Genomic DNA, 144,179 nt, shown 5'->3' with positions numbered 1-144,179 from the left:
GGATCTGTCTGCTGAACCTTCATTGCACTCCCTCTATGGCAAATATATCCCTTCTTAGGTAAGAAGACCAAATATTTTAAGGCAGAGGTAGATAGATTCTTGATAAGCAAGGGGGTGAAGGTTATCAGGGGTGGGTAGAAATGTGGAGTAATCAGTTCATCCATGAACTTATTGAATGGTGGAGTAGGCTTGAAGTGCCGAGTGGCCTATTCCTGCTCCTAATTTGAATGTTTGTATGTTCGTATGTACAATACTCCAGGTGCAGTCTCATCAAGGCCCAATACAATTGCAGGAAGACTTCTTTACTCCTGTACTCAAATCCTCTTGGAATAAAGGCCAACATACCATTTGCCTTCCTAATTGCTTGCTGCATTTACATGTTAGCTTTCAGTGACTTATGAACAAGGATATCCAGGTCCCTTTGGACATCAACACTTCCCAAACTCTCACCATTTAAGAAATACTCTGCATTTCTGTTTTTCCTACCAAAGTGGATAACTTCACATTTTTCCACATTATATTCCATCTGCCATGTTCTTGCCCATTCACTTAGCATGTCTAAATCCCCTTGAAGCCTCTTTGCATCCGCCTCACAACTCACATTCCCATCTAGTTTTGTGTCATCTAAGGATGAGAACTTAAGTACATATTTCTCCAAATTTAATTTTTTAATGTCTTATTTGCCATTAAAACATTCTCAACTTTAGGGTATTTCATAGTACTTAACTCCAATATATCAAAACTAGCATCTGGTCTAGACTGACCAATCAGGCTTTGCAATTGCTCTGTCTCTTCTTTAGCTATAACATCACCTTTCTGTGATGACCAAGTATAATTAGCTTGGGTAGGAGTAACACTCTCTAAATAGGATTGTTGATTTAAAGTTATTTCAGACCTACTCTACTTAATATCTAAACCAATATATTTAAAGTCCCTCCAAGCCTGACTCCCAATTTTAAATTCTACTCTAATCTTAAATTTTGCAGTTCCTCCCCATAAGAAATCATCAACATGCATCATGAAGATGCCTGAAAGTTTTCCTTTATGATACCGATAAAATATTGCGGGATCTGTTTTTATTCGAATACAACCTATTTTCAGCAAAACAGATCTCACCTAAAAATACCACACCCTGGAAGCATCATTCAGACCATACCCGCATTTGTTCACTTTCCAGTTTTCCTTCTGCATCTGCTGCCTCTTTGGGTAGTTTCAGAGATACTTTTCTCTGAAAAAGATCACCCTGCAGAAATGCAGCTTTTATGTCAATTGATTTACACTCCCATGAATATGTGGTCAAAAGAGCTAAAAATATTTTCAAGATTACTTTTCCAGATATGGGAGAGTCCTTTCTTAGATTTGTATCACCCAGTTGCACTTTAAAACCTCTCGCAACTAGCCTCGCTTTAAGTTTATAAGTCTGAATAGTGAAGACTTTTTCAGTACAAATCTACCTATGTGACAAAGCTGGTTGCCCCTTATCTGGTACCTCAGAATAAACTCCAAACTCTCTCCAACTACCAGATTCCCTTTGTTTTCCTTCTCTTATTTATCCTTAAGCCAGGTTCCTGGCCATGGTGAAGCAGTTTCATGAATATCAGTACGGGCAAGTCAAGAAAAACAGCGACCTCACGAGTCCCATCCGAATCTCCAATGGCGTGAAGCAGGGATATGTGCTGGCCCTGACCTTATTCACCATCTTTTTCAGCATGATGCTGCAGCAGGCAACAGAAGACCTAAAGGAGGGAGTAACGTATGCTTCCAGACTGATGGAGGCCTTTTCAACCTTAGGCATCTTCAGGCTCACACAAAGAAACAAGGAAAACTCATCCGTGAACTTCTTTTTGCCGATGACTGCGCTCTCCTGGCCCACAGTCAGTCAGACCTGCAACATATCACAACACATTTTTCCGAGGCAGCACCACTCTTCGGACTAAAAATCAGTTCAAAGAAAACTGAAGTCCAACAAAAATATAGACCACCAAGCATTGTCATCAAAGGAACTGAGCTGAATGCCGTCAAGCAATATACTTATTTGGGGAGTATCATCTCGTTTGATGCCACCATAGACAAGGAAGTGGAAAAAGGCTCTCAAAAGCAAACAGTACATTTGGCAGACTCTACAAACAAGTGTGGAGCAATCACATCCTCAGAGAACAGACCAAACTCAAAATGTACAAAGCCATAGTCCTCACCACCCTTCTGTATGGCGCCAAGTCATGGGTCCTATACCGCCGTCATGTACGCCTTCTAGAGCGTTTCCATCAGCACTGCCTCCGCAACATCCTCAAGATGCACTGGCAGGACCGCATCACAAACACTGAAGTTCTGGAAACAGCATCGAGGCCATCCTCCTGCAAAGCCAACTGCATTGGGCGGGTCACATTGCCTCGATGGATGACATCACCTGCTCAAGATGGATTTTCTTTTATTCATTCATGGGATGTGGGCGCCGCTGGCGAGGCCAGCATTTATTGCCGAGCCCTAATTGCCCTTGAGAAGGTGGTGGTGAGCCGTTGTATGGCAAGTTGATCACTGGTAAAAGGAACAGAGGGGCCCCATGAAAAGGTTTCAATGACTCCCTGATGAAGTCCCTCTCTGTGTGCCACATCAACCATCACCAATGGGAAGTGCAGGCCATAGATCGTGATGCTTGGAGATACTACATCAGGAGGGCTACAGACACCTTTGAGACTGAGCGAAGAACGAGTATGAAAGAGAAAAAGAGGAGAAGGGTAGATCCAATTGTCCACAGCAGCGACTACACCTTCACTTGTCCCTGCTGTGGGAGAACCTGCCAGGCACGGTTAGGCCTGACTAGCCACCAGCGGGCCTGCAACCGATGAGTGCAACCTTCCCAAAATCTTCATTCATGAAGAAATGCCAAGAATTTATCCTTAAGTTTACAGTCAGCCACCAAATCTTCACGATCATGAAGATTTCTGTTTCTAGTTCTGTTCCGGAACTGTTCTGTGGCCTTTATTTCATTGTGTAATCTGTTCAAGCATTGACCTCTACTTGCACTTTTATGTCTTTTGGGACTATTACCTGTGAGATTGCCCTCTTGCCCTACCACAGGGTCTTTCTTCAGTATGGGATCATTTTCTAATGCAAGAATCACTTCCGGACCCGCTATCAGTACTTGCACTGTACTTTCTTACTCTCCACTCTTTCACCCTACTCTGCTGGTCCATGGGCCTTGCTTCTTAGCCATCACCCTGAACACTCAACCAATATTTAAACTTGCCAGTAACTTTTCCTGCATGTCCCAAAATTGTCACATTCCTCCATTCACTAGACTTTCTGCAATATAAGTCACCCAAGAACCCATTCTGGGCAATTGGCCTTTGGATATGATAGCTCTGTTGTGTATGTCAGGATTACTCACATTACCACTATCCAACCCTTGATCTACCATATTCTGTTCCTTAAGACCTTGTCATGGAGCTATTTTTTTCTCCTCTGTTTAAAACAGTGTCTTTTGAAAAGATAGCCAAACAAATGAAATGGCCAGAGGAAAGCTGGACACTGCTTATGCAAAATGGCTTGATAGGCAGAGCTCATGAAGTTTATGCCATGCTTCCTGAAGAGGCTTCAGCAGATTATGAGATGGCAAAACATTCTTGCTGTGTATGAGTTGGTCCCTGAAGCTTACCATCAGAAGTTTTGGAATTTATGGAGATTGGCTGGGCAGACATATGTAGAATTCGAGAGGGTGGAACAAATGAATTTTGACCGTTGGATATGGTCACTAAAGATGGAAACCACATATGAGAACCTTCGAGAATTGATTCTCTTAGAAGAGTTTAAAAATTCCATTCCTTCAGTAGTGAGAACTCGTAGATAACTTGAAAGTTTTGAAAGCTATGCAAGCAGCGGAAATTGTTGATGATTTTGAGCTTGTGAATAAGCCAAAACCTTTTGTAAATCACCCCCATAAACCTGAGAAAGATAGAAAGTGGGAGAGTCAAAGGAAGGCATATTGCCGGGGGCAAGTAGGAACAGCTAGGAATGCCCCAGGATCACCTCCTTAGGCCAGAAAGGAAGGTGCTGAGAGTAGGAGTGAGGTTCGCAAGCCGAAGTGTTATGATTGCCACAAAACGGGTTATCTTTGTTCAGAATGCTGGAATTTGTGAGGTAAACTCATAGGACTTGTTGGGGTATACAAAGTTAATGCAGTGAAAGTAGCTCTGACTGAGAATACAGTACACCAGGCTGTAGCTTTAACGGCGACTGTAAAACCAGACAAGATACCTGAAAGTTATATTGAATTCTTGTCCAAGGGAAAAGTAACTCCATATCCTTTAAGTGAGGCAGGAAAACCTATCATTATACTCAGGAATACAAGAGCAACCCAAACCCTCTTGCTGGGGAAAGATATAACATTTCCACCAGAGAGCGCCTTGAATGCTAAAGCTTTAGTTAATGGAATTGGCGGGGAGTATATATCCGTACCTTTATATAAAGTATGCCTGGAGAGTGACCTAATATCTGGGATGGTAACTGTAGGAATTGTCCACAGTTTGCCAGTAGAGGGAATTGATCCGAGGAAATGATTTGGCCAGATCAAAAGTATCAGTTTCTCCTATAATTACAGAGGAACCAAGTGAAGTTAGAGAAATAGAACAATTACAGGAACAAGTTCCAGGAATATTTCCTGCATGTGTAGTCACCCGAGCAATGGCTAAACAAGTTCCACTGTCGCAGGCAAAAGTGGCACCACAAAAAGTTAGCCGAGTATCTGTAACCTTATTTGGGGATTTAGATGTTTACCAGATCTTCTATAATTGCAGCATAGCAAGCAGATCCAGAGTTATACAGAATGGCACTGATGGCGCTGACAGAAGCTGAAGTGAAAGGAGTTCCAGAAGCCTATTATATGGAAAATGGGGTTTTGAGGAAGAAATAGACACTTCCTCATAGACCTGCAGATGAAGACTGGACAGTTGTTGAACAGATAGTGGTACCACCCAAATATCACCAGGGATTATTAAGGTTAGCACAAGACATTTCTTTTGCAGGACATAGGGAGATTCTGAAGACTAAATCACCTATAAGTCAACACCTTAAAGCCAATATGAAAAAATGGGCAGACAAGAATGCAAAGACCAGCAATTTTCAACCAGGGGATGAGGTGATGCATTTTGGGAAGACCAACAAGGCAAGGGAATATACAATGGATGGTAGGACCCTAGGAAGTACAGAGGGTCAGAGGGACCTTGGTGTACTTGTCCATAGATCACTGAAGGCAGCAGCACAGGTAGATAAGGTGGTTAGGAAAGCATATGGGATACTTGCCTTTATTAGCTGACGTATAGAATATAAGAGTAGGGAGGTTATGAGGGAGCTATATAAAATGCTAGTTAGGCCACAGCTGGAGTACTGTGTACAGTACTGGGCACCACACTATAGGAAGGATGTGACTGCACTGGAGAGGATGCAGAGGAGATTCACCAGGATCTTGCCTGGGCTGGAGCATTTCAGCTATGAAGAGAGACTGAAAAGGTTAGGGTTGTTTTCCTTAGAGCAGAGAAGGCTGAGGGGAGATATGATTGAGGTACACAAAATTATGAGGGGCATTGATAGGAAGAAACTTTTTCCCTTAGCAGAGGGGTCAATAACCAGGAGGCATAGATTTAAGGTAAGGTGTAGGAGGTTTCGAGTGGATTTGAGGAAAAACTTTTTCACCCAGAGGGTGGTTGGAATCTGGAACACATTGCCTGAAGAGGTGGTAGAGGCAGGAACCCTTACAACATTTAAGAAGTATTTAGATGCGCACTTTAAACGCCATAACATACAGGCTATGGGCCAAGTGCTGGAAAATGGGATTAGAATAGATAGGTGCTTGATGGCCGGCACAGACACGATGGGCCGAAGGACCTGTTTCTGTGCTGTATAACTCTATGACTTTATGACTCTATTGGTGTTGTTACCATTACAGGGGAGGCACTGAAGGCACAGTTCAGTGGCCCATATAAAATGATTAAAAGAGTGGGTAAGGTAGATTACTTAATTGACATCCCTGATTGCCAGAACAAGAACCGGTTGTGTCACATCAACATTATCACAGGGAAGAGGATAAGCCAGTACAGGTATGTCAGGTAATTGGGACTGTTGAGAAGGAAAAGGATAGTGAAGTTGAGGCCCAGACAATTCTCAGATTGAACCTCCAACTATCAAGTTAGCGAATACAGAATGGCTAGCAAAATTGGACGACATGCTTTTGCACTTAGAGGCAAAACAACATGAAGACTTAACCAGGCTTTTCACAATATTGAAAAGAGTCTGTAGGGATAAGCCAGGGTGTACAACCTTAGCCACATATGATGTGGATATAGGGGAATCCGTTCCTTTAAAATAACATCCTTACCGCTTCCAAGTCCAGACAAATAGGCCCAAGTAAAAGCAGAAATCCAATACATGCTGGAAAACAACTTAATCGAACCTAATCAAAACAGCTGGAGTTTACCAATAGTCTTGGTGCCTAAGCCTAACGGGTCAACCTGATTTTGCATAGACTACAGAGAAGTCAATGCAGTAACGAAGGCAGACTCCGACCCAATTCCACATGTAGAAGACTGTATTGATAGAGTGGGCAGTGCTAGGTTTCTTACCAAGATCGACTTGTTAAAGGGGCACTGGCAAGTTCCTTTGACTCCTCGAGCCAAAGAGATATTAGCTTTTGTAACACCAGACGGTCTTTATTCGTGCCGGGTGATGCCATTGGGGTTAAAAAATGCCCCGGCCATTTTTCAAAGATTAATGAGGTGCAGGCTGGCTTTAATTAGTGCAGGCTGACTTGAACTCGCCTCTCATGATTTTGTATGCAGCCACTCAGCAGCATGCTTAGCACTAGCTGCATGCTGCAATCACGTAAATGAGCAGGCAGCATGAACTTTGTGTGCTGCCTGCATTGGAAGCAATGGGCGCAGGCTAATCATGCATTGTGATCCCTGTGCCTGTTTTTGGGTCTTATCGAGTTTCATGCCTATGATTCTATAATTCTATTCTGTGATATATTGTGTTCATATCAGTGGAAAGATAAAAATCATTGCAATGTAGTCTTGCACTGATTGATGAAAAATATACATCAAAGTAGATATTTCAAATGGCTATGAGCAAATCATAAAGTGAATATTTACTAAACATAATCTTTAAGAATGTCCTGCTGCATGTGCATGCATAGCATCAATATCAAACAAAATAACTTCAACCATATAAAAAACAGAAAATGCTGGAAATACTCAGCAAGTCTGGCAGCATCTGCTTCTCTTTCCACAGATGCTGCCAGACCTGCTGAGTATTTCCACATTTTCTATTTTTATTTCAGATTTCCAGCATCCGCAGTATTTTGCTTATATTTAACTTCAACCATATATTTCGTTCTAGTGTATTTCCTCGACTGGTTCCTTAGGACAAATTAAACATTATAATGTAAACCATGATCCTACTGCACAAATATTGGAAGGTTAAACTATAGTACCTGACATTGTGTCAAGCAAATGTTAAGGACATTCATATCAGGATCTGCAAGCAGTTAGATATAAATCTTTGATAAGTACAAACATTGGATGAGGTAAAAGCAGAATAGCAAATCTCAAGTACAGGTCCTGTTTTAAAAACAGTAAAGATAGTATAGCAGCAATTCAATGTCTTATTTCCCCATATCCCCATGTGCTCTGCATACATATTTTGTCTTGTCAGTTGAGGGCAATAATTGTAGAAGTCATCTCAATATTTGAAATGCATTGAGAATAGACTATTACTCGTAGTACTAGTTTCTTCAAAGAATAGGAAAGATAGGCAATCCAGAAAACCAAATCCTAGTTTACCACAGCTAGCAGGGAAAAATGTGTATCAATTTAAAATTAGGTGAAATGTTTGTGGTTCCAGTAAGAGGAACAATTAAGCTCTTTTAATGATATAAAATACTCTGAAAAGTATGTTTTTGAATAGTTTTCATTATTCCTGAGTTTTCTTTGTGCATTATTTCCACAGGTTTAGGTTTATTCAAATGTTTCTATTGTGGGAGGGATGTTTTGATAGATGCTGCTTCTCCTTTCTTTAAAACCATGGAGAGTAAGACTGTAAAATCTAGCCACCTGGTATGATTCACAATAGTAGGAAAAAGTTTTCAAGCACAGGAGCAAGGTTGTTGCCTCCAGGTCCAAGCAGCGGGGCTCACTGGTGTGCCCTGCAAAGAATAATGGTAGAACACTATCTGTCTTCCAATATGAAGAGCATCCACTGAGTCTGGAGGAGCTAAATGTTGTGGAACAACTTTGAGCTAATTCTACTGGGAGCTCAACGGGGAGGAGCAGGTGGCCTGAGTGCCCATGAGTCAGTCGTCGAGGCTCAGGGCCTCAATCCAGCCTCGGTTGCCCTTCCGCCGTCACAGCTGGGAGCTGGAAAAGAAGTTCCACCGTGAGCTGGATGGCGACCACCAGCGCAGCATCAGCCTGGAGGATGCCGACATTGAGGAGGCCGTGCAGGCTGTGGGCTGGCCCGCTCGCCAGTGTTGCGACCCCTGCCGGACGCCTCCCCCTCGCCCCCCTCGCACCACCTTCCCCCCTCGCACCCCCTTCCCCCCTCACACCCCCTTCCCCCTCACACTCCTTCCTCCCTCGCACCCCCTCCCCCCTCGCACCCCCCCGCACCCCCTGCCCCTTGCAGCCCCTCCCCCGTCGCACCCCCTTCCCCCCTCGCACCCCAGTAGACTCAATATTCAGTAGACTCAATGTGGACATTGCAACACTTCAAGAGACACGCCTCCCTGCGAGCGGATCTCTAAGAGAGCAAGACTACACCTTCTAGTGGCAGGGTAGGAATCCTGAAGAACCAAGACGGCATGGAGTGGGCTTCGCCATCAGAAACTCTTTGCTCAGCATGATAAAGACACCTTCAAATGGCTCAGAACGCATACTGTCCATCCGACTGCTCACCACCTCTGGTCCAGTACACCTACTCAGCATCAATGCTCCAACACTTTGCTCCCCACCTGAAGTTAAAGACCAGTTCTAAGAGGAACTCCATAATATCATTAGTAGTATTCCTAATACTGAACATTTGTTCCTGCTGGGGGACTTTAACGTCAGGGTTGGAGACGACCATGACTCATGGCCCTCCTGCCTTGGGCGCTATGGTATTGGAAGGATGAATGAGAATGGACGGAGACTGCTGGAGTTGTGTACCTATCACAAACTCTGCATCACCAACTCATTCTCTCATACTAAATCCTGTCACCAGGTTTCATCAAGACACCCAAGATCATGTCGTTGGCACCAGCTGGACCTCATTGTCCATTGGAGCTTATTCAAGGAGCAGCTAATGCGTGTCCTTGATAAGTATGTACCTGTCAGGCAGGGAGGAAGTTGTCGAGCAAGGGAGCCGTGGTTTACTCAAGAAGTTGAAGCGCTTGTCAAGAGGAAGAGGGCGGCTTATGTTAGGATGAGACGTGAAGGCTCAGTTAGGGCGCTTGAGAGTTACAAGCTAGCCAGGAAGGATCTAAAGGGAGGGCTAAGAAGAGCAAGGAGAGGACACGAGAAGTCATTGGCGGATAGGATCAAAGAAAACCCTAAGGCTTTCTATAGGTATATCAGGAATAAACGAATGATAAGAGTTAGAACAGGGCCAATCAAGGATAGTAGTGGGAAGTTGTGTGCGGAATCAGAGGAGATAGGGGAAGCGTTAAATGAATATTTTTCGTCAGTATTTACAGTAGAGAAAGAAAATGTTGCCGAGGAGATTACTGAGATACAGCCTACTAGGCTAGATGGGATTGAGATTCACAAGGAGGAGGTGTTAGCAATTTTGGAAAGAGTGAAAATAGATAAGTCCCCTGGGCCAGATGGGATTTATCCTAGGATTCTCTGGGAAGCCAGGGAGGAGATTGCAGAGCCGTTGTTGTTGATCTTTAAGTCGTCATTGTCGACAGGAGTAGTGCCGGAGGACTGGAGGATAGCAAATGTTGTCCCCTTGTTCAAGAAGGGGAGTAGAGACAGCCCTGGTAATTATAGACCTGTGAGCCTTACTTCGGTTGTGGGTAAAATGTTGGAAAAGGTTATAAGAGACAGGATTTATAATCATCTTGAAAAGAATAAGTTCATTTGCGATAGTCAGCACGGTTTTGTGAAAGGTAGGTCGTGCCTCACAAACCTTATTGAGTTTTTCGAGAAGGTGACCAAACAGGTGGATGAGGGTAAAGCCGTGGATGTGGTGTATATGGATTTCAGAAAGGCGTTTGATAAGGTTCCCCACGGTAGGCTATTGCAGAAAATACGCAAGTATGGGGTTGAAGGTGATTTAGAGCTTTGGATCAGAAATTGGCTAGCTGAAAGAAGACAGAGGGTGGTGGTTGATGGCAAATGTTCATCCTGGAGTTTAGTTACTAGTGGTGTACCGCAAGGTTCTGTTTTGGGGCCACTGCTGTTTGTCATTTTTATAAACGACCTGGATGAGGGTGTAGAAGGGTGGGTTAGTAAATTTGCGGATGACACGAAGGTCGGTGGAGTTGTGGATAGTGTCGAAGGGTGTTGTAGGGTACAGAGGGACATAGATAGGCTGCAGAGCTGGGCTGAGAGATGGCAAATGGAGTTTAATGCGGAGAAGTGTGAGGTGATTCACTTTGGAAGGAGTAACAGCAATGCAGAGTACTGGGCTAATGGGAAGATTCTTGGTAGTGTAGATGAGCAGAGAGATCTTGGTATCCAGGTACATAAATCCCTGAAAGTTGCTACCCAGGTTAATAGGGCTGTTAAGAAGGCATATGGTGTGTTAGCCTTTATTAGTAGGGGGATCAAGTTTCAGAGCCACGGGGTCATGATGCAGCTGTACAAAACTCTGGTGAGGCCGCACCTGGAGTATTGCGTGCAGTTCTGGTCACCGCATTATAGGAAGGATGTCGAAGCTTTGGAAAGGGTGCAGAGGAGATTTACTAGGATGTTGCCTGGTATGGAAGGAAGGTCTTACGAGGAAAGGCTGAGGGACTTGGGGTTGTTTTCGTTAGAGAGAAGGAGGAGGAGAGGTGACTTAATAGAGACATACAAGATAATCAGAGGGTTAGATAGGGTGGATAGTGAGAGTCTTTTTCCTCGGATGAGGATGGCAAACACGAGGGGACATAGCTTTAAGTTGAGGGGTGAAAGATATAGGACAGATGTCAGAGGTAGTTTCTTTACGCAGAGAGTAGTAGGGGCGTGGAACGCCCTGCCTGCAACAGTAGTAGACTCGTCAACTTTAAGGGCATTTAAGTGGTCATTGGATAGACATATGGATGTAAATGGAATAGTGTAGGTCAGATGATCGGCGCAACATCGAGGGCCGAAGGGCCTGTACTGCGCTGTAATATTCTAATTCTAATTCTAAAAAAAAGGCGAGCCTCTATTAACAATGGCCAAATCACATGCAACTTCCATAGTGCAGAATGCGACACTGACAACTCCTTGGTGTACAGCAAAGTTTGACTCAAACCAAAGAAGCTACATCACTCCAAGCAGAAGGGCTAACTGTGCATCAACACTAACAGAATTTCTTATCCACAGCTGTTACATAAATTTCTAAATTCACTTGAAAAAGCCCTTCCAAACACTCCTGCAGGGGATGCAGAGACGAAATGGGCCCACATCAGTGACGCCATCTATGACTCAGCAATGACCACCTTTGGCAAACGTGAGAAGTAGAATGCAGACTGGTTTCAACCTCACACTGAAGAGCTGGAACCTGTCATAGCCACTAAGCGCACTGCACTTTTGAACTACAAGAAAGCCCCCATTGAGTTAATATCCGTAGCACTTAAAGTAGCCAGAAGCGCTGCACAAAGAACAGCCAGGTGCTGTGCAAATGACTATTGGCAATACCTATGCAGTCATATTCAGCTGGCCTCCGACACCGGCAACATCAGAGGAATGTATGATGGCATTAAGAGAGCTTTTGGGCCAACCATCAAGAAGATCGCCCCCCCTCAAGTCGAAATCAGGGGAAACAATCATTGACCAACGCAAGCAAATGGATCACTAGGTGGAGCACTACCTAGAACTGTACTCCAGGGAAAATGTTGTCACTGATACCGCCCTCAATGCAGCCCAGTCTCTGCCAGTCATGGATGAGCTGGACGAACAGCCAACAAAATCGGAACTCAGTGATGCCATTGATTCTCTAGCCAGTGGAAAAGCCCCTGGAAAGGACGGCATTACCCCTGAAATAATCAAGTGTGCCAAGCCTGCTATACTCTCAGCACTCCATGAACTGCTTTGCCTGTGCTGGGATGAGGGAGCAGTATCACAGGACATGCGCGATGCCAATATCATCACTCTTTATAAGAACAAGGGTGACCGCGGTGACTGCAAGAACTATCATGGAATCTCCCTGCTCAGCAGAGTGAGGAAAGTCTTTGCTCGAGTCGTTTTAAACAGACTCAAGAAGCTGGCTGAGTGTGTCCACCCTGAGGCACAGTGCGGCTTTCAAGCAGAGAGATCCAGCATTAACATGCTGTTCTCCCTTCGCCAGCTACAGGAGAAATGCCCCTCTACGTTGCTTTCACAGATCTTACCAAAGCCTTTGACCTCATCAGCAGACGTGGTCTCTTCAGACTACTAGCAAAGATCGGATGAACACCAAAGCTACTAAGTATCATCACCTCATTCCATGACAATATGAAAGGCACAATTCAGCATAGCGGCGCCTCATCAGACCTCTTTCCTATCCTGAGTAGCATGAAACAGGGCTGTGTTCTCGCGCCCACACTGTTTGGGATCTTCTTCTCACTGCTGCTCTCATATGTGTTCAAGTCTTCAGAAGAAGGAATTTTCCTCCACACAAGATCAGATGGCAGGTTGTTCAACCTTGCCCGTCTAAGAACGAAGACCAAAGTATGAAAAGTCCTCATCAGGGAACTCCTCTTTGTGATGATGCTGCATTAACATCCCACACAGAAGAGTGCCTGCAGAGACTCATCGGCAGGATTGCGGCTGCCTGCAACAAATTTGGCTTAACCATCAGCCTCAAGAAAATGAACATCATGGGACAGGACGCCAGAAATGCTTCATCCATCAATATTGGCGACAACGCTCTGGAAGTGGTTCAAGAGTTCAACTACCTAGGCTCAACTATTACCAGTAACCTGTCCCTCGATGCAGAAATCAACAAGTGCATGGGAAAGGCATCCGCTGCTATGTCCAGACTGGCCAAGAGGGTGTGGGAAATCAGCGTACTGACACGGAATACAAAAGTCCGAGTATTTCAAGCCTGTGTCCTCAGTACCTTGCTCTACGGCAGCGAGGCCTGGACAACGTATGTCAGCCAAGAGCGACGTTTCAATTCATTCCATCTTCCCTGCCTCCGGAGAATCCTTGGCATCAGGTGGCAGGACTGTATCCCCAACGCAGAAATCCTCAAGGTGGCCAACATCCCCAGCATATACACCCTACTGAGCCAGTGGTGCTTGAGATGGCTTGGCCATGTGAGTGCATGGAAGATGGCAGGATCCCCAAGGACGCATTGTACAGTGAGCTCGTCACTGGCATCAGACCCACCGGCCGTCCATGTCTCTGCTTTAAAGACGTCTGCAAACATGACATGAAGTCCTGTGACATTGACCACAAGTCATGGGAGTCAGTTGCCAGTGATCGCCAGAGCTGGCGGACAGCCATAAAGGCGGGGCTAAAGAGTGGCGAGTTGAAGAGTTGGCAGGAAAAAAGACAGAAGTGCAAGGAGAGAGTCAACTGTGCAACAGCCCCAACAACCAATTTTATCTGCAGCGCCTGTTGAAGAGTCTGTCACTCTAGAATTGGCCTTTATAGCCACTCCAGGCACTGCTCCACAAACCACTGACCACCTCTCGGCACTTACCCATTGTATCTCAAGACAAGGAGGCGAAAGAAAGAAAGAAATTATTAAAGCATTTCAGGACATAGCTGCTAGACTGTGTCTGCAGCAGGTGGTGAGGGAGCCAAAAAGAGGGAAAAACCTACTTGACCTCGTCATCACCAATCTACTTGCCACAGATGCAAATGTCCATGACAGTGTTGGTAGGAGTGACCACTGCACAGTTCTTGTGGAGACGAAGACCCCTCTTCATGTTGAGGATACCCTCCATCGTGTTGTGTGGCACTACCACTGTGCTAAATGGGATAGATTTCAAACAGATCTAGCAACTCAAATCTGGGCATCCATGAAGCACTGTAGGTCATCAGAAGTAGCAGAATTGTATTCCCAAAGCCTGTCCACTATCTACAAGGCACAAGTCAGGAGTGATGGAATACTCTCCACTTGCCTGGAGAGGTGCAGCTCCAATAACACTCAAGAAGCTCGACACCATCCAGCACAAAGCAGCCCACTTGATTGGCACCCCTACCCCCACCTTCAACATTCACTCCCTTCACCACTGACGCACAGTTGCAGCAGTCTGTACCATCTACAAGATGCACTGCAGGAACTCACTAATACTCTTTCGACAGCACCATCCAAACCCACAACCTCTACCACCTAGAAGGACAAGGACAGTAGATGCATGCAAACACCATGAACTGCAAATTCCCCTCCAAGCCACACACCATCCTGACTTGGAACTATATCGTTGTGCCTTCCTTGTCACTGGGTCAACATCCTGGAACTCCCTTCCTAACAGCACTGTGGGTGTACCCACACCCCAAGGACTGCAGCGGTTCAAGAAGTCAGCTCATCACCATTTTCTGAATTAGGGATTGGCAATAAATGTTGGCCTTGCCAGCGACGCTCACATCCATGAACGAATAAAAAAAATCACTCAGCTTGTCTTATCTTAATTCACAGCCACAACCTAAAAGTAATTAGCCAAATGATCGTGCCTGTAAATAATTTTTAAGATTCTCATTTCCACTGCACAAATCTTTTGTAACTCCTTTATCATTTATTATTGCTTCAATCATTTCAGTAATGTAAAGACATCCTACTAAGACCTGTGATGCTTAAGCAGACTATATAAGGTTTTCAGGTAAAACAGGAATAACTGCAAACCAGCAATGCAGGCTCAATCCACTAGAATGATGGGACAAGGTGAAATATTTGAAGCAAACACCCATACGGTTCTTCTGAAATTGTTCTAATAGTTTTGACATAAAGAATAGATGAAGAACTAGATTTTCCCGCTTGGCTGGTTTACTACCAGAAGTGTTTCATGATTGAATTTCTAACTGTCAGTGCTACACTGTTCGACTCTCGTCTCATTTTCCTATATGATCCTTCATTAAATATTTAGGGAGGACTCTCAGCACTATTAGTGCCTTCTGTAGGGAATATGCCTGTGGGGTGGGGTTGTGGGGTAGAGGGGGTGCAGGGACAGTGCTATTGCATTATCAAAGTGACTACAACAGTTCAAAGAAGTGGGTGATCCACATTCTGCCAGCAACAATTTCTATCATTCCAATATCTCAGGCTGTTAGTTCTTTAAGACATTAAGCTCCAAATTTACAGACACATCAGTTAAAGTGTTCTAGCAGAAAAGGACACATCTTTTTGGCTCCAAGGAAGGGAGATCTTTAAGGAGTACGATCCAAGTTCAGTAGAGGGAGGTAGCTTGGCAGTGAATGGTGCAAAGAGGGGATTACCTGGAAGATTGAGTAGCAGAATATTTTCTATATGGAGCAATACAAACCACAACAACTTGCATTTTATAATGCCTTTAATATAGTAAAACATTCCAAGGTGCCTCACAGAAGGATTATCAAACTAAATTTGACACTGAGCCGCAAAAGATATTAGGACAGATGACCAAAATTTTGGTCAAAGAGGTAGATTTTAAGGAGCATCTTAAGGAGGAGAGGTAGAGAAGCAGAGGGGTTTAGGGAGGAAATTCTGGAGCTTAGGGCCTAGGTAGTTGAAAACACTGCCACCAATGGTGGAATGATTAAAATTGGGGATGTACACGAGGCCAGAACTGGAGGAGGTTACAGACAGGGCAAGGATAAGGAAGGATTTGAAAACAAAAATGAGAAGTTTAAAATTGAAGTGTTGCTGGGCTGGGAGAAAATATAGTTCTGTGAGCACAGCAGGGATGGGTGAATGGGATTTTGTGTACGTTAGGATACAGAGAGCAGAGTTGCCAGGGAGAAGGATGAGGCTGGTGGCTAGGGAACGGAGTTTGTGGCAGGAACTGAAGAAAATAGAATCTTGGTAATTGGGGAGGAGATATATATATCAGAAACAGAATCAATTAACTAAGATGCCAATGCGGATTCTTTATGACAGGATTGATTTTACAAAATCTCAGATCTTATTTAACTGTATGTATCTATTATGAGCTCTGCATGCCACTGTCTGGCAGCTGGTAAAGGGTTAAAGTCCTCAGTTAAAGTCTCAACTGCATTTTGACCCTCCTTGAGTTCTTGAAAGGGGCATGTATGCAGGCATGGGTCCAGTCAAATGATACATGGAACTGAGATGAAGCCATTGACAGCTTTTTTCTGTTGAGCTGCAAGATCCATGGGAAAGAAAATGAAATGGGCTGCTTAAAAAAATAAAGACATGAGTTATCTGCAGCGTATAATGGTGAACTGCATATTCCGTGACACTGCCTAGTTTCTGATAGGCTGGCATTTGCAGATAACATGGAGTTGGGAGACTTACCCACTCCTTTCCCATTGCAATCTGGCCAACTGCAATTTTAAACGGCAGTTGGCAAGGATACCTGCCTCAAGACGGCAGGGCTTTCCTCAAATATCCAGAGTGGATTCCAATGATATCATTGGGGCCTGATCTGTCATTCTAACCTGAGGCCTCAGCAGGGCCGGGGGGGGGGGGGGTGGGGGGGCGCAGTGGTTTGCACCGCAGCCTCACAGCTCCAGGGACCCGGGTTCAATTCTGGGTACTGTCTGTGTGGAGTTTGCAAGTTCTCCCTGTGTCTGCGTGGGTTTCCTCCGGGTGCTCCGGTTTCCTCCCACTGCCAAAGACTTGCAGGTGATAGGTAAATTGGCTGTTATAAATTGCCCCTAGTGTATGTAGGTGGTAGGACAAAAGGGATTAGTGTGGGGTTAGTATAGATGGGTGGTTGTTGGTCGGCACAGACTCGGTGGGCCGAAGGGCCTGTTTCAGTGCTGTATCTCTAAATAAAATAAATCCCTGCCAGGGCAAACCTGAGCCAGGGCCAGAAGAGGCCCAGTAAGGTAAAATATATTTGGTTCCATCTGGGTCAGGAGCAGTAGGGATCCTCCTCTCAACCCCACAAGGAATCCTTGGGACTTCCCTACCCTGAGCTCCACCTTCACCACCCCCAATCCCCAGCCATCTCCTATATCCTGGACCACTTACCTAGTGCCGGTAGACTATTCCACTGGGTTCCCAGCAGTGGTCTTTGGTGTCACGAATTTGATGGCTGAGCAACTGCTTCCCACAGACATGTTTGGTTAGGAAATTGGAAAACAGCATTTTAACGGGCCTTGCTGTTAAATTTGACTGAAGCTCCCTGCTCCAGCTCCTGCAGTGAGGGAGTGCTGCATTGTTGAAGGTACTATCTTTCAGATGAAACGTTAAACTGAGGCCCTGTCTGCCCTCCAAGGTGGATGTAAAAGATCCCATGGCACTATTTTGAAAAAGAGCAGGGAGTTATCCCCTGTGTCCGGCCAATATTTATTCCTCAATCCACATCACTGAAATAGATTATCTGGTCATTATCATATTGCTGTTTGTGGGAGCTTGCTATGTGCAAATTGACTGCCACGTTTCCTACATTACAACAGTGACTACATTTCAAAAGTAGTTCATTTGCTGTAAAGTGCTTTGGGATGACTGGTGGCTGTGAAAGGCACTATATAAATGCAAGTATTTCTTTTTTTTCTTTCTGGATGGCCTGGACATTCCTGCCTGGAAATTAAAATCAAATGCTAGGTATGTTAGTGTGGTATTTTCATTGTTTCAGAATTACTCCCAGTACCATTTTTTGTTAATGTTACTGCTTTAGTGAAGTTTGAAGAACTTTTAACATTTTTCTGTTAGGATACATATACTTACAATAAGAACTGGTCAATTACATCTCCTTGTAGCTTTTGGGCTGAGCTGTACAACTGTCTTGAGAGGTGTTACATTGCCCTTCCATATGACTTTCAACTGTATGCTAAGATTTCAAAGGCTCCAGAGAGAGATCATGTTGCTTCTAAATTTGTGCTACATGAATTTGCAGAAAAAATAAATTAAAAGCAGCACCTTGTAATTAGATTCTAAATATTGCACAAACTAGCAAATGCACGACGGTGATTGTAAATAATAAAAATGTTGTGAAAAATGGTCTTCAACGGTGAAGAAAAATAAATGAATTTTCTCTAATATCCAAACTGAAATAGCTGTACTTGTCTTTTTGAAGTTGTTGAAGCAATGCTCTATTTAAATGTTCATTTCAGTAGTATGTTCTTTACCTGACGAATGCAAAGAGGCACTAAAACTGGACCTGAAACAAATAAACTGGACGAAGTGCAAGTTGCAACTTACACGGAAAAACTATTAATATGGAGAATCTATATTACGCATCTGAGCAATAAGTGGAACATCAAGGAAATTCTCAGCCTGAGCAGTGACATTTGAAGGAGGAGTGCATCTGTTGTAGACGCATTTAGGTTAATGGTTTTGGTGAAAGAATGTCTGTGACCAGATTTCCTATGCCAGTTGCAGCAGCTGAATCTCATCCCATGGTCTGTGTTCATTCAGCTACAGCAGATTATATTGATACTCCGGTTACTTCAACAGAAAGCCAACAAATGACACAGTAATCAGATGAGATAAAATAGAATTAAACCCATTAAATTGAAGATTACTTTAGCAATCAGCTAAGATGAAGCAGCAGTCAACAGAATTGTCTGAAAGATTGAACTATGAATGTATAATTAGAAGCTAAGCCAGTATCACTAATCAGTGGAATAACAGTTGGATTTGAGTATATTACAATGTTACAACTGAAGAGTTCTGATAATAACATTATAAACCAAAAGAACTAAGTGGTTTAAATAGCCATCCGAGCCCAGAAATTGTTTTTGAGCCTGTAATACAATTAGTATTTGATATAATATGTATTACAGCATTGTAGATTTGTTGTAACAGGGCTTCGAAGGAAGAACCGGGTCTCCAGCATGAAGCTTTAAAGCAGAAGAACTGTATTGTAGAATCACCAGCTGAGAGCCACAGTAACTACTGCCTAAAATCATTGTGACATTTTCTTGTACTTTCCTATACTGAAAAGAAATTAAGTAATCTTAAATGGATATTTTTAGTATTCAGTCACAATTAAAAGTCACAAAATAAATCAGAAAATGCTGAAATTACGCAACAGGTCAGGCTGCATTTGTGGAGAGAGAAACATAGTTAATGGTTCAGGTTAATGCAGAAGAGGAAGAAGTTAGATATGTAACAGTTTTTAAGCAAGTACAAAGGCGGGGAAAGGGGGGAACAGGAGGAAAATAAGTCAAATGCATTCCATAAACAATTATATTCATAAAAGCATAATAAAATAAAGCACAAAGCTTGACATTATATTAAAAAATTGCACAATAAATTTGAATATCTTCATGTTAGATGCAGCAATTGTACAGTCAAATGAAATAAAATAATTCACTCCTTTCTCCCTCATTTACTTTTCGGACAAATCGTGGTATCTTACTGAGCCGTACAAACTGGAAATATTCAATGCTTGATGTGTTGTCTGCACTGGAGGAACACACTATGTCCAGAATTTTACGCCACTGCACAGGAACAGGCTGATGGCGGGGGGCAATGGGGGGGGTGCCATTCCCGATGTCTTCCTGCCCCCACTGCAATTTTACGAGGGGTGACGAGAAACGACCCGCCTGTTCCAGGTCAGTCAAGGCCCTTAAGTGGCCAATTAAGTGCACTTAAGGGCCTCCTATCGTTGCCGCTGGTATTTTACCAGTGGTGGGTGGGCGGCTCAGGCTTCCAGAAAGCTGACAGGTAAAACCTGTGCCCCACGGAGGGCATCCCCCATGGCCCCAACCGCCCCCGCTGAAATAAAGTCCCCCCTCACCGGGGCCCGGTTGATTGTCCCCAGCAAGACCTCTTAAACGTACCTTGTTTCCGGGGCCATCGTCCCTCTTGCTGCTGCGGTTGAGGTGCAGTCCCAGCAGTGGCCACAGCTCCCGGTGGTGCTGTTCGGACTGATAGCTGCCGGTTTGTTGATTGGCTGGCAGCTCCATTAGACGGGACTTTCTGCCTCAGAGAAGTACAAGTACTGCCCAAGGCCAATTAAGGGCCCGGGTGCGTAAAATCCTGGCATAGCTTCCCGGGCCCGGTGGAGGCGGGCTTGCCCCTGGCCTTTTGGCTGGGGCGGGTGGGACCTCCTGCCCAGCATAAACTCCTGGCCTTTATATCAATGAAGTCAACCCCTAGAAGTTCCATCATGGTTAGGCATACAGATTATAGGCACCATCCACGCACCTCGTATGGTGTATCTATCCTATTGACTGTTACTGATGGACTGCTGTATTGCGCGTAAGCACACTGAATTTGCAAACAAGTTTTCTTCCCACCCCGCCCTCCCACCCCTAAATTTAATAGGGCATTTGAAAAACTTGCTTAGACAGATTGGACTCAAGCACACCTGGATGGGGAGTGAACATTTTTCTGAGACAGAAGGTTAGAAATTACTATGCAGCTCACACATTTCCGGGTCCAAAATGGGAGTTATGAAGTTGAATTTTGCTGTGCAATGTTCCGTGCTGGACAGGTATTGGAAGTGTGCATGATGCCATATTGGTTTGTCCACTCAATAGGCATCTCTGATGGCCGCCTACAACAAAGGCAAGATCATTTAAATATGTTAATAAGGGTCCTGCTCCTGAATCAAGGCCCTTTTGTTAAAATAATGTCCATGCATGCTTAAAACATGATTTCATTGGCCAACACAACAAATCGTGGCAGGATCAGTTATCAAGCAGCTTTTATGAGTGGTATTTAAAGCAATTGTCACCTTTATTATTGGTAATACTCTGCTCTGCATCACCAACTCGTTCTTTCACACTAAACCCTGTCACCAGGTTTCATGGAGGCACCCAAGATCACGTCGTTGGCACCAGCTAGACCTCATTGTCACAAGGCGAGCCGCCTTAAACAGTGTTCAAATCACACGCAGCTTCCACAGTGCGGACTGCGACACCGACCACTCCCTGGTGTGCAGCAAGGTTAGACTCAGACCAAAGAAGTTGCATCATTCCAAGCAGAAGGGCCACCCGCGCATCAACACGAGCAGAATTTCTCACCCACAGCTGTTACAAAAATTTCTAAATTCACTTGTAACAGCCCTTCAAAACACTCCCACAGGGGATGCTGAGACCAAGTGGGCCCACATCAGAGACGCCATCTATGAGTCAGCTTTGACCACCTACGGCAAAAGTGCGAAGAGAAATGCAGACTGGTTTCAATCTCATAATGAAGAGCTGGAACCTGTCATAGCCGCTAAGCGCATTGCACTTTTGAACTACAAGAAAGCCCCCAGCGATTTAACATCCGCAGCACTTAAAGCAGCCAGAAGTACTGCACAAAGAACAGCTAGGCGTTGCGCAAACGACTACTGGCAACACCTATGCAGCCATATTCAGCTGGCCTCAGACACCGGAAACATCAGAGGAATGTATGATGGCATGAAGAGAGCTCTTGGGCCAACCATCAAGAAGATCACCCCCCTCAAATCTAAATCGGGGGACATAATCACTGACCAACGCAAACAGATGGACCGCTGGGTTGAGCACTACCTAGAACTGTACTCCAGGGAGAATGCTGTCACTGAGACTGCCCTCAATGCAGCCCAGCCTCTACCAGTCATGGATGAGCTGGACATACAGCCAACCAAATCGGAACTCAGTGATGCCATTGATTCCCTAGCCAGCGGAAAAGCCCCTGGGAAGGACAGCATTACCCCTGAAATAATCAAGAGTGCCAAGCCTGCTATACTCTCAGCACTACATGAACTGCTATGCCTGTGCTGGGACGAGGGAGCAGTACCCCAGGACATGCGCGATGCCAACATCATCACCCTCTATAAAAACAAAGGTGACCGCGGTGACTGCAACAACTACCGTGGAATCTCCCTGCTCAGCATAGTGGGGAAAGTCTTTGCTCGAGTCGCTCTGAACAGGCTCCAGAAGCTGGCCGAGCGCGTCTACCCTGAGGCACAGTGTGGCTTTCGTGCAGAGAGATCGACTATTGACATGCTGTTCTCCCTTCGTCAGATACAGGAGAAATGCCGTGAACAACAGATGCCCCTCTACATTGCTTTCATTGATCTCACCAAAGCCTTTGACCTCGTCAGCAGACGTGGTCTCTTCAGACTACTAGAAAAGATCGGATGTCCACCAAAGCTACTAAGTATCATCACCTCATTCCATGACAATATGAAAGGCACAATTCAACATGGTGGCTCCTCATCAGAGCCCTTTCCTATCCTGAGTGGTGTGAAACAGGGCTGTGTTCTCGCACCCACACTTTTTGGGATTTTCTTCTCCCTGCTGCTTTCACATGCGTTCAAATCCTCTGAAGAAGGAATTTTCCTCCACACAAGATCAGGGGGCAGGTTGTTCAACCTTGCCCGTCTAAGAGCGAAGTCCAAAGTACGGAAAGTCCTCATCAGAGAACTCCTCTTTGCTGACGATGCTGCTTTAACATCTCACACTGAAGAATGCCTGCAGAGTCTCATCGACAGGTTTGCGTCTGCCTGCAATGAATTTGGCCTAACCATCAGCCTCAAGAAAACGAACATCATGGGGCAGGACGTCAGAAATGCTCCATCCATCAATATTGGCGACCACGCTCTGGAAGTGGTTCAAGAGTTCACCTACCTAGGCTCAACTATCACCAGTAACCTGTCTCTAGATGCAGAAATCAACAAGCGCATGGGTAAGGCTTCCACTGCTATGTTCAGACTGGCCAAGAGAGTGTGGGAAAATGGCGCACTGACACGGAACACAAAAGTCCGAGTGTATCAGGCCTGTGTCCTCAGTACCTTGCTCTACGGCAGCGAGGCCTGGACAACGTATGCCAGCCAAGAGCGACGTCTCAATTCATTCCATCTTCGCTGCCTTCGGAGAATACTTGGCATCAGGTGGCAGGACTATATCTCCAACACAGAAGTCCTTGAAGCGGCCAACATCCCCAGCTTATACACACTACTGAGTCAGCGGCGCTTGAGATGGCTTGGCCATGTGAGCCGCATGGAAGATGGCAGGATCCCCAAAGACACATTGTACAGCGAGCTCGCCACTGGTATCAGACCCACCGGCCGTCCATGTCTCCGTTATAAAGACGTCTGCAAACGCGACATGAAATCGTGTGACATTGATCACAAGTCGTGGGAGTCAGTTGCCAGCATTCGCCAGAGCTGGCGGGCAGCCATAAAGACAGGGCTAAATTGTGGCGAGTCGAAGAGACTTAGTAGTTGGCAGGAAAAAAGACAGAGGCGCAAGGGGAGAGCCAACTGTGCAACAGCCCCAACAAACAAATTTCTCTGCAGCACCTGTGGAAGAGCCTGTCACTCCAGAATTGGCCTTTATAGCCACTCCAGGCGCTGCTTCACAAACCACTGACCACCTCCAGGCGCGTATCCATTGTCTCTCGAGATAAGGAGGCCCAAAAGAAAGACTCTGCTTAGTCATTTTCGGGTGCGACGCTTTTGGCCCAAGGTTTTGGCTGTTCTGGCAAGTGTTTGAGATACTATAAGTTTGTGGTGGGCAAGAACAGGTTCACAGGATTTTCATGTTCTCAGTTGCTGAACATGGGTAATGCCACTGTGCTTACCATTGAGGTTCCTGAATCAGGAGGAGCAGCAGCAAGGAAGGCAGCAAAGACATGCTGGACGGGCAGCAAGAAGAGGACAAAAGAGACAAGAGCACAGGAGATATTTTAGCATGTGTTGAGGTTTAAGAACAGGACATTATGCCTGGACCTCACAGAAGAGCAGTGTGTTAGGTGGTTGTCTTTCAACAGTGAGACAGTCACTTGCCTGTGCAACCTGGAGGCAAACATCAGGCATGCTTGTGGCAGTGAAGGTCACTGGTGTTTTATAAATGTATGCATCAGGCTTCTTCCAAACGGTTTCCAGCAACATCAGTGTCTATGCAAACAGCAATTCAGCAGGCCACTGATGCACTGTTCACGAGGCATGAACAGTTTATTACTTTCCCCAAGCAGACTGAAAAGCATGAAGAAGGAACACTAAGATTTTCCCAAATTGCTGGATTCCCTCAGGTGCATAGCATCTGCATGCACATAGCCCTGTATACTCCCCGTCACAAACCAGCTGTGTTTGTCAAAAGGAAGGGCTTTCATTCACTCAATGTTCAACTTGTGTGTCACCACAAGCAGCAGGTAATAAAGGTATATGTCTGATTTCTTGCCAGTAGTCATGGCACTTTCATTCTGTGCTAGGACTCAATTCCCCCGAGGTTCTACCTAGACCAGGCTGGGTGCTGAGGGACAAAGATTAATTCCTCACCAACTGACTCATGACTCTTGCATTACAACAGTGACTACACTTGAAAGGTATTTCATTAGCTGTACAGAGTCTTAGGCCACCCTGAGGTTGTGAAAAATGCTATATAAATACAAGTTCTTTCCTTCTGTTTTCTGTCAAGAACCCAGACACAGATACAAAGTGCCAATAAAGAGCCATGTAGCAACAAGCATACAGGTTGAACAAACCATTGATGTTCTGCTGTCTGGACAGCTCGGAAGAGGCCCTCCAGTACAGTCCAGAGTAAGTGTCAAGATTCATAATCGGTTGCTGCAAGCTGCACAATCTTACTATACAAAGAGTTGCCTTGGTGCTTCCTGAGGAGGAGGAAAGCTGGAATGAGGAACTGAATGGTGCAGAGGATATACAAAGAGCCCTGATTACCATTTTAGGCTAGAACTCTGATCAGATTTACTGACAATACTGCTGAATAGGTCACAAAAAGTATGGTTTAAATTATTTTTGTGGGGCCAGGAGGAGCAGGTCACCCAAAAATAATCTGGGCTCCTGCTGCCCCAAGCTCCCCTCCCACTCCTCCCCACCATCCTGTAATCATGACCTCACCCTCTGGAGTTAACTTGCTACTGGACAAGCTCTTGATATTGAATTGGTCTGAATCTGGGGGAGCTGCACCATGATGTCTGTTTGGGACGAGCAGCACACCAGCTACATTTAATGAGGGCCGGGCCTCACACTGGGTCTGGCTTCTTCACTGCTAGTGTGCTCCACCAGTCTGCTGCCCAAAAGTTACAATTAATCCCCCTGTTTCTCCTCTTCATATAATGCAGGCATCATGAACTGCTGTAAATTGAATGCAGTTTCCTTGAAAACACCACTGATGTGCATAATTATGGGCAGGAATTTTATTTAAATGAGACGGCAGGAACGGGAGGAATGGTTGCTTAAACCCGCCCCTTGGGTCAGCGTGCCAGTTTCCCAATGCAAAACTGACATGCTCAAAGTTTAAGAGGCTCTGCCGAGAGCCGAAGGGGGCAACCTGCCCCAGATCAATAAATGGCCAGGTAAGCCATTTAATGAGTTTGTTGTCAGCTCATTAAGGGCCAGTTTTGAATTTTCTTTTTAGGCACGGGATCCATGCAGGGTCTCAACCACGACAGGGACGAGGAGGTGCAAATACAGTGGGGAGTAAGTCAGAACAGCAGGACAGCAGTAAGAGGCACCAGTAAAGAAGGAAGGCTCAGAAAAGGCCTTCATTCACAGGCAACCAGTTGTACAGAATCAGGAGAATTATCTGTCATATCTTTTCACTCTTGACAAGGGCATTTTGGGGTCCCTCTGATTACGGGCCTCACGGGCTCATGAGAGGAAGGTTCAGGAAGACTGCACATTCCATTTGAGGGGAAAGAAGGACATAATAGGAAATGGGATTAAGCTACTCGGATCAACTAGTGAGGAACTGCATCTGCAACAGCAGAGACAGACCCTTGGGCAACAGGGGCGCAGGAGTGAGAAATGAGGGACAGGAATGCAATGAAGGTCATACCCTGCCAAAGGAAAAGCTACCTGGACTTGTCGGAACGTCATTGCTGAAGATGGCTGCACCTTTCCAGATGGGTAGTTGAGCATCATCCGAGGGTTCGCAGGAACTGTCACAATGGCCTTCCCGTGGCTGTAAAAGTCACAGTGGCCTTGCACTTTTCTGCGGGTCCTTCCATGGAGTGGCAACAGAAATTGGTGGCCTCTCACAGGCAGCAGCACATCATTGCATCATGGAGGTAATGGATGCTCTGGTGGAGTGGACAGCGGAATACATTGACTTCCAGATGGACAGCAGACCTCAAGTTCAAAGGGCAGTGGGATTTGCCTCTGTCACTGGATTCACTCAGGGCAGAAGATCACCATGGTAGGCTCAGGAGGTGAAGTGCTCATCAGGATGGCAGGGACGCTAGGGCCACTCTGATCCAGACACATTTCACCTGAGCGATACTCAGTCTGAAGGACATTTGAAGAAGAGATTCTCCTTTATCTGAGTGACAACAAGCATCTGTTAACATCAAAAGTCAGCAACCTTTCACTGGCACCAACACTGCAAGGCTCCAGAGTCTCCACCTGACTCACTCTTCTCCAACACACTCTTTTGCTTTGCTAACCCTTATTTTCCATTCTCCTGCCTATCTGGGACTGGGATGCCCGTGGCAGTCGGCCTCATCATGGAGGTGCCAGGGAGTGGGCACCTCCAAAGGCTGCTGCACCGGCATCACTGCAAGGGCAGCCTCTGTCACATGGCGTAACTCTACAGATGCTTCCTGCGTCAGAGGGGCCATGGAGGTGGATGATGATGTCAGAGCCCCATGTGGGGTGGCACCCTCCTCACCAGCTTTTACCACCTCAGCCCTTTCATGGCTCCCTTGATTGCTGGAGGGAACCACCAGCTGTGGAGCAGCTGGCATCCACACCATGCTTCTTTGTGCCATTTGCGCCACTGACTGATCAATGCTACAGACTCCAGCATGTATCCTATGCATGTCAGTGAACTGTTCCTGCTTCTACACTGAATGATGCTGCATATGGCTCTCCAAGAGGTAGGCCATGCTCTCAATGAAGAAAATCTCTCAGTAGAGGAGCTCATGCGTTAAAAGCACTGAGACATTGTGGAGCACATGAGATGAAAGGACTCCTCCATTCTCATCCCATGACTCTGCGGTGCCTCAGGTAACTCCACCATGTGGGTACACATGTCACGCTGATTGTCCAAGTACAGCCACCTGTTTCATGTTCCCCAGGTTCTGCATCTCTGCCCTGCTGAGCAGAACTGCATCTGTCCTCCATCCTCTGAAGGGGACTGCCCACAGCCAAATCTGCCTCCCCCTTCTCCATCTACTCTGAAGTGATGTGTGCTTCACCCTGTGCCACTGTCTTTAATAATGCACAAGGACCAACTGAGCTGCGAGTATCTTCACTGGTGGAGGATGCACAAGGACGATATGATGGTGCAAACTCCAAGGCATTTCCTCCTCTGACTCCTTCAGAACAGACTGGCGGTATTTTGACTCCTCCCTGTCTGCAGCTGGCCCAGTGGGAGACATAAGAGAAGGTAGTTATGAGGAATCGGCCAATCAATAGATGTTTCTGCTGCTTGATATAATGAGATGACAGCTTATGCATTGACAGCTTGTTGCATGGGGAGGATTGTCATACATCCCCCAAACCTGGAGATGTTGAGATCTTTTCACCCTGTCCATATTGGATTCCCATTTCTCCGTCTCCAACTTCCTAGTGGCTTGTCACTCTGGCCAGATCAAGGGCCAGCTCCTCAAAATGTGTTAGTGATGCGAGCTGGGGGTCCCCTACCGTCCAAGCATGCCCTCTCGCTCTCCCTAGCGTTGTTCTCCTGCAAGGTGGAGAAAGATGACATTAAGACAATGCCTCTTTCCCTCACCACTTGCAGCTTTTCATTCGCATGAGAGGTGGCAGTCTTCATCGTAGCCTACTGTCCAATCTTTCTTTCTTTGGCCTCCTTGTCTCGAGAGACAAGGGGTAAGCGCCTGGAGGTGGTCAGTGGTTTGTGGCACCTAGAGTGGCTATAAAGGCCAATTTTATAGTGACAGATTTTTCCATAGGTGCTGCAGATAAAATTGGTTGTCGGGGCTGTTACACATTTGGCTCTCCCCTTGCACTTCTGTCTTTTTTCCTGCCAACTGCTAAGTCTCCTCGACTCACCACACTTTAGCCCCGCCTTTATGGCTGCCCGCCAGCTCTGGCGATCACTGGCAACTGACTCCCACGACTTGTGATCAATGTCACAGGACTTCATGTCGCGTTTGCAGACGCCTTTAAAGCGGAGACATGGACGGCCGGTGGGTCTGATACCAGTGGCGAGCTCGCTGTACAATGTGTCCTTGGGGAACCTGCCATCTTCCATGCGGCTCACATGGCCAAGCCATCTCAAGCGCCGCTGACTCAGTAGGATGTATATGCTGGGGATGTTGGCCGCCTCGAGGACTTCTGTGTTGGAGATACGGTCCTGCCACCTGATGCCAAGGATTCTCCGGAGGCAGCAAAGATGGAATGAATTGAGACGTCGCTCTTGGCTGACATACATTGTCCAGGCCTCGCTGCCGTAGAGCAAGGTACTGAGGACACAGGCTTGATACACTCGGGTCTTTGTATTCCGTGTCAGTGCACCATTTTCCCACACTCTCTTGGCCAGTCTGGACATAGAAGTGGAAGACTTTCCCATGCGCTTGTAGATTTCTGCATCGAGAGACAGGTTACTGGTGATAGTTGAACCTAGGTAGGTGAACTCTTGAACCACTTCCAGAGCGTGGTCGCCGATATTGATGGATAGAGCATTTCTGACGTCCTGTCCCATGATGTTCATTTTCTTGAGGCCGATGGATAGGCCAAATTCATTGTAGGCAGCCGCAATCCTGTCGATGAGTCTCTGCAGACACTCTTCAGTGTGAAATGTTAATGCAGCATCGTCAGGAAGGGTTATAAACTATACAAATGAATCATCAATGCTGCTGTGCACACATCTCTCCCATGTTCGGGAGAACTCTCTGCACCCTCAGGATGCCCCTCTCTTTTGCATTCTGGCGACTGCTGACCAGGAAACGTGCCATCTGGGTCTATCTTTGGACCCACCTTGCCAGACCTAATCAGGTCACTGAAACATTTTGTGCATTGAACCCAATTCCTCCTCACTGCTGCTCTGTTGCTGACCTCATGAGCCACCTCTAGCCATGCCTTCTTGGTCAGCCTTGCAGGCTTTCTCATGCCGTTGGCACGGAACAGGATGCTTCTCCATGTTGTCACTGCCTCCAGCAGAAAAACAGGGGGCTGCCCTGGCATGGGGCCTCTCCCTACCCACTGCCCTCTGTTCAGCTTTTCCTGCCATTATAGAGGTGAACAGCAACCATAACAATGGCTGCCGCTCGCTCTATAAAATCCGGCCTGCTCCTCCGCATCCTGTCTCCTTCCTGCATCCACTGCTGATAATTGGACAGCAAACACAACTCTGGACCAGTTAAGTGCTTTCCCAATTAAAATTGCAACATGTGCACATTGCTGATGTGATGTTGGTTCGGGACCCGGATATGAATGCAACTTTGGGGTCCCCACCCTCGAATTGAAATCCTGCCCTATGTTTCTGTGAACAGGTACTGCCTGAAGATTAATTGAGTGCAAACATTCATGTTTGCCATGGACTTGATATGACAAGCTTCAAATGGTGCCTTCGGCAATACTCTGCACATGAGATAACTATACCATCCAGTGAAAGCTGTGCGCCCTGTTGAGTTGGTGCCTCTTTGCCACAGGAAACATGATGAAGGTGTTGCCACTTGCAAACATAGGGCTCATCACTTGCCTTATATAGGTGTGCACTGCAGACTATCTGATGTACCATATGTTGAATTGGAATATTGCAGTGGCATGAAAGCTTCATGCTGTGATAGCTTTCCCTCCTATGGGGAAATCTGTCTGCTGGTTTTGCTGCAGCAGATGGTATGTTAAACAACTGTCTTTTTAAACTGGAAGCCAGCGTTATACTGCGAGGGCTACATAATTAATGGAGCTGGCCTGTTCAATTGCTTTCCTTTATAGAGAGAAGTTTGCTGAATTTGAAAAACAAACAGGGCTTGGTAAGATCTTTACAAAACACAAATTTTCATTCAAAAGCAAAATATTGCAGATGGAGGAAAGCTGAAATAAAAACAGAAAATGTCAGAAAATCTCAGCAGGTCAGACAGCATCTGTGGAGAGAGAAACAGAGTTAACCTTTCATCAGAAAAAGTTAGATATGTAACAGGTTTTAAATAAATACTGAAGCACGAAAGGGCGAGCAGGGAAAGAACAAAATGAAAGGTCTGTGATAGGGTGGAAGGCAGGAGAGGTAAAATGACAAGAGGGATGATGGTGCAAAACAAAAAGAGATGATAACGGGACAAGTAAAGAAACAAAAGATGAGCCGGGAGGAGATATAAATGGGAAATAGCAAAATCATCACCAACAGCTGTCATCCAAAAAAAATGGGAGCTTTGGTTATGATCTCAAATTTTTGAACTCAGTGTTGAATCCAGCAGGCTGTAAAGTGTTTTACCAAAAAATGAGGTGCTGTCCCTTGACCTTAAGTTGAGCTTCATTGGAACAGTGTAGGAGGCCAAGGACAGGAGGTCAGAGCAGGAGTGAGGCGGAGAATTAAATGACAGGCAACCGGAAGTTTGGGGGCGCACTTGCAGACTGAACAGAGGTGTTCCACACATGGTCACTCAATCTGCATTTTGTCGCCCCAATGTAGAGGAGACCACATTGTGAGCAGCGAATACAGTATACTAAATTGAAAAAAGTACAAGTAAAATGCAATTTTACCTGGAAGGAGTGTTTGGGGCCTTGAATGGTGAGAAAGTTTGAGGGAAAAGGGCAGATGTTGCATCTCCTGTGCTTGCAAGGAAAGGTGTCCTGGGAAGAGCAGGGAGTTTTTGAGGAGTGGACTAGGGTGTCATGAAGGGAATTGTCCCTTTGAAATGCTGAAAGGGAGAGAAGAGGAAGATGTGTTTGTTGGTGGCATCATACTGGAGGTGATTGAAATGGTGGAAGATGATGCATTGAATGTGGAGGCTGGTGGGGTGGAAGGTGAGGACATTGTGGTTCTGGGAGGGAGGCAAATGGGTGAGAGGAAAAGTGTGGGAAATGCAACAGACAAAGCCGAGGGACCTGTCTACCATGATGGGTGGGAACCCTCGCTTGAGGAGGCAACCAACATATTTCCTTTCCAGCCAGGCTGTCTGTGATTCACTCATCTGACTGTGGTATCAGCAAACACAACCTTAATTCTCCATTAAACAACATTCCAACACCTTACCTTCCCTCTGACAGAGCGTTCTCTTGGCCTCAATGCTGAAATAAAAGCCAGAACAAAGGAACCATTCAAAAACAACCTTATCAAATAAAGCATCCACTATTCTATATAATAGTTAACCAATCATCTTTGTGCATTCCTTTATTACCTTTAACTGACCTAGTGATCTTATGCAATGCTATCCAGAGGAGGCCTCCCCCACCACCACCAAAGTGGCTGTAGCATAGCTGGTGGAAAGCTGCTGACTTTCAATGGAGGAGACAGTAGAATGCCTTACAGGATGCATCAATCAACTCTGGCCCTAGAAGACCTGGCTTTTGACTGCACAATCTTGGCATGGGTCACAGCAGAATGGTCTGGCTGGCAGACAAGAAACAGCAAGGGCATGAGTGGAGTGGCCGTGGTGGAAGCATGAATGCTGCCATCCTGAGAGAGGACAGCCACTCCCCCATGGCAGTGCCTCGGCAATCCTAGTAATCTGTGCAGGACTGATTGCTGGACTGCTGTGAGATCCTGCAAGACACTTAAAGCACTGCTCTCCATAGCCATGATGATGGCAGTCTGAGCCTGCATGGCAACATGTTCAGCTTGCATGATTTCAGTCTGAGTCTCCACTGCAGCACTCTTCTGCTTCTGCTTCTATTTGTGCTGCAATGGAAGCTGAGATATCAGCCCTCAGACCCTGCACGATGGCTAGGTCCACAAGTGTGGTAATGGAGTTAGCCACCACTTCCACGTTGGAAAGCATGGGTACCAAACTCTGCACCAAACCAGGTTGGTGCCAGAGTCTTCCATGCTCCTTGATATTGACTGCAGTCTTTCTGGCAGGCTTGCCAATGCACCAAGCATTTCATTGTGCATGCCCATCAGCCTTTTTCTGTACGACACCCCATCCAAGTCTTCATCTGCGTCCTTCTGCAGCAGAAATCCTGTGTGATCTCTAAGCTCACCTCTAAATCATGTGCAGTGCCAGTATCTGAGCTGGTGGCTGCGAGTGTGAGATCGCGTGACAGTGGGCAGGATTTTATTGTGCCCTTGGAGACTGGAACGGAGGCGGGGGTCACACAAAATGGCATGGGGTGGTGTTGGGCAGCATGCCCAACATCATCCTAACCCCATGCCATTTTGTCCGGGTTGAGGAAGGTTGAAGACGGCCTTCCAATCCAAGACCAATTGAGGCTCTTAAGTGACCACTTAAGGGCAACATCCCACCTCCGCTCCAAGTTTACTGAAGTTGGAGGGGTATACCAGTGCATGGAGACACTGCCAGGTTAGACCTGGAGGTATCCTAGTGGGCTCGGGGAGGAGCAGGTCCCTCCTCTGGAGGCAATCTGGGGCCCATGGAGGGCTCCCCCAGTGGGGATGGCTGCTCCCCCGGCAAGACCCCCACACCTCCCTCACCAAGCCACCCCCATCCCCCATTCCTTCACTGGGGCCTGCCTGACTGGGCCCAGCAACCCTGACCTCACTTACCTGGATCCTGGGGTCCCCTCCATCTTCGTTACTGCAGGGTCTCCTGCTTTACTGACAGTGGCCATCGCTCCCAGTGGCGCTGCTGGTACTGCAGAGCTGCTGGTCTTCCAATTGGTCGACAGCTGTAGAGGTGGGAGATTGTCCCTTAAAGGGATGGCGTTCCCAATGGCAGGCAGTTGATTGGCTGCCCCCTCGTTGAATTCCACCGGAGTTCTAAAAGAGGGCCGAGGTGGGATCTCCCCCAGCCTACTGGCCCCCCATCACCAGATAAAATCCAGCCCAGTGTTTCATCATCATCAGTCCCTTTTTCACTTCAGGCTCCGACACTCCTGCCTGGTCAGGTGGCAGTTTTTAGGTATATGAAAGGAGAAAGACACAAATGTAGGGTTACAGTGAAGGGAGAGGGAGAAGCAAGAGCTGCATACGTACACAATCTGGAGCTTGGGAATCTGAAGAGGTTGCAGGATGAGGGGGAAGTGAGAAGGAGGATTAGGCATGAGAATACCATCATCTTCAGTTGTTTCAGCCCTGCTGCTAACCACGGGCTTAGCAATGGCCAGCACCTTTTTCTCCATCGGGGTGAAGACATGCAGCTGTGTCTGACCCCCCCTGTTTAGATGCTGCTGTCTTTGGTTATGTGCCACCTTCTCCTGCAAGAGCAAGAAAAGAGTGTCAGTGAGTGTGGTGCATGTGTTTGGGTGATGTAGTTGTCATAGTTTAATAGCTGGCAGTGTGTGCAAGGTGTGAGACTTGCAGCAGTGCTAAATGTGTGAGGGTGCGGTGTAAGAATGTGAATTATGTGTCATGGCTGATAGAGGTTGTTGGTAGGTAAGTAATGGACGTGTGGTGCATTCAGCAGCGTGAAAAACTAGTGGTGCAGTTGGTGGAATATGGCATTTGAAGATGCATTCACTGACTTTGACTGGTCTTGTAAGGTTATTGAACCTCTTTCGACACTGCATCCAGGTCCTTGGGGCTACACTCCTGCCATTGACCTGCACAACTATCTATTTTGTCCCATGACATCTTTGTCATTTAATCTCTCCTGCCCTCTGCTCTATCACACACCTTCCCTTTTGTTCTCTTCCCTCGCTCCCCCCAACCCCGCTTCACTTGCTTAAGACCCTATTACATTTCTAACCTTTGCCAGTTCTGATGAAAGGTCACAGACCAGAAACATTAACTCTGTTTCTCTCTCCACAGATGCTGCCTGACCTGCTGAGTATTTCCAGCACTTTCTGTTTTTATTTTAGGGAAGGACAGCCTTAAAGGGTATTAGTGAACTAGATGGGTTTTAACGATAATCTTTTATTTTTTTAAAATCGATAATCGATGATAGTTTCATGTTGTGGCACCATTATGGGGGATTTCAACTTCCCAAATATTGATTGGCAACTCTTTAGATCGAATAGTTTGGATGGGGTAGTGTTTGTGCAGTATGTCCAGGAAGCTTTTCTGACTCAGTATGTAGACTGCCCGACCAGAGGGGAGGCAATATTGGATTTGGTACTAGGTAATGAACCAGGGCAAGTAATAGAGCTGTTGGTGGGCGAGCACTTTGGAGATAGTGATCACAATTCTGTAGCATTCACTGTGGTAATGGAGAGGGATAGGTATGTGCAACAGGGCAAGGTTTACAATTGGGGGAAGGGTAGATATGATGCTGTCAGGCAGGAACTGAGGAGCATAAGTTGGGAGCATATGCTGGCAGGGAAGGGCACGGTCGAAATGTGGAACTTTTTCAAGGAGCAGATAGTAGGGGCCATTGATAAGCATGTCCCTGTCAGACAGGGAAGGGATGGTCATGTGAGGGAACCGTGGTTGACAAGAGAGGTTGAGAGTCTTGTTAGGAAGAAGAAGGATGCGTATATAAAGTTGAGGAAAAAGGGCACAGGCATAGCTCTGGAGGGATACAAGATGGCCAGGAAGGATCTGAAGAAAGGGATTAGGAGAGCTAAGAGAGGGCATGAAAAATGCTTGGCGGGTAGGATAAAAGAAAACCCCAAGGCCTTTTACGCGTATGTCAGAAATATGAGGATGACTAGGGGGACCGTAGGTCCGGTCAAGGACAATAGCGGGAGACTGTGTGTTGAGCCGGAAGAGATAAGTGAGGTTTTGAATGAGTACTTCTCTTCGGTATTTACGAATGAGAAGGGGTGTATTACTGAAGAGGACGGTGGGAAGCAGACTGGTAAGCTCGAGGAAGTGCTCGTTAGGAGGGAAGATGTGTTGGGGTTTTTGAATAACTTGAAGATAGACAAGTCTCCCGGGCCTGACGGGGTATATCCAAGGATGTTATGGGAAGCAAGGGATGAAATTGCAGAGCCGCTGGCAATGATCTTTTCATCTTCTCTGCTGACGGGGGTGGTACCAGGTGATTGGAGGGTGGCAAATGTTGTGCCCCTGTTCAAGAAAGGGAATAGGAACAACCCTGGGAATTACAGGCCAGTTAGTCTTACTTCGGTGGTAGGCAAGTTGATGGAAAAGGTGCTGAGGGATAGGATTTCTGAGCATCTGGAAAGACACTGCTTGATTCGGGACAGTCAGCACGGTTTTGTGAGGGGTAGGTCTTGCCTCACAAGCCTGATTGAATTCTTTGAGCAGGTGACCAAGCAAGTGGATGAGGGTAAACCAGTGGATGTGGTGTACATGGATTTTAGTAAGGCATTTGATAAGGTCCCCCATGGTAGACTTATGGAGAAAGTCAGGAGGCATGGGATAGTGGGGAATGTGGCCAGTTGGATTAAGAATTGGCTAACTGATAGAAGGCAGAGAGTGGTCTTAGATGGTAAATACTCAGCCTGGAGCCCAGTTACCAGTGGCGTGCCGCAGGGATCAGTTCTGGGTCCTCTCCTGTTTGTGATTTTTATTAACGACTTGGATGAGGAAGTCGAAGGGTGGGTCAGTAAATTTGCAGATGATACAAAGGTTGGTGGAGTTGTGGATACCGAGGAGGGCTATTGTCGTCTGCAAAGGGACTTGGATAGGTTGCAGTGCTGGGCTGAAAAGTGGCAGATGGAGTTTAACCCTGAAAAGTGTGAGGTCGTCCATTTTGGAAGGACAAACATGAATGCAAAATACTGGGTTAACGGTAGGGTTCTTGGGCATGTGGAGGAGCAGAGAGACCTTGGGGTCTATGTGCATAGATCATTGAAAGTTGCAACTCAAGTGGATAGGGCTGTGAAGAAGGCATATGGGGTGTTAGCGTTCATTAGCAGAGGGATTGAATTTAAGAGCCGTGAGGTGATGATGCAGCTGTACAGGACCTTGGTAAGGCCTCATTTGGAGTACTGTGTGCAGTTCTGGTCGCCTCATTTTAGGAAGGATGTGGAAGCCTTGGAGAGGGTGCAGAGGAGATTTACCAGGATGTTGCCTGGAATGGAGAATAAGTCTTACGAGGAAAGGCTGAACATTCTAGGCCTCTTCTCATTAGAAAGGAGAAGGATGAGGGGTGACATGATAGAGGTTTATAAGATGATCAGGGGAATAGATAGGGTAGACAGTCAGAAACTTTCTCCCCGGGTGGAGCAAAGCGTTACAAGGGGTCATAAATTTAAGGTGAAGGGTGGGAGATATAAGGGGGATGTCAGGGGAAGGTTCTTTACCCAGAGAGTGGTCGAGGCATGGAATGCCTTGCCCGGGGAAGTTGTTGAGTCAGAAACTTTAGGGACTTTCAAAAGGCTTTTGGATAGGTATATGGATAAAGGAGAATGATGGGGTATAGATTAAATTGTCCTTGACAGAGGACAAAGGATCGGCACAACATTGTGGGCCGAAGGGCCTGTTCTGTGCTGTATGTTCTATGTTCTATGTACTGAGACTAGCTTTCAATTCCAGATTTTTATTAATTAATTGAATTTAAATTCCACCAACTGCTGTGGTGGGATTTGAACCCGTGTCCCCAGGGGATTAGCCTGGGTCTCTAGATTACTAGTTCAGTGATATTACCACTACTCCACATCACCCCACTGCTCCCATTGCCTTCTCAGAGTTTGTCTGGAGGACCTCCTCCCTGTGGATAGAGGGCCTCTATCTCCTGTCCACCTTCTGCACCAAGGTCTCTCGTGCTGTGTCGGAGGATCTTGAAGCCTGCTTTCTGTCATGTGGTGCTATTTCTTTGTCTTTCCCAGGTCCAACTTACTCTTAATGTGTTCCAGTACCTGCTTCAGCAAAATGCATCTCCCCTTTAAGAGGCTCGGATTGTTTAAGCAGTGCAGGCTAACTTGCATTTGTCCTACCCTCTCAAGAGTTTGCGCCCCCTACTCAGGTGTGCAGCCACTCGCATAAGAATGAATGAAATTTTAATTAGCCGAACACATCAAAAATAGAGCTGGGAATATTTATACAGGTTTTCTGTCAAATTTGTCCATGTAACTTCAAATATTCAGCTATCAAATACTTTTCCATTTAAGTATTATTCATGCTGTTTCAACCTGAATATGATGTCACTGTGCACAAGTGAATACCAAGTGGGATTTGTTAAAACAACATGGGAAGTTCAAACTTTGTAGAGAAATAATATTCACTAGCAGATCTCGGATGGTATGTCTCATAGTGAGTCATAGCATCTGCTGTTTTAAAACAGCAGGCATGCTCAATACTCCTCTATATATATTGCTTTACTTATTTATTTAATTATATCCAAGGCAAAATGGTTTGCAAGATGTACCAGATGGAGTGAAATACTGAGGGTAGGAGTTGCATTCTTCTATTATGTAAACGCGGCAGAATTTGGCAGTGGTTGGAAAATAGGGTGGAACCCAGTAACATCAGACTTGCTGTGGATTACAAATTCTGCTGGGCAACCCAGTCCACTGCGACATTGGCAGCAGCTCTCAGGTAGGATCGGGAGGAAAAGAGTGATATAACAAGGGAGGGGCAAGTGATTGGGGAGGGAGGGATGACCAGGGGAGAGGGAAGGGGCAGATTGGAGGGATGTGGTGGTGGTTAGGTCAATCGAGAGGCAGGGAAGTGGCCGGCAACGGTCTTTGGCAAGACAGTGGAGTCTGGAGGAGCATTCTGCACCTCCCAGCTTCACATTCAGGTAAGTAGTTAAAAAAAAGTTTACCTGTTTTGTGGTAGCTGGTAGTGGTTCCTGTAAGGATCGTTGGTTAGGCCACATATAGACGACATTTTCCTGCATGCAAATGGCCCTCCAAAGGCTACATTCAGGGAAGCCCAATTTTGCAAAAGCATAAGGACCCTATTTACATATGTAAAGGGCCTAATGCCTGTTTCAGGCACAAACCCTGGACACCTATTTTTCTGCTCTGGTCTCCAAGCTAGGAATATGTTTGCTATATTACAGTATGTGATTAGAACAGATAAGTACAAGTGGGCTGAAGGATTTAATCTATTCCACTGAAGAGGTTACAGTGGTCTAGAAATTAGATGACAATGCATCTGTTTCTCAGGTGCACTCGAGCACATAAGCAGCACAACTGCCCCATATGATATACTAAATGCTTCGGTGCATGTTTTGCACATAACCATCACAAACCTTTTTGGCTTCCTCCTAATCAATTCAGTGACATAGAATAAATCTTGCAATTCACCAACTTGTATTTATCTGTTCTATTCACATACTGAAATAACACAAGCATATTCCTAGCAAAGAGCATTAATCACTATTACACCTAGGTTCAGAACACTTTTTGTAATCCTAAGCTATTTCTTTAGATCAAAAGCAGGTGTTTTAAGACCACATATTTTAGAGGTGTTTAATGGAAGGAGTTGTCGCATAATAAAATTAATCAAAATGTCTGTATGGCTAAAGCTAAGGTTAAACGATGCAATTAACATGAACTAAAAGTGAAAACTGTGTTTCTGGTGTCCAGTTTGATGAGGAATTATTTTTGCTTTTTAAAAAAATCTTTCTGATGGGCATGTAGGCAGATGCTTATACTCACTCCACTGGGAACAGGATGCACAGCAGGTATCTCCCTAACATTAGACAAGTCTACAAATCATTCCGACAACTGGAACCATGAGATTTAACCAGGCTACAAAAGGGCAACCCCAGAAAACCTTGCATGCCCTCCAAGGCCATTTCTGCAGACCACTCAAGTTTTCACATTCGTTTTATCACTGAAGAATGGCAAAAATCTGTTTGTCATAAGGATAAACATCTTTCAGGTGCTTCGAGATTGTAATGTTATTAGCAATGCCATATATGTCTGAAGTAGACTGCATCCTCAAACCTTTTATTTTGAAAGATACAATACCTTGAACTTTTTGAGCAAAAATTATGACAGCTGAAATTATTTGATCAGCTATAAGTAGCATTGAACATTTCTATCAGGTTTTCCGTGCTGCCAGTATGCTAATGTAAAACAGGTGCTGCTTTGTGCTAACTAAGTCCTCAAGAGGAAAATTGGGTGCAAAGTCAAACCACATGTCGAGTGCAAGGGAAAGTGTGATGTGATGAAGCAGGCACTTTCTGAAATGTCAACTGTACTGGATGCTTGCAGATTATGTTGTACTCTGTGGGCTGAGCTGAGCATTTTGCCAGGTGGACAGAAAGTCACAGGAGGTTAGAGGGTCAGGCTTAGCTCACTGCTGTGGATGGCATGTTAAATTGAAGTGTTGATGTAGACGCAGGTGTTTTGCTTCAGAGTGAGATTTCTTGGAAAGCTATTTTAAAAAAAAACGATATTTCAGTGTGTATGTATATTTTTTCTCCAGAATAAACAAAAGTACAGCTTTCTTATTCTGTTTTTAACTGGTAGAACCATGTTAGTTTTTTTTGTAAAAACACAGCTGTTTGTTATTTGCCAAATATTTTCCAATGTAGATTAAGTCTGGTTTTAATTATATTTATCATACAATACACTTCATAAAATAATTCTACATTACAGCTATTATCTTGAAAAATATAAGATACAACAACAATTAAGAGAATATACATGAAGTAGTTAGAAAATCACAGTGTGAACCATATGCAGGTAGTAATAATTACAACATCTAGGTGTTAGAGCTATATTACTTGTCATTTAATAGAGAAAATATTCCAAAGTTCTTAAATGTATGTTTCTATGATCATCACTTACATAATCCTGCTTCAACACCTACTTGCATTTATGTAGCACCTTTAGCATAGTAAAACATCAAAACATACAACAGATGGAAGTTCACATTTAAATTCAGAGACAACTGAAGTGCTTCACTGCTTAACACACATGAGAAATAATCTAGTTAAAAATTTCACTATTAACAAGGGATAGTATTAGAATTAAAAATATTCTGCAACACATGTTCTGTTTATGTCATTTGAAATATACTGCATTGTAAACATGAATGTAAAATTTTGTTAGAAAATGCAGGAACTCGTCTTTAAAGTAATAATCTTACAGTTAAAAAATGTAAAGACTCCATAGGCTTCATGTTCATAATGAGGAAGAAAGAAGGAGCCGAGGCCTACTTTGTTCGATTGTGCACTTCTTATAATATCAACCCATTAATATAAAATATTTCCTGAATTTTAATATGGCAGGTGTTTCAAAAACAAACGACGTTGAGAAGGGCCCGCCGCATATTACCGGTGGCTGGGGGCCTTGGTGCGGTCCCCCCTGCTGCCTGGTGGCGGGCCCTTCATCTCCATATGTAGATTGCCATTAAATATATTCAAATTGACTTACCTGCCGTCCCACACCGATTTTACGGCCTCTGTTCAGCCTTCGCGCTCCTTCGGAACTCCATTGGGGGGATTGGGGAAGGGCCTCCATCACGTAATTTTATATTTAATAAAAATCAGTAATGTTTTCCATTTAAAACTTAAAAATAATTGGAAGGGCTTAAAGCCCTTTGCCGGGGATGCAGCGGCCGCCCCCTCTACGTCATTGGGGGTGTCCACTCTTCCTCCTCTATTTAAATGAGCCCCCATGTGTAATATTGCGGGGTCTCGGTGGCTGCCACTGAATACAGGCATGCCGCTGTATTTAAAGGGCGCTGCCACGGAGCACAGCGCCTGAATAAAATTCAGCCCAACATGTTGAATCTTTCCCCATTGTAAAATGAAATAAAGATCTTAATTGGTTAAATTATTCCTACTGGATTTTGTCATTTTTAAAAGAAAGAAAATAAAGCTTAATTTACCACATCTGGAAACTATTTATTGTCATACAAAGAATCCAGTGAATCCCCATTTAATTCCATCTCACACAGTACTGCACAACATAAATGTTGCCATATATTGGATAACGTAGAAGCTGAAGCATGTTTTGAGAGGTACTTTAAGACAACGTCAGAAAGATTATATGTATATTTGTATATAATATATTTAGATCTCTTTCTTTAATGAAACCAACACATTTACTAGGGATCAAATTTTAAAATAATAGTTGAGACACATTGTCAAGCTGATGTGAATTTTTAAGGAGACACACAGTACAAATAAGATTAATATAGATGTTTGATACACAGTCAAATTCAAATCTGTCTTTTGAATAACTACTATAAATAAAACCATTTCAGCGTACAGCAGTGCATTTTTGAATACAATGAATCAGGTCTATAAGAGCAAACAATATTTACAGAAAAGTGAATATCATGCTAATCATAATATATTTACTTATCAGTAAGATATCCTTTCTTTAATGTAAAATGCCCATGCATATCATTCTTCAGCAAAACTCTCTCATTGGTGTGAGGCTACATGGCATGACACAACCTGTGATATCAGCCATGATAATGCTCTGATTGAACTAGTGGTATAATTTGAATGGACAATTTCAGTAAAACGACTAATGTGATTTAGAATACAAAATAAAAAGAGAGAAGAATGACAATGTTATTACACTGTTATTGTGGATTTTTCTGTGCTTGATTAAATTAGCAAATCACCAATCTTCTAGATAATAAGGAAAGAAAATGGATGTGAGAAGGTGCAGAGAAATTCAATACATTCATGATGATAATAAAAATACCTTGAAATACAGAAAGACTATAAGAAAAAGGAGTAGTACAGCAATCTCATATCTTCTATTATACTGTAATACATCAACTACCATTTGGTTTGCTACTATGCCATCTGGAATCCTTATGTTGTAGCTGAGGTGGACCTTGCAGTTGGGGATTGGTACAAATGGACTTAATGAGCTATCTAAATCTGTTGCAAATTACGTTCATGGTCCACAGTGTACAAGAGGTTGACATTTGTCTTTTAGTTGCTCTGAACAAACTTACAAATTAAACTTTCGAAGATGTTGTTGGAAGGTACCATAATTAATTGAGTTGATGATTCACATGGCCAGTATTCCACTGCAGGTGACTGTTTCTCATTTTTACTTCAATCACGGTATCTCGTTACAGGTACTGCAGGAAAACTATGTGGTCTCTCTGCTTATATGTGCATGTGATTAAACTGTTGAAATATTTCTTTGAATATAAAACTCAGGTGTAAAGACAATAATTCAAAAGACAATGGCCATGAAACTGTATAAATTATTTTGTGGAATTAACTTTCTATCTCTTCAAAGCAACAACAGCTTACAATTATACAAAGCCATAAAGTATTTGGTATCCGCGCACTGGGAGCCAATATAAGTCAGCAATGACAAGATTGATGGCTCAGACGGATTTGGTGTGGCATAATCTACCATATTAGTAGCCAAGCTCCCCCCAACTTAGCATCATCTGCAATTTTGACATCATACATCTAATTCCTGAGTCCAAATTATTTATGTATATGGTGAACAGTCGGCCCAGCACCAATTCTATGTGATACCACTTTCTGACAGCTCGAGAAACTTCCCTTACCTCCTACCCGCTGTTTTTCTACTTTGTAGCCATCTTTCAATCTATGCCATCTCCATTGTCATGAGTCTCTTATGCGGCAACTTATCGGAGACCTTCTAAAAGACCATTTATACCTCATCCAATGCATTGCCTTTGTGCACTCTTTATCTTATTTCTTCAAAGAATTCAATGGTTGGCTAAACAAGACATTCCTTTTAAAAATCCATGCTATTGTTTTATTAGATTCTTTGTCTCTAGATGGAATGTTATCTGATCTTTTAGCAAAAAGTTTAGTATCTTTCCTACCACTAATATTTAGCTAACTGGTCTATAGATCCCTTGGTTAGCTCTGTCTCCTTTATTCAAGATAGGAATTGATATATTGCCTGTCAATCCTCTCAAACTATTCCTTTCTTTATTGAATTACTACATCTAAATAATTGTGCCAATTATTGCTATTGCTTCCCTAGTTTAGTGATGTCCAATAGAAATTGTTCACTAGATTGAAGCATGGCTTCTTTGGCACTGTTTTAGTCACATGCAATAATTTAATAGACAGTACAACTTTTTAATTTAATTCCTAGCTCCTGCTATTCCTTTAGCAGGACCTCCTCTCGGTCCTTTCTTACATCATTGGTTGCAACATGGACCACAACAACTGATTCTTGCTTTTCACCTTCCAACTTACTTTCAAGCCGATTCAAAATGGCTTACGCTGGCAACATACCCTCCTGAATTCTCAATTGTGACCTCAAATATTTCCCTCTATCCCTCCAATTATCACATTTCCTAAGACTAAACCATTCCCATTCTACTTCCCCTCTTGAATTTTCTCTTGCTCTGTGAGGCCTTGGTTAACATTCTGTCATCATCCCCATCTTCCTTAATCTTGCAGGTTGCAAGTATATCATACCTGTTAGACAGGGCTACATTTTGTATTTCCTCCTTCTCTACTTCCCCTGCTGACTGAGAGGGGTGGAACCAGGTGTGGTGCTCAAAGTAGCAGTAGAGGGAGAGACTATGCTGTGATTTGGTGATAATAGTCACACCACCATCATGGTGGCTTGTGTGTGGCAGGTGCACAAAATTAACCAACTGGAGTGATGCCAATTCATAATAAGGCATGTCCCTACAGGTTATATTTGAACTGTTTCTCAGTTACCTCTTCTTCTTCTTTGGCCTCCTTGCCTCGAGAGACAATGGATAAGTGCCTAGAGGTGGTCAGTGGTTTGTGAAGCAGTGCCTGGAGTGGCTATAAAGGCCAATTCTAGAGTGACAGACTCTTCCACAGGCACTGCAGATAAAATTGGCTCTCTCCTTGTACTTCTGTCTTTTTTCCTGCCAACAGCTAAGTCTCTTCGACTCGCCACACTTTAGCCCTGCCTTTATAGCTGCCCGCCAGCTCTGGCGATCACTGGCAACTAACTCCTATGACTTGTGATCAATGTCACAGGACTTCATGTCGCGTTTGTAGACGTCTTTAATGCAGAGACATGGATGGGCGGCTGGTGGGTCTGATACCAGTGACGAGCTCGCTGTCCAATGCATCCTTGGGGAACCTGCCATCTTCCATGCGGCTCACATGGCCAAGCCATCTCAAGCGCCGCTGGCTCAGTAGGGTGTATATGCTGAGGATGTTGGCCGCCTCAAGGACTTCTGTGTTGGAGATACGGTCCTGCCACCTGATGCCAAGGATTCTCTTGAGGCAGCGAAGAGGGAATGAATTGAGACGTCGCTCTTGGCTGACATACGTTGTCCAGGACTCGCTGCCATAGAGCAAGGTACTGAGGACACAGGTTTGATACACTTGGACTTTTGTGTTCTATGTCAGTGCGCCATTTTCCCACACTCTCTTGGCCAATCTGGACAAAGCAGTGGACGCCTTTCCCATGCACTTGTTTATTTTTGCATCGAGAGACAGGTTACTGGTGATAGTTGAGTCTAGGTAGGTGAACTCTTGAACCACTTCCAGAGCGTGATTGCCGATATTGATGGATGGAGCATTTCTGACGTCCTGTCCCATGATGTTCGTTTTCTTGAGGCTGATGGTTAGGCCAAATTCATTGCAGGCAGCCGCAATCCTGTTGATGAGTCTCTGCACACACTCTTCAGCGTGAGATGTTAATGCAGCATCGTCGGCAAAGAGGAGTTCCCTGATGAGGACTTTCTGTACTTTGGCCTTCGCTCTAAGATGGGCAAGGTTGAACAACCTGCCATCTAATCTTGTGTGGAGGAAAATTCCTTCTTCTGAAGACTTGAACAGAGCAGCATGGGAGAAGAAGATCCCAAACAGTGTAGGTGCGAGAACACAGCCCTGTTTCACGCCACTCAGGATAGGAAAGGGGTCTGATGAGGCGCCGCTATGCTGAATTGTGCCTTTCATATTGTCATGGAATGAGGTTGTTAGCGGGAATGAATCTAGAAGAATCACTCGACACTCAGGTCTGCTCCAATGCCAAACAGTTTATTTAGTTACGCCAGCGGGGAGCAGGTCACTGGGCTGTCCAGATGCCTCTCCACCGAACAAAGAAAATCATCAATACTTATACATTTTCAAACAGTTACTCAGCCCATCCTGGCTGGACATGGTCCAATCACAACGATTATATATTATATACATTGATTATTAGAGCCTATAGAAGTGGTTACTAGGCATGGAGGGACTGCACAACCGGCCCATAGACAGATAGGGGATTACTCATGATGTTTTCCATTCCCTCTTATCCATTATCCTTGGTTCTCATGTACGCATACCATTTTATCTTGACCTTGTTACAGGCTGGTACCTTTGTCAGCTTTCCACAAGGACATCTGCTTTCCATTTAATGAGTCTTTGTTTGAATTTATGCTACTCAGCTCCTGTGTGGAATGTGGTCAAGTTGGCTAAGCCCCATGATGCCTTGCAACCTCTTCATTGTTCACTAAGATTATACGTTACTGGTTACTCAAATAACATTTAAACAGTATAATATTTACTGCAGGTGCCTCACGCTTGTGAATACCCTACAACAAGATGATGATACTTAGTAGCTTTGGTGGACATCCAATCTTTGCCAGTAGTCTGAAGAAACCACATCTGCTGACGAGGTCAAAGGCTTTGGTGAGATCAATGAAAGCAATGTAGAGGTGCTTCTGTCGTTCGTGGCATTTCTCCTGTAGCTGGCGAAGATGAATCTCTCTGCTGGAAAGCCACACTGTGCCTCAGAGTAGACACGCTCAGCCAGTTTCTGGAGTCTGTTTAAAACAACTCGAGCGAAGACTTTCTCCACTATGCTGAGCAGGGAGATTCCACGGTAGTTGTTGCAGTCACCACGGTCACCCTTGTTCTTATAGAAGGTGACGATATTGGCATCACGCATGTTGGCATCTCAGTTACCATGGGCTGAATTTTCCTAGCATCAGGGTGGTGGGCTTGTGGGGGCGGGGGGGGGGTGGGTGGTGATAGGGAGACAGGAAAATAGAGGGGAGCCACTTTGGAGGCTCCCTGATGTATTCATGTTGCTGGGGAAGTTTCCTGCGGGTGGGCAGGGAACCGGATTGGATGCCTGCTGAATGGAGGTTCCAATTTGGGGCAACTTAGAGGGCGCACTGGCATTTGGCTCCTTGTTTGTGTGGAGGCTGCCAGCTTAATGGAGGCAGCCTCCTTGCGGCAGTTCAGGGGAGTCGCGGGGCGGGGGGGGTGGGGGGATTGCTGGGTGACATCGCAGCCGGAAGATCCATGCCCCAAAGAGGGAGCAGTGGGTTTCCCCTCCAATCTGAAGGGCCTACTGGATGGATCTCTCTGATATATAGGGCTGAATTTTACTAGCCCTCCGACATCGGGGGTTGTGGGGTGGGGGGGAGGGGAAAGTTCTTCCAGGAGAGGCCCGCCTTGACCCCCCGACGCAAAGAAGACCTGCCGCATTTTACCAGCGGCGAGGCCTCGGTGTGGCCTCCCCGACACATGATGCCAGAGCCTTCATTTACACAATAAAATTAATTCAAATGCATGTTAATGAACTTACCTGGACTGGGAGGCTGTCCCATGCTGATATTCTGCCCGGTGGCCATAAGTCCCGTGTCTTCGGATCCGCATTTGGGGATATAAGGTGAGACACTGGTGGGGACGGGGGAGGACTGTAATTTTTAGGTCGGGGTGGTGGGGGGAGTGGAGAAAACTAATTCCATTGGCTGAGGGGATGGTGGGAAGAGGTTGAAGGGCAAAGATCATAAAGTTTGTGGATGAAAGGTTGGGACTGGCAAAAATATATTTTCGGAGTGGGGAGAGGGAAATAAATTTATTGTTTGATGATTGGAGGGGTGGAAGAGGGTCTTTGATGTGAACTTTACTGTTTTTATTTAAATTAAAGGTAATGTTCCCTTTAAACATTCAGATGATCTATCAGGGCTTGAAATCTTTTAAAATGGCGCCGCAACTCCGTCCCCTTCATTTACATGAGCCCCTGTGCAAATAATCACAGGGGCTCAGCGGTGGCTGGTCTGCGTGGGCGGACCGCCAACTTAAAAGCACGCCGCCTCAATTTGCAGCATGCTAGTAAAATTCAGGCCATAAATTTAATTTTACCCCTCTGAGGACCCTTCCATGTTGAGGCAACCTCAGCAGCGCCCACCTCTCCCGGCAGCATCGGGAGCAGGTTGGGCCTATACTCATTGGCATTTAGATGAATGAGGGAGCTTGACAGTTGATGCCGTGAGGATGTTTCCCCTCATGATGGAATCTAGAACTAGGGGGCACAGTTTCAGAATAAATGGTCACCCATTTAAGAGCTGAGGAGGAATTTCGTCTCTCAGAGGGATGTTAATCTTTGGAATTCTCTACCCCAGAGAGTAGTCGAGGCTGGGTCATTGAATATATTCAAGGCTGAGTTGGACAGATTTTTGATCTACAGGGGAGTCAAGGGTTATGGGGGGGCAGGCAGGAAAATAGAGTTGAGGCCATGATCAGATCAGCCATGATCTTATTGAATGGCAGAGCAGGCTCAAGGAGCCAAAGGGCCTACTCCTGCTCTTTTTTCTTATGTTCTTATGGAGCCCGTCCCTTATAGGACAGTGAGCATAGAGGCGGCCAGTTGAGAGGCCGCCTCTGGGAATATTGCTGATCCAGTCTCTCTGCCGGCAAGTGCAGGATCGGGACTCGCATTTGGTTTCGATGTGGGGGTCCGGAAGCCCAAGGGAAGATCCTGCCTCGTGTTATCCACACTTATGTAGATTTCTTTTTTCTACATGCACAACTTGAGCGTTGCTCATGTAAGGACTACAGATTAATCACTTAATTGACAAACAGAACTATCAAGAATATAGATTAATTCTCATTAATTTAATCACCTTTATAATTACAATTTCACATTACTAATTGTCACTGCTATCCTTTCTGTTGCTGCAGTGTTATCAGACGTTGATTAAAACATGTTCAATATGACAGAGAACTAAGATGTCAATTGATAAAGCAGAATTTACAGTGAAATGGAAAATATTTCAACAGATTTAGTATGTACATTTGTAAACCTTTTTATTGGAAATTTGCATTTTCACTATCATATTTTTAGATTTGATTTAGCAATTTTCTGCTATGTCTTTTACCTGTTGGCATATAAGGCGATTTCAAAATTCAGAAAAAAGGGGGCAGGGACTGAGATTTCCATGTCTCCAAGGGGCTTTCATGGCGGTGTGGAGCTTAGCCTGCACCAGATGAGTCCATTTAATAAGAAGGCAAGCATGTTCCTAACCTCCTACCGCATTTTCTGTCTTCAGTGCTTGGTGGACTGAAGAAAAATGTCATAGTGGTCTGCCCCAACTAGATGAGGGGGAGGGTCATTGAGTCAGGGTGAAGGACGTCCAGAGTTGATTTTAACCTCTTACCATGATATTGATGTCTCAAGATCAAGACAGGAACGCCCAGCGATCAGGGACATCGCACTTTGGATGCACTGCTCTTTTCTAACGTTCGATGGCCCAGAAGAATTAGTCTTTTATTTACCTTATTCTTAGGGTATTAAATTATAATTTTCATAATCTTAATTTAAAAATACTTGCCTGTAAAACTTTGGGCTGCATTTTAAGACTCCGCCGCTGAAGGAGGCGACGGACGTAAAAGAAAGTGGCCCGCGCGCACGGGGACCATGTTACAGAGCCGCTGCGATTTCAATTGCGGTGGCTCATTTGCATGGCCGTGGAGTCCGCCCCGCGCAATGCGTGGAGGGGGCAGGTGAGCCGTCACCGGCAATAGCATCCGCCAATGCGCAAATGCGGCTCCATTTTTAAAGGGCTTGGAGCCCAAAAAGAGCTTTTAAATTTTTAAAGGCCGGTAACATTAAAGTTAAAAAAATCGATGTACAAGTCTTCCCATGCATTCTTCCACCACCAACCCCCCCACCACCACCAATGGCATATCACAACATTCCTGCCCTTCCCACCCCCCACCCCCAACCCCTGACCCCTGGAATACAGATATTGAGATTTTGACCTCTTACCCTGCCAAAGTTCAGCACCTTTGTCCTTTACCCCTTCCCATCAACACCCACCCCCGACCAATCCACAGGGTTGTAGCCCTGCTCCCCCCTCTCACGCAGAGAAAATCACCTCCTCCACCCTCCCCACAGATATCACGCCTCGTTTCCCCAAATGAGAATTCGAAGGCGCGGCATTGTCGGCCGCCCGCATAAATATTGGAACGCGGTGGCTGAATCGCTGTGGCCTACATGGTAAGTAGGCATTAACATATTTTAATATGCCCCGGCGATCAGGGTGGTCGGGTGTGGTGGGGGCATGGGTTGTGGTGTTGTCATGAAGCACCAGCTGTACTGTTGCTGCAAGGTCGGCCATGGTTGCAGGGAGACCCCCTCTGTGGGACCATGGTGTGCCTCTAAAGGAAGGCCCAGAGCCTGCTAAGATCCTCCATGTTTCACTGGGAGGTCTCCCCACGTGGCAGTGGGCCCTCCTGACGTGGGCAAAATGCCTACAGAGGTGGAAAGTGGTCCTTAATTGGCCACTTAAATGACTCAATTGGACTCCTGGCAGGCTTCCGAGCTGCCAACTTTCCCGCTGATGGCAAAATGGCATGGCATCAGGAAGACATCGGGCATACCCCCTGATGCTTTCCCTCACCATTTTGCCAGTCCACCTCCCATCCCATCCCCAAAGGGCACAGAAAATTGCGGCCTATACGTTCATTGCCATGATTTTTAAATATATAAACAGCTGTTGTGTTCAGTCTTTTCAATTAATATTGTTGTCGTACCACAACCTTTGGTTTTATTTTAAAATGACCCTGGCGGCAGTATTGGATAAAATGCTAGTGAATAAACTATGGAAGCAAATAATCCTTGCAACCATCAGAGATAGCATACATAGTTTTGTACGTGTGCAACGCTGTAATGGGCATAACCAGGTGAAGTTCCTTTGTCAGCAGGAAGTGCAACACTAACTTTCATTTATATAGTGTCTTTAACAAAGTAAAACATCATGAGGCAGAATAGGAGATTAAATCCAAGTGGTACATTTGCCGCTTGTTTCCTGTCCTGTTGCTATTTGAATACTTCTGACTCAAATGGAAGCCTCACAAATATATGCAAAATGGGGCTGTATCATGTAGGTAGGACCCTGATACCATTTTAACTGCCTTCCGAGAGGGGTGCCTGCTGTGGATGCCTTGCTCAGGAAAACCTGATGGATACCCATGCCATAGAAAGACTGGGCAGCTGCTCTCAATGATTACACCCTTTGCAGCTCCAAAACCCTGCCGAACTCCACCACATGACTTTCCTGACTGCTGGCCTGGTGGTCAGGATTACCTAATCTCCATAGGCCCAGAGCCAGTGAGCACTATTGGACGCCCGTATTGGGTGGACAGCTGGCCGGCAAGATGTTAATCAGGCCTGTCCATTAATATGAACCAGGCCTCTCACTGCAGCTCCCAAATGGATAGCTCTTGCATCCTGCTGGATTCCCGTCGAGCAGCTCAAATTCCTCCTTTATGGAAAATAATCAATTCCAGGACACAACCCTTGACAACATTTCCTCTGGTCATCAATGTAAAGTCATTGAGGCTTATCTTTCTCTAAGAAATCAGATCCTTCCCTCAAGATGAATTTCAAGATAAAGGCCTGCAAAAACAGTATAGATTAAATTATCTCCATGCGATTGTCAGGCAACCGGCTGGCGGTACCACAGTGATGCAGGAAGCGCAGTTCATTTTGAAGTCCGGGCCTCATTTACATAGGGCTAGCGGGCTGCAAGAAGAAAGCAAGAACCACTAAGCAACCCATAGGCTCTGGGCCACCCCAATATTGAGAGGCCTGATCAACCGCCAGGTCCAGCAAAAGGTCAACTGTCTGTCTTCGGCTGGCGCACCGCCCACATCGCGATTAGGAAGGTTCTGTCAATGGGAAAGGTGGGTCAGTTACATTCAACCATTTTCAGGGCACGAGACACCATTTCTGACAGTGGGATGTCTGAAAATCTCGCCTATCAATCTACATTTTACTTGACCTATTGTTTAGCCTGACTTAATGCAATGGAGGATGGGCTAAGATGGCCTCTATCTTCCTTTCCTATGTAATAGATTCTTGCTGTGCCTCTCTCAAAGATATTTTGCAGCTCACAGTACAGAATAGACAAGCAGAATTACTTCCTGCTGTTGGAGAGGTTCTCAGTTTGATGGAATGAAAACCTGAAACTGTAATAGTGTACCTGCTTTCTTTCAGTAGAATATTCAACATAAGCTCAGTTAAGTTTCTGTGGGTCAAGAGAAGCTTTGAAAACTTTTTGAAACTAACTTGTTGCTGTTGAAAATAAACAGAAAATCCTGGAAATACTCAGCAGGTCAGGCCGCATCTCTGGACTGAGAAACAAAGTTAACATTTCAGGTCAAAGCAGTAACATTTTTCTCTCTCCACAGATGCTGCCTCACCTGCTGAGCATTTCCAGCATTTCTGTTTTTATTTCAGATTTCTAGCATCCACAATAATTTGCTTTAGTTTTCATGAAAAGGTTGATGAAGAGCTCTGTAAATCTTATTTTGAAGGTCAAATTCTCTCCACTCTCTGTTTACTTTTTCTTGGTTCCCTGAATGGATAATTTGCTCTCATTGATGAGGAAATGATTGTCAATACCACCTGGCCTCTCGAACAGCACCAACTCTTGCTCTTGTAGTTAGTTGTTCATTGAATCTTTCCTAATTTTTCAAGCTACCATTATTGAAAGTTCCTCTTCCTGTAATAATAGGCTGACTGCCACACTGTGGTAGAGGGAGTTGAAAATATAATCAGGATATCTCAAAGTGCTTTACAGCAAATTAACTATTTTTGAAGTGTTGTTGCTGTTGTAATGTAGGAAACGCAGCAGCCAATTTGCACACAGCAAGATCCCACGAACAACAATGTGATAATGACCTGATAATTTGCTTTTAGTGATGTTGATTGAGGAAAAGATACCGGCCAGGGCTCCCCCTGCTCTTCAAATAGTGCCACGGGATCTATACCAACCACCTGAGAGGGCAGACGGGGCTTTGATTAAATGTCTCATATGAAAAGATGATAGGCACGGATAGAAATAAAAGAGAGAAAATACTTTCTGATGGAGGAAAAAAATGCAAACAAAAGTCAGCTGTCATTATTGAAAATTCCTGTATTAGCTCACCAAAGGCTTCACTAACACAAATTATAATTTTTCCCATGCTGTACAGGTCTATCAGAACAGAAGATGAATGGCATGGTGAAAACGTAGATTCTGCACATTAGCTTTAAGAGTACTGTTAAATCTTTCAGTAAAGTTTCAGAATTTGCTTTAAGGCACCAGAACAAAATGATGCCCATTTAGGGCTATCAGCAGTTATGTGCATCATCATTGAAAATTAAGTAATAAAATTTCTAAAGTAATTTGAACACTGACCTCTGTCAACAATGTGTTGTGTAATATGCTTTCCAATTATAATTATGCAAGTTTGTCAAGCTATTTTTAAATTATAGAATCATCTTTCAAGGTCTCATTGTGATACAATCATTCAGTTTATTTCAGGAACTCAGTAGAGTTCCACTCTTGTCTTCACAGATGATTCTTACATCATTAACTGTAAACCAACAGAAGGTCATCATGATTTCAGGAGACATATGTGCCAACTATGAGAAACATGGTGTTGCGGAAGAATGTGTGAAAACAAAAGAGGTGCAACGAAGACCATGTGGGAAACAGACCCGAGAGTTTATGGCCAGGTGATAGTAGGCAATCTCTCATATGGAGGTATGCTCCATAGGGTCAACATGGGTAAGGAAGAGCATCAGCCAGAGTTCACAGGTGCTGTCCCTTCATCTTCCCCACCACAACCACAAAAAGCACAGGAGGGAGTTTTGAGTTCCATGCATGCAATGTGGATTTTGTTATGTGCATGTAGACATAAACCTTTAATTTACTGTGAGCAATGTTATCGCATAGACACTTAATATGTTTGTAATAAATTATTTTATCTGTTATTTCAGCATTGAAGAATTAATTTAAAATATATGGATTAAACTTTGTTAAAATAATGAATACAGGAATTTGCTACAAGCGAATAAAGTGTTTTGATTGTAACACTGTTCACAGACATTTTCAGGCTATGTGTGCATTGCAAAAGATTGTAATACAAACATATTGCTTGTATTGGATCATCATACTCAAAGATTATTTCTCTCTGCCTTGCATTATCAGAAGCACTATTAAATGCAATGATATAATACGGGCAAGATTTATTATATTGTAAATTTTAATGGCCAATAATATATACAAACATTTATAAATGTTTGTGTCAGAAATTTTGGAGCATGCTTTTATTCTAACATTCCATTTTGGTAATAGAGAATTTGTTTTCTGTCAACTTTTAAACCTAATCTGAAGAGTTTACATTTTGCCTATAGTAGAAGGCTAAAGTGATGACGGATAATCACATCAGTTTGAAGTTAACCGGATCTGCCTGTTACTAATTAGCAATTTTAATTATTTTCGACACTTTTCAGGAAAGATTTTCCGGCCAAATAAGCATAGAGTGGACAATTTGAACCCGTACAAAATCAATCAAATTATCAACTATTTTGCCATAAATCCAATTTGGCAGCACGTTGGAGGAGGCAATTATTAATACTTTGAAAATAACCTCTATAAAATTTGCAGTAGTAATTTCAGATTAAGTTATCATCAATAAATCTGAGCTAAATTCCATTATATTATGTATTCTATTATACATTTCCAAGGATGTAAAATATTATGCAATTTTTTGCAAATCCTGGATTATTTTATTACAGTGCTATTGCTGTCATTAGAGTGTGATGCAGAAAGATGCAAACAGTGCAGGTTCAATCCCCATACCGGCTGTGGTAGTTCATGGAGGCCTGCCTCCTCGCCTTGCCCCATGCTTGCGGAGTGGTGTCCCTCAAGCTGTACATTACCAACTGTCTCTCTCTAATGGAGAGAGATGCCTATGGTCCTTTGGGATTACAGCTAGAACAACAACAACAATATTGCTCACATGCATTAAGTTTACTGATTGGAACAACAGTAGACCAATTCATGATCGTTTGGATCATTTTACACTTTAGTACTCTTTACCTTTGCTGCAGGGATAGAAACCATTATTTGCAAAGTATAGTTCTTTTAGATGAAAGCATTATTTGCAAAGCCTAGTTCTTTTTAGACGAATGTAGACACTACAAAGACTGTGGTCTGAAATAATTTTGATCTAAGTGAACACTGTCTTCCAGGGTAGCTTTCATTCCAGACAAATCTGGAGGCAGTACACTTTAAACTGTCAGCAGCTTGACTATTGAAGTAACCATCAAAAATATTACACAGCTACATATTGTTGTTTCAGATCTATATATGTGGCATGAAATGCAAATGAAAAGTAGACATAGTAATGAGAATAAAAAGTAGCCATAACAATGACAGTGATAATATATCAGTTTGAGCATAAAAATTGAAATGGTCCCTCATGTGTTAATTGTTTCAATTATGATCAGAATTCATAAATCAGCAGTGATGTCTTTAATGTAAAGCTGTTCTCAATCATAAGCGGACAGAATTTACTGTAGGCAGTGAATGAATGACACCTGCAGTTTGTTAGGCTTGTTCTTACCAGATTAATTTCCATGAGTATTTGCATGGCAAGTTGTTGGAAGTGGGAAATGAAAATGGCCCAGCGCCCTCTACTGGGAATGTGGGACCTCATAGAGTTATACAGCACAGAAACAGGCCCTTTGGCCCATCGTGTCCATGCCAGCCGTCAAGCACCTATCTATTCTAATCCCATTTTCCAGCACTTGGCCCGTAACCTTGTATGCTTTTGTGTTTCAAGTGCTTATCTAAATACTTCTTAAATGTTGTGAGGGTTCCTGCCTCTACCACCCCTTCAGGCGGTGTGTTCCAGATTCCAACCACCCTCTGGGTGAAAACATATTTCCTCAAATCCCCTCTAAATCTCCTACCCCTTACCTTAAATCTATAACCCCTGGTGATTGACACCTCCGATAAGGGAAAAAGTTTCTTCCTATCTACCCTATCTATGCCCCTCATAATTTTGTATACCTCAATCAGGTACCCCCCCCCTCCCCCATCTCCCAGCCTTCTCTGCTCTAAGGAAAACAATTCTAGCCTATCCAGTTTCTCTTCATAGCTGAAATGTTCCAGCCGAGGCAACATCCTGGTGAATTTCCTCTGCACTCTCTCCAGTGCAATCACATCCTTCCTATAGTGTGGTGACCAGAACTGTACACAGTAGTTCAGCTGTGTCCTAACTAGCATTTTATACAGCTCCATCATAACCTCCCTGCTCTGTGACCTGTGTGAACAGGACAAGTAACTGTGTATCTTCTTAACCAATCAAATTGAAGAATTGTTAATGAACAGCACCCGAGTCTGTACGAGGACGTATCATTAAGTTAGAATGGTGAATTCGATGTCAAATCAGATGCAGAAAGTGAAATAAAGAGAGAACGACTAAGTTAAGAGAAAGACAAAAAAGAGACAGAAAGTAAAAGTATAAAAACAATTAATTTACATTTATTTTAAAAATCTACAACAACAATTAAAATCTGAAGGAAGGAGACTCCACACTTGTAAAAGTTAACTTTCAGTGACAGAGAGGTTGCTTTGCAATAATTAATACTTTTCATGCCATTATAAAGGGTACTTCGGCAGAAATGGAGAACTTTCAGTGGCAAGTTTAGTTAGTAACTAGCATGCAAGTACAGGAACATTATGCCATTTTAAGCATTTGAATGGTGAATCAGATGGTTAGATGCCATTTTCACGCAGCTTATTACAGGAGCAGCACATCTCGGATAGAAACTCTGTATTTCATGTTTAACTGCACGTTTGCCCTCACTTAAAGTTGCTGACTAATTTGTGCATTAAGAATGGTGAGCGCCATTAGCCTGATGATTATTTTTATAGAAAATTCTGGCTCATTAAATTGAATTATTTCTCTTTTATCGTTCAACTTGGAATTATTAGAATGTTTGATAATATAAAAAAAGCAGAAAGCATCAATGTATGAATGGGCACTCATCCGAAATAAGATACTTAAATATAGACTTAAAGAAATATATTCAAATCCCATTGTACTGTTAGCGAGTCACAGTAAATGAATGTTCAGCACTGGAAGGTGCAGTTTGATATAGTACATGAACTGCTGAACAGTCACATCAATTTTCTTTGTCTTTGATTTTAATTTTCATCAGAATCACATAAAAGTGTATGAAAAATAAAAAAAATCAATCTCTAACTTCCCAGTGAAGAGTTTGCAAATTATTTACACTAATAAAACCAGTTCACTTCTATTTTCATGAAAAATATCAAAATTTCAAGTACATGTTTCACTTTCATAAATAATAAATATATTTGAATTTGTGTCAATATGGCTCAAGAAAGTAAGATATTACGCTTGCTGTCTGCTTGATGTCAGCTGCACGGATTGAAACCCAAATGCCTCCTCTTATTCTATACTTACTGCAGACTGCCAAACAGTTGGGTTCAGCCAAAGTTCAGAAAGCTGCTGCAAAGCACCTTTATTTCTCATACGCTATCTTCCATATTTATTTTCTCTTTCACCACTTCTGTAAGTCATAGTTCCTTTTACTTCTTTGATAAATATTGTGGGTTGGTCCCAGACAGTTGCTGAATAAATACAATGGCCTAAAAAATCATTGGTGGCACATCCATTTTTCATACACAAAACGTGCGCCTAAGTATGTAATATGACGGGCAGGGCACACATGCTCATTACATTCAGGAAAACATGGTCTATATACGACCTAACCAATGGTCCTTAAAGCTGCCACCAAAAAGGTATTTTTTTGTAAAAACACAACTGAATCGGGAGAAGTAGAAGTGCTCCCGCCCCTGACCCCCCCCCCCCCCCGACCCCTTTCTCCATCATCACCCTCCCTCCAGATCGCTTCACCCCTTTCAAAGTGGAACTTCTGGTAACAAAGCAGCCCAAAATTGAAATCCTCTTTGCTGGTGAGTTGTCTGGGAGGCATCTGCAGCTTGGCGTTCTCATGTAAATGAGGCCTGAGGCCCAATATTGTGTGTGTCTCTGGCCTAATGGTTCTGGCACAAGGTTTGTTTCAATTTCTAGGTCGGTGCATTGTTCATTTCTGTAAAAACAAAAATTCCCAACAGATGCTGCAAGCTTGAAATAAATGGTTTAGCATGTTTTACTTTCCAACGTGAGGCTTTTTTTTCATGAATTATTTCCACAATTGCTCTGAATATAATTTTTAAATGCATTCTGTGCAGTATGAAAATCCTTGACAGTGTCCTGAAACTGCTCCAGAGACAGTCTTCATTTATTGCTGGATACAGTCAAGTGGTTAAAATCATCATTGGGTACTCGCTTTAGGAATTATCTGTCAATCATTGCCAGAGATGAATTAATCTACTTTTCATTACATAGGGACCATAGGCATATATAATATTTAATTTTTAGACCAAGCTTAAGGAAAATATTATGAATGGATTTATTGCCAAAAAATAAATCAAAAAGCTGATCTAATTTATGCACAGACATTAATTCATTACTTGGGTCTACTTTTGTGGATTTTGTCACAGAAATTAAACCATCACAAATGTTTCAAAGTTGTACAATAAATGCAATTAAAGGTGGGCAGTGGCTACATTAAATCCATTCAAATTTGTTGTTGGTTCTCACAAAAATGAGCCATTTTCAGTATCTAACTTCAATAATTATCATTATCAAACTTTGATATTTTTTCTCAATTTAACAGTGATTTAAACATAAATACAGTTATATATTTTGGGAGCATAGCTTTTTCAGGAGGAATGTTCAAAACATGAGTCTATTGCTACAGTTGTAAATCTTGTCATTTTACACTGTCTTGATCAGAGTGTTTTGTTGGAAACGGCCACTTTGTAAATTTTTAATGCAAAGCAATTTGGAAATTGGTTCAATTCAGGATTCCATTCATTCTACTGAACCAAAACTATTCAGAAAAATATATTCTAGGCATGCTTGTAGAAAATGTTTTCTTGATTTAGACAAAGTGTTTAATATATTAACCTTAGTGAAAGTGAAATCCTTATTTTCGATGAATGAAAATCACTTTATATTTAGAACAATTCCATGTGATATCAAGAAAGGGTTGAAGACACTGGATACAACAAAGGCTATGGGTCCTGACAACATCCCAGCCATATTACTGAATGTTGTGACATCACTTTAACAACATAAGTACTCCACACAGCATTGCAGGAAATGATGTTATTCAGCATGTGATCAGTTGATTGGAATTGTGTAAGACACCTTTTTTAATTTATTTTTTATCTTTCTTAAAAAAAAAATTATTTTACAGATACAGCACTGAAACAGGCCCTTCGGCCCACCAAGTCGGTGCCGACCATCAAGCACCCGTTTCTACTAATCCTACATTAATCCCATATTCCTACCACATCCCCACCTTCCCTCAATTCTCCTACCACCTACCTATACTAGGGGCAATTTATATTGGCCAATTTACCTATCAACCTGCAAGTCTTTGGCTATGGGAGGAAACAGGAGCACCCGCCAAAAGCCCACGCGGTCACAGGGAGAACTTGCAAACTCCCCACAGGCAGTACCCAGAATTGAACCGGGGTCGCTGGAGCTGTGAGGCTGCAGTGCTCCAGTGACCTTGTTGCACGTGCATGATAGAGCTCTATTGTAAATGTGTTACTTTACAATAAAGAAACCACAGTTTTATAACCACTCAACTTAAGATTGTTTGGTACGTTATTGCTATATAAAAGCAATGACACAATATTGTGGGAGCATATGGTTGCTGAAGATTTTTCGACTTCAAGCGCACCATCCTCGACGTGGTAGCAGTGTGCGGTCTCTGAAGAATGACATCATGGCAGCGTGTGGTATGTGAAGCATCACGCCATTCGCAATGTGTGATAGCGATGCGTGTTTGAAGATCATGGCTTTGAGGTAACACTACTGCAGAGAGGCTCAGGAATGGTACTCATGGGGTCTTGGGTGAGACATCGAGATGAACGATTTCTCCTGTTGTAGTTCAGCACAGAAAGGGCAGCGCAACTTGTCCTTGGAGGCGGCTGCAATTTGCATGGACAAGTTTGACGACCTTCCATAAAGTTGGTGCTCAAGACACAATGAGTACACAATGGGGGTTGTTCAGATTGACGGTGGCTGGAAAGAAAAGGCTGAAATTGGGCAGAATCGTGTTTGGGAAAGGCGAGCAAGATCGGTTTTCATCTGGGAAGCGGATTGGCATCGCCATTGCGCGCCGGGTGTTTTACTGCCATTAGTGCTTTGTGGGCGGGGCCTCACCAATCACAGGTAGAAAGTCCACACTGCAGGCACAGAGTTCTGGGCATGGCTGAAGCTCGACGCTGCAGACACAGTAGAACTGCAAGTTCTTTTTTCCTTCCAGGGAAAGGTCCAAGAGAAAAAAAAGGTTGCAATTCAAAGGGGAATGCTCCAGCTGCGTTTTTGTATACTGGCATTATGTCCACTAAATATCCTTCCATGATTGGAAATCCCAAGCCCTTCTCCATGAGTTTCAACTTTTTAAACAACACATGGATCTGCGCTTCTTGCATCGGGCCGCCACGGAGCTGGAAAAGCAAGCATTCAAAATAAAAAGAGCAATCAGTAATGATAGGAAGTGCATACGAGCGCTTGGTACAACAACCGTAGGTGAGGTAACCAGGACACCTCAGCCAAGTAAGATATGTGACAAGTGCAGCCTGATGTACCCACCAAGGAATTGTCCCACCTACATGGACAACAGCAGGGCGTGTAGCAAGAAAGGGCACTGGGCAAGGCTGTGCAGGAGCTCTAATAGTGGAAAACTGGCCAAAGACCATGACCTGACAAGAAGTAGACACCACCTTGTGGAAGAAACAGGTATACATCTGCCAAAGGCCAAACCAAACATAGACATGTCCATGAAATTGAAAGTGATATAAGCAGCATATTGGGCACTGAAGGTGAACACGCCTTCCACACAGTAACCATTGCACACCAAATGGATGTGGTTACACAGAGGGAAGCATTCACAACCATTGACATAGTATGCCTAGAGAAAAGTGTACAAAATATGTTGTGGCTCAAGGTTGATACAGGGGCAAGTACAAACATTTTGCCTCTAAGAATAGTGAAGAACATGTACCTGACGAGATGGGAAGCCATGATACAACCAACAAAGACAAGACTTACCACGTACAATGGTACACCAATCAACTGTGTAAGTACACTCAGGTTGAAATGCCAGTATGGAACCTCTGATTGGTCACAATAGGTTTTCTGCATCGTCGACACAAATGGTCCAGCAGTTGCAGGCCTGCCAGCATGTAGCGAACTCCAAATCATAACAATCCATGGGATCAGCAGTGTTTCAAAGGCGCACAAGTATGATCCTATCGCGTCCATCCAAGATTTACAAAGAATGTACTCAGAGTGCGTCAAGACAGTGGGAAGTATCAAGGGAGATGCTGTCCTACATGTGAGGGACGACGTGCTTCCTTCTATAGATCATCCGAGAAAATGTCATGGACAAACTGAAAGCAGAGCTAGATACTATGAAGAGGCAAGGAATCATCAGGCGTGTTCAACAGCACACAGTTTGGTGCAGCACAATAATGGCCCTAGTCAAAAAAGATAGCACCATCTGGGTGTGTTTGGACCCCAGAAGGCTAAACAAGGCAGTGAAATGTTGTCCTCACAAAATCCCCACATTAGAAGAGCTGAATCTGAAATTCACAAAGGCTTATTTCTTTTCGAAACTGGATGCAAAGCACAGATATTGGTCAGTCCATTTCTTTGAACATTCGCAAGAGTTGACGACTTTCTGGACTCCGTTTGGGTGATATTGCTTTCTGCGCTCACTATTTGGCTTATCAGTAAGCCAGGATTTATTCCAGCAATGTATGAATCACATTACAGAGAATGTGGTAGGGCGTGTATATATTGCTGATGTTAACACAGTTGTGGGCATCACAAAGGAACAGCATGGCTGGAATTTACATATGCCAATGGAAAGAGCCAGGAAAGAGGGCCTTCTATTGAACAGTAAGAAATGTGCCATAAACATGAGACACATCAACTTCTTTGGCTCCGTTAATTCAGACACTGGCATTGGATCGGATCCCAGCAAGATAAAGGATATTTAGTCCATGCCAAGTTGAGAAGACAAAGTAGACTTGCAAAGATGTCTTGGTCTCTTCAATTTCTTAACTTCTTACATTTCAAATTTCTCTGAGAAGTCTTCAATTCTTTGGGAATGCCTCAGAAAGGTGGCATGAGGACCACCAGCATGTGCTTGATTTGCTGAAGCAGTCATTATCAATGGATGCCTGTTTGCAGTATTATGACCTGAAGAAGGATACCATTCTCAAAGTAGATGCTTCGCAAAAAGGCCTTGGGGCATGCTTGTTGCAGGACCGACAACAAATAGATTTAGGTTTTAAAAGCTTTTCCCCCACACAGACCAACTACTCCAACAATTTAACTCATTGTTAAAGGATGGCAGGTTTCCTGCAGAGCTCAGAATCTTCTGACCATACTGGGATTCAGTTGGGAATTTCTAGTTATCTTCAAAGGCAGGCATGTAATAATTGCACAGACAGTTCGCCATGAAATCCTTCCACAGTTACATATCGACCATATGGATGTTGAGAAGTCTAGAAGACTTGCACACGAAACCGTCTACTGGCCGGGTATGAACAGTGATGTGGACGTGGTAAGGTCATGTGATGCATGCCATCCTTTAACAATGAGTTGCCATAACATCTTCAAGACTGGGTCTTTTGAGGTTTCTTCCCATAATTCTTCATGGTTCTTCTGCCCGAAACACATCAAATTGTCCTGGTATACATCCTCCAGCTCGATGTTAACCTCGTCAACCTGGACATCTAGTGGAATATCTTCGCACTTTCTGGGATTAGATAATCTGTTTAAAGTGTCAGAGATCATCATGAAATTCCCTGGCTTGTATTTTACCTTGCAGTCATATCTTTGCACTTTTATCAACAACCATTGTGGACTGCAGCACCAACCATGCCAGCATAAAGAGCAACTCCTTACTCATGGCATCCCGTCGGATCCTTTGTCAAAGATAGCAACCGATCTCTTCACAATCAAAAGTGATGATTATTTGTCGGTCACCGATTACTACTCTAAATTTCGGGTAATACATCAAATAAGGGACACTTTAAACCATCAGTTTCCAACACCATCCATGCAATTTTCAACTTGTTTGGTCCCCTGGAAGAGATAGTACTGGATAATAATCAGCAATAGGTTGCCAAGCCATTCCGGGATATTTGCAGGAAATGGGGTGTAAACCATGTCACTTCTTCCCGACATTACCCTTCATTGAATAGCTTAGCAGAAAGAATGTTATGTACAGTCAAATCACTGATTGTAAAGTGTCGTGAAACAAAACAGGATCTACACATAGACATGTTACACATGAGAGCAACACCAATCGACACAGGGCTGCCATCTCCTGCAGAAATCATATTTGGAAGATAGGATAAGACAATGCTTCCAAGTTACCATCTCATGAAATCTTCCTCAATACAAGACAGGCTCCAAGCAAAACAAGAAAAAATAAACAGTATGCACGATAAGCACACAGGTGTGGAACTACCACCGTTACAGACAGGCAGAGAGGCAGGGTAATTCATCCACAAGAAAAAGTGTGGTTCCCTGCAGAAGTGTCCAAAGTCTGCAAAACACCAAGATCTTATGAAGTGCCCCAATGGAGCAGTGCCAAGAAGAAACCCATGTCAGTTAAGAGAACTAGCTAACAACATTGTGCATGACAGCCCTATTGCATCGAGAACATGGTCACAGTCAGATCTGCAGAACAAAGCAAGGGAAATTGACATCTGTATTGCTCGAGCACAGGATGACTGGCAGAATGCACACAAAAGTTAAGCAAGTAAGCTGATAAGCATAATTCTCCATCAAGTTTCACTGTGATAAGATCAGGTGGTCAGTAGACCACCTGTATGGTTCAGAGACACTTGACTAAAGGTCATTAGAATCGATGCATGTGTAAATATTTTTCAAAATCGTTTCATTCCATTATGTACATGGTTCATCTTTTGTGTATTTCCATTTTAGGAAAGGGGGATATTGTGATATCACTTTAACAATGTAAGTACTCTACAAAGCATCACAGGAAGTGGTCATTTGTCATTCAGCATGCGATCAGTTGGTTGAGTTGTGCAAGACACCTAGTGGCAGGTGTATGATAGAGCTCTCTTGTAAATGTGTTACTCTACAATAAAGAACCCACACTTCTATTATAACTACTCAACTTAAGGTTGTTTGGTATCTTATTGCTACATAAAAGCAATAATGCAACACCGAAGACCTGTGCTCTAGAACTAGCCACACCCTTAGCCAAGCTGTTCCAGTACAGCTACAACACTGGCATCCACCTGACAAAGTGGAAAATTGCCCTGGTATGTCCTGTCAGCAAAAAGCAGGACAAATCCAATCTGGCCAATTACCACCCCAAGATGTCTACTCCCAATCATCAGCAAAATGATGGAAGAAGTTGTCGACAATGCTATCAAGTGACACATTGCAGCAATAACCTGCTCACCAATGCTCAGTTTGGGTCCTGCCAGGGCCACTCAGCTCCAGATCTCATTACAGCCCTGGCCCAAACATAGGCAAAGGAGCTGAATTCCAGAGATGAGGCGAGAGTAACTGCCCGTGATATTAAAGCAGCATTTGACCGAGTGTGGCATCAAGGAGCATTAGCAAAATTGAAGGCAATAGGAATCTGGGGGAAAATTCTCCACTGGTTGGAGTCATACCTAGCATAAAGGAAGATGGTTGTGGTTGTTGGAGGCCAATCACCTAAGTCCTAGGACATCGCTGCAGGAGTTCCTCAGGGTGAAACATACATGCCATAGAAAATAGGAGCAGGAGTAGGCCATTCGGTCCTTTGAGCCTGCTCCGTCATTCATTATGATCATGGCTGATCATCCAACTCAGTAACCTGTTCCCGCTTTTTCCCCATACCCTTTGATCCCTTTAGACCCAAGAGCTATATCAGACCCAAGAGCTATACCAGGGTGGTGTCCTAAGCCGAACCATTTTCAGCTGCTTCATTGAGACCTCACCTCCATTGTAAGGTCAAAAGTGGAGATGTTCACTGATGATTGCACAGTGTTCAATGCCATTCGCAACTCCTCAGATACTGAAGCAGTCCGTGCCCACATGCAACAAGACCTGGACAACATTCAGGCTTGGGCTGATAAATGGCAAGGAACATTTATGCCACACAAGTGCCAGGCAATGACCATCTACAGCAAGGGAGAATCTAACCATCTCCACATGGCATTACCGTTACTGAATCCCCCACAATCAACATCCTGGGGGTTACCATTGACCAGAAAATATACCATTGGCCATATAAATACTGTGGCTGCAAGAGCAGGTCAGAGGCTGGGAATTCTGCGGCGAGTAACTGATCTCCTGACTCCCCAAAGCCTGTCTACCATCTACAAGGCACAAGTCAGGAGTGTGATGGAATACTCTCTATTTGCCTGGATGAATTCAGCTCCAACAACACTCAAGACTTTCAACACCATCCAGCACAAAGCAGCCCACGTGATCAGCTCCCTATCCACCACCTTAAACATTCACTCCCTTCACCACTGATGCACAGTGGCAGCAGTGTGTACCATATACAAGATTCACTGCAGCAACTCGCCATGCCTCCTTCAACTGCACCTTCAAAACCCTTAACTCTACCATCTAGAAAGACAAGGGCAGCAGATGGTGGGAACACCACCACCTACAAGTTCCCCTCCAAGCCACACACCATCCTGACTTGGAACTATATCGCTGTTCCTTCACTGTCACTGGGCCAAAATCCTGGAAATCCCTCCCTAACAGCAATGTGGGTGTACCTACACCAGGTGGACTGCAGCAGTTCAAGAAGGTGGCTCAGCACCACGTTCTCAAGGGCAATTAGGGATGGGCAAAAAATGCTGACCTTGCCAGTGACGCCGACATCCCATGAAAGAATAAAAAAAACTTTAGTGACTAAGGAGTGAGAAGCAGTGGAGAGAGAGAGAAAAGGAAGGAGAGGATTGAAAAGGGTTGAAGAATACAGGGAGAGGGAGAGAAGCAAAGGCAGAGGGGAGGACCCTAGGGGAGGAAGAATGGGAGAAGGGAGAAAGGAGATGGAAAAGGAAGAGGAGGAGGGTGACAATGGAAAAAGATAAGAGTAGAAATAAAAATATGAGGAAGAGGAGGAAGGGAGGGAGAGGGAGCAGAGAAAGGAGTAGGCAATGTATAGTTAGAGAGTAGGGAGGGGGGAAAGAGGGAGAGAATGGAGGATGAAAGGGAGAGGAGAGGGGAAAATAGAGGGAAAGGGGAGAATGAGAGGAAAAAGCAGAAAAAGGTAGAGAGGAACAGCAGGCAAGGATGGAGAGGGAAGAGGTCAGGGAGAAAGAGAGAGAGAGGGGTTTGAAGGAATGGAAAGAGGGAAATAGAGAGAAAGGAGAGCGTGGGAAAGCACCAGGGTAGAAAGAGGGAACTAGGCAAGGAGAGGGAGGGAAGGAGGGTGCAAAAAGGAGGAAAAGTGATGAGGCAGCAAGTGAGAGATTATAGGATAGGAGAGAGGGGATGACTGAAGGAAGGTAGCGTTGGGAGAAGGGATGGGGCAGGAAGGCATGGGGAAAGGGTGAAGGAATAGGGATGGGATGGAGAGAGGGTCAGGAGAAGGGAAAGGAAGTGTGAATGGAGGAAGAGAGGATGAAGGAATAGGAGAGGGAGGCAGGGGAGAGAGATGAAGAGGAAGATGAGAAAAAAGGGAGAGGAATGTGATGAGGGAAATGAATAGGAAGCAAATAGGAAAGGAAGAGGTAGAGGATCGAGGAGATTGGGACAAGATGGAGGAGAAAAAGGATGGAAGGGATGTGAGAAAGTGAGAGAAGGTGGGAGAGGAACATGATAGCAGTGGATGGGGAGAGCAAGAAGGAATACAAAGAAGAGAAAAGAGAGAGAAGAAGTGAGTATGGAGAAAGGTGGAAGAAGCAGAGGGAAGGAGGGGTGAAAGTGAGAAGTTGGGGAAGGGAAGGAGTGGGTGCAGGAAGGAGTGAGAGGGAAAGTGAAAAGAAGGAGAGAAGGATAGGAAGAGGGTGGTGAGTGAATGGGGAGAGAGTGGGGGAGGTGAGGTTAGACAGGAAAGGGGAGAGGATGTGGGGAGGGGAGAGGGGAGAGAATTGCAGACAGTAGAGGCTGGGAGGGGAGGAGAGGGGGAATGTGAGGAGTGTATCGGAACATTGAAGGTGGGTGGGGTACTGTGTCACTGTCTGGGAAATGTACAGTACCAAGTGTTGGGGAGGGGAAACTGAGGATAGGGAATTCAGATCAATGTGGGTTGGGGATTGAGACATGGCATAGCCAGCCAGCAGGTGGGTTGGCAAATGAAATGCAGCCAGAAAAGGAGTCGGCAAATTGGCAGGTGGCAGGGGTGATGCAGTCAGTCGTGATGAATAGGAATCTGATTTCCAATTAAGGATGCATCAAGTTGAGCAATGAATTGGCTCTATAACCATGACCATTCATTAGATAGATAACTAGTCTACTACTGAGCAGGGAGCTGCATCTGTGGCACATATAGTGGTGACAGCAGTTATGCAGGCCATACATACAGCAGTAGGAGAATTTCTCATGAATGCACCCACTGCTATTATGAATGATGGGATCGAAAAAGTAAGTATTCCCATCTTTGACTTACTTGGACAATGCTTAGGAATAACCATGAAGAGGATTCATAGATCTCACATAGACTAATTGATCTATGTTCAGACAAATATTTGGGCCTTGTGAGGGATGACCTCCACATACAGAGAGTATAGGAGTTGTTGGGTGACAGTAATGTCAGTGTCATTTCTCGGCCACCAGACAGCTCTGCGCAAGTAATACAGGCATAGCTTAAAAAAAAACTGAGAACTTCCATGAGCATAGCACAGGGCATCCATGGCACGGTTGCAGATACTTTAGAGCGAGCAGCATTCTGAATGTCAGGAAGCTTTTCTGTTGACTGAGCAGTGAAACACCACTGCTACTTGCTCAGCTAAATAAACAGTTAGAATAGATACACGAACAAACAATACATAGAAGTATAATACCTCAGAAAAATATCCTCAAGATTGATCTCACGGATCCAATAATAGGGTGCTAGTGAGCAATGGGCTTCGACAGTCAATATGCCTGAATGGTGAGGGCAGCTGTCAACCTATCGTTCATTTGCCTCATTAAAGCTCCAGAAATTATGTTAATGATCTGATGGCTCCAAAATTAATTCTCAGCATGTAAGCAATGTTGCATTCAGATCAATGCCATTTCAAAAGGGGCTGGAAGGTAGGCCCTGAAGTCAGTCATGTTGGCTGCTCCTTAAAACCAAGTCTGTTAGGTATTGTGTCAAGCTAATGCATTTTAACCCAACATTTCTCTGCCTCTTACAGTTTACTTTCTCCTTTCAGTATTAAAACTATGCACAATCCCTTAAAGCTGCAAGCCCTTTTCTATCTGCAGTTTTTGCCATAGGAACTGCAACTGGACAAAGCATTAATAGCAACTAAGGCAATCGCTCTAGGCAACCCTTTCTATCTGCAGATAATGCAAGGTAGGTATCTTTACATCTTAGGCATAAGACTGAAACAATATTACACCATCACCCATGTACACAGGCCTACCTCCACATGCAAGGATATCTGCACATGGAGCTGTCCAGGGTCAGACACATTTGGGGATAATTTATAAGGCAGGGGCAGAAAACTTAAGCCAAACACCCCACATCATGCCACTTGCACCATCCAGTTGATAGAGGTGAGCACTGATGGACGTAGCCGTCTCCTTTTGTCCATTTTGTCCTGGTCTTTTACTTGGTTGTTCCAGGCACCCACCTGACTTTCTATATCATAGGATCCCAATTTTAGATAATTTAAAGAGGCAGGTGAGTGCCTCATTAAATTATGTAAATTTGGGATCCTATGATATAGAAAGGACCCTGATTGTAATTTTGAGGAACAAATGAACAGAGTGTATGCCAAACCTTGAGCCATCTAACCAGCAACCAGTGGAGGCATCTCACATAATGGCACAAGAAATAACATTTGTCTTTGGTGAGGCAAAATGATCTACTGCCGACCCCTGCAAGAACCCTTGAGAATAACTCCCACACCCCTGGAACTGACAGTCGGCCAGCTGCCAGAACCAGCAAGCTGCAGTAGGGCACACGTTTGGTGCCACGGTTCACACTTCGCCAGCAAGAATGGGTGGGCGTCTTTGTTCGGCACCTGTGTGTTTCCTAATGGTAGTTAAAATTGGCCATAAGATGTTTATTACCTTGTATAATCAGCAAAACCATAGTTTTCTTTTACAGATGCTATACACATATCTCTGTTTCAAAGTACATAGAACAGACAAGTCTCACTCATTGGGAGTGACAGTCACTTATTTTTGTTTAAAAATGATATCCCAGAAAGAAAATTGGAAAAAATAAAGGAAAAAAACATCTTGATGTATGTCACTCATAAAAAATAAATACAGCTCCATATGTTTAAATGGGGTTGCAAGCTGTCTCACTCGTTTTGATCATAAATCTCATTCAATGTTTTCTTGAAGTTGACAGTGCTGAAAGTAGACAATGCTGTACATTTTCTTAAGGTGGATTTTAACTCTAGCATTGATAAGTTAGCACAGTCTTCATGTATGGATGAACATCATTTATTCTATCATCATTCTTGTTAGAAGCATGAAAGTCAGGAACATGTCACGAATACATGAAGCCAGATAATAAAGATAAAGCTATAATCCTGGAGTTGAATAGGTTAACATACTGACTGCTTCAAATCCAAAATCTATGTTTGGAGGCTGGAACCCATGCAGTAAAGAATGTAGTAGGATTCTTATCCAAATGTGTGGTAGCAGTTAGAATTAGTGTTCTTTCACATATGGTTGCTGTTTATGTTCAATAGACTAGCAGGCTGCAGCAATCTATTTTAATCCAATTTACTTTTCTTACTGCTGAATAAGCCTTAACTGTGGTTTAAACTTAGTGCCTCAGTGCTTCTTTTAGGAATTACTATCTTTGATGAAACATCCAAAGATGTTTCATAAGTACAGAAAGAGCAAGAGGATAACTAAGGAAAAAGTAGGGCCTATTAGGGACCAAAGAGGTGTGTGGAGTCAGAGGATGCGGGTAAGGTTCTTAATGAATACTTTGTGCTGTCTTTGCAAAAAATGGGGCCGTTGATGACATCGTAATTAAGGAGGAAGAGTGCAAAATATTGGATGGGATTAGTACTGTAAGAGAGGAAGCATTAAATGGTTTGACATCTTTGATAGTAGATAAATCGCCAGGCCCAGATGAAATATATCCCAGGTTGTTAAAAGAAGCAAGGGAGGAAATTGCGGAGGCTCTGAGCATCATATTTCAATCCTCCCTGGCTACAGGAGTGGTGCCAGTGGATTGGAGAACTGCCAATGTTGTACCACTGTTCAAAAAAGGGAGGAAGGGATAATCCAAGTAATTATGAGCGAGTTAACTTAACTTTGTTTGTGGGCAAATTACTGCAATCAATTTTGAGGGACTGGCATGGTTTAATTGCCAAAAAGTCGATAAGGAGTGAAACCGGATGGACCAGCTGGCACTAACTTTGGCACCGGAAACAACAACAGCAAACTCAGCCCTGTCGACCCTGCAAAGTCCTCCTTATGAACATCTGGGGGCTTGTGCCAAAATTGGGAGAACTGTCCCACAGACTAGTCTAGTAACTGCCTGACATAGTCATACTCACCGAATCATACCTTACAGACAGTCATAGAGTTATACAGCACAGAAACAGGCCCTTCGGTCCATCGTGTCCATGCCGGCCATCAAGCACCTAACTATTCTTGTATGCTATACTATGAGCATACAAGTGCTCATCTAAATACTTCTTAAATGTTGTAAGGGTTCCTGCCTCTACCATCCCTTCAGGCAGTGTGTTCCAGATTCCAACAACCCTCTGGGTGAAAATTTTTTTCCTCAAATCCCCTCTAAACCTCCTGCCCGTTACCTTAAATCTATGCCCCCTGGTTATTGACCCCTCCGCTAATGGAAAACGTTTCTTCCTATCTACCCAATCTATGCTTCTCATAATTTTGTATACCTCAATCAGGTCCCCCCTCAGTCTTCTCTAAGGAAAACAACACTAGCCTATCCAGTCTCTCTTCATAGCTGAAATGCTCCAGTCTAGGCAACATCTGGGTGAATTTCCTCTGCATCCTCTCCAGTGCAATCACATCCTTCCTATAGTGTGGCGACCAGAACTGTACACAGTACTCCAGCCTAACTAGCATTTTATACAGCTCCATCATAACCTCCCTGCTCTTATATTCTATGCCTCAGCTAATAAAGGCAAGTATCCCGTATGCCATCCTAACCACCTTATCTACCTGTGCTGCTGCATTCAGTGATCAGCCATTTAGGACTGAGATGAGGAGGGATTTCTTCACCCAGAGAGTGGTGAACTTGTGGAATTCTCTACCACGGAAAGCAGTTGAGGCCAAATCATTAAATATATTCAAGAAAGAGTTAGATAAAATTCTTAGGGCTAAAGGGATCAAGGGATGCGGGACGAAAGTGGAAACAGGGTACTGAGTTTGGATGATCAGCCATGATCATATCGAATGGCAGTGCAGGCTCGAAGGGCCAAATGGCCTACGCCTGCTCCTATTTTTCTATGTTTCTATGTTTCTGTCTATGGACAAGTATACCAAGGTCCTTCTGACCCTCTATACTTCCTAGGATTCTAGCATCCATTGTATATTCCCTTGCCTTGTTTGTCTTCCCAAAATGCATCACCTCACACTTCTCAGGATTAAATTCCATTTGCCACTGCTCTGTCCATCTTACCAGCCCATCTATATCGTCCTGCAATCTAAGGCTTTCCTCCTCACTATCTACGACACCACCAATTTTCGAGTCAATTTTGGATCCAATTTGCCAAATTGTCCTTGATCCCATGGGCTCTTACCTTCTTGACCAATCTCTCTTGCGGGACCTTATCAAAAACCTTACTGAAGTCCATGTAGACTACATCCATGTTTTACCCTCATCTACACACCTAGTCACCTCCTCGAAAAATTCAAACAAATTTGTTTGACACGATCTCCCCCTGACAAAGCCATGCTGACTATCCTTGATTAATCCCTGTCTCTCCAAGTGGAGATTAATCCTGTCCGTCAGAATTTTTTCCAATAGTTTCCCTACCACTGATGTTAGTCTCACTGGCCTGTAATTACCTGGTTTATCCCTGCTACCCTTCTTGACTAATGGTACCACATTCTCTGTCCTCCAGTCCTCTGGCGCCTCTCCTGTGACCAGAGAGGATTTGAAAATGTCCCAGACACCATCCCTGGGTCTGTCGTGTCCCGCCAGCAGGACAGACCCAGCAGACGTGGCAGCACAGTGGTATACAATTGGCAGGGAGTTGCCCTGGGAGTGCTCAACATTGACTCCGGACCCCATGAAGTTTCATGGCATCAGGTCAAACATGGGCAAGGAAACCTCCTACGGATTACCACCTACTTGCCTCCCTAAACTGATGAATCAGTAGTCCTCCATGTTGATCACCACTTGGAGGAAGCACTGAGGGTGGCAAGGGCACAGAATATACTCTGGGTGTGGGACTTCAATGTCCCCACCAAGAGTGGCTCAGTAGCACCACTACTGACCGTGCTGGCCAAGTCCTAAAGGACATAGCTGCTAAACTGGGCCTGCGGCAGGTAGTGAGGGAACCAACAAGAGGGAAAAACATACTTGACCTCATCCTCACCAATCTCTCTGCCGCAGATGCATCTGTCCATGACAGTATTGGTAGGAGTGACCACCGCACAGTCCTTCTGGAGACACTGTTCTGTCTTCACATTGAGGATACCATCCATCGTGTTGTGTGGCATTACCACAGTGTTAAATGGTACAGATTTCAAACAAATCTCCCAATGCAAAACTGGGCATCCATGAGGCACTGTGGACCATCAGCAGCAGCAGAATTGTACTCAACCACAATCTGCAACCTCATGGCCGGGCATGTCCCCCACTCCACCATTACCATCAAGCCAGGGGATCAACCCTGGTTCAATGAAGAGTGCAGGAGGGCATGCCAGGAGCAGCACTAGGCATACCTCAAAATGAGGTGCCAACCTGGTGAAGCTACAACCCAGGACCAACTGCATGCCAAACAGTGTAAGCAGCATGCGATAGACAGAGCTAAGCGATCCCATAACCAACGGATCAGATCTAAGCTCTGCAGTCCTGCCACATCCAGCCGTGAATGGTGGTGGACAATTAAACAACTAACTGGAGGAGGTGGCTCCACAAATATCCCCATCCTCAATGATGGGGGAGCCCAGCACATCAGTGCGAAAGATAAGGCTGAAGCATTTGCAACAATCTTCAGCCAGAAGTGCCGAGTTGATGATCCATCGCGGCCTCCTCCTGAAGTCCCCAACATCACAGTTGCCAGTCTTCAGCCAATTCGATTCACTCCGCATGATATCAAGAAACAACTGAAGGCACTGGATACTGCAAAGGCTATGGGCCCTGACAACATTCCAGCAATAGTACTGAAGACCTGTGCTCCACCTGCGCCCCTAGCCAAGCTGTTCCAGTATAGCTACAACACTGGCATCTACCCGACAATGTGGAAAATTGCCCAGGTACGTCCTGTACACAACAAGAAGGACAAATCCAACCCAGCCAATCACTGCCCCATCAGTCTACTCTCGATCATCAGTAAAGTGATGGAAGGTGTCATTGACAGTGCTATCAAGCGGCACTTGCTCAGCAATAACCTGCTCAGTGATACCTAGTTTGGGTTCTGCCAGGGCCACTCAGCTCCTGACCTCATTACAGCCTTGGTTCAAACATGGACAAAAGAGCTGAACTCAAGAGGTGAGGTGAGAGTGACTGCCCTTGACATCACGGCAGCATTTGACCGAGTTTGGCCTCAAGGAGCCCTAACAAAACTGGAGTCAATGAGAATCGGGGGGAAAACTCTCCGCTGGTTGGAATCATACCTAGCACAAAGGAAGATGGTTGTGGTTATTGGAGGTCAATCATCTGAGCTCTAGGACATCACTGCAGGAGTTCCTCAGGGTAGTGTCCTAGGCCCAACCATCTTCAGCTGCTTCATCGATGACCTTCCTTCAATCATAAAGTCAGAAGTGGGGATGTTTGCTGATGATTGCACAATGTTCAGCACCATTCGCGACTCCTCAGATACTGAAGCAGTCCGTGTTGAAATGCAGCAAGACCTGGACAATATCCAGGCTTGGGCTGATATGTGACAAGCAACATTCACGCCACACAAGTGCCAGGCAATGACCATCTCCAACAAGAGTGAATCTAATCATCTCCCCTTGACATTAAATGGCATTATGATTACTGAATCCCCCCCACTATCAACATCCTTGGGGTTACCATTGACCAGAAACTGAACTGGAGTAGCCATATAAGTACCGTGGCTACAAGAGCAGGTCAGAGGCGAGGAGTCCTGTTGTGAGTAACTGACCTCCTGACTCCCCAAAGCCTGTCTATCATCTATAAGCCACAAGTTGGGAGTGTGATGGAATTCTCTCCATTTGCTTGGATGGGTGCAGCTCCAATAACACTCAAGAAGCTTGACACCATCCAGGACAAAGCAACCCGCTTGATTACCACACCGTCCACAAACATTCACTGGCGGCAGTGTGTAGCATCTACAAGATGCACTGCAGCAACGGACCAAGGCTATTCAGGCAGTGCCTTCCAAACCCACGATCTCTACCACCTAAAAGAACAAGGGCAGCAGATGCGTGGATACACCACCACCTGCAAGTTCCTCTCCAAGTCACACACCATCCTGACTTGGAACTATATCGCCATTCCTTCACTGTCGCTGGGTCAAATTCCCGGAACTCCCTTCCTAATAGCTCTGTGGGTGTACCTACCCCACATGGACAGAAGTGGTTCAAGAAGGAAGCTCACCACCACCTTCTCATGGACAATTAGGATGCACAATAAATGCTGGCCTGGCCAGCGATGCTTACTTCCCATGAAATGAATTTTAAAAATCAAGGAAAGTTGGCATGCATTTGTTAAGGGAAGGTTATAACTTGATTGAATTTTTTGAGGAGGGGACAGATAGTGTTGATGAGGGCAGTGAGTGGATGTGATCTACATCAATTTAAGCAAAGTTTTTGACAAGGTGCCACGTGGCAGGCTGGTCAGAAAAATAAAAGCCCTTGGGATCCAAGGGAGAGTGATAAATTGGATTCAAAATTGGCTTATGGCAAGAAACAAGGGTTAAAGTTGACTGGTGTTTTTGTGGCGGGGCTCGGTATTCGGTCTCTTGCTTTTTGTAGTTTATTAATGATTTAGACTGAAATGTAGGGGGTATAATCAAGAATTTTGCAGATGATACAAAAATTGGATGTGTGATTGACAGTGAGGAGGAGAGCTTCCGACTGCAGGAAGATATAGATGGTCTGGTAGGTTGGGAAGAAAAGTTGAAAATGGAATTCAATCCAGAGAAGGTAATACATTTTTTATTTTTATTTAGAGATACAGCACTGAAACAGGCCCTTCGGCCCACCGAGTCTGTGCCAACCAACAACCACCCATTTATACTAATCCTACATTAATCCCATATTCCTATCACATTCCCACCTGTCTCTATATTTCCCTACCACCTACCTATACTAGGGGCAATTTATAATGGCCAATTTACCTATCAACTTGCAAGTCTTTGGCATGTGGGAGGGAACCAGAGCACCCGGAGAAAACCCACGCAGACACAGGGAGAACTTGCAAACTCCACACAGGCAGTACCCAGAATTGAACCCGGGTCCCTGGAGCTGTGAGGCTGCGGTGCTAACCACTGCGCCACTGTGCCGCCCCGCTCTGCGAATTGCGCACATATTTGCTCCTCAATTTCCCGCTGACTATCTGGGGGTCTATAATAAACACCTAGCAATGTGGCTGTCCCTTTTTTATTCCTAAGCTCTACCCATAAAGCTTCATTTGATGCCCCTTCCAAGATATAATTTCTCCTTACTGCAGTAACTGACTCCTTAACTAATATTGCAATGCCCCGTCCTCTTTCACCCCCTCCTCTGTCTCGCCTGAAGATTCTATATCCCGGGATATTGAGCTGCCAATCCTGTCCCTCCCTCAACCATGTCTCCGTGATGGCTACTATATCACAATTCCACGTGTCAATCCTTGCCCTTAACTCATCCGTTTTACCTGTAATACTCCTGGCATTAAATTAGAGGCCATCCATCCTGGTCTTACTCCTTTGAAACTTACTTCTGCTGTATTCCCTCTGTCTTGTTTGCTTTCCTGTGTTTAGCTGTGTCCCTATTCTGCTAGAAGTCTGCGTCCCCTCCCCCTGCCAAATTAGTTTAAACTCCTCCCAACAGCACTAGCAAACTCTCACCACATTTAAAAAGTACTTGGATATCTACTTGAAGAGCCATGACCCTTAAGGCTACGGACCAAGTGCAGGAAGGTGGAATTAGGCTGGGTAGCACTTTGTCGACCGGCACTGACAGAATGGGGTGAATAGCCTCCTTCTGCATTGTAAATTTTCTATGATTCTATACTATTAGACCTAAGATGATATTTTGGCAATGGAAAAGCTTCTTCACACATTAAAGTAGACATTATGAATGGTTGTTATACTCAAATTTTGTCCTCTTCTTCTCCTTTCCTAAAACAAACAACTCATATTGAGCTACAGTTCAATACATGCCATAAATCCTCCGATACAACATCCAAGATTCAAAGAGGTGTATTATTTTGGATGAGATGTTAAATCGGGGCACCATTTTCCCTCTCAGGTCGATGAAAAAGAGCCCTCAGCACTAATGTGGGGAAGAGAATGGGCAAAATCCCTGGTGTCCTGGCCAATACTTATCCCTCAAACATCACAAAAAATAGATTATCTGGTCATTATCACATTGCTGTTTGTGGGATCCTGCTGTGCATAAATTGGCTGCTGTGGTTCCTACAGTACAACGGTGACAAGACTTCAAAAGTACTTCATTGGCTGTAAAGTGCTTTGGGGCGTCCAGTGGTCATGAAAGGCACTATCAAAATATGGGACTTTTTTCTTTTTCTTGAAAGGGATGGATAGACAAAAGGCTAGAACAAGAGGACCAATGAGTGCAGAAGGGGAAATAAAGCTGGAGTAAGTTGCAAGGATGGGTTGCAGTAAAGTCTTACAAAGATTTGAAGGTGAAGCCTCAGATTTTAAAGTTAATGCATAGTAGCAGGCCACCAGTGTAGGTTTGTAAGGATGGGAAGGTTGGATGAGATATTAAAGCAAGGCCCCGTCTTCCCTCTCAGGTAGATGTAAAGGATCCCATGGCACTATTTTGGAGATGAGCAGAGGAGTTCTCCATGGTGTCTCTCCACCAACGTCACTAAAAACAAATCTGATTATTATCTCATTGCTGTTTGTGGGCGTTTTGTGCAAATTGGCTGCCGTGTTTCCTACATTACTAAAGTGACTACACTTCAAAAATACTTCATTGGCTGTAAGAGTCTTTTGGATGTCCTGAAAAGTTCTATATAAATGTAGGTCTTTTTTTCTTTTTATTAAATCATTCACTGTAGTTCAGAAGCAATGGTCATTTCTACAGCTCAATGGCTACTATTGCTACAGTCAATACTGTTAGGGAGGCAGTTCCAGAGCTTAGGGCCTAGGCAGCTGAAGGAACAAGTGTAAATTGGGGATGTGCAAAAGGCCATAATTGGTGGAACACAGAGTTCTTGAAGGTTTTTAGGGCTGGAGAAGGCTATGGATATAGGGAAGGGCGAGGTCATGGAAGGATTTGAACATGAGGATGAGAATTTTAAAATTGAGGGGTTGGTGAATCATGAGTCAATATACGTCACTGAACATAGGTTATCGACGCCCCCAGAGTTATGGCATAACTCAAGGCCCAGTCTCTTACCTTCTGGGAGCGGAGAGGAGAGGAGCGGAGCGGACCTGTGGGGAGAACGTTGAGAGCGGAGCCTATAAATCCAACCTGAGGATCGAAGCCCAGTCTCTTACCTTCTGGGAGTGGCGAAGAGCTCTTCCAGTGCGTCGGAGTTTTGAAAAAAAAAGAAAAGAAAGCCAACAGTGATGGCAGAGGAGAGCTGCAAGGTGATTGGTTGGTGAGTCATTGCTGTTCGTGCATTTAAATATCTTTAAAAAAAGGGAAAGTTTTTTTTTGGTTGAAAAAAAAACCTCTGATGATAAGGTGAGTACTACTAAAGTGTTTTTCTTAAATTCAGTGTAGCTTATTAAGGACTTTAGATTGGAGTGGGTAGAACAAGACCCCTAGTGGTAATTAGTAATTTTTAATTAAGGGAGTAACTAATTAACCTAAGGGTAAGTCATGACAGGAGAGCTCAGCCCCGTGATATGCTCCTCCTGCGCTATGTGGGAAATCAGGGACGCTTCCAGTGTCCCTAACGACCAAGTGTGCAGGAAGTGTATCCATCTGCAGCTACTGGCTACCCGCATTACAGAGCTAGAGCTGCGGGTGGATTCACTGTGGAGCATCCGCGATGCTGAGGACGTCGTTTAGTGAGGTGGTCACACCGCAGGTAATGGCTGCATAGGCAGAAAAGGGATGGGTGACCACTGGATGGAATAGTAGGGGCAGGCAGGTAGTGCAGGAATCCCCTGTGGCCATCCCCCTCTCAAACAGATGTACCACTTTGGATACTTTTGGGGGTGATGACCTCCCAGGGGAAAGCAGCAACAGCCAAGCTGGTGGCATCACGGAGGGTTCTGCAGCACAGCAGGGGGGAAAAGGGGTGGAAGAGCTATAGTGATAGGGGATTCTATCGTAAGGGGTGCAGATAGGCGTTTCTGTGGCCGCAAACGAGACTCCAGGATGGTATGTTGCCTCCCTGGTGCTAGGGTCAAGGATGTCTTGGAGTGGCTGCAGGACATTCTGAAAGGGGAGGGTGAGCAGCCAGAGGTCGTGGTCCATATTGGTACTAACGACATAGGTAGGAAGAGAGATGAGGCCCTGCAAAGTGAATATAGGGAGTTAGGCAGAAAGTTAAAAAGCAGGACCTCTAGGGTTGTAATCTCAGGATTACTCCCTGCGCCACATGCTAGTGATGGTAGGAATAGAAGGATAAGGCAAATGAATGCATGGCTGAAGAGCTGGTGTAGGCGGGAGGGCTTCAGCTACTTGGATCACTGGGATTTCTTCGGGTGCAGAGGTGACCTGTACAAGAGGGACGGGTTGCATCTGAACTGGAAGGGGACCAATATCCTTGCGGGGAGGTTTGCTAGTACTACGCGGGAGGGTTTAAACTAGTCTGGCAGGGGGGTGGGACCCAAAGTAGTAGTCTCTCTGATGAGATAGTTGAGGCAAATGTAGAGGTTAAAGCAAGCAAGTCCAGTAGACAGGCCGGGCAGGGGCAGGACAGGGAGCATGGAAGGTCTGGTAGGCTAAACTGCATTTACTTTAATGCAAGAAGCCTTACAGGTAAGGCAGATGAACTCAGAGCTTGGACCGGTACATGGGATTGTGAAATAGCTATTACGGAAACGTGGTTGAGGGATAGGCAGGACTGGCAGCTCAATGTTTCGGGGTACCGATGCTTCTGGCATGACAGAGGTGGAGGTAAGAGAGGAGGGGGAGTTGCACTATTGATTAGGGAGGACATCACAGCAGTACTTAGAGAGGATATCCCAGGGGGAACGTCCAGCGAGGCCATATGGGTAGAACTTAGAAATAAGAAAGGGGTGATCACTTTGATGGGATTATACTATAGGCCCCCCAATAGTCAGAGGGAATTGGAGGAGCATATAAGCAGGAAAATCACAGATAGGTGTAGAAATTATAGGGGTGTAATAGTAGGTGATTTTAACTTCCCTAATATTGACTGGGACTGCCTTAGTGCTAAGGGATCAGATGGGGAAGAATTTTGTTAAGTGTGCCCAGGATAGTTTTCTGAAGCAGTATGTGGATGGCCCTACTAGAGAAGGGGCTACACTCGACCTCCTCTTAGGAAATGAGGCTGGGCAGGTGGTTGATGTGGTCAGTGGGGGAGCACTTTGGGATCAGTGACCATAACTCTATTAGCTTCAAGATAGTTATGGAAAAGGATAGGACTGGTCCTCAGGTTGAAGTCCTAAATTGGGGGAAGGCTAATTTCGATGGCATCAGACAGGAACTCTCAAAAGTTGAATGGGAGAGGCTGTTTACAGGTAAAGGAATGTCTGGAAAGTGGGAGGCTTTTATAAGTGAGATAGGAAGAGTTCAGGGCCGGCATGTTCCTGTTAGATGGAAGGGCAAGGCTGGCAAGTTCAGGGAATCTTGGTTGTTGAGGGATATTGAGGGTCTGGTCAAGACAAAGAAGGAGGCATATGTCAGGTATAGGCAGCTGGGATCAAGCGAGTCCCTCGAGGCGTATTGGGGATGTCGGAGTACACTTAAGAAGGAAATTAGGAGGGCAAAAAGGGGCCATGAGATTTCCCTGGCAGATAAGATAAAGGAGAATCCTAAAAGATTCTATAAGTATATTAAGAGTAAAAGGGTAGCTAGGGAGAGACTGGGTCCCCTGAAGGATCAGTGTGGTAATCTATGTGTAGAGCCATGGGAAATGGGCGTGGTCTTAAGTGAATACTTCTCGTCTGTGTTTACAGTGGAGAAGGTCATGGAAGCTGGTGAGTTCAAGGGAGGGATCAGCGATATCCTGGAGCATATCAACATCACAAAGGAGAAGGTGTTGGAGGTTTTGAAGCGCATTAAGGTGGATAAATCCCCAGGGCCTGACTAGGTGTATCCTCGGATTCTATGGGAAGCAAGGGAGGAGATTGCTGGGGCCCTGGCAGAGATTTTGGTGTCATTGTTAGCCACGGGTGAGGTACTGGAAGACTGGAGGATAGCTAATGTTGTGCCTTTATTTAAGAAGGGCAGCAGGGATAAGCCAGGGATCGCCAGGCCGGCGAGCCTTACATCAGTGGTGGGAAAGTTATTGGAAGGGATTCTGAGAGACAGGATTTATATGCATTTGGAAAGGCAAGGTCTGATTAGGGATAATCAGCATGGCTTTGTGCGTGGGAAATCATGTCTCATGAATATGACTGAGTTTTTTGAGAAAGTGACCAAGAGGATTGACGAGGGCAGGGTGATGGATGTTGTCTACATGGACTTTAGCAAGGCCTTTGACAAGGTCCCGCATGGTAGGCTGGTCCAGAAGGTTTGAACACATGGGATTCAGGATGAGCTAGCCAATTGGAATCAAAATTGGCTTGGTGATAGGAGGCAGAGGGTGGTAGGGGAGGGTTGTTTTACAGATTGGAAACCGGTGACCAGTGGTGTGCCACAGGGATCGGTGCTGGGCCCTCTGTTGTTTGTCATATAGATTAATGACTTGGATGTGCATGTAGGGGGCATGATTAGTAAGTTTGTAGATGACACCAAAATTGGTGGTGTAGTGGACAGTGAAGAAGGTTGTCCAAGGTTACAACAGGATATAGATAAACTGGGAAAGTGGGCAAGGGATTGGCAAATGGAATTTAATGCAGACAAGTGCGAAGTGATGCATTTTGGGAAGTTAAACCAGGGCAGGACATATACATTGAATGGCAGGGCCCTGGGGAGTGTTGTTGAGCAGCGAGACCTTGGGGTGCAAGTACATGGTTCCCTGAAAGTGGCAACACAGGTAGACAGGGTGGTGAAGAAGGCGTATGGCATGCTTGCCTTAATCGGCCGAGGCATTGAGTACAAGAATTGGCACGTCCTGTTACAGTTGTACATAACGTTGGTTAGGCTGCATTTGGAGTACTGTGTGCAGTTCTGGTCGCTGTACTACAGGAAAGATGTGATTAAGCTAGAGAGGGTGGAGAAAAGATTCACAAGGATGTTGTCTGGTTTGGAGAGCTTGAGTTATAAAGAGAGATTGGATAGGCTGGGTCTGTTGTCCCTGGAGCGACGGAGGCTGAGAGGGGACATGATAGGTATATAAAATTATGAAAGGCATAGATAGGGTAGACAGCCAGAGGCTGTTTCCCATGTAAGGGGTGACTGAAACTAGAGGGCATAGATTTAAGGTGAGAGGGAGGAGGTTTAAATGGGATCAAAGGGGTAAATTTTACACACAAAGAATAGTGGCTATCTGGAATGAGCTGCCTGAGGAGGTGGTGGAGGCAGGAACAGTAGCAACATTTAAGAGGCATCTGGACAGGTACTTGAATGAGGAAGGCATAGAGGGATATGGAATTAATGCAGGTAGGTGGGATTAGTATAGATAGGCATTATGGTCGGTATGGACGCAGTGGGCCGAAGGGCCTGTTTCTATGCTCTATGACTCTATAACTAGATATTTTTAGACATTTACTTTTTTTCTCTGGGGATTCTGTTGATCTCCCATGAGAGAACCCCTGTGGAAATTCCAGGTGATTGTGTTTTCATTAAATGTACTCTGAAGCACTTGTGCACAAATACTGTGCAGGGATTTATTAATGTTACGTAGGGTGCAGAACAGAATATATATCTTTTTTTGTTCGTCCGAGGGATATCGGAGTCGCTGGCAGGTCCAGCATTTATTGCCCATCCCTGATTTCCCTTGAGAAGGTGCTGGTGAGCTGCCTTCTTGAACTGCTGCAGTCCATGCGGGTAGGTACATCCAGATGGTGAATACCAAATGACCCTCCATATATGCTCTTCATTTCCATCGAACCATAGAACCTTAGCAAAATTATGGCACAGAAGGAGGCCATTCAGCCTGTTGTTTCTGCACCAGCCAAAAATTCTAGCTGCCCAATCTAATCCCACCTTCCAGCACCTGGTCCCGTAGCCTTGCAGGTTACAGCACTTCAGGTGCGTGTCGAGGTACCTTTTAAAAGGGCTGAGGGTTTCTGCCTCCACCACCGTTCCTGGCAGTGAGTTCCAGACACCCACCACCCTCTGGGTGAAAAAGATTTTCCTCATGTCACCTCTAATCCTTCTACCCATCACTTTAAATCTGTGCCCCTGGAAACTGACCTCTCCGCCAGGGGCAACAGGTCCTTCCTGTCTACTCTATCTTGGCCCCTCACAATTTTGTACACCTCATTTAAGTCACCCCTTAGCCTCCTCTGTTCCAAGGAAAACAACTCCATTTTTCCTCTAAGCTGCTACTTTCAAGCCCTGGTAGCATTCTTGCAAATCTCCTTTGTACTCACTCCAGAGCAATTATTTCCTTCCTGTAATGTGACCAGAACAGTATGCAATACTCCAGCTGTGGCTTAACCAGCGTTTTACACAGTTCCAGCATTATATCTCTGCTTTTGTATTCTATAGCTCGGCCAATAAAGGAAAGCATTCCATATGTCTTCTTCACCGCTCTATCTACCTGCCACCTTCAGGGACCTGTGGACATGCACTCCAAGGTTTCTCACTTCTTCTAACCCTCTCAATATTCTCCCATTTATTGTGTATTCCCTCACTTTGTTTGCCCTCCCCAAATGCATTAGCTCACACTTCTCTGGATTGAATTCCATTTGCCACTTTTCCACCCACTCAACCAAACCACTGATATCATTCTGGAGTCTATAGCTATCCTCTTCACTATCATCTACACGGCCAATTTTTGTGTCATCAGCAAATTTCGCAATCATGCCTCCCACATTTAAGTCCAAATCATTAATATATACCACAAACAACAAGGGACCCAACACTGAGCCCTGTGGAATGCCACTGGAAACTGCTTTCCATTCGCAAATACATCTGTCAACTACTACCCTTTGTTTCCTGTCACTGAGCCAAATTTGGATCCATCCTGCCACATTCCCCTGTTTCCCATGGGCTTGCATTTTTCTAACCAGTCTGCCATGCGGGACCTTGTCAAATGCCTTACTAAAATCAATGTAGACCACATCCACTGCACTACCCTCATCAATCTTCCTTGTTACTTGCTCAAAAAACTCAATCAAGTTAGTAAGACGTTACCTTCCCTTAACAAATCCATGCTGACTATCCCTGATTAATCAGTGCCTTCCTAAGTGGCAGTTTATCCTGTCCCTCAGAATTGATTCTAATAATTAACCCACCAACAAGGTCAGACTGACCAGCCTATAATTATTTGGCCTATCCATTGCACCCTTTTTAAACAATAGTATAATGTTTGCAAACCTCCAATCATCTGGCACCTCGCCCGTATCAGTGAGGATTTGAAGATGATCCTCAGCGCATCTACTATTTCTTCCCTGGCTTCCTTTAACAACCTGGGATGCAATCCATTTGGCCCTGGCGATTTATCCACTTTCAAGGATGTCAGACCCTCTAGTACTTCGTCTCTCATTCTGCTTATCGTACCTAGTATTTCACACTCCTCCTCTTTTACTACAATGTCTGCATCATCCCTCTCCTTTGTGAAAACAGAGACAAAAACTCCATAAGAACCCTGCCTGCATCTTCTGCATCCACGTGTAGGTTCTTTGTACATCTCTGATAGGTCCTACCCTTTTCTGAGTTATCCTCTTGCTCTTAATGTACAGATAAAACATCTTTGGGTTTTCCTTGATTTTACCTGCCAATAATTTTTCATGTCCTCTCTTTGCTTGTCTAATTTCCTTTTTTTTTCTTCACCCCTGCACTTTCTATACTTCTCTAGGCTTTATAAAGTATTTTTGTGATCATCATAAGATTTCTTTTTCTGCTTTAACTTACCGTGTAAGCCTCTAGATAACCAGGGGGCTCTAGATTTGGCCGTACCACACTTTATCTTTGTGGGGACATGCCTACGCTGTGCCTGTTGAATTTTGCTTTTGAATGCCGCTCACTGGTTTGCCACTGATTTTCCTTCAAGTAGCTATATCTAGTCTACTTTCACCAGATCACCTCTCAGTTTTGTAAAATTTGCTTCCCCCAATTTAGAACTTTTACTTATGCTTTACCTTTGTCCTTTTCCATGATTATGCTAAAACTAACTATATTATGGTCACATATTATTAATTCCATATTATTAATTCAGTTATACAGGGCATTGGTGAGACCACATCTGGAGTACTGTGTACAGTACTGTGTACAGTATTGGTCTCTTATTTAAGGAAGGATGCAAATATGTTGGAAACCTTCAGAGAAGGTTTACTAAACTAATACTTGGAATGGGCGGGTTGTCTTATGAGGAAAGGTTGGACTGGCTAGGCTTGAATCCGCTGGAGTTTAGAAGAGTAAGAGGTGACTTGAGTGAAACATGTAAGATTCTGAGGGGTCTTGACAGGTTTCATGGAACTATTTTTATCTCCACTGTTTAAAACAGTGCACCTTTAAGACTGAGCACAGTGTGCCAGCAGCTGTACATGTTTCCTAGGCCACAGCAGGAGAGAGAGAAGGTCATTTGGTGTACTGTAGCTTTTAACTGTGGATAAAGACTGGCCTCAACCAGTTTGAACTAGAGACCGTGCTTCACTGAAAGGAAGGATCCCTCTCTCTTGGCAGGAAAATCTACATTTATCTTCAGGCTCTGTATTGCCTAAAGAGAGAGAGAAAAACCCTGGAAAAAAACAAACATTTGTCTTCAAGAGGGACTCTTTGTCATTTGTTTGTGTTTGCTGGAATTCTCAGTAAAGTTTCTACTGAGTTTTAGAATACAAATACTCCTTGTTAAAAGAACTGTATGACGTGTGCTGCAACCGAAGTGCTTCGAATACCGATCTATTAAAAGACTGTTTCGTTAAATTCGCCTGGAGACTTCAAGTGGCATCTGATTGTTTTAATCTGGTACACCTCACCAACCATGAATGTAACTCACCAGGACTTACAACCCAGCTACTTATTTTATTCCTAAGAAATACTATTTTTAAAACCGGTTAAACATTAGTTTTTGAATGTATGTGTGTGAGCATGGGGGTTAGGTTAAATAAGAAGTTATAAGACCTTTAAACATAGATTTATCTTAATAGTGTTAAAATTAATAGTTATAATTTGTTGTTGTTTAAAGATACCTGGTTTGGTCTGTTTCATTCTGGGGGTTACTAAAGTGTTTTAATTTAGCTAATTTCTGGTAGGTGGGAAAACTTTAATAATATGCTGTGACCAGTGGAGTATAGGGACTAAATTGACAGTGCATTACTCCCGCCTCGGTTGTAACACAGGGTGGATGTGGAAAGGATGTTTCCTTTTATGGGAAAATCTAGAACTAGGGGTTACTGTTTAAAAATAAGGTGTCACCCATTTAAGACAGAGATGAGGAGAAATTTTTTCTCTCAGAGGGTCATGAGTCTTTGGAACTATCTTCCTTAAAAGGCAGTGGAAGCAGAGGTAGATAAATTCTTGATAAGCAAAGAGGTGAAAGGTTATTGGGGCAGGCGAGAATGTGGAGTTGAGGTTACAATCAGATCAGCCATGATCTTGATGAATGGCGGTGCAGGCTCAAGGGGCTGAGTGGCCTACTCCTGCTTGTAGTTCGTATGTTCTTATGCTGCCTTTTTGGTAATCGTACTCTGTTGATTTCCTTGGTATTTTAGTGATCAGATGTTAAAAAACCCAACAAAACTCTTTCCATTTTGTTTAAGACAAATTTCTGAGAGATCCTATTTTTGAAATAACCATGGACTTCATTTCCCCATCATTTATTTTCAATCTTTCTTTCAAATTTGTCTTATCTACCTTCTCAAATATCTTGCATAATCTTTCTTTTCTATCTACAGTCAGTTCATATTGTTAGCAGTCTTTAGTTTGCTCATCAATTTTCTATGGAAAATTCATCCATTAATCAATTCCAACTTGTGCATTAACTTTTGTATCATTTATTCAACTTTAGTTTATAAAGAAAAGATGTTTCACACTGCAAGATAAATCATCCAGTATTAATGATCCCTCAAAGTTGACTATGAAAAATGGTGAGAAATATTTTAATAATGCACATTTTCCTTTTGTATTATTATTTTTAATAATGGTGTGTTTTGTAATGTTTTTTGAGTCCGTTCTTATGTAGTCCTGATTTATAATTTGATCCATAAAACAATCAGAAAAAAAGGCAACCTTTCCATTGACAATGATAGTTACACAAGACGTGGCTCATATTGTACTGGTATACTTCACTGCCAGAGCAAACCTCTACACTTACAGCTTACTTAAAAGTTACTTTACACAAAAAAGGAAGCAGCTAAAAAGTTGATTGCTTTCCAGGTTTGTGAAAAATTGGGACATTCTAGAAACCATAGATAGATTAAAACAGTCTCAGTTTTAACTTTAAATCCAATGATAATAGAATAATATGCAGACAGGCATGTCTGTAACTGTCATGTGAGTCTCATATGGTGTGTTGCCTCCCTGATGCCAGGGTAAAGGATGTTATGGAGAGGGTGCAGAATATTCACTAGGGGGAAGGAAGTGAGTCAGAAGTTGTGACACACATTGGAACCAACAACATAGAAAGAGCAGCTATTGAGGTCCCACAGTCAGATTTTCAGGATCTAAGGAGGAAGTTAAAAAGTAGATCCTCAAAGGTTGTAATCTCTGGATTACTCCCAGTGCCACTCGCTAGTGAGAGTTAAAATAGGAAGACAGGGAGAATCAGTATGTTCCTTGAGGTATGGTGCTGGAGGGAGACCTTCAGATTCCTGGGGCATTGGGACCAGTTCTGGGGCAGGAGGCACCTATTCAGAGGGATGGGTTGCACTTCAACAGGACTGGGAGGTCAATTAGTGTTGTTGGGGAGGGTTTAAACTAAATTGGCAGAGGGATGGGCACCAGCATATGGAAGTAGAAAAGAGGAATAAGGTGCATAAAGAAGTTAGAGTGTTGAATAGTACGAGAGAAGGAAGTAATACCATATTAGACAGGAGAAGACTAAGAAGAACTACGAGGAATACAAAGACAGGATTACAATGCATGTATGTAAACACACAAAGTGTGATGAATAAAATTGGTGAACTACAAGCAGAAATAGCCCTGCAAAATTATGATGTAGTGGCAATAACGGAAATTTGGCTTAAAAATGGTGAGGATACAAAGTGTTCAGAAAAAATAGGGAAGGAGAAAGGGAGGTGGAGTGGCAGTACTGATTAGGGAAGACAATGTAGTGTTGGAAAGGGAGGATATACATGAGGGGAGAAAAACGGAATCCATTTGGTTAGCGTTGAGAAGCAAAAGGGGGTATGATCACGCTACAGGGGATATTCTATAGGCCTCCAAATAGTGAGAGAGAGAGAGGAGCAAAATTGCAGGGAAATCACAGAGATGTGCAAGAGCTATAAAGTGCTGATATTGGGGGACTTTAATTCCCCAAATATCGATTGGGATAATGATAGAGTAAAGGGTAAGGAGGGTAAGGAATTTCTGAAATGTGTTCAGGAAAACATCCTTGGCCGGTATGTTCTCGGTCTAACTAGGAAGGAGGCATTACTGAATCTAAAATAAAAGCAAAATACTGCGGATGCTGGAAATCTGAAACAAAAACAAGAAATGCTGGAATCACTCAGCAGGTCTGGCAGCATCTGTGGAAAGAGAAGCAGAGTTAACGTTTCGGGTCAGTGACCCTTCTTCGGAAGGTTCCGAAGAAGGGTCACTGACCTGAAACGTTAACTCTGCTTCTCTTTCCACAGATGCTGCCAGACCTGCTGAGTGATTCCAGCATTTCTTGTTTTTGTTATTGCTGAATCTAATGCTGGGTATCATAACGTTTATATTAGCAATGGAGAAGAGCAAGGAACAATCTAAAGTAGAAGTTCTAAATTGGAAGAGGGCTGGCTTCACTGGGAGGAGAGTGGATCTAGCCAGGGTAAAATGGAACCAAAGATTGATAAGAGAAAGTGTAATGCAACAATGGATGGTCTTTAAGGAGGAGATGTTTCAGGTACAGCCTAGGTATATTCCAACGAGGGCGAAAGGTAAGGTCAACAAAGCCAGGGCTTCTTGGATGATGAGGGAGATACAGAATATGAAAAAAAAGAAAATGTATGATGCATGTCAGGTGAATTTATTAAGCAAGAACCAAGCCAAATACAATAAGTTGAGAGGGGAAGTGATGAGGAAAGTAAGACAGGCAAAGGGAGAGTATGAGAATAGAATGGCAGTCAACATAAAATAGAACCCAAAAACCTTTTACTGGCATGTAAATAGTAATTGGATAGTAAGAGGTGGGTGGGGCCTATTAGGGACAAAGAGGGGATAATGCCTAAAGGTGCAGAGCAAGGCTCAAATACTTAATGAGTATTGGTGTTTATTGAGGAAGAGAATGCCGATAAAATATCAATAGAAGTGGAGATGATAGGGGTAATGGATGGGGTGAAAATTGATAGGTAGGATTTATTGGAAAGGCTGGTTCCGCTTAGAGTGGATAAGTCGCCTGGTCTGGATGGTTTACATCCCACGTTGCTAAAGGAAGTCGGAGTGGAGATAGTGGAAAGATTTGCCATAGTTTTCCAATCTTCCCTAGATACAAGGGATATGCCAGAGGATTGGAAAATAGCAAATGTGACACCCTTATTCAAGAAAGGATGTAAGGACATTGCTGGTAACTACAGGCCAGTTAGTTTAACATCAGTGGTGGATAAGGTTTTAGAAACAATTATCAGAGAAAAAGACAACAGGCACTTGGAGAGGTTTGAGTTAATTAAAAATAGCCAGCATGGATTTGTAAAAGGCAGGTTGTACTTGACTAATTGAATTATTTGATGAAGTAACAGAGAAAGCTGATGAAGGGAATGCAATGGATCTTGCCTATATGGATTTTAAGACAGTTTTTGACAAAGTACCACCTAAAAGGCTGGTTAACAAAATTGAGGCTTATGGAATAGTAGCACCAGTGCCAGCTTGGATCAAAAATTGGCTTAAGGACAGAATACAGCAAGTCGTGACAAGTCCTTCAGACTGGAGGATAGTAGACAATGATGCTTCCCAAGGTTAAGTGCTAGGACCACTGTTTTTTTAGTGTATCTCAATGATTTGGAGATTGGAATACAGAGTAAAATTTCATAATTTGCCAATTGTACCAAACTTGGAGGTGTGGCAGACAGTGAGGATGATACCAATCAACTGCAACAGGACCTAGATAGGTGAACAGAATGGGCAGACAAGTGGGAGATGGAATTTAATACAGAGAAGTGCGAGGTGCATTTTGGCAGAAGGAATAGGGAGAGGCAAGAGACTAAATGACACAGCTTTTAAGAGTGTACAGGGAAAAGGGACCTGGGGTTCGAGTGCATAGATTATGGAAGGTGGCAGGACAAATTGCGAAAATAGTTAGCAAAGTATATGGGATCTTCGGCTTCATAAATAGAGGTACTGAGTACAAAAGCAAATAAGTTATGCTGAAATTTTATAAAGCTCTGGGTAGGCCACAACTAAAGTATTGCATTCAGTTCTGGTCACTACATTTTAGGAAGGATGTGAAGGTCCTTGAAAGGGTACAGAGGAGATTTACCAGAATAGTTCCAGGGTTAGCAATTTTATCTACCATATTAGCTCGGAGAAGCTGGGGTTGTTCTCCTTGGAGCAAGTGAGATTGGGGGGAGATTTGATAGAGCTGTACAAGATTATGACATGTTTAGATGGTAGACAAAGAAAAGCTGTTCCCATGAGCTAATGATACAAGGACTAGGGGACACAAATTTAAGGTTTTGGCAAGAGATGCAGGAGGGATGTGATGAAGAACTTTATTACACAGCGAATGGTAATGACCTGGAACTCACTGCCTACAAGGGTGATGGAAGTGGAGATGATGAATGATTTCAAAAGGAAATTGGATGGGCACTTGAGGAAAGTAAACTTGTAGGGCAATGGAAATAGAGCAGGGGAATGGGGCTGATTGGATAGCTCTACAGAGAGCTGGCATGGACTCAATGGGCTGAATGGCCTCCTCTGTGCAGTAATGACTCTATGACCCTATGACCCTATATAATCAAGAAGATTCTGGTGAAAGTTACTTCTGAAACATGAAGCTATCTGTTCTTTTTATCGATGTTGACTGACCTACTGCATATTACCAGCATTTTCAGCTTTTATTACAACAATATGATGCAATCCAGAAAGAAAGTAAAAAAATGTTTACCTTCCTGGTGAATTCAGAACTTATTGCTGTCTTAATTGGGATTGAAGATTTTGAACTTTATCTACATGCCAACAGGATCTCAGAAAACGAAGACTCCAAGACCAATGTTTTTAAGATAAATGTACTTCAAGGATAATCAAAACAATTATGGAAGGAAATTAAATGCATCTGCAATCGGAAAAAGAATTTTCAGTGGTTTCTTTTACTGCAAGTATAGCCTAGCCATTATTTTTTCTATCATAAATAACTTAAAAATTATGTGCAAAAATCTTATTTTTTGGATCTGAGGCACACTGTAGGGCTATATGTGAGCTTCTAATGACATGGGTTTACCTGGCACTGTTGAGAAGCTTTTACCATCTGTTTTGAGGATTGAGTTAATTATCACCAAATTCCTTTGCAATACAATTTACAAATCTGTTTTTCCCTTTTCTCTGATAGTTTAAAATCCATGAGCTTTGTTTCTCAAAATAGGATGAACTAGGTCATATGCTAGTTTATGTAGCAAGAGTTTCTAAAGTTGTTTTCCTTCTCATTCAAGTAAATATTTCAAATCTATTGTTAGAATCGATTCACATGAAGATGGGAAGATATCAAATGGTGGCAGAGAATGAAGGAGCACAGGTTTGTGGCCAAGATAGCATACATAGGAATATAGGAATATAGGAACAGGGGTAGGTCATTCACAGCCCATCGATCCTGCTTTGCCATTCAGTTAGATCATGGCTGATGAGAACATAAGAACGAGGAGCAGGAGTAGGCAATTCAGCCCCTCGAGCCTGTTCCACCATTCAATACGATCATGGCTGATCTCATCTCGGCCTCAACTCCACTTTCCTGCCTGTTCTCCATAACCCTTCAATCCATTACTATTTAAAAATCTTTCTATCTCCTCCTTAAATTTACTCAATGTCCCGGCATCCACCACACTCTGGGGTAATGATTTCCATAGACTCACGACCCTTTGAGAGAAGTAATTTCTCCTCATCTCTGTTTTAAATCTGCTACCCCTTATCCTAAAACTATGACCTCTTGTTCTAGATTGCCCCACCAGAGGAAACATCCTCTCTACATCTCCTTTGTCAATCCCCTTAATCATCTTATATATCTCAATTAGATCTCCTCTCATTCTTCTAAACTCCAGAGAGTAAAGGCCTAAACTGCTCAATCTCTCTTCATAAGACAAACCCCTCAGGCTGAATTTTACGCTGCCCCAGTGGGTCAGATGATGTCGTGGGGGCAGCGTAAAATTGAGCGGGAGGCTCCGGGAGGCCTACCCGCCCCACTCCTACCTCCAGTGAACTTTACGGCGGTTGGGCGGGGGGAGGAAACGGCCCGCCCACCCGGAGCCAATCAAGGCCCTTAAGTGGCCACATAATGGCCACTCAAGGGCCCTCGCCCACCTCCACGGGTATTTTACCTGTGGCAAGCGGGCGTGCTAGGTGCGTGAAAGGCCGCCCAGCGAAAGCTGCTGGCCTTTCCGCGTCCTGGGGAGGTGGGGGCCATGGCAGTTGGGCACAGGGTGCCCGATTGAGGGCCGCCCCTGCCTCCCAACCCACCCCCGGGACCCAACACGACCCCCTCCCCCCAAACAACCATCGACTGATCCCCCTGGTGAGGCATGCCCCGACTTACCCACTCTCTAGGCTCCATGGCGTCGGCTGGGTTGCAGTCCCAGCAGTGGCCACCACTCCTGGTGGCGCTGCTGGGACTAAGAGTTGCCAGCCCGCTGATTGGCCGGTAGCTCACTGAGGTGGGATCTCCTCCCTCAAGTGAGCGGAAGTCCCGCCTCGAGACAATTAAAGCCTGGGGACCCGTAAAATACGGGACGGATCCCCAGGCTAGGCGGAAGCAGGTTCGCCACCGACTTTTGCATCGATGGCGAATTCCCGTCCACCTGGGGTAAAATCCAGCCCCTCATCTCTGGAATCAATCTAGTGAACCTCCTCTGAACTGCCTCCAATGCAACTACATCCCTCCTCAAGTAAGGGGACCAAAACTGTATGCAATACTCCAGGCGCGGTCTCACTAATGCCTTGTATAGTTGCAGCAACACTTCCCTACTTTTATACTCTACTCCTTTAACAATAAATGCCAAAATTCCATTTGATCATCTACCTCAACGCCACTTTCCCGCGCTATTCCCATATCTCTTGATGTCATTAGTATCCAGATATCCATAGATTTCTTTCTTGACCATGCTCAATGATTGAGCTTCCACAGCCCTCTGTGGTAGAGAATTCCAAAGAGTCACCACTTTCTGAGTGAAGAAATTCCTCCTCATCTATCTTAAATGACCTGCCGCTTATTCTGAGACTGTGTCCCCTGGTTCTGGACTCACATTCTATCTGCATCCACCCTGTCACACCCTGCAAGAATTTTATACGTTTCAATGAGATTATCTCTCATTCTTTGAAACTCTAGAGCTCCGTTTCCTCAATCTCACCTCATAAGACAATCCTGCCATCCCAGGGATTAGTCTGGTGAACCTCCATTCCAATCCCTCTATGGCAAGTATATCCTTTCTTAGATGAGGAGACCAAAACTGTACACAATACTCCAGGTGTGGTCTCACCAAGGCTCTATACAATTGCAGCAAGACTTCTTTACTCCTGCATTCCAAACCCCCTTGCGATGAAGGCCAACATACTATTTGCCTTCCTAATTGCTTGCTGCACCTGCAAATAACTTTTAGTGACTCATGAACAAGGACACCCAGGTCCCTTTGGACATCGACACTTCCTACCTCTTAACATTTAAGAAATACTCTGTCTTTCTGAGGATAACTTCACACTTATTCACAGTATATTCCATCTGCCATATTCTTGCCCATCCACTTAGCCTATCCAAGTCCCCTTGAAGCCTCCTTGCATCCTCCTCACAACTTTCATTCCCACCTAGTTTTGTGTCATCAGCAAATTTGGAAATATTACATTTGGTCCACACATCCAAATCATTTATCTAGATTGTGAACAGCTGTGGTCCCAGCACTGATCCTTGCAGTACCCCACTCACAACAGCCTGCCATCCTGAGAATGACCCGTTTATTCCTACTCTCTGTTTTCTGTCTGTTAACCAATTCTCAATCCATACCATACCATACATGTTGAATTTCTGATCTGAGCTGTGCTGCTGTGCAACAATGCTGAACTAAAGCCAGCTATATGCTTAAAGAAATAATCTCCAAATTTGTTATCACATATCTGGTAATGGTTACTTTGCATGTGGCATTAATAGATGCCTGAGAGAAGTTCAGTTAATCATCCTCTTAGTCAGGGATGTTGCTTGCTGTTGACTCAAAAAAATTGGAAGGAGAAACTAACTTAAAATGTTCATCCTCAAAGAAGTAGTAACGTGATGTACTTAACAACCTGAAATGTAATCAAATCACAAATTTCTGATACAGCAACTCCTTGCAAGTTAACCAGACTTAAAAGTCACTATTGACCCAAAACTTTGAAAGTTCTGAGAAAGGGTCCTGACACCTAAAATACTAGCCTAATAATTCTTTAATCGATCTGCTGTGTACTTCCAGCATTTATCTGTTAGTAATTCTAAACAATTACAGGACTGAATCTGAAGGACATTTGATTTCCACTCTAAAGAAATTAATTTCATTTATTATAGATCATTGAAGAGGCAATATTTGGAATATCTGGTGCCGTTTTGAACATCTTGCCTACTAAAAGATATGTTTTGGAGAGGATTCAGAGAAGAGTATCAAGGAAGATTCTGGCATTAAGCTGTCTTAGTTATGAGGATTGACTCACAGTGCCAAACATGTTTTCATTGGAGAAGAGATGATAGAATAGGGACATGATCCAGGTTTTTACAACATTTGGAGATATAGATAACATAAACAAGATAATTTCTCAGAGTTGCTTCAGCTCTGGGAGTGTTATTTTGCCATAAGTGCAGTGAAAACTCCTTTTACAGCATACACTGGGATTCTGCCATACTTCTGCTGAAGTTACACTGCTGGTTCGGGAACATTGGGAGCAGCCCCAAGGAATTTCCTGGCCATGAATGTAAACAGACTATTTGACTTGAACTCATTCTCATTTTTTAGACTTGAAAACATAGGTAATTTTCCCAAGGAACTAATCCTTCTGAACAGTGAAGGTAGGACCTGAAGTATCAGCTGTTAGAAATGTGGGGATGAATTTTTGGCCCCCCCACACTCTAAGTCAGGAACGGAATTGGGGGGCGGGGGGAACAGGTGGGGGTCCAAAAATACTGGCACAGCCGGCGTTTCAATTTCAAGGTGCCGTTCCTGGCACCAGCAATAATCACCAGGGCGGGGGGGGGGGGGGGGGAGGGCAGCACAGGAATCCCACTGTCCTCCCAATTGAGGCCAATTAAAACTGTTTAAATGCTCATTTAGGGTTTGAGGTTAAAATTATTAAGGGGGCGCACAGGTTACCCGCATCTTCAGAAATGCATCATCTTAAGGGAGACAGGTACAGAGTGGGGGGCCAGCCGTCGCTGCCCCAGAGCATCACCCTGGTCTCATAAGTGGGTCAGCAGGGCAAAGGGCGACTCGACACTCAGCACTGGGAAGGTGACAAGGAGAGTGGGCACTCAGTGCCCTGGATTTGAATGGGGTTGGCACCAACCCCCTCCTCCCCCCTCCACATCGCAGGGGCAGAAAACAGAGGATAAGGCATCTAAAAGCACCTGCCCAGAAGGAAGGATGCAGCTGGGGGACATTATACATTTATTTATTTAAATTTTTTTGGGGTTACTTCTTTAAAAATTTAAATGTGCCAGCAGGGCTGGCTGTCCTTTAGAAATGGCGCCAGCACCTGTGCACAGACAGCTGAAGCCATCACCGGTGACGGACAGCGCCCCCACTTCACGTGATTGGGGGTGGGCTGCCCCAGCCATTTAAATGAGCTGCCACGCGGAAGTTTGTGGCAGCTCTTTAGCGTGCGCCCACGCGGGCGTGCCACCAATTTCTGAGCTCACCAGTAAGATCAGCGGTGAGCTCGTAAAATCCAGCCCCTATCTCGTATTCTCCTCCAGCCCCACAACCCTCCCAGATATCTGTGCTCATCTATTTCTGGCCTCTTGAGCATCCCCATTGGTAGTTGCGGCTTTAGTTGCCTTGGCCCTAAGCTCTGGAATTCCCTCCTACACCTCTCTGCCTCTCCAGATCGCTTTCCTCCTTTAAGACACTCCTTAAAACCTAGTCCTTTGACCAAGCTTTTGGTCATCTGACCTAATATCGCCTTATGTAGCTCAGTGTCATATTTTGTTTTATAATACTCCTTTGAAGAGCCTTGGGACATTTTAGTACATTTAAGGCTCTATATGAATATAAGTTGTTGTTGTTGAAATGTGATTGAAAAAGATTGTTAGTAGACGAGTGAAGGGTGGGTGGTGAATTGGGCGTGTCTAAGTCCTGTAGTTCAGTTGAAAATGCATTCACTAGCCTTAAACATTCATGTGAGGTCATTGAACTTTTTGTGGCACTGCATTCAGGTTCACGGGGCTACACTCCTGGCATTGACCTGCATGCATTGCCTTCTCAGAGTTTGCCTGAAGGGCCTCTTGGCACCCTTTGGATAGAGGACATCTTTTCTCTTCTCTATTTCCTGCACCTAGCACTCTGGTGCTGCCTCTGACAACCTTGCAGCATGCTATCCACCCTGTTACACCATTAGTCAGTTCAGACTCTCTTCCCTAGCCATTTCCAGCACCTGGACCAGCTAGAATGCATCACCCCTTTAGGAGGTGCAGGCTGCTTTAAGTTGGGAACTATCTTTAAGTGGTGTTAGCCTTGCACAGAAGTGGGCCCCTCACTGAGGTGGGCAGCAACTTAGCAGCACATTTAGCACTGGGCTTCATGCTAAAATCATTTAAATTAGCAGGCAGCATGTTTTCCCTGGGCTATCCTCCCATTTTCCAGGGGGTATCCAATTTTCTTCCCTTTGATTTAAAAGGTTTTCAACATCTATAGTGGTTCATGAGCAATCACTCAGTATGATATACTTTCTTCATGAAGATGTCAGCTCCCTCTGTAGACTGTCAACTATATTTTTAATATGTTTTCTGCATATTAACCATTCATGGGTATTTGATTGGCATAGGGTAGAATAGGCCAAATATATCTATTTACTATATGGAAATGTTTGCCTTCAGTATCTGCAGGTACATAAAAATTTTTATCATCAAAGTAACTATGAAACTTACAGCATCGTACAAAGCATTTGGAACTGATCAAATAGTTTCATCACATTTGTTAACACCATCATGCAACATTGTACATTTAGATTGAAAAAAAAAAGCATAAAATATTGATGCAACAACAGAAATATGGAAGGAACATCACAAAGGGATGTAAAATAAATAGAATTTCCTATCTATAGTTAAGGAGAAGCATGACTCATTTGTTTCTATGCTGCTTATGATTTATCTCTCTTTTGTACTTATGGGGAAGATATTGGTCAAGTGCTGGAACCGACAGGAAATGGACGGTGAGCATGGAGTATGCAGCCGTCAGCTCGAGATGAGCAGCAAATTAGTCCTCATCTACATATTAGCTACATATGCCATTGACCAGCCAATGCAGCTTGCTGGTTGGGGCCTGGACAATTCAGCCAGCTCCAACATGGATCTGGCCCACAGGTAAGGACCAAGGAGGAAATTAGGTGAACAGTGGGGTGGGGCAGGGTGGAGGTGGTCCTGATAGGGGCAGGATCAGGCTGACAGTGATCTACAGTACTACTAGCAGAACCAGGAGGAACACTCCTTTTGTTTCCACAAATTGTAACTTCAAAAAAGCATTGTGACTGCTTTTTGAGTGGTGTCCAATTATCACTTTAAGGACTGCTGTTAGGCCACTCAAGACATCGTACAACTTAACAGATCTTACATTGCGCAAGCTATGCACATTTGTACCTGAATTTTACATCAGGGTCCTACAATTGGATTTGTATAGGGAATTGACCTTAAGCCTGTTTCAGTGTTTGGGTTGCTCGCCCATTTACAGCTGGCCTGAATATGGCATCAGGTGGGCCATGGGCATCAATCAGGTGGCCAATGTGTCTTCCTCCCCCATCTTTCAATACCTAACCACACATTGTTTAGGTGCAAAATAGTTGACCTCAAGTTGAATTTTTCCCCCAGAATCTTTACTCAATGAAGCCTAAATGCATTTAAAACACACCAGAAAACTCTGCCACCAGACTTCTGTAAAAATAAGGGCTCAAAAACTGTTGCTAAATTCAAGCACAATGATTTACAAGCAAATTGGGGGAGTGAGTAGTGAAATTCAACATCGGCAGGAGTGTGAAAAATGCAGTAGTGAATCGGTCTCCTCTTATACACCCTGCTTGATTTTCCCCCAACACCCTTGCCCCTAACCGCCAACTTACCAAACATTAAATACAATTTACTTAGAAACACAAAATATAGTTTATTTTTATCTTCAGGTTAGTAATCTATATTCCAGCTTAGATAATATAACACACTTCTATAAGGGGGGATTCAGGGGTAGAAATACATATCAGGCAGTGACACAGAACAGACTGTATTGGATCTTGTGCCCATCATATGCAGGCCTGATATTCAGTTCCATTGACTACAATAGTCAGCTTTGTGAGTGAGGCCTGATCTGGCGGGATTGAATCTTGAACCAGTGTAAAAGAGCATGAAAAACACGAGTGTAAGTGGTTTTGGGCATAACTCTTTCATATTTAAAATTTCCTATCTTTTGCGCTAGTTTGGCTGGATTGAGCAAGTGAAATCAAGCGGAAACTCTCCCCTCTGATCTGGATGACAGGTTCCATTTCTCACTCTCCTGAGTTGCTGATCTCAGCCAGATTACTGTAGGAAGGGTCCACTCTGCTCCGTGTTATAGGAGGAAGTCATCACTTGGTCAACGGTTCTGAGTGCCTGTAAGCAGATATATGATCAGTGATCATCCATGATCATAGTCACATTTAGTTCCTGGCCTGGAGAAATAAGGAACGAAAACAGGGTCCTATACTTAGAGAAGACAAATACTGCAACACATAAAAAAAACTGAGGTGAAATGAGTTGTCATTCTTCGCAGTCTTCACATAATTGTTACAGTGCAGAAGGCGGCCGTTCGGCCCATTTTGTTTGCACCAGCTCTCTGAAAGAACAGTTCACTCAGTTCCATTCCCTTGGAGAATCAAGGGAAGTAGTGGAAGGATTTGCAGGCTGATTATCAGTTTGACAGGTGCAATGTGAACACTCTTTTCCATGGCCGTAATCATCATTATACAAACCAATATGATAGTTATATGAGGGAAGGGTAGTATGGCTCCTTATAGAGAGGTGCCAACCAACAGACACAAATATTATCAATCCAGAATTCAGAGTCAGAGATCTGGAGGGGTAATTTTATGCTTTCCCCTGCAGCAGGTTTAGACGGGAGGGAGAACGTGTCATCGAATGGGATGATTGTGGGGGTGGACTCCACCACCATTCCGCCTCCACCAAAATTAAATGCCAATTGAGGCCCTTAAGTGAGCAATAATGTCCAATTAAGGGCCTCCTAATGCTGCCACTGCAATTAGCCAGGCAGTGGGTGGGCCTGTTGTTGCATGGGGAGCACAGCAAAAAAACAACGTGCAGATTGCTTGGTGACTCTGGGTTGGGGGGGGTGGGGTGTTGTCCATCATTAAAAGGCACTTTGTGCCTCAACGAGGGACCCAGCATCAGTTGGGGGTGGGGGGGGGGGCGGCGACACTGAGAGCCACCACCCCTGCCCTTGCTGCCGACCCCGTTACACACACCCCTCCCCTCCCCACCTCATGGCCTCCACCCCGTGAGACCCCTCCAGCGCTGACCTACCTGTGGCCTGGGTCCACTGCCTCCGTAGTAGTGCTGCTCAGTTAAAGAGCTGCCGGCCTTTGATTTGAATACAATTACTGGTTTCAAATATCAGTCACACAGCATTCAAGCTATGTTCTTGGTACTTCTAACATCAGAGGAACTCTTGAGTACAAATTTTTATATTATAGTGTAACTCAAATAATGTTCTATACTCAAAATGCAATTAAGCATTAAAATTCTAGTGATGGCAAATGAGAAAATAAGGTAATATTATTCTGAAGTCATCCTAACCAGAAAATGATAATAGCTTATTTTTAAATTTAAGGTTTGCAGTTGTAGTTATTTACGATTTTACTGCAGATTTGTTCAAATATAAATTAAATAGACTTCTTATATGTAATCAGTTAGCAGCTGAAGCATAAAGTTAAGCAAACAGCAAATGAAAGAAAACAATATTTTGAGAAATTTTAATCTGAATGTTAAGTTTAACAAGAAAGTTTGATTTTAAAGATAAAACCATGTTCATGTGGAATTCAAGATCATTGTGTCTGTGTTCCAGGTAAGCATGTCAGTTCTATAAACAACAAGTCCAGAATTAGCTGCTGTTAATGTTAAGGACCCCAGAGGGGCTGAAAATGGCAGCCGATCTGCTTCGGGTCACTTATGACACAGCCTGCGCTTGGAAGGCTGATTGTGTGGGTGTCCATGCCTGCCCTGGATGCATGCAGGGTGGACCTTGCAGATTTTGTCAATGCCCTCTCTTAAACACTCACAGCTGAACATGATTTCAGCTGCAGGAGGACCCTTCTCCACCACCCCCCCCCCCCCCCCCCCCCGCCCCCCAGTTAGTAATATTTAGAGGGATCAGCATTGGACTTTCAAGTGAGTTGTTTTGACTTTCTTTTGCTGCTGCAGAGTTAGTGGAAGTCCTGTGTACTGGGTTGTTGGAGGAGGTATAACAATTATTGGAGTCAGAAAGGAATGGTATTTTTCCAGGAGTTCAGTGGAGTTTGAAGGCCTGGCAGCAGAAAACCTGCTTTCACTCCTGGGGGCTATGGTTGCGGGCCCACTTGGGCAGCAGCATGACAGGGAGATGGAGCACAGGCAGCAGAGAGGGGAAGCAATGTTTTTTTTTATTCATTCATGGGATGTGGGCATCGCTAGCCAGGCCAGCATTTATTGCCCATCCCTAATTGCCCTTGAGAAGGTGGTGGTGAGCTGCCTTCTTGAACCGCTGCAGTCCATATGGGGTAGGTATACCCACAGTGCTGTCAGGAAGGGAGTTCCAGGATTTTGACCCAGCAACAGTGAAGGAACGCGATATAGTTCCAAGTCAGGATGGTGTGTGACTTGGACGGGAACTTGCAGCTGGTGGTGTGCCCATGCATTTGCTGCCCTTGTCCTTCTAGTTGGTAGAGGTCGCAGGATTGGAAGGTGCTGTCTAAGGAGCCTTGCTGCATTGCTGCAGTGCATCTTGTAGATGGAACACACTGCTGCCACTGTGCGTCAGTGGTGGAGGGAGTGAATGTTTGTAGATGGGGTGCAAATCAAGCAGTCTGCTTTGTCCTGGATGGTGTCGAGCTTCTTGTGTGTTGTTGGGGCTGCACCCATCCAGGCAAGTGGACAGTATTCCCTCACACTCCTGACTTGTGCCTTGTAGATGGTGGACAGGCTTTGGGGAGTTAGGAGGTGAGTTACTCGCCGCAGAATTCCTAGCCTCTGACCTGCTCTTGTAGCCATGGTATTTATATGGCTACTCCAGTTCAGTTTCTGGTCAATGGTAGCCCCTAGGATGTTGATAGTGGGGGATTCAGCGATGGTAATGCCATTGAATGTCAAGGGGAGATGGTTAGATTCTCTCTTGTTGGAGATGGTCATTGCCTGGCACTTCTGTGGCGCGAATGTTACTTGCCACTTATCAGCCCAAGCCTAGATATTGTCCAAGCCTTGCTGCATTTCTACACGGACTGCTTCAGCATCTGAGGAGTCACGAATGGTGCTGAACATTGTGCAATCATCAGCGAACATGCCCACTTCTGACCTTATGATTGAAGGAAGGTCATTGATGAAGCAGCTGAAGATGGTTGGGCCTAGGACACTACCCTGAGGAACTCCTGCAGTGATGTCCTGGAGCTCAGATGATTGACCTCCAACAACCACAACCATCTTCTTTTGCGCTAGGTATGACTCCAACCAGTGGAGGGTTTTCCCCCTGGCTTCCCATTGACCTCAGTTTTGCTACGGCTATTGATGCCATACTCAGTCAAATGCTGCCTTGATGTCAAGGCCGGTCACTCTCACCTCATCTCTTGAGTTCAGCTCTTTTGTCCATGTTTGAACCAAGGCTGTAATGAGGTCAGGAGCTGAGTGACCCTGGCAGAACCCAAACTGAGTGTCACTGAGCAGGTTATTGCTAAGCAAGTGCCGCTTGATGGCACTGTTGATGACACCTTCCATCACTTTACTGATGATTGAGAGTAGGCTGATGGGGCGGTAATTGGCTGGGTTGGACTTGTCCTGCTTTTTTTGTACAGGACATACCTGGGCAATTTTCCACATTGCAGGGTAGATGCCAGTGTTGTAGCTGTACTGGAACAGCTTGGCTAGGGGTGCGGCAAGTTCTGGAGCACAGGTCTTCAGTACTATTGCCAGAATATTGTCAGAGCCCATAGCCTTTGCAGTATCCAGTGCCTTCAGTCGTTTCTTGATATCACGCGTCGTGAATTGAATTGGCTGAAGTCTGGCATCTGTGATGCTGGGGACTTCAGGAGGAGGCCAAGATGGATCATCAACTCGGCACTTCTGGCTGAAGATTGTTGCAAATGCTTCAGCCTTATCTTTCGCACTGATGTGCTGGACTCCCCCAACAGTGAGGATGAGGATATTTGTGGAGCCAACTCCTCCAGTTAGTTGTTTAATTGTCCACCACCATTCAGGGCTGGATGTGGCAGGACTGCAGAGCTTAGATCTGATCCTTTGGTTATGGGATCACTTAGCTCTGTCTATCGCATGCTGCTATGCAATTTGGCACACTGATAGTCCTGTGTTGTAGCTTCACCAGGTTGACACATCATTTTGAGATATGACTGGTGCTGCTCCTGGAATGCCCTCCTGCACTCTTCATTGAACCAAGGATGGTCTCCTGGCTTGATGGTAATGGTAGAGTGGGGGATATGCTGGGTCATGAGGTCCCCTTGCTTAAGAAGGGTAGCAGGGAAAATCCAGGTAATTATAGACCGGTGAGCCTGACGTCAGTGGTAGGGAAGCTGCTGGAGAAGATACTGAGGGATAGGATCTATTCACATCTGGAAGAAAATGGGCTTATCAGTGATAGGCAACATGGTTTTGTGCAGGGAAGGTCATGTCTTACCAACTTAATAGAATTCTTTGAGGAAGTGACAAAGTTGATTGATGAGGGAAGGGCTGTAGATGTCATATACATGGACTTCAGTAAGGCGTTTGATAAGGTTCCCCATGGTAGGCTGATGGAGAAAGTGAAGGCGCATGGGGTCCAAGGTGTACTAGCTAGATGGATAAAGAATTGGCTGGGCAACAGGAGACAGAGAGTAGCAGTGGAAGGGAGTTTCTCAAAATGGAGACGTGTGACCAGTGGTGTTCCACAGGGATCCGTGCTGGGACCACTGTTGTTTGTGATATACATAAATGATTTGGAGGAAAGTATAGGTGGTCTGATTAGCAAGTTTGCAGACGACACTAAGATTGGTGGAGTAGCAGATAGTGAAGGGGACTGTCAGAGAATACAGCAGAATATAGATAGACTGGAGAGTTGGGCAGAGAAATGGCAGATGGAGTTCAATCAGGGCAAATGCGAGGTGATGCATTTTGGAAGATCCAATTCAAGAGTGAACTATACAGTAAATGGAAAAGTCCTGGGGAAAATTGATGTACAGAGAGATTTGGGTGTTCAGGTCCATTGTTCCCTGAAGGTGGCAACGCAGATCAATAGAGTGGTCAAGAAGGCATACGGCATGCTTTCCTTCATCGGACGTGGTATTGAGTACAAGAGTTGGCAGGTCATGTTACAGTTGTATAGGACTTTGGTTCGGCCACATTTGGAATACTGCGTGCAGTTCTGGTCGCCGCATTACCAAAAGGATGTGGATGCTTTGGAGAGGGTGCAGAGGAGGTTCACCAGGATGTTGCCTGGTATGGAGGGCGCTAGCTATGAAGAGAGGTTGAGTAGATTAGGATTATTTTCATTAGAAAGACAGAGGTTGAGGGGGGACCTGATTGAGGTGTACAAAATCATGAGAGGTATAGACAGGGTGGATAGCAAGAAGCTTTTTCCCAGAGTGGGGGATTCAATTACAAGGGGACACGAGTTCAAAGTGAAAGGGGAAAAGTTTAGGGGGGATATGCGTGGAAAGTTCTTTACGCAGAGGGTGGTGGGTGCATGGAACGCATTACCAGCGGAGGTGGTAGACGCGGGCACGATAGCGTCTTTTAAGATGTATCTAGACAGATACATGAATGGGCAGGAAGTAAAGAGATACAGACCCTTAGAAAGTAGGCGACAGGTTTAGATAGAGGATTTGGATCGGCGTAGGCTTGGAGGGCCGAAGGGCCTGTTCCTGTGCTGTAATTTTCTTTGTTCTTTGTTCTTTTGTTACAGATTGTGGTTGAGTACAATTCTGCTGCTGCTGATGGCCCACAGCGCCTCATGAATGCCCAGTTTTGCATTGCTAGATCTGTTCGAAATCTATCACATTTAGCACGGTGGTAGTGCCACACAACACGAAGGAGGGTATCCTTAATATGAAGGCAGGACTTCATCTCCACAATGCCTGTCACTCCTACCAATACTGTCATGGACAGATGCATCTGCGGCAGGCAGATTGATGAGGGCGAGGTCAAGTATGTTTGCAGAGTGCGAAGGGAGAGGGCTCTCAATAGAAGGCCATAGCCACCTGGACTATTTACAGAGCACTTCTCCTGGCTCTGTCTCAGCCAGGAGCAGTGTCTGAGGCAGCTATGGTTCACCAAAGAGGTGGTCACTGAATTATGACACCTCCTCCAATCGGATTATCAGACTCAAAGTAGGGCAAGGACGGTGCTGTCATTGACCATCAAGGTCACTGTGGCCTTCAATTTCTATGCCTCAGGATCCTTCTAGGCTGGAGCCAGTGACATCACCAACATCCTACAGTTCGCAGTGCATCACTGAATCAGGGAGATCACTGAGAACCTGTATGCAAGTAAAACTGGACTTTGTAGCCTTCACTCTAAGGAGAAAGAAGCAGGAGAAGGGGGCACGTGGGTTTACCAGGATAATAGAATTCCCAATGGTGCAGGGGGCTATTGACTGCACACACCTGGCTGTGTGGGTGCCACATTTATAGGGAGAAAGGTACTGAAACTGAAAGTGTTCCACATGCAGTTGGCCTGCGACCATGAGTGAACTTCATGTTGGTGAATGCCCGCTGTCCTGGCAGCAACCACAATGCTTTTATCCTGTGCCTGCCAGCTGTTCCCACATATTAAACCAACACAACAAACCAGAAGGCAACTGCTTGGTGACAAGGGCTACCCGCTCTATACTTGGCTCATGACTCCCCTCTGCCACCCGACCACACGTGGACAGTGCCTATATGGTGAGAACCATTCTGAGACCAGGAATATCATGGAGAAATCCAACAGCATTCTCAAATAATGGTTCCACTGCCTGAAACCCTCTGGGGAAGCCAATACTCGCAGGAACATGTCTCCAAATTCATGGTATCCGCTGCGTTTTACACAACCTGGCTCTCATGAGGGTGCAGCCCTTGCCTCCACAACTTTGGCAAGCACCCCAGGAGGAGGAAGAGGAGGAGGAGGAGGAAAGAAGGAGACATCTGGGACACCATCGCTCTGGATGAGCTGTTCGTGAGCGGCTGATCAGACTCCAGTTCCCCTGAAAACCTCCCTGTATCACTTTTGCTTCACAATTCCCCACTTTTCAATCCATCTGCTATAGATCATCTCCCTTGGCCAAAATCCTGAAATAAAAGACACCACAGGAAAACCATTCCATAACAACTTTATCTAACAACACTTCCTATAATACATGCAAAACTGAACTATTCACCCTTGTTCATTCCCTTAGTGTCTGTCTTTTTTATGCCTTTGCCTGACCTAGTGCGTCTATGCATTGCTACCCCAGTGGTTGCAGCATGTCTGGTGGAAAGCTGCTGGCTTCCAGTTGGGGAGACTGCAGGTGTCCTTGCAGGATAACCTTGAGGGCCTGGCTTCGGACTGCACCACCTCAGCGTGGGTGACAGCAGACTGGGCTGGCTGGCTGAGAGGCATCAGCAGGGGCATTGGATGAACGACAGTGCTGGGAGCACGAATGCTGTTTTCTTGAGAGAAGACAGCAGGTTTTTGCACCATGGAGCCACTGCCACTCCCCTGGAGCAGTTCCTCAGCAATCCTAGTAATCTGTCGGAGCACAGATTGCTGGACTGTTGTGAGAGCCTGCATGCCCCTTTGAGTACTGAAATCTGCAGCCATGATGGCAGCAGTCTGAACATGCATGGCAACAAGCATGAATCTCATGACCTCTGGCTGTGCCTCCAGAGCAGCACTCAGATGTTGGGTGACTTCTGCCTTTGATGCAATGGAAGCTGAGACATTGGTAATCAGATGCTGCACCACAGCCGGGTATGCAAGTGCTGTTATGGAGTTGCCCACTGCACTGGAAAGCTCTGAGCAGGACACATCCATACTCCTTGATAGTGACAACAGGATTTCTCTCAGGCCTGCCAATGCACCAAGCATCTCTGTGTGTATTTCCATCAGCCTGTTCCTGTACGCCACCTGATCAAAGTCCTCATCTGAGTCCTCTGCAGAAGAACTTGTCTATGATCTTGTCCTTTAGTGAGCTGGCACATGGGCTATTCTTTCCCCCTATTCTGGCTGCAGGCAACTTGTTCTGAGTGACTCATCACATGCTGCTCCCACCTCTATCCTATCTTCTAAGTATTGGCAATGCCAGTATCCGAGCTATTGGCTACGAGTGCCAGACCAAGCGATGGGGCTTCTTCCTCAGATGTGTGCCCTTTATCTTGCCTTTCATCATTGGGCATCATAGAATCATAGAAAATTTATGACACAGAAAGGAGGCCATTCAGCCCATCATGTCTGTGCCAATTGCAGAGAGATACCCAGCCTAAATAGAATCATAGAATGCTGCTCCCTCCTGTTTTGTGCCATGTTGTCAGGCAGGAGAAAGGGAAGAATGTCAATGAGCGTGTTGCAATGTATTTGGATGATGTGTCTGTCATAGCTGAATAGCTGGAAGTATGTGGCAGCTATGAGACGTGGGTGTGGCAGTTGTAAGTGTGTGAGGGTGAGGTGGAGCATATAAATGTTAGGCATGAATCCTAATAGCAAGGGATTGCTGATGGGTTAGTAATGAGGGTGTGGTGCATTGAGCAGTGTGTGAGGTTGGTGGTGTGGTGGGTAGGAGATGACATGTCAAGATGTATTCACTGACCTTGACCACTCGTGTGAGGTCAATGGAAATTTTGCAGCCAGGTCCTCAGGGCCGGTATCTGCTCCCATTCCCTTTGCAGTGTATGCCTGGTGGGCCTCCTGACCCCCTGCAGAAAAATGGCATCTTTCCTCCTTTCCACCTCCTGGACTAAGACCTCCAACACAGTAACAGAGAATCTGAGGGCCCTTTCTCTGTTCCACTGCTCCATTTGCAATCTTTTTGTTCCTTGTGAGAAACACTTTTTGATACAGCTCCAACACCTGCTGCAGCCTGAATGCACCTCCCCTTTAAGAGGTGCAGGCTGGCTTCAAGCAGTGCAGGCTAGCTGTGACTCCTGCTAGCCACACACGTACGTGGGACCCCTGCTCAGTGTGCAGCTACTCAGCAGCATGTTTAGCGCTGGGCTGCAACCCACAATCATGGTGATGAGCAGTGTCCTGCAGACCTCCCACCTGCCAAGAATGAGGCACATTAATTTTGTCATATGAACATTGATTTTGAAAACTGTTGCTGAAGTGAAGAAAGGACTTGTTTAAAAAAAAAAATCACCAGGCCCTTGGCTGGAAAGACATTTGCACATTAACAGACGGTGCTTGGGAAGAGAAAGGGGTTACTCCCCTTATCCAATTTAACCCACAATGGACTTTGAGCCCCAGACATTGAAGGTGAGGAAGGTCAAATTTTAGGATGACCTCTGGGATGGCTGAATCTACAAACCGATGTGGTCAGACCAGCCGGCCACATGACTAGCCTACTTGGCAACCTGGTTTTTCTGAATTGTGCCAAGAGTTTTTGAACAGATAGACTGCAGTATGCTCCTGTCTGGCTCTCCCTCTCTTTCTCACAGAACTACAAATCCACTGAAGACACATGAACCCCAAGAGAGAAAGGTCTCCAACAGCGAACAAGGTTTAAGAAGAATACTGGGCTCCAATGAAGAGCAAGATCTACCTACAATCAAGGACTCTACAGTGAGCTCGAAGAACCATAACAAAAACCCTCTTCAGAGATTGCCTCAAACCTTTCCACTTTATTTTCTTTGCTCTTTTCAGTCTTGATCTGCATGTGTGTAGCGCGTATGCAAGCTAGCGTAGGCGTGTCGTGGATTCGAATTAGAGTTTGTTTAATAAATTTCAACCTTTCTTCTTTAAAACTAAGATAACCTGTTTGTGCTGGTTTCTTTGCCTTATAATTGGAATGCAGTGAACAAGGATTCACCAAGGGGGAGCTAAAAACAGTGTGTTTAAACGCTGATACGGTAAGACCAGGTGAAGGCTGAGAGGGAACCCTAGACCCCTTTCCCACCTGACCGTAACAGCAGGCAGCAAGAAATGTGCATGCCGCCTGCATCACCTTGATTGGGCATTGGGTAATCACAAATCGTGTTCCCCATGCCCAGAATTCAAACCCAATCGCATTTTTAGTCCCTAATGTTTCCAGGATTTTTTTTATTCGTTCATGGGATGTGGGCATCGCTGGCGAGGAGAGCATTTATTGCCCATGCCTAACTGTCCTTGAGAAGGTTATGATGAGCCGTCTTCTTGAACCGCTGCAGTCCATGTGGGGTAGGTACACCCAAAGTGCTGTTAGGAAGGGAGTTCCAGGATTGTGACCCAGCGACAGTGAAGGAATGGCGATATAGTTCCAAGTCAGGATGGTGTGTGGCTTGGAGGGGAATTTGCAGGTGTGGGTGTTTCCATGCATCTTTTGCCCTTGTCCTTCCAGGTGGTAGAGGGTGTGCATTTGGAAGGTGCTGTCTAAAGAGCCTTGGTATGTTGTTGCTGCAGTGCATCTTGTAGATGGTATACACTGCTGCCACTGTGCGTCAGTGGTGGAGGGAGTGAATGTTGAAGGTGGTGGATTGGGTGCCAATCAAGCAGGTTGCTTTGTCCTGGATGGTGTCGCGCTTCTTAAGTGTTGTTGGAGCTGCACCCATCCAGGCAAATGGAGAGTATTCCATCACACTCCCGTCTTGTGCCTTGTAGATGGTGGACAGGCTTTGGGGAGTTAGGAGGTGAGTTACTCGCCACAGAATTCCTAGCCTCTGACCTGCTCTTGTAGCCATGGTATTTATATGGCTACTCCAGTTCAGTTTCTGGTCAATGGTAACCCTCAGTATGTTCATAGTGGGGGATTCAGTGATCGTAATGCCGTTGAATGTCAAGGGCAGATAGTTAGATTCACTCTTGTTTGAGATACTCATTGCCTGGCACTTTTTTGGCATGAATGTTACTTGCCACTTATCAGCCCAAGCCTGGATATTGTCCAGGTCTTGCTGAATTTCTACACGGACTGCTTCAGTACCTGAGTAGTCGCGAATGGTGCTGAATATTGTGCAATCATCAGCGAACATCCCCACTTCTGACCTTATGATTGAAGGAAGGTCGTTGATGAAGCAGCTGAAGATGGTTGGGCCTAGGACACTACCCTGAGGAACTCCTGCAGTGATGTCCTGGAGCTAAGATGATTGACCTCCAACAACCACAACTATCTTCCTTTGCGCTAGGTAGGACTCCAACCAGTGGAGAGTTTTCCCCTGATTCACATTGACTCCAGTTTTGCTAGGGCTCCTTGATGCCATACTCGGTCAAATGCTGCCTTGATGTCAAAGGCAGTCACTCTCACCTCACCTCATATGATCTCACATGCAACTGTGAAGCATTTGTCAGCTTCAATGGAATGATTGCATTGATTTAACCCAATCAAATGAAAACTGGAAACCATCATTTGTATCAGACACACTTTAATAAAATGTAATCAGATAACAAACTATCTGGACAGAAATAACATATCCTGTAGGTGTCAATTAGGCACCATTGTTTGATTCAAAAACAGAAAATGCTGGAAATACTCAGCAGGTCAGGCAGCATCTGTGGAGAGAAAAGCTGAGCTCGCATTTGAGGCGAACTGGCAAAGGTTAGAAATGTATATGAGCAAGCGAAAGCCAATCTTTGCCAGTTCATCGACCTGAAACGTTAACTCTGCTTTTCTCTCTGCAGATTGTGCCTGACCTGCTAAGTATTTCCAGCATTTTCTGTTTTTGTTTCAGATTTCCAGCATCTGATTATTTTGCTTTTTTTTACCATTGTTTAATCCTTTGTCTTCACATCAAAGCATGTTATGCTGTTATATCAGGCACATTATTCAGGCAACAGACAGTTTGCAAATCACACAATGACTTCACCCCTTTGTTTTAAAGTATTCTATGGTTTCAGTCTCAACATCATTTTGAAGATGTTTTGCTCATTGTGAAAATTTAGCAACTGCTCAAGCATTGTACAGCAAATATCACAATCTGGAAAACATTGCAGAAGTCATAACAAAGTCTCCTGTCTGTTGTCTATTAGAAACACATTTTGGAGGACTCCTGAATATAGTTAATAAAGATTAAGTCAGGATGACATTATTTATTGTGCCAGTACACTTTTTGAAGATCTGACTCATTGGCGTGTCTGACCCAAAAAAGTATGGGGGACAAATTGGATTAGGCCCGAAAACAGGCATTGGGATCACAATGTGCAATTTATCTCTGCCAATTGGTTACAATGCACTTCGTGCTGCCTGCTAATTTAAATGATGTTAGCATGCAGTCCAGCGCTACGCATGCTGTTGTATGGCTGCATGCCTCAGAAAGGGGCCCTAGTTTGTGCGCATTTAGCACTGCTTAAAGCTAGCCTGCATACTTAAAGTCAGTCTACGCCTCTTAAAGGGGAGGTGCAATCTGGTTGCAGCAGATGCTGGAAGTGGCTGGACAAGAGTCTCTGAACAGGACAGCAAGGTTCTGCATGGTTCTCTGATGCAGCATTGGAGGCCTTGGTGCAGCAGGTGGACAGGAAGAAAGAGGTCCACTTCCTACAGGGGCTTCCTCTGCAAAGTTCCACAGTGTGTGTGTGACATCAAGGGTGAGTTCCCGGCCCAGAAGCCAACCTGATTGACAAGCTTGGCTTCTAGTCAGATGCGGAGCAGTCCAGAGGAAGTCACAGGACTAGGTACGTTTGTGCCTGGGAGTGGGGGAGGGGTGGGGTGGGGAGTGGGTCGATTTGGGAATGGGGTTGTTGATCCTGGAAGGGGTGTAGTCCCAAGGTCCGAAGCTCGGGAAACCCGGCCATCACAGTTCAATTCAAAATTGTGAATACAAATGAAGCTCAGCCTCATTATAATATTGAAAGTGCCAACCCGCCTTCTTGGAGTGGGTTGATCACCCACCCCCAGTCCCACCAGTTTGGAGGCAGATTAGAGTTGTGATTTTTATTTTAACACTTTAACCTTCCAACGGACTCAAACCGCCCATTCTTTGAGGTTAAAACTCCTCCCTGAGAAGGCCATGGGAGCAGATAGCCATCACTATCACTGCAAGGAGTGTAGCCCCAAGGACCTAGATACAGTGCTGGAAGAAGTTTAATGACCTCACCCAGGTGATCAAGGTCAGTGAATGCAGTGCTTTCCAAAATGGGGTTTGGGGAGGGAATCTGCAATTGGATCCAACTGCTCTACACAAACATCAGTAGCGCAGTCTCAATCAACGGGTGGGAATCGGAACGTTTCCTGATCAAATCTGGAGTCAGACAGGGCTCTCTCCCCGGTCTTGTTTGTTTGCTGTATTGAACCCTTTGCTGAGTCTATTAGGAAGGATGCGAGCATAAGAGGGGTGACAATCCCAGGCAGCGGAGGCACTCAGGTCAAAACCTCCCTGTACATGGATGACGTCGCCGTCTTCTGCTCAGATCCGCTGTCCGTGCGCAGACTGATGAGCATCTGCGACCAGTTCGAACTGGCCTCGGGAGCCAAAGTTAACCACGGCAAGAGCGAGGCCATGTTCTTTGGGAACTGGGCTGACCAATCCTTTGTCCCCTTCACCGTCAGGTCAGATTACCTGAAGGTGCTGGGGATATGGTTTGGAAGGGCCGGGGCGTGCACCAAAACATGGGAGGAGCGAGTAGCCATGGTACGACAAAAGTTGGGCATGTGGGGGCAGCGATCTCTCTCCATTGTGGGTAAGAACCTGGTCATCAGCTGCGAGGCGCTCACGTTGTTGCTCTACGTGGCGCAGGTCTGGCCCATACCCCACTCCTGTGCTGTGGCAGTCACCCGAGCCATTTTCCGCTTCGTCTGGGGATCTAAAATGGACCAGGTCCGGAGGGACACGATGTTCAAATCTCTGGACAAGGGCGGGAAAAATGTACCCAACATGGCCCTCATCCTGATGACCACCTTCGTGTGCGGCTGCATCAAGCTGTGTGTAGATCTCCAGTACGCAAACTCCAAGTGTCACTACGTGCTGAGGTTCTATCTGTCCCCGGTGTTGCGAAGGATGGGCCTGGGCACATTGCCGCGGAACGCTCCATGCAGTTGGGCTGTGCCGTACCACCTATCCTTCGTGGAGCAGTTTCTGCGGGAAAACACCTTTGACCACTGGTCCATCAGGCAGTGGTCTACACGGAATGTCCTCAAGGCCCTACGGGAAAAGGAGACGGTGGATCCTGTCGGATGGTTCCCCGAGCAGACCGTCAAAGTCATTTGGCGGAATGCCTCATCACCAGAAATTTCAAACAAGCACCAAGACGTAGCTTGGCTGGTGGTGAGAAGGGCCCTTCCAGTCAGATCCTTCATGCACACCTGAAATCTCGCCCCCTCCGCACAATGCCCCCGCGGTGGCTGTGGTGGGCAAGAGACGGTTTCCCACCTCCTCCTGGAATGTGTCTTTGCAAAGCACGTGTGGAAAGAGATGCAGTGGTTTTTGTCGAGTTTCATCCCAAGCAGCTCTGTAACACAGGAGTCTGTGCTCTACGGGCTGTTCCCAGGGACGCACACCGAGACAAACATCAACTGCTGCTGGAGGACTATCAATTCGGTGAAAGACGCCCTTTGGTCTGCCCGAAACTTGCTGGTCTTCCAGCGCAAAGAGTTGTCCACCACCGAATGTTGCAGACTGGCACATTCCAAGGTCCAGGACTACGTGCTGAGGGACGCACTAAAGCTTGGTGCAGCCGCAGCAAAGGCTCAATGGGGAAAGACCACAGTGTAAGGTCCCCCCACCAAGCTGAACTGAGGGGCTGGATCCATGGGAAACCCCTCGAACTGTATCGTTGATATTTTCATTTGCTGTAAATGTGAAACTGTAATTGGCATGACAATAGTGAAATGGAAGGGTTGTGAAGAAACTCATGATAGTATAGAAGGAAACTGATCTCCCTTGCAATATTTGTATTTTTTGGTGCTGTTTGAAACTGTTCGGCAATGTAATTTTTGCAGATTTTTATGAATAAAGTATATTTTGGAAATAAAAAAAATAAAAAAATCTTCAAATGACTCATTCTTACAAGTGAACCACAAGCCTCACATACTGCTCAATTCACCTCCCCACTTCACTCACCTATCAACATTCTATATCAAGCACGACTCATACCAAACATTCATAGCCTACCGCACCTTCACACACTTAGCACTGCTGCAAGCCTCACACCCACATATCTCAGCTTGATCACATTGCCAGCTATTCAACTATGACAGGCATATCACCCAAACACATTGAACCTCACTCAGTGACACACCTCCTTCTCTCTTTCAGGACAAGGTGGCACATAGCTGCAGGCACCTAACTGGCAGGGGGCAGGCGATGTCACATGCGCTCACCCCCATGGAGGAGATGGTGCTGGCAATCATTGATGCAGCCACAACTGATGCCATGGCCAGCAGTGGGGTTGAAACCATTGAAGATGACAGTGTATTCGTACATAATTCACCTTCTCACATCCAACTTACCTTTCATCCCTTGTTTCTTTTTCCTTTCAGATTCCCAAGAACTGCCAGGGGGTCAACCACTGGTGCAGAAGCATGAAGTGCAGAAGGAGCAGGACCCTGATAATGATGGAACATGTGATCTCACACTTGCAACCACCATCTCAGATACTGGCACTGCATGAAATTTTCATGGTGGGACCCTGAGCATGTGTGGCCTGCAGCCAGGACAGAGGGAAAGGAAAGCATGGGTGCCAACTCCCTGGAGGGGAGGTCGCACACAAATTCTGTTGCTGAAGATTCAGATGAGAACCTTGGTGGAGCAGCGTACAGAAAAAGACTGATGGGCATATACAATGAAATGCTTGGTGAATAAGCAGGCCGACCAGAAAGTCTACTGTTGCTGTCAAGAAGCATGGAAGAGTTTGGCACCAACTTGGCACAAGGCTTTGCACAGAGCTTGGAGCCCATTCTTTCCAGCTTGGAGGTGGTAGCTAATTCCCTGCCCAGGATGCAGCGTCTGATGGCTGATGCTTCAGCTTTCATTGCTGCACAAACAGAAGCTACCCAGAATGTCAGTGCTGCAGTGGAAGCTCAGATTGAAGTCATGCAAGCTCAACTCGTTGTCATGCAGTTTCAGACGGCTGTCAACATGGCTGTGGATACCAGTGCTCAAAGGAGCTCCGATGAGTACTACAGGGCTCCTCTTGAGCAGTCCAGACAGTGAAACCATTTCTTGAGCACCCCAATGGTCCTCTCTATGATGTTTCATGTGCAGCATGGCTCACATTATACAGTTGCTGCACATGTGTTTGGATTGTGCAACAGAGTCATGAGCCAGGTGTTAAGTGAATAGACCTTGTCGCCTAGCAATCACCCTCTGGTTTGACATGGTGTCTCAGATACTGAGAAAACAGCGGATTGACACAGAAGGAAAACATCATGACTGCTGCAGGATAGTGGGCATTCACCTGCATAATGTGCTGAGTATGGTTGCTCACCAACTGCACATTCAGTGAATGGTAACCTTTGTGGTTGCAGTAAATCTCAGCATCCAGGTATGACCCCCATAAAGCCACCTGTGTGCAATCGATGGCATCCTACAAAATGGGGAAGCCTGCTATCCTGGCAAAGCCATGTGCACGCTCAGCTTGCTTCTCTCTAATCAGAGAGAAGGTACTGAACCCCCCTCTGCTGACATAAAGAGTCACCTCCATTATGCAGCAGTGGACAGTGATTTGGGAGATGTTAGAGATGTTGCCTGCTCCAGCCTGGAAGGATCCTGATACAAAGAAATTCAGGGCCAGGGCTACCTTCAGAGTGACTGGCTGTCCTTGCAGGTTGCAGGTCTGCCTGCAAGAAGTGGCAAATTTCCAGAAGCACCTTCTGCATAAAACGGAGTCGATGCACGTATTTCTCCTGGCTTAGGCTGAGGTTACAGAATTCCTCCCTGAAGACTCTAGATTGATAAATCCTCCTTCTGAGAGCCCTTTTCCTCTCTTCCTTCTCCCTCTGTGAGCAGTTTGTCCTCTTCTCTGTTGTGTCTGCTCCATTTCCCTCCCATGCTGCAGTCCAAAGGGGATGTTAACAATAGCACCCATGACTGGGAGTAAGTGGTCTGACCAGAAACCTTGAGATCAAAACCAAGGCATTCTCCACATGCAGCACTACTCCCTGTCAACTTCATTAACTTTAAACAACTCTGCAAACCACCAAGCACTTCTACAAATTCCGACAAAGCCAATAAAAATTAATCAGCAACTAATCTGAAAGTAGTTGATGACACCTTTGGCGGTGGGGAGGTGGGGGTGGGTGGGGGGGTGGTGAGCCTTCCTGCTGCTGAATGCTGTGCCTGTTTAAGAGAGGGCATTAGCTGGAACAGCAAGGTCAGAAATGGTTGCATGGAGTCAAATCAGCGTTACATGCCAACCGACATCACTATTTGCCTACTGCGCATACTTTCTCCATATGCCCCTAACGCTTCTGCTATTAATTTCCCCAAAATGACAAACGGGCGGCACAGTGGTGCAGTGGTTAGCACCGCAGCCTCACAGCTCCAGCGACCCGGGTTCAATTCTGGGTACTGCCTGTGCGGAGTTTGCAAGTTCTCCCTGTGTCTGCGTGGGTTTTCTCCGGGTGCTCCGGTTTCCTCCCACAGCCAAAGGACTTGCAGGTTGATAGGTAAATTGGCCATTATAAATTGCCCCTAGTACAGGTAGGTGGTAGGGGAATATAGGGACAGGTGAGGATGTGGTAGGAATATGGGATTAGTGTAAGATTAGTATAAATGGGTGGTTAATGGTTGGCACAGACTCGGTGGGCCGAAGGGCCTGTTTCAGTGCTGTATCTCTAAATCTAAATCTAAATCTAAAAGCTCGGCTGTGCTGGAAGTCTGCATGTGTGGCGTGGATGCCATTTTGGGACCAAAATGACATCCGCAGTGCCAAAACTGTGAGCACTACAGAGCCAAATTTTGCAGCCAACATATACCTGTTGTGAATAACTGCACGCTGTCAGGAATTGTCATGTGTATTAACTATAGGCAGTAAACAGCTAGATTTACTGAGCAGAAAAGCTTTCCTACCACATTTCTAGAATTTTCAGGCTGCAAATTTTAGTTTTTGTTAAACTGAGAAACAAAAGATGAAGCATCTAGATTGAAAAGAATAAAAGAGATGGGGTAAATCAGAAAGCAGTAATTGGATGATGATCAGCTTGGTTTTGAAAACTTGATGATTGGAAAAGGATCTAGTGGGAATGTGGAAAGAAGAAAACATGCAGTACAGCACGTTTAGATGGAACAAGAAGGAAAGATCATCAGCTCACTAAATGTAGTTATACAGATGAAATAAAAACAAAAAAGAACAAATGGAGAGAAAGAGAAAGAGAGAGGTAATACAGCCTAGAAATGAGAGTGGGATTTCCTATAAGAGGATAGGTATTTCCTGTATGCCTTCCAAAAATGCAAGAGAGGTGTTAGAACTGGCTGCCGGATTTAGGAGTGAGGATTCAAATCTTAGAAATGCTTGGGCTTCATGAGGGGAAAGAAGTGCTTTGGCACAAAAGGAGAAACTGAGCCTCTGGAGAGATATGGGAGTTCCATTTGATATCAGAGTTGACAGTGAAGCTAAGCATGTTGATACATGAAGAAGAATTAAGAGTTGTACCACCAAAGGTAAGAGGTGGGAGCCAATTGTTAGACTTCTGAAAGACAAAGAAAAACTGCTTCTTGGAGGAACTGAAAGAAATAAGAGTGTAAATTCACTGACCTTGTGCTCCCAACAGGATGCTGTGCTCAAAAGGTGTGCAAATAGGAGATATGATTATAATACTGCAGCACCAATTCCCCAACCTGTGTTCCCTTTGAGTTCACTCCATGCTGGAAGATTAGTGAATTTATCCTAAGATTTTCATTGCTCTATTTAAAGGAATGGAGTAGATCAGGAGATCAAGAGAACTGGAGGCTGTGAATTGTGAATCTGAAAGGAGTTGATGAATGAAGGGTGGAATTATCAGCAATAGAATAGATTGGTTGGATGATGAGCTCACTGATACGGGGAAAAAATAGAGTAAATGAGAAGACAGAGCCCCAGGGGGACATTTGAGTTAATGGGAAAAAAATGGCACGATCACAAGCTAAACTTTGACTGGAAGTAAAGGTCTTTAATATAATTTAGCTTGAACAAAGTTAGAAGTAATTAAGCTCTTTTATACATAGAGGGGAGTGGTGTTGCCTAGGAATCCTATATTAACCATGTCCTCCTCAGCCAATTTTTAAAAATTAAATTTCCATTTCTTTGGAGGGTCAGTCAACCTAACTAGTCTGGATCCTCCTCCCCCTCAGTGTAGTCCATATATCACCCATCTCACTAAGTGTGCTGGCCTCCAACAACAACTTTCGCATTTATGTAGTTCCTTTAACAAAGTAAAATGCCCCAAAGCATTTCACAATAGCGATATCAAATGAAATTTGACGCTGAGCCGCATAAGGAGATATTAGGATGGAAGACCAAAAGCTTGGTCAAAGAGGTAGTTCTAGGAAGTGCCTTAAAGGAGGAGAGGGAGGTAGAGAGGCAGAGGGGCTTAGAAAGGGAATTCTAGAGCTTAGGGCCTAGGCAGTTGAGGGCATGGCCACCAATAGTGAAGCAATTAAAATCGGGGATGCATAAAAGACCAGAATTGGAGGAGCGCAGGTTTATAGAGCTGGAAGAGGTTATAGAGATAGGGAGGTTGAGGCCATGGAGGGATTTGAAAACAAGGATGAGAATTTAAAAGCTGAAGCATTGCTGAACTGGGAGCCAAAGTAGGTCAATGACCAAAGGGATGATGGATGAATGGGACTTAGTCAGAGTTAGGATAGTGTGCAGCAGAGTTTTGGATAAGTTCAAGGTAACTTAGGATAGAAGATGGGAAGCCAAACAGGAGGGCATTGAAATAGCCAAGCCATGGTGATGAAGCGGATATGTGGTTGGAAGCTCATCTCGTTGTCAAATTTGAGACCAAGGTTCCGAATGGTCCAGTAGTACATTGGGTCCTGACTAAGACAGACGAGTGGGAAATTGTAACTTGTGGTGTCCTTTTTGTGGAGGTAAAAAAAAAATTATTGCTGCTTAGTTGCACTCAAAGGGTATTGGAAAAGGAACAGATGACCCACATTACACTGAAGAGTCAATTCAGGGCTCCCAGAAGCTCAACCTTGCTGTATTTGTCCTTTAAGGACAGCAAGAAGTATTCACTGGTTAAAGTATGGCACATTTCAGCTTATAAGTATTGTATCGGTGTGCCGTATAAATGGTAACGTCTTCAAGATGGTTTTACAATTGTTGTGATGCAAGCAGTGCAACGGGGAGATGGTGGCGTAGTGGTTATGTCACTGCTTCAACAATGACCTTCCTTCAATCATAAGGTCAGAAGTGGGGAGATGTTCACTGATGATTGCACAATGTTCAGCACCATTCACGACCCCTCAAATACTGAAGCAGTCTGTGTAGAAATGCAGCAAGACCTGGACAATATCCAGGCTTGGGCTGATAAGTGGCAAGTAACACTTGCACCACACAAGTGCCAGGCAATGACCATCTCCAACAAGAGAAGGTCTAACCATCTCCCCTTGACATTCAATGGCATTACCATCGTTGAATCCCCCACTATCAACATCCTCGGGGCTACCATTGACTAGAAACTGAACTGGAGTAGCCATATAAATACCGTGGTTACAAGAGGCTAGGAATCCTGCAGCGAGTAACTCACCTCCTGACTCCTCAAAGCCTGTCCACCATCTACAAGGCACAAGTCAGGAGTGTGATAGAATACGCTCCACTTGCCTGGATGGGTGCAGCTCCAACAACACTCAAGAAGCTCGACACCATCCAGAACAAAGCAGCCCGCTTGATTGGCACACCATCCACAAACATTCACTCCCTCCACTACCGACGCACAGTGGCGCAGTGGTTAGCACCGCAGCCTCACAGCTCCAGGGACCCGGGTTCGATTCTGGGTACTGCCTGTGTGGAGTTTGCAAGTTCTCCCTGTGTCTGCGTGGGTTTTCTCCGGGTGCTCCGGTTTCCTCCCACAAGCCAAAAGACTTGCAGGTTGATAGGTAAATTGGCCATTATAAATTGTCATTAGTACAGGTAGGTGGTAGGGAAATATAGGTACAGGTGGGGATGTTTGGTAGGAATATGGGATTAGTGTAGGATTAGTATAAATGGGTGGTTGATGTTCGGCACAGACTCGGTGGGCCGAAGGGCCTGTTTCAGTGCTGTATCTCTAATCATCTACAAGATGCACTGCAGCAACGCACCAAGGCTCCTTAGACAGCACCTTCCAAACCTGTGACCTCTATCACCTCGAAGGACAAGAGCAGCAGATGCATGGGAACATCACCACCTGCAAGTTCCCATCCAAGTCACACACCATCCTGACTTGGAACTATATCGCCGTTCCTTCACTGTCGCTGGGTCAAAATCCTGGAACTCCCTTCCTAACAGCACCATGGGTGTACCTACCTCACATGGACTGCAGCGGTTCAAGAAGGCAGCTCACCACCACCTTCTCAAGGGCAATTAGGGATGGGCAATAAATGCTGGCCTGGCCAGTGACGCCCACATCCCATGAATGAATAAAAAAAAAGTACTAGTAATCCAGAGGACCAGGCTGATGCTCTAGGGACACAGGTTCAAAATCTCACCACGGCAGCTGATGGAACTTGAATTCAACTAATTAATAAATATCTAGAATTAAAAGCTAGTCTCAGTAAAGGTGCCAAGAAGCCCATCTGGTTCACTAATGTCCTTTAGGGAAGGACATCTACCTTCCTTACCTGGTCTGACCTACATGTGACTCCAGACCCACAGCAATGTGGTTGACTTTTAACTGCTCTCCGAAACAGCCTAGCAAATCACTCGGTTGTCAAGGGCAATTTGGAATGAGCAACAAATACTGGCCTTGCCAGTGACACTCACATCCCTTGAAAGAATTAAAAAAAACACATTTTGTAAATCCACTTAAAGACTAATTCTACTGACCCAATCTAGCTCATGTCACTCATTATGAAAATAGTATCACTCTGGTTACATAGTAACGAACTTGTCTTTCTGTTAGTAATATGTTTGATTAATGCTAAATTTAATTTGTTTTTGGCTCTGAACTCAAGAAGTTGGTAAGATTTTCTCAAAACTTTTAAAGTTTGTTACTTTAGAAGATTGTGAGTGAATTAATGAAAAAGTTTAGTGGCTTCAAGTGCCCAAATGTGAGTTTCTGGGCCAGGAATGGCTGCGAGTGCAATTTGAATATCACGTTCTAGGAGGTCGGCATTGGGTCTCGTCGCCTCTGGAACACAATGCTGTTTTCAAAGGGCTGCCAAGAGGGAGGGAACAGGTCGGGTGCATGCCTCCAATTAAGTACCTGTTGACCTCACTAAAGAGTCTATAAGAGCTGACTAAAAGGCTGTCAGTAGCAGTGCACAATTTTTAATGGCTGTGAAAGTGGGAGAAAAACAACAGGGTGGAAGGCTTTGGGAAGGGCTGCCAGTAAAACTCAGCTGCTTCAGATGTGTCTCAGTGTAGCTATTGCTGCAGCTGGGACAGTTGCATTTCTCATTGAAGAGTGGCAGGGGAAGGCATACAAATCCCAGCTGAGAGAGTTCAGATGGGAACAGGCCACTCTGACAGTGGATAGAGCAGCCAGGACAAACTGTGGCCGATGCAACCTCCTGGACAGCAAGAGGCCAGAGGAGCACAGCGGGTGGCTGCAAGGGGACGAAGGCACTACCCAAGACATCGGGTGCACAGCCCAAGAGTCAGTTACCAGCAAATGACAGAGCACCAGTGCAGCTGGTCTCAGTCTTATGTGCTCTGATCCACAGTAACCTGTGGCCTCACGGCCCCCATCGCAGTCCCTTACCTACAGCTGTCAAGGTCTCTGTCACCCTGAATTTCTATGCAACCAGGTCGTTCCCGGGATCAGCTGTAGACGTAGGTGGCATCTCGCAGTCTGCAGTCAGGCAGGTCACAGATGGCATTTTCAAGAAAGCAGGAGACAGCACCCACTTTGACACAGATGGGCCTACACAGGCACAGAGGGCATTGGGTTCAGCTGGATTCCCCCAGGTGCAGGGCATTATCACTTGTGGCCATCAAGGCACCCAGTGACCGTCCAGTGAGATCCATTAACAGGAAGGCCTTTCACTCCCTCAATGTGAACTGGTCCGCGACCACAACACGAGCTTCCTTTATGTGTGTGCTCACTTTCCTGGCAACTGCCATAACTCCTTTATCCCCCACTAGTCCAGGCTACCGCGGTACTTCACTCCTTCCTCCAAAGTGCATGGCTAGCTCCAAGGGAACAACTGACCCCTCTATGGGACACCCAGACAGAGGCACAGAGGTGAAACAACCAATATCACCTGCTCAATAAACCAACCATTAAGCAGGCAATCGGGTTTTTGAAGATGCGATTCCAATGTCTGGATCGGTTCGGTGGTACCATCCAGTACCCTCCTGCAAGGGTCTCAGTCATTGTGGTGGTCCGCTCTGCTGTCCAGAACATGGCCCTCCAGAGAGATTGGGCCTTGAGGACAGTGAGGCCATGGAAGGATAAAGCTCATCGGGGGAGGAACAGGAGGTAAGAGAGGAGTAGGAAGCAGAAGGGGATAGTATTGAACAGACAGGTGCCCCTGCTGCACAATGAGGTGGCCTCCTCCTCTTCCTCACGGCCTCCAGCTTTAGATCCAGGTTGGCATCGGTGAAGTGAGGGTTTGCCCTGCCCCTAGTGCCAGCCCTCCAACTCCCCTGCAACATCTCACTTCTCTCTGGTGCTGTGGAGGACAGATCTCTCTCTCAAGACAACTAGCAGCCTCAGTGCTGGCTGCTGTGGAAGTCTGACCCACCACCATTTTCAATCTCACTGACTCTAAGAGGACAGGAAATCTGTCTCAAAACCAATTAAGGGTATACCCATTTGAAAATTGCAATCTGAATCAGCTTCCCAGAGGAGGCAGGTTTCTGATCCAAAACCAGACCCAGTTCCTTTTTTGTGCCTCTATAATGAAAATCCAGCCCCTACATTTGACTTTGTCAGCAACAGAAACACTGAGCAGAGATGAGGTATTGCCCCTTCTGGTGAAGACAATAGAGAGGATGGCACCGTAAAACATTTTTTTGTACATCGACATATTGGACAGCGAATGTGGTACCATTAGTCAAGAAGGGTAGCAGGGATAAACCAAGTAATTACAGGCCAGTGAGTCTAACTTCAGTGATAGGGAAACGATTGGAAAAAATTCTGAGGGACAGGATTAATCTCTACTTGGAGAGGCAGGGATTAATCAAGAATAGTCAGCATGGCTTTGTCAGGGGGAGATCAAGTCTAACAAATTTGATTGAATTTTTCGAGGAGGTGACTAGATGTGTAGATGAGTGTAAAGTAGTTGATGTAGTCTACAAGGACTTCAGTCAGGCTTTTAGTAAGGCCCCATATGGGAGATTGGTCAAGAAGGTAAGCCCATGGGATCCAGGGCAATTTGGCAAATTGGATCCAAAATTGTCTTAGTGGCAGGAGGCAGAGGGTGAGGGTCAAGGGTTGTTTTTGCGATTGGAAGTCTATGATCAGTGGTGTACCACAGGGATCGATGCTGAGACCCTTGCTGTTTGTAGTGTGCATTAATGATTTAGAAGTGAATATAGGAGGTATGATCAGTAAGTTTGCAGATGACACGAAAATTGGTGGTGTCGTAAATAGTGAGGAGGATAGCCTTAGATTGCAGAACAATATAGATGGGCTGGTAAGATGGGCAGAGCAGTGGCAAATGGAATTTAATCCTGAGAAGTGTGAGGTGATGCATTTTGGGAGGACTAACAAGGCAAGGGAATATACAATAGATGGTAGGACCCTAAGAAGTATAGAGGGTCAGAGGGACCTTGGTGTACTTGTTCATAGATCACTGAAGGCAGCAGCACAAGTAGATAAGGTGGTTAGGAAAGCAAATGGGATACTTGCCTTTATTAGCTGAGGCATAGAATATAAGAGCAGAGAGGTTATCATGGAGCTGTATAAAAATCTAGTTAAGCCACAGCAGGAGTACTGTGTACAGCTCTGGTCGTCGCACTATAGGAAGGATGTGATTGCACTGGAGAGGGTGCAGAGGAGATTCACCAGGATGTTGCCTGGGCTGGAGCATTTCAGCTATGAAGAGAGACTGGATAGGCCAGGTTTATTTTCCTTAGAGCAGAGAAGGCTGAGGGGGTCCTGATTGAGGTATACAAAATTATGAGGGACATAGATAAAGTAGATAGGAAGAAACTTTTTCCCTTAGCGGAGGTGTCAGTAACCAAGGGGCATAGGTTTAAGGTAAGGGGCAGGAGGTTTAGAGGGGATTTGAGGAAGAATTTTTTCACCCAGAGGGTACTTGGAGTCTGGAACACACTGCCTGAAGGGATGATAGAGGCAGGAACCCTCAATACATTTAAGAAGTATTTAGATGAGCACTTGAAACGCCATAGCATACAAAGCTACGGACCAAGTGCTGGAAAATGAGATTAGAATAGATAGACTTAATGGCCGGCATGGACACGATGGGCTGAAGGGCCTGTTTCTGTGCTGTATAACTCTATGACTCTATGACTGTGGTGACCATGCAAGGATCTATCCTTGTCCACCTCCTATTTCACATCTAGATGCTGCTCGTCGGCAACATCATCGGAAAACACATCAATTTTCACATGTAAGCTGATAACAGCCAACTTTACCTCACCACCACCTCACATGACACCACTGTCTGTAAATTGGCAAACAGCTTGTCCGATATCCAGTACTGGATGCGCAGAAATTTCTTCCAATTAAATATTGGGAGGACTGAAGCCATTGTCTTCGGTCCCGCCACTAACTTTGCTTTCTTGACACTGATTCCATCCCTCTCCCTGGCAACTGTCTGAGGCTGAACCAATCTGTTCACGGCCTTGGCGTCATATTTGACCCCAAGATGACCATTCAACCACATATTCTGCGCCATCGCTAAATCTGCCTATTTCCACCTCTGTAACATTGCCAGACTCTGCCCCTCCCTCATCCCTTCTGCTGCTGAAACCCTAATCCATTCCTTTGTTATCTCTGGACTTGACTATTCTATCGTACTCCTGGCTGGCTTCAGACTTTCTACCCTGCATAAACTTGAAATTATCGAAAACTCTGTTGCCCGTGACCTAACTCACACCAAATCATATTCACCCTCCACCTGGTCATCACTGACCTACACTGGCTCCCATTCAAGCAATGTATTGATTTTAAAATTCTCATCCTTGTTTTCAAATCCACCCAGAGCCTCACCCCCCCTCCTTATCTCCATAGCCTTCTTCAGCCCTGCAACCCCCTAAGAGATCTGCGCTCATCTAATTATATACTCTTGAACATCCCTAATTTGAATCGCTCTACTATTGGTGGCCATGCCTTCAGCTGCCTTGGCCCTAAGTTCTGGAATTCCTTCCCTAAACCTCTCTACCTCGCTTTTCTCCTTTAAGCCTGTACATAAAACCTATCCCATTGGCCAGGCTTTTGGTCATCCGCCCTAATATCCCCTTATGTAGATAGCTGAGAAGTGCCTGAGGACATTATATTACTTTAAAGGTGCTGTCGAAATACAGGTTTTTGTTGAGGTTTATGGTGGGGACCGAAGATGTTAGCTTCAGTCTTCCCAATACTTAGTTGTAAAATTTTCTGCTCATCTAGTGCTAAATGTTGGACAAACAGTGTGATAATTTAGAGAGAGTGGAGAGGGCGAGGCGGGTGGTGGTGAAATAGAACTGAATGTCATCAGCATGCATGTTAAAATTGACTCTGCTTTCAGAGGATGTCCCCAGACAGAATGCAGATGAGATATAGGAGAGAACCAAGGATAGATCTTTGGCTTACACCAAAGGTAGTGGTACAGGAGCAAGAAGAGAAGCTATTGCAGGTGATTCCCTGGCTTTGACTGGATAGGTAAGAATAGAACCAGGTGAAAGCAATCCCACCAAGTTGAAAAACAGTGGAGAGTTGTTGGAGGAGGATGATGTGGGTCAACTCTTTCAACGCTGCAAACAGGTCGAGAAGGACGAGAAGGGACACTTTACCTTTGTTACAGTCACATAGGATGTCATTTGTAACTTTGATAAGAGCTGTTTCAGAAATAGAGTTCTTGGAAAGATGGGCACAGATTTGGAAGGTGACAGCACGTTAAAGGACTTTGGAGAGGAAAGGGAGGTTGGATGTGGGGCAATTGTTCGCAAGGACTGAAGGGTCAAGCGTATCTACCAATTGTATACAACAAATTTACTCTAGTGTACTCTGGTACACATCTAAGGTTAGCACTAACGTGGTAGCTTAAAAGCTACAGAATCTAGGTTGACATCTCAGTGCAGTACTGGAAGCTAAAAATGCAGAGGAGAATGAGGTTTCCAGTCTTAATTATTGAAGGAGGGCTTGGAGGTTTTTATCAGAGAACCTTTTCTGCCTGTGGGCCTGATGTGGTGCCAAATGGGCACAGTTGGCACCTAACTATGCATGATGGCGCCAATGCAGACTGATGTTGTGCGTGAGAGATGCTGTCAGGTGATTTGCTTTTTATCATTCGTTTGGCCATTGTTATGCAGCCTCTGGGCATCTGGAGAATGCTTTTCAAGAGTTATTGCATGAAGTCTATTGAAGAGGGTGTCACGCCAACGTGCTTTGTTGATAATTTTCTTTAATCCACTGACTGGAGATCTGAATTTATATTTTTGAAAGAAATTTAAAACGGAACAGATAAAAGATAACTTTACTAGCAGCTTAAGATAGCCACCTAATTTGCAACACTGTATCCTACATTGCAATGTCTGTGAGGTGGCGATGAAATGCTTGCTTATCCCAGCATGAACCAAGACCCAGGAAGTTTAAGGGAATGGCCTGTTATTTTTAGCAAGAAGCAATACACTGCTAACTACCATGCTTGAAACACTGGGTGACTGTCATGTGACAAGCCCACCCACTCCCCCCTCCCCCCTCTGTGGTTTTAAGTTGGTGTTTCTTTGCAGCAAAAAGGTGAAGTATCTGGACTCTGACACATGCAGACCAAGTGGGGGGTCCCTCCTCTCTTTTTCTCTCTCTCTCTCTCCATTCCAGCTTCCAAGTTTCAAATCCTGCCTGCTGATTGCCCACCTTTGCATACTCCGGCTACAATCAGAAACCCCTTTCAAGGAAATCATCCAAGAGATCCAACATACCCAGTTATCTAACACTTCAAACTAAAAGCCTCAGGACCAAGAAATTCAGCCAGAAACCTGCCGAATCACCAAATGCCACAGACTGTATACCACTTTTTCTATGGACTGTAACTCGACCAATCTACCCTTCCCCACTCTGTAACATGTTGGTGTGTGTATGTGAACCTCTAGTGTGTGTGTGCAAGAGTGAAAGTTGGCACATTGTTTATTATTTTAATTATTTTGGTTTAGGTACAATAAAGTTAACCTCTTTCTTTGTTAAACTCAAGAAAACATGTCCGATTGGTTCTTGTTATGATCATAGCGAGTAAGTAGTCAAACACTTATTGAATTGGTCAGTACATCCACTTTAAAAAAGAATTAAACCTGTTGAAGTCAAACAAGGAGAGCGAAAAGAGGGAAGCCCTTCGACCCCTCCTCACATGACTCTAACAAACGTGTGTGTGTGGTTTGTTTCTGTGGGCTGAATTTTATGCTGTCCCCCGCAGCAAGTTTCAAGGCGGGGAGAGCATCTAATTGGGCAGGATGGTGGCGGGTAGGGATGCCATGGACAGTCTTCCCGCCCTGCCACCAATTGAGTCCCATAAGTGGGCAATTAATGCTGGTACTAGCTCAGCGGCGGGTGGGCCTGTCGCCACATGTGAAGCACAACATCAAACCCCTGCGGGTTGCTTGCCGGCTCCCGGTGAGGGTCCCTCGTTCAAAGGCACTTAGGAGTGGGGGGCCTGCTGACAACTTGCTGTTGACCCCCCCATATCACCTCCCCCTTGACCCCTGCCCCATGTAAACCCTCCTATCATGACTCACATGTGGCCTGGGTTCTTTGATGATCCTAAGCCTTGGATGGAAGCCACCATCTCTGTGGTGGTGTTGCTCAGTAAAAGAACTGCCAGCCTCTGATTGGCCAACACCTCTCAGTGGGCATGACTTCCGTCACTGGGATTCTTAATGCAGGGGAAGGCCTGCTGTTGCCCAGTGATGATTGACACGTGATGCAGCAGGCCTTCCTGAAAAGAGGCGACGCGGGGCTCTCGCTGGCTGTTCAGCTAGTGGCCGAGAGCCCTGTCACCGACATAAAATACTCCCCTGTGTGTGTGTGTGAGAAATCTACAGAGTTTCTACATTCAAATTACATCAGAACTGAGCCAAAATTTTTTAATTAACTTATACCAGGAAACTTGTGTGTAACTCCCTCTGGTGGTGAATGGAGTAACTGACATTGAGGAAAATCAATAGATTAACAGGCAAAATGAATCCCACTTAATTAGCTCATACTTATTTCTCCTCTTGAACACATGGGAAAAATAATAAACCATGTGTTGTTGCTTTCCTGGGCTGACTTGATTGTTTTTCACATTACCTTTCTTTCACACAACTTCTAACTGCAAAAACTGTCCTGTATTTTTAGCTTTCAGCTCTAGTTCAAGGAGTGTGTTTTACAGCTCTCCGTTCAGAATCTGCCTGTGTGCTCCTGTATCTGTCTCCTTTCTGTTCTCAGTCAGGGGCAGTGCGATGGCATTAACTTCCTACCCACTATTGATTTACCAATAGGCTAGTCAATCAAACCCAGCTACCTCTTTTCCTCCTTTGGAGTTGGAGGAAAACATCTCCTGCTGCTCTCAAAATGAATGGCAGCCATCTGGCTGATGGGCCTGGAATGAGACAAGTGAACTTTACTGAATCAGTTTGAAGTAGACTGCAAATCATGACATTTCTCAAATTGGCCCATCTGGTTTTAATACACGTCTTGAATGCTTGCAGCTTTTTAAAAAAAGCCTGTTTGAAGTCACTTTGTTTTAAAACACAACACTTAAATCTAACTCATTTCTAATTTTGTTTGGCGGAATTAAAAAATGATCAATAAGCCCAAAATGCAACATTTGCTGTTCCTCCTTCAGTTGCAATTCCTTGGCTCTGATTATGTGTCATCTTTTCCTTTACGAGAGAATAGAGTTAATGGAATATGATGAGAATGACATATCTTCGTCCACATGCATACCATTCTTATCAGTCCTGCAGGTGCAGGCTCCCTTAAAATACCACTCTTTCAAGAACAGCAAAAGCCACTGTGGCAAGCAGTATGAGTTCTCACAGTGCTTTGGAGTTCACATGGTGCACTATTGTTTCCATAGAAATATCATCACCCTTTATAGGAACAAGAGTGACCGCGGAGACTGCGACAACTACTGTGGAATCTCCCTGCTTAACACAGTGGGGAAAGCCTTCGCTCGAGTCGTTTTAAACAGACTCCAGAAGCGGGCTGAGCGTGTCTACCCTGAGGCACAGCGCAGCGTTCGAGCAGAGAGATCCACTATTGATATGCTGTTCTCCCTTCGCCAGCTACAGGAGAAATGGCGCGAACAACGGATGCCCCTCTACGTTCCCATCGTTGATCCCACCAAAGCCTTCGACCTCATCAGCAGGCGTGGTCTCTTCAGATTACTAGCAAAGATCGGATTCCACCAAAGCTACTAAGCATCATCACCTCATTCCATGACAATATGAAAGGCACAATTCAGCATAACGGTGCCTCATTCGACCCCTTTCCCATCCTGAGTGGTGTTCTCGAACCCACACTGTTTGGGATCGTCTTCTCACTGCTGCTCTCTCATGCGTTTAATTCTTCAGAAGAAGGAATTTTCCTCCACACAAGATCAGATGGCAGATTGTTCAACCTTGCCCATCTTAGAGCGAAGACCAAAGTACAGAGAATCCTCATCAGGGAACTCCCCTTTGCTGACAATGCTGCATTAACATCCCACATGGAAGAGTGTCTGCAGAGACTCATCAACAGGCTTTCGGCTGCCTGCAACAAATTTGGCCTAACCATCAGTTTCAAGAAAATGATCATCATGGGACAGGACGTCAGAAATGCTCCATCCATCAATATCGGCGACCACACTCTGGAAGTAGTTCAAGAGTTCACTTACCTGGGCTCAACCATTACCAGCAACCTGTCTCTCGATGCAGAAATCAACAAGCGCATGGGAAAGGCGTCTGCTGCTATGTCCAGACTGGCCAAGAGGGTGTGGAAAAGTGGCGCACTGACACGGAACACAAAAGTCCGAGTCTATCAAGCCTGTGTCCTCAGTACATTGCTCTATGGCAGTGAGTCCTGGACAATGTGTGTCAGCCACGAGCGACGTCTCTACGCATTCCATCTTCGCTGTCTCTGGAGAATCCTTGGCATCAGGTGGCAGGACCGTATCTCCAACGCAGAAGTCCTCGAGGCGGCCAACATCCCCAGAATGTATGCCCTACTGAGCCAGCGGCGCTTGAGATGGTTTGGCCATGTGAGCCACATGGAAGATGGCAGGAACCCCAAGGACGTATGGTACAGCGAGCTCATCACTGGTATCAGACCCACCGGCCGTCCATGTCTCCGCTTTAAAGACGTTTGCAAATGCGACATGAAGTCTTGCGACATTGACCACAAGTCATGGGAGTCAGTTGCCAGCGATCGCCAGAGCTGGCAGTCAGCTATAAAGGCGGGGCTGAAGAGAGGCGAGTAGAAGAGACTCAGCAGTTGGCAGGAAAAGAGACAGCAGTGTAAGGAAACAGCCAACTGTGTAACAGCCCCGACAACTAACCTTACCTGCAGCGCCTGTGGAAGAGTCTGTCGCTCTAGAATTGGCCTTTATAGTCATTCCAGGCGCTGCTCCACAAACCACTGATGACCTCTAGGCGCTTACCCATTGTCTCTCGAGACAAGGAGGCCAAAAGGAAAAGGAGGAAGGAGGAGATAGGTCAGTTTTCCTGTTGCCCCAGTATCACACTAAGAGGGCATGAGAGGTAAAGAGGTGAGTTATGCCTGTATTATTCTGACAGGAATGTGCATGAGGAATAGACCCTTCATTTACCTTGGCCAACGTTGTATGGTCATTAAATCTCTTACTGCATTGTAGGAGTTTATAGGGTGGTGGAGATGACACACACTTTTTTGCTTCTAAAAGCAGGACTGTAACAAGACCAAGACCATGAACTCCAAGCAGCTGGTTGTCTGCCTATTCAGATTATTGGGTGGACCTTGATCTAGGCAGTCAAAGTTCCCAAATGTAATGTGTGGGGACCTCAATGGTAAATGCAAATTGGGATCCAGTGACAGAGTTACAACTTCCAATGCCAATTTTGTTTCTGCCTGCCTTGCTACCACCAGTTTCTAATTTCACTCACTGATAACGGGGAATACTCTCAGGTAAAATGCTGAAAGGTTTTGGGAGGCATCTTGCTTGTATTACATAGTGTTTTTGTTTTTTTTAAGTGGTTGCCATTACGGTAGAACATTCTGAACTCTTATGGGGATTCAGGCAATGCACTTTATCTTTTCGGGTGAGCAGGGGGAAGTATCAAACAGTGTTGCAGCTGGAGGGGGAGATAATAGAAAGAGGTGGAATCCTTACCCTTCCAACAGAGATTATAGGCCCAAGGCAACATTCAAATATACAAAGTACAAGCAGAAAAAGACCAGTTGGTCCATCAAGCTCCACCCACTTGCACTGAACAGAATGTAGCCAAACCAGCATTTCTTAAAGGGATTTTCGGCAAGGTTAAAAAACAGAATGATGAAAAAAATTTTGTAAAGAAGGAGGAACCATGTTACCAGCCACTGTCAGACCTTCTTGGCCCACCCCTTTAAGGATGAACTGTCCCTCAGCTCCATGGTTCGTCTGTCTGATTTTCTGAGCATCCCAATTGGCGAGTTGCCTATAAGTTCTTATTTAGTATGATTAGTTTACCACTCTATTCAAGTGAGGCTTCACCATGAAAATGGTTCAGAGAGGCCTTTGGTGAACTTCACTGGGCAGATTGTGGGCTCACACCACCCACTGACTCTCCCCCTTTGAGGACAACCTTGAAAATTGGCTTCTGTATGTTGTTACTCCAACAAGAAAGGAAGTACTACTTTACATGTTATTGGGTAATAAGGCAGAATAAGTAGATAGCATTAAAGTATGAGAATATTTTGGAAGCTGTGACCACAATATAATTAGGTTCAATGTAAGAGTAGTAAAGAGAAAAGTAGAGTAGTGAGTACTAGGCTGGAAAAAAGGATTTCCTCCCCCATTTTTAATTGATTTTCATTAAATGAAAATATAGGAAAGTTACAAAAATATTAGAAAGGTTAAATGAGAACATGGGAGTTAATAGCAAAAAAACATAAAGGACAATAATAAGACTTTACTATGGGTAAAGGTAAGGTAATAGGATTGTCAAGGTATGGCTACTAAGTGATGAAGGAAGCAAGTTGCTTATGAATAGTAAGGAGTGACAGCTGCCTTGGCCCTAACCTCTGGAATTACCTTCCTAAACCTCTCTACTTTTCTCCTCCTTTCAAATACAGCTTAAAACCTACCTCTCTGACCAAGCTTTTGGTCGTCAGTTCTGATATCTCCTACTCTGGCTTGGCGCGAAACAATTTCTGTTGATATCACCCTTGTTAATGGCCTTGGCTTGTTAAATATGCTATATAAATGTAAGTTATTGCTCTTGACAGAATTAATAACTAAGTACTTGCCTTAGTTTTCATAGAAGAAGTGGATTTTTGTAATTTATTTCATTGGATATGGGCATTGTTGGCAAAGACAACATTTGTTGTCCATTCCTAATTGTCCTTGACAACTGAATTCAGAGAGCATTTAAGAGTCAACCACCTTGCTATGGGTGTGGAATCACATGCAGTCCAGACCAGGTGAGGACAGCAGATTTCCTTCCCTAAAGGGCATTAGTGAACCAGATGGGTTTTTACAACAATCAATGGTAGCTTCATGGTCATCATTACTGAGACTAGCTTTCAATCCAGATATTTTCCAGAATTTAAATTTCACCAGCTGCTATGGTGGGAGATTACTAGTCTAGTAACATTACCACTACACCACCATATCTCCATTAAAATGTATTGAACGTTTAGAACCACCAGAAGAGAGTTTAGAACATTTATTAGGGTTTATTATTTAAAGAGAGATCATATTGAAGAAGTGATAGCATTAGGTATAAAAATCACTGGAACCTGATGCGTATTTTCTTATGTTCCTGAGAAAATGGATGGGGACAAATATGGAATCCTACTTTATAGACAGAGACAGGGACATTTATTTAGGAGGAATTTCTTTATTTATTTAGAGATACAGCACTGAAACAGGCCCTTCGGCCCACCAAGTCTGTGCCGACCATCAACCACCCATTTATTCTAATCCTACACTAATCCCATATTCCTACCACATCCCCACCTGTCCAATTTACCTATCAACCATTCTAGGAAATTATATGCCAATTAATCTTACTTTATTTATTAGTAAACTGGAATCTGTAATACAGGATGAAATTGCAAAGCATTTGGAGAAATATGAGTTAATGTAGTGAAACACTCAAGGCCTTCACAGGAGCAGATTCAGACAAAAGGTTATTGACGCCAATCCAAAGAAGGAGACATTAGGGCAAATGACCAAAAGCCTGGTCAAATGGTTTTAAGGAATGCAATATGGAATGAGGGAGGAATGTTCTTCCCAACCCCACATTATAGAAACCAATCACCACTGGTTCTCCCCATTACTGCCAGTCTCGACCTCTGATCTCCCCAGGTCCTGACCTGAACTAACCTGACACCGCCACCCGCACACGTCCGCCACCCTCCACCACCACCACCACCCCGTAACCCACCACCAACACTCCCAGCCGGGCCTGTAATCCCCAACACCAACACATGCCCTAATCCCGGCCCTGAGTTCCATCACCCCCAATGACAGGACCCCCGATGCCCCACTCAGAGTTACCTGCTCCCCCCACCACTCCACCACCCCCCCACCCAACAATAGCAGCCCGATTTTTCACTATTTCTTGCCAGTGGGCTGTTGCATTGCACTGGTTCCATTATAATGGGGCCAGAGGCCCAGTATTTGGGAAGTCTCAGGTTTCACGATTCTGGAGCAATGCATGGGCCCTACACCCACCCTCCCCCTGTCATGCACCCAGCACCTCTGCCACAGAAATAGGCATGTTCAAATTTCTGGGACTCTTGGTTTTACACATAGGGCATTGAATATTAAAACACGATTGTGCTGCTATAGTTGTACAAGATAATAGTTAGGCCACAATTGGAGCATTGTGTCCGTTCTGGAGGCCTCTTTATAAGAAGGATATTAAAAGCATGGAACGCCACAATAAAGTTCACTATTGTGAAATGAGTAAAGTGATGCATAATTTTAAAGAGAGACCAAACAATAGGGGTAATAATCACTGAAGTAGAAGGTTAAAGGGGATTTAGTAATGAATTTCAAAATTAAAAAAGATTTTGAAAGGGTAGATAGCCACTGGGTGGCAAATTGGTTACAAGAGGGAATAGATTCAACATAGTTATTTGAATGATGAAGAGAAAGGTTAGAAAGCTTTGCTCACGCAACAAATTATTAGAACATGGAATGCTTTACCATAAGTAGCTATTAGGCAGTGACTATAACATAATTTAAAATGGGAATTGGATAAGTATTTGAAAAGGAAGAATGTAAATCGATAAAGGAAGCAGCAGGGAGTTGGTGTTAGAGCAGATACTTAAGGAGCTAATATTACAGTGAGCTTCTATGCTGTAACTTTGAGATTCTACATGCAAGTTTAGCTCTTGGTGATTATTTTTCTCTTGCCTACATAGATTTTCTTTTCTGTAAAGTCATATGTAAAGTGGTCTCCTAGCATGTACATTTCTAACGTGACCTTCTATTCCTAGGCCTCTAGCACTGTTGAAGTTGCTATTGTGAAACTCTATTATTATTTTCCTTTTCTTTTTATCTGTGAAACCATCCTTAAACGGAGTGCTTGGCCTTTTCTGTGCATCTGCTAACAGCACAGCCACATGGGATTAAGTTCCATCTTGCCACTTCAGAGCCGTGATGGAATACTGATGAAATATGTCAGCTTTATGATTTCCATTCTTAAATTGCCTCCATTCCCTATGGTGTAATATATTCTATCAAATATTTTTGCTTTACAGGTATGAGGGGACTGACATCGGTTTAACTATTTTTGTATTTCCACTGATAACTCAAAATCCATAAATCCTATCATCTTGGAATTTTTAGTTCAGATCATCAAGCTATTAGAGACAACAGTCTAGCTAATTATTCTAACTGTCTTGGATGTATATATCCAAATTATGTTAATTAGGAAAAGGACTTTCTCAATAATTCAAAAGTGCTCGTCATTATAAAAAATAGGAAATATAATTCCTGAAGTATTGTGGATTGTGTATTAGTTATGATAATTAGACATAATTACACAAATTAAGTAAATTACAAATCACAGTTTTTGCATAAAATTCTAAGTCTGAATTCCTGCTGTGAAAACTGAGTGTCAAAGGTAATACTGATTATGGCTAAGTAACTTTAGATTAATGTGGGTGTAGGTTGTTAATTTAAAAACATTCTTGCAGTATTGCTTATTGTTAAATAACAAGCATTTTGTTTACCTTTTGTCCCATTCACTCATCACCCCTGGACTCGCTGACCTACATTGGCTCCCGGTTCAGTAACACTTTGATTTTAAAATTCTCATCCTTGTCTTCAAATCAAATCATGGCCTCACTATTCCCTATCTCTGTAATCTCCTCCAGCCCCACAACTCTCCGAGGTATCTGCTCTCCTCTAACTGTGGATGTACCTGCACCCCAAGGACTGCAACGCTTCAAGAAAGCAGCTCACCACCATCTTCTCAAGGGCAATTAGGGATGGGCAATAAATGCTGGCCTAGCCAGCGATGCCCACATCCGATGAACGAATAAAAAAAATTAATGACTCTAGCATTGGTGCCATACATTCAGCTGCCAAGGTCCTAAGCTCTGGAATTCCCTCCCTAACCTTCTCCACCTCTCTACCTCTTTCTTCCTTGAAGACGCTGTTCACAAGCTACCTTTGTACAAGCTTTTGTTCATCTTCCCTAATACCTTCTTTTGTACTCTGTCAAATTTTGTTTAATTATGCTCCTGTGAAGTGGCTTGGGATGTTCTACTATGTTTAAGGCGCTATATAAATACAAATTATTATTGTTGTTAAGTGCTTGCTATATAGGCACATACCATGGAATTGGTGTTTTGAAAATGTTCAATATAATTACATTATTCTAACAATTTAAACATTTCTTTTGCAACTTACTGACACATTAGGGAATTGCATTGGTCAGTGAGATCACATTTAATTATCCTTGACAAGTAGCAGGCCAGAACAGTACCTCTGTGAATACCACTATGTGGAGCTAGTGGTGGAAAGTGTAATAAGAGAGACCAGTACCTTGCTGTATTATGACACTAAATTGATCCTGATCATACCTTGTACTTTGGCAGAGTTCCAGGTATATTCCTTTTAAGTACTTGCCTTTTGTTTGAATCTATTCTCCACTTTAATCACACTCACCATATTGCACATGGTTTATGTCATGGACTGCCTGGTGTGAACAGTAAATCTGCCTCATATTATGTGCCTTTTCTTAGTAAGTGTACCAAAAACAATAAATGCCTGTTTTATTGAACATCTTATTTGAAATTATGATGGCATGTATTCTATTCCCACAGATCTAGTTAGTGTTTCAAAAGCAGAAATCATAGTCTATCTCTTCAAGATACCATTTCTGATGTTATTCTAACCTTACACCTTGCTGCATCGCTCCTTAAACATTTCTGTATTACTACCATGTGAGATTTTACACAAATCTTATGTTACTTGATGTGGGAAAATCTCCACAAAGTATGTTCAGATCATGATGAATTGTGATCCAACTCTACAACAATACCAATTACTGTATGTCTAGGTGTTTCTAACAGGAAAGTTTAGGGACAATAAAACCATCCAAGAGATTACTTTCGTATTATATGTGGAACTCTACTTGATAAATCACATGTGTTGATGTTGCATTTAATGGTGGTTCACAAGCAGATTCTGCCTGTGTTGAGGTAAGGAATAATAATGGATCTGGTACCACACTGGGATTACAACATGGAGCACCAAATAGAATCTAGAGAGGTTTTCAATAATAAAAGATTTAGAATGATGGGAGAATTTTAACAATCCTTAGCTTGGGATAAGACAAATGTTTTAAAGTCAAAATAGGGATGGTTTTAAAATGCATCCAGCCTATTTCTGTAATCATTATGTTGCATGGTCAATGGAGAAAGATGTAGGGATATATTTAGCTCGGCGTAATGGAGCATATGAAAAGTGACCTTAAGGTAGTAGAAAACTTGGGTTAAAGTGACCAGAACCTATCAGACATATATTGAAAATATAAAAAGAAAGAGGAGTCAAAGATAGGAGTGTGGGACTAGGAATTAGCTAATTATGCTAATTTAGCTAATTAAGTCGTGGTCCACATAGGCACCAACGACATAGGTAGGAAGAGAGATGGGGATTTAAGACAGAAATTCAGGGAGCTAGGGTGGAAGCTTAGAGCGAGAACAAACAGAGTTGTTATCTCTGGGTTGTTGCCCGTGCCACGTGATAGCGAAGCGAGGAAAAGGGAGAGAGAGGAGTTGAACACGTGGCTGCAGGGATGGTGCAGGAGGGAGGGTTTTGGTTTCCTGGATAATTGGGGCTCTTTCTGGGGTAGGTGGGACCTCTACAAACAGGATGGTCTTCACCTGAACCAGAGGGGTACCAATATCCTGGGGGGGAGATTTGCTAGTGCTCTTCGGGGGGGTTTAAACTAATTCAGCAGGGGAATGGGAACCTAAATTGTAGTGCCAGTGTACAGGATGTTGAGAGTAGTGAGGTCAGGGATAAGGTTACAAGGACGCAAGAGGGCACTGGCAAGCAAGAACCTGGTTTAAAGTGTGTCTACTTCAACGCCAGGAGCATCCGGAATAAGGTGGGTGAGCTTGCAGCATGGGTTGGTACCTGGGATCTCGATGTAGTGGCCATTTCGGAGACATGGGTAGAGCAGGGGCAGGAATGGATGTTGCAGGTTCCGGGATTTAGATGTTTCACTAAGAACAGAGAAGATGGTAAAAGAGGGGGTGGGTGGCATTGTTAATCAAGGAGAGTATTACAGCGACAGAAAGGATGTTTGAGGACTCGTCTACTGAGGTAGTATGGGCCGAGGTTAGAAACAGGAGAGGTGAGGTCACCCTGTTGGGAGTCTTTTATAGACCTCCAAATAGTTCCAGAGATGTAGAGGAAAGGATAGCGAAGACGATTCTCGACAGGGGCGAGAGTAACAGGGTAGTTGTTATGGGGGACTTTAACTTTCCAAATATCGACTGGAAATACTATAGTTCGAGTACTTTAGATGGGTCAGTTTTTGTCCAGTGTGCACAGGAGGGTTTTCTGACACAGTATGTAGACAGGCCAACCAGGGGCGATGCCACATTGGATTTGGTACTGGGTAATGAACCCGGCCAGGTGTTAGATTTAGATGTAGGTGAGCACTTTGGTGATAGTGATCACAATTCGGTTAGGTTTACCTTAGCGATGGGCAGGGACAGGTATATACCGCAGGGCAAAAATTATAGCTGGGGGAAAGGAAATTATGATGCGATTAGGTAAGATTTAGGATGCGTAGGATGGGGAAGGAAACTGCAGGGGATGGGAACAATCGAAATGTGGAGCTTATTCAAGGAGCAGCTACTGCGTGTCCTTGATAAGTATGTACCTGTGAGGCAGGGAGGAAGTTGTCGAGCGAGGGAGCCGTGGTTTACTAAAGAAGTTGAAGTGCTTGTCAAGAGGAAGAAGAAGGCTTATGTTAGGATGAGACGTGAAGGCTCAGTTAGGGCGCTTGAGAGTTACAAGCTAGCCAGGAAGGATCTAAAGGGAGAGCTAAGAAGAGCAAGGAGAGGACACGAGAAGTCATTGGCGGATAGGATCAGGGAAAACCCTAAGGCTTTCTATAGGTATATCAGGAATAAAAGAATGACTAGAGTTAGATTAGGGCCAATCAAGGATAGTAGTGGGAAGTTGTGTGTGGAATCAGAGGAGATAGGGGAAGTGTTAAATGAATATTTTGCGTCAGTATTTACAGTAGAGAAAGAAAATGTTGTCGAGGAGAATACTGAGATTCAGGCTACTAGGCTAGATGGGATTGAGGTTCGCAAGGAGGAGGTGTTATCAATTTTGGAAAGTGTGAAAATAGATAAGTCCCCTGGGCCAGATGGGATTTATCCTAGGATTCTCTGGGAAGCCAGGGAGGAGATTGCAGAGCCTTTGTCCTTGATCTTTATGTCATCATTGTCGACAGGAATAGTGCCGGAAGACTGGAGGATAGCAAATGTTGTCCCCTTGTTCAAGAAGGGGAGTAGAGACAGCCCTGGTAATTATAGACCTGTGAGCCTTACTTCGGTTGTGGGTAAAATGTTGGAAAAGGTTATAAGAGACAGGATTTATAATCATCTTGAAAAGAATAAGTTCATTAGCGATAGTCAGCACGGTTTTGTGATGGGTAGGTCGTGCCTCACAAACCTTATTGAGTTTTTCGAGAAGGTGACCAAACAGGTGGATGAGGGTAAAGCAGTGGATGTGGTGTATATGGATTTCAGTAAGGCGTTTGATAAGGTTCCCCACGGTAGGCTATTGCAGAAAATACGGAAGTATGGGGTTGAAGGTGATTTAGAGCTTTGGATCAGAAATTGGCTAGCTGAAAGAAGACAGAGGGTGGTGGTTGATGGCAAATGTTCATCCTGGAGTTTAGTTACTAGTGGTGTACCGCAAGGATCTGTTTTGGGGCCACTGCTGTTTGTCATTTTTATAAATGACCTGGAAGAGGGTGTAGAAGGGTGGGTTAGTAAATTTGCGGTTGACACTAAGGTCGGCGGAGTTGTGGATAGTGCTGAAGGATGTTGTAGGGTACAGAGGGACATAGATAGGCTGCAGAGCTGGGCTGAGAGATGGCAAATGGAGTTTAATGCGGAAAAGTGCGAGGTGATTCACTTTGGAAGGAGTAACAGGAATGCAGAGTACTGGGCTCATGGGAAGATTCTTGGTAGTGTAGATGAACAGAGAGATCTTGGTGTCCAGGTGCATAAATCCCTGAAGGTTGCTACCCAGGTTAATAGGGCTGTTAAGAAGGCATATGGTGTGTTAGCTTTTATTAGTAGGGGGATCGAGTTTCGAAGCCACGTGGTCATGCTGCAGCTGTACAAAACTCTGGTGAGACCGCACCTGGAGTATTGCGTGCAGTTCTGGTCACCGCATTATAGGAAGGATGTGGAAGCTATGGAAAGGGTGCAGAGAAGATTTACTAGGATGTTGCCTGGTATGGAGGGAAGGTCTTACGAGGAAAGGCTGAGGGACTTGAGGTTGTTTTCGTTGGAGAGAAGGAGGAGGAGAGGTGACTTAATAGAGACATATAAGATAATCAGAGGGTTAGATAGGGTGGATAGTGAGAGTCTTTTTCCTCGGATGGTGATGGCAAACACGAGGGGACATAGCTTTAAGTTGAGGAGTGATAGATATAGGACAGATGTCAGAGGAAGTTTCTTTACTCAGAGAGTAGTAGGGGCGTGGAACGCCCTGCCTGCAGCAGTAGTAGACTCGCCAACTTTAAGGGCATTTAAGTGGTCATTGGATAGACATATGGATGAAAAGGGAATAGTGTAGGTCAGATGGTTTCACAGGTCGGCGCAACATCGAGGGCCGAAGGGCCTATACTGCGCTGTAATGTTCTAATTCTAATTCTAATTCTAATTCTATGGTTAGTTAGAACAACACCTAGTCCAGATTAATTGGTTGGAATTAATGGCAGATCAAACAGCAGGCAAGCAGTGGGTGATATTTAAATATGAGCAAAATAAGGTACAGGTTTAATACATCTGGACTTGGAAAATAAGGGATATATCAAAGGCTGGGATTCTATACATAGAGAGATTGCAGTAAAAAGGAGACATATAATAAATACAGAGGGGATAATATAGGAGTAAACAAAAACAAGTATGAACAGCATAGAAGGGAAACAGAAAGGAAAATTAAAGGATTATAAAAGGAGATTGGCATGAAGAGAAATAACAACACACATAAAAAGTGAAAGCATAATCAAAGAAAGGGTGAAAAACTTAGTGAGGAAGGGAAGCATTTTGTACTTGAGAGTGAGAAAGAACTTCACCTCTGAGTAAAGTGTAACTGGGACTGTAGAAACATTTAAGGAGAATGTGGAGATAAATATACAAGGAAATTTCATGGGACTGAAATAAGAAAAGTCACCAGCCCCAGAAGGTATGTGTTCCAGAATACTGAAGGAGTTTGGAAGGGGATAAAAAGGACAATAACCATAATTTTCCAATACTCTATAGGAATAGGCATTGAGCGAAAGACTGGAAGCTGGAAAGTGTACATAATTTTCCAATAGGAAAAGTGAGAAGTCAGGAAGTTATGAATATTGGTCTTATCTTAACTTCAAATCCCTAACATTCCTGGCAGACCATTTGAGTTGCAAAGTGATGTGACTTGAACTTACCAGTTGATCCCAGAGTCCACCTGTTCCAAGTCTTGTGATGGGGTTATTAACATAAAGGGGATAAGGAAGGGCCCTGTACCATGTACAACACTTCCTGGGCTAACATTGCACAGGGGGATGAGTGTGTGGCCAGGAACCGAAGGGCTCTGAGATTGATTACTTTTGGGAAACAGCATACGTGGACCTCTTTTCTGCTTCTTTATGCCTGCATCATGCAAGAGTGCTATCTGTTGGCTGTAGGATAATTGGAACTGGTGGGCTTTCTGATGGAGAATACCATCCCACCAGACGTGCCTTTTGCAAAAACACTGCAGTGGAGGAGGATAGGTACAAAAGATACCTGTATCTATTCCATCAGGATATTGTATCATTGCCAGAAAGGGGCATGAAGTTGGTGTCCTATCTCAAACTCCTGAAATGGTGTTAAAGGAAATGTCCTTGGATAAACTGAAAGCAGATAAAAAGGAAAAATAGACGTGGCATTGGAGCCAAAAGGAGTGAATTGGGGGAAATGCAAGTCTTTCAGGTTGATAGGCTGTTTGTGGTAGTGTGCCCTACAGTATGGTACTGGGACATATTTTGTTTTTAATTTAGAGAAACAGTTTGGATGTAGGCACAAAAGGAAAGATACCAAAGTTTGCTGATGACACCAAGTTTAGGAAAATAGCAAATGAGGAAGAAATTGCAAGAAGACATAGCTAAGTTGGTAGAATGGCAAGTTGGTGGCCAATGCTGCTGAATACTAGAAAATATGAAGTAAAGCATTTTTGGGAAAGGCAGTATATCCTAAATAACAAGATTCTTAACTGAGTAGAGGAACGAATGGTTCGAGTTTTAGATATAGCAATTTTTCAAGGTAGAAGTGCAGATAGAAAAATCCATGAAAAAAACAAAAGGGATTTGGGATTTTATCAGGCAATGATCTGTCGATATAGATCTCTGCTGGATATCCTGGCCTTGCCTGACTGTTTTGCACTAGCACTGCCGTAATATGGAATCCCCTTAGTGACTCCTTTTTTTTATTCAATATTTTGAGAAGGAAGAAAAGAATAAAAGGAATGTTTCAACGCAGGCTTGATTGCATGGAAATATTTCCCTGTAGGTTCCAAAGTTCATGAATAGAACTCAAAACAATTGCCTAAAGAGAGGAACCTAAGAGAAGATGTAAATAGAGTTTAAATTAATATGTGTGTTTTAATCTGCTTCTTCTCAGGACAAAAATGGAATATAACTTCAGCCCCCAACAAATTCAAGCACTCCAGCATATAGAAAATGAACAAACCTGTGAAACAACTTGCTTCAACTCGGAAGCTAAGTATATATTTGTCCATACTGTTAAATGGGTTTAATTTTTTTATTATTTACTTCATTACTTTTGCACAAAAGAATTTCTGTTGAATTCCCCACATGACTTTATTCTTTCATGCAGCTAAAATAAGTGAAAAGTACCAATGATAATTTGTATTTAACATTTTTCTCACTTTCAGTGTCAGCTGTGGCTCAGTTGGGAGCACTCATGCCTCTGAGTCACAAGTTCTAGGATTCAAATTCCTCTCCAGGGCTTGAGTGCAGAAATTAAGGTTGGCACTCCAATGCAATACTGGGGAACTGCTGCCTTTTGGATGAGGCGTTAAACCTAGGCCCCATCTGCCTGCTTGTGTTGACGTAGCATGAGCCCAGTTTGACTGAGTCCTGCAAGACAGAGAGCTTAACTCAGGAATTTGGTAAGTGAGGGAGGAGGTGCTGTTCTGGTCTTTAACAGAACAAGGAGTGATCCAAGAGAGGGAGCTGGAGACAGTGAGTCCTGAGAGCTGAAGCCCAGAGGCATGAATTAGGTGATTGGGTGAGATTTAAGGTTCTTTTTCTTTATAAATTGGGTCAGTAGTTTAAATTGGTGATATTGCATTAAAGTTGTAGCTTAACTCGTTAAACTACTAATATAACTACAAATTATCATTCAGTGCTATTTCTAAACTTGAAACCTAATTAGTTATATAAAACACAATAAAGATGGGCGGGCAAGTGATGTATTGCAGCTGTAGCATGTGGGAGCTGGTGGACACCTGTATAATCCACATTTGCAATAAGTGTCTGAAGCTTGAGAAACTTAAGCTCAGAGTTGATATGCTGGAGTCCGAGATTTGGACACTGTGATGCATCAGGGAGGGGAAAAATTATGTGGACACCTTTTTCCAAGAGGCAGTCACACCCCTTAGGCTAGGTACTTCAGATTTGGTCCATCCTCCAAGACAAGAAGGTCTGACTAGAAGTGAAGCAGGTATGGGTATCCAGAAGGCCTTAGGCCTTGCATTTGTCCAACAGATTTGAGGTTCTTGCAGCTTATGTGGATGAGAGCAGGGTCTGCAGGGAGGATGAACAAACTGACCACTGCACCATGGTGCAGGGGGCTGTTCAGGTTGCAGGGGAGTAAAAAGGAATGTAGTAGTAATAGGGGACAGTATACTTAGGGGGATATATACTGTTCTCTGCAGCCACAAGTGTAAGTCCCAAAGGCTGTGTTGCCTGCCTGGTGCCAGGGTTAAAGGACATGTCCTCGAGGCTGGAGAGGAACTTGGAGTTGGAGAGGAAGGATCCAGTTGTTGTGGTCCATGTAGGTACTGATGACATAGGTAAGGCTAAGAAAGTGATTCCGCTGAGGGAGTATGAGCAGCTAGGGGCTAAATTAAAAAGCAGAACCACAAAGGTAATAATCTCTGGATTAATACCTGAGCCATAAGCAAATTGGCATAGGGTAAATATAGAGCTGAATGTGTGGCTCAAAGATTGGTGTGGGAGAAATGGGTTTCGATTCATGGGGCACTGGCACCAGTACTGGAGAAAGAGGGAGTTGTAACATTGGAACAGCCTTCACCTGAACTGTGCTGGCACCACTGTCCTGACAAATTGTCTGTAGAGAGGGCTTTAAACTAAATAGTGGTGGGGAGGGTTCAAGTGAGGGCAAATTTAGAAAGTTAATGAGAAGGAACAAGGCAATAGTGCAGGTTAGCGTTACAGGTAATGATAACCAGAATGTGACAGGAAGGGAAAGTGCATACAAACATAAGAGGGCACCAGCAAATAAGGCCAGAGTAGGGAAAATGGTAAAAAACAGAATTAAAGGCTCTTTATCTGAATGCATGCAGCATTAGTAGCACGATGGACGAATTAATAACACAAATATAAATAAATGTGTATGATATAAGAGCCATTACAGAGACATGCTTGCAAGGTAACCAAGGCTGGGAACTGAATATTCAAGGGTATTTGACATTTCAGAAGGATAGGAAGGAAGAAAAAGGAGGTGGGGTAGCACTGTTAATAAAGGATACATAATATAGTGGTGAGAAATGATCTTGGCTCGGAAGATCAAGATGTAAAATCAGTTTGGGTGAAGATAAGAAATAGTAAAGGAAAGAAGTCACTAGTGGAAGTAGTTTATAGGCTCCCTAACAGTAGCTTCACTGTAGCACAAAGTATAAATCAAGAAATAATGGGGGCTTATAGGAAAGGCACTGCAATAATCATTGCAATTTTAATCTTCATAAAGGTTGGACTTATAAAATTGGCAAAGGTAGCTTGGAGGATGAGTTCATAGAGTGTATTAAGGACAGTTTCGTTAGAACAATACATTCTAGAACCAATCTAGGAGCAGGCTATTTTAGACCTGGCCATGTGTAATGAGACAGGATTAATTAATGACCCCATAGCAAAGGATCCTTTAGGCAAGAGTGATCATAACATGATCAAAAGCATTGATGCCTTAGAGAATGAGATTGGGGAATTAATAATGGGAAACAAGAAAATGGCAGAGACTCTGAAGAAGTATTTTATAACTGTCTTCACAGTAGAAGACACAAAAAACATCCCAAGAATAGTAGAAAATCAAGAAGCAAAAGGGAGGGAGAAACTTAAAACAATGACTATCACT

At 44.5% G+C, this 144,179-nt stretch overlaps 1 long non-coding RNA gene across 1 annotated transcript; it reads left to right on the top strand.

The window, feature by feature from the left end:
- Positions 1 to 49,026: 49,026 nt before the first annotated feature.
- Positions 49,027 to 52,384, top strand: LOC137371697 (uncharacterized). Its single transcript, XR_010975274.1, has 2 exons — positions 49,027 to 49,204; positions 52,186 to 52,384. It is a non-coding gene; the product is annotated as an uncharacterized lncRNA (long non-coding RNA).
- The last annotated feature ends 91,795 nt before the right edge of the window (positions 52,385 to 144,179 follow it).

This window comes from Heterodontus francisci, chromosome 7, assembly GCF_036365525.1.
Source record: "Heterodontus francisci isolate sHetFra1 chromosome 7, sHetFra1.hap1, whole genome shotgun sequence".
In the NCBI taxonomy this organism is placed as follows: domain Eukaryota; kingdom Metazoa; phylum Chordata; class Chondrichthyes; order Heterodontiformes; family Heterodontidae; genus Heterodontus; species Heterodontus francisci.
The sequence above is the reverse complement of the archived record's forward strand: the minus strand, read 5'-3'. Positions and strand labels throughout refer to the sequence as shown.